This window comes from Colletotrichum karsti (genome assembly GCF_011947395.1).
Source record: "Colletotrichum karsti strain CkLH20 chromosome Unknown Scaffold56, whole genome shotgun sequence".
Taxonomy (NCBI): Eukaryota; Fungi; Ascomycota; class Sordariomycetes; order Glomerellales; family Glomerellaceae; genus Colletotrichum; species Colletotrichum karsti.
In genome coordinates, this window is record NW_024065956.1 from 3,492 (window position 1) to 147,670 (window position 144,179).

The 144,179-nt window shown below is 47.9% G+C and overlaps 12 protein-coding genes across 12 annotated transcripts; 6 read left to right on the top strand and 6 right to left on the bottom strand.

Annotated features, from left to right (window-relative positions):
- Nucleotides 1–25,326: 25,326 nt before the first annotated feature.
- On the top strand, nucleotides 25,327–26,177 carry CkaCkLH20_12226 (uncharacterized protein; the record flags this gene model as incomplete). The annotated part of the gene is made up of 2 exons (XM_038894939.1): nucleotides 25,327–25,411; nucleotides 25,765–26,177. The coding sequence occupies 2 exons, from the start codon at nucleotides 25,327–25,329 to the stop codon at nucleotides 26,175–26,177; spliced, it is 498 nt and encodes a 165-aa protein (XP_038739723.1).
- A 5,314-nt stretch (nucleotides 26,178–31,491) lies between these two features.
- CkaCkLH20_12227 (uncharacterized protein) lies at nucleotides 31,492–32,298 on the top strand (the record flags this gene model as incomplete). Its single annotated transcript, XM_038894940.1, has 1 exon — nucleotides 31,492–32,298. The coding sequence occupies one exon, from the start codon at nucleotides 31,492–31,494 to the stop codon at nucleotides 32,296–32,298; it is 807 nt and encodes a 268-aa protein (XP_038739724.1).
- A 5,533-nt stretch (nucleotides 32,299–37,831) lies between these two features.
- Nucleotides 37,832–38,122, bottom strand: CkaCkLH20_12228 (uncharacterized protein; the record flags this gene model as incomplete). The annotated part of the gene is made up of 2 exons (XM_038894941.1): nucleotides 37,832–38,011; nucleotides 38,072–38,122. 2 exons carry the CDS (start codon nucleotides 38,120–38,122, stop codon nucleotides 37,832–37,834), a joined length of 231 nt encoding a protein of 76 aa, XP_038739725.1.
- Nucleotides 38,123–42,566: 4,444 nt separating this feature from the next.
- CkaCkLH20_12229 (uncharacterized protein) lies at nucleotides 42,567–44,056 on the bottom strand (the record flags this gene model as incomplete). Its single annotated transcript, XM_038894942.1, has 3 exons — nucleotides 42,567–43,632; nucleotides 43,695–43,766; nucleotides 43,830–44,056. 3 exons carry the CDS (start codon nucleotides 44,054–44,056, stop codon nucleotides 42,567–42,569), a joined length of 1,365 nt encoding a protein of 454 aa, XP_038739726.1.
- Nucleotides 44,057–46,149: 2,093 nt separating this feature from the next.
- On the bottom strand, nucleotides 46,150–52,526 carry CkaCkLH20_12230 (uncharacterized protein; the record flags this gene model as incomplete). The annotated part of the gene is made up of 4 exons (XM_038894943.1): nucleotides 46,150–46,485; nucleotides 49,307–49,439; nucleotides 51,013–51,797; nucleotides 52,107–52,526. 4 exons carry the CDS (start codon nucleotides 52,524–52,526, stop codon nucleotides 46,150–46,152), a joined length of 1,674 nt encoding a protein of 557 aa, XP_038739727.1.
- Nucleotides 52,527–54,528: 2,002 nt separating this feature from the next.
- Nucleotides 54,529–55,032, top strand: CkaCkLH20_12231 (uncharacterized protein; the record flags this gene model as incomplete). The annotated part of the gene is made up of 3 exons (XM_038894944.1): nucleotides 54,529–54,597; nucleotides 54,646–54,725; nucleotides 54,777–55,032. 3 exons carry the CDS (start codon nucleotides 54,529–54,531, stop codon nucleotides 55,030–55,032), a joined length of 405 nt encoding a protein of 134 aa, XP_038739728.1.
- A 1,268-nt stretch (nucleotides 55,033–56,300) lies between these two features.
- Nucleotides 56,301–57,203, bottom strand: CkaCkLH20_12232 (uncharacterized protein; the record flags this gene model as incomplete). Its single annotated transcript, XM_038894945.1, has 1 exon — nucleotides 56,301–57,203. The coding sequence occupies one exon, from the start codon at nucleotides 57,201–57,203 to the stop codon at nucleotides 56,301–56,303; it is 903 nt and encodes a 300-aa protein (XP_038739729.1).
- A 20,895-nt stretch (nucleotides 57,204–78,098) lies between these two features.
- On the bottom strand, nucleotides 78,099–78,590 carry CkaCkLH20_12233 (uncharacterized protein; the record flags this gene model as incomplete). Its single annotated transcript, XM_038894946.1, has 1 exon — nucleotides 78,099–78,590. The coding sequence occupies one exon, from the start codon at nucleotides 78,588–78,590 to the stop codon at nucleotides 78,099–78,101; it is 492 nt and encodes a 163-aa protein (XP_038739730.1).
- A 120-nt stretch (nucleotides 78,591–78,710) lies between these two features.
- CkaCkLH20_12234 (uncharacterized protein) lies at nucleotides 78,711–78,917 on the bottom strand (the record flags this gene model as incomplete). Its single annotated transcript, XM_038894947.1, has 1 exon — nucleotides 78,711–78,917. One exon carries the CDS (start codon nucleotides 78,915–78,917, stop codon nucleotides 78,711–78,713), a length of 207 nt encoding a protein of 68 aa, XP_038739731.1.
- An 11,496-nt stretch (nucleotides 78,918–90,413) lies between these two features.
- On the top strand, nucleotides 90,414–91,238 carry CkaCkLH20_12235 (uncharacterized protein; the record flags this gene model as incomplete). Its single annotated transcript, XM_038894948.1, has 1 exon — nucleotides 90,414–91,238. One exon carries the CDS (start codon nucleotides 90,414–90,416, stop codon nucleotides 91,236–91,238), a length of 825 nt encoding a protein of 274 aa, XP_038739732.1.
- A 1,053-nt stretch (nucleotides 91,239–92,291) lies between these two features.
- On the top strand, nucleotides 92,292–93,863 carry CkaCkLH20_12236 (uncharacterized protein; the record flags this gene model as incomplete). Its single annotated transcript, XM_038894949.1, has 2 exons — nucleotides 92,292–92,876; nucleotides 92,931–93,863. 2 exons carry the CDS (start codon nucleotides 92,292–92,294, stop codon nucleotides 93,861–93,863), a joined length of 1,518 nt encoding a protein of 505 aa, XP_038739733.1.
- A 6,065-nt stretch (nucleotides 93,864–99,928) lies between these two features.
- On the top strand, nucleotides 99,929–103,396 carry CkaCkLH20_12237 (uncharacterized protein; the record flags this gene model as incomplete). Its single annotated transcript, XM_038894950.1, has 3 exons — nucleotides 99,929–100,137; nucleotides 100,264–100,475; nucleotides 103,125–103,396. 3 exons carry the CDS (start codon nucleotides 99,929–99,931, stop codon nucleotides 103,394–103,396), a joined length of 693 nt encoding a protein of 230 aa, XP_038739734.1.
- Nucleotides 103,397–144,179: the final 40,783 nt, after the last annotated feature.

The window sequence follows — 144,179 nt, forward strand, 5'->3', positions numbered from 1 at the left end:
AGAGATTTTCTATTTAATAACTAATAACTTAATTCTAAATATATAACTATAGAATAGTTTAATAACCTTTATAACTAATTAATACCTTTATTATTAGTATTTAATTATAATATACTACTAGTAGTAGCTAATATAGTCTACCCTATAAATAAAAAATAATAATAAGAAATAATACTAATAGTACTATTAGCTATATTAATAATTTTAGTAAAAAATAAAAAGGTAGGCTAAGTAATAGTTTAGACTCCTACTTTAACTAATACTATATATATAAAGCCTTTAGCTACTATATTATATTTAATAACTATATATTTTACTAACCTTTAGCTTAGCCTAACTTACCTAACTAATTAATAGCTATTTAGTTATATAACTAACTATATATAAGCTCTTTCTATCTTAACTACTATTTTATTACTTTATATTTTAATTTCCCCTATTATAATAATAATAATAAACTTTTTTATTAAGATACCTCTAATATTTTAGATCTCTTCTTTAATACTACTTCTTTTTATCATTTATTAAGTTACTAACCCTCTTAATTATATAGCTATTAAGCTAATATATTATTATTAATTAAACTTTTAAAAGACTTTTAGTTTATCTCTAATACTTAAGACTATTATAGTTTTAATATTTATTATTAATAGTACTATTAATATTAATTTATATCTCTAAAACTTATAGATTTTTAACTTTAAGCTTAAAATATATAGCTATTTAAAGGAAACCTATAAGATATTTATAAATTAATAGATTACTATTAATATTTAGAATAAATACCTTAATAATATTAAGATCTTTATCTTTAAGCTTATTAAGAGTAGATATAAAAATACTCTCTTTATTAATATCTAATACTAATTATATAATTATATAAGTAAAATAAATTATAATAACTTTTATATTAAAGTTTAAGTTATTATACTTATAGTTATTAATCTTTTAGATATTATAAATATATTAGTTTTTTTAGTATTATTATTATTAAGCTTATTAAATAATATATTTAGTTAAATAGTATTTACTTTAAAAAAAGAATTTAAATATAATATTAAATAGGAAAAATAAAGAATAAGCTTTTAGCTTAAAGTAATAGTTAGCTTTTCATACCTACTTAATAATATAATAGAGACACTCTATTAGTTACTCTTTTAGCTAAAAGACTATAAAGGTATTATAAAGAGAGACTTATAACTAAAAGATTTAATATTATTATAATAAATTTAAACTATTATTAACTTATTAAATATCTTTATAAACTTCTTATTTAATATTAATAATTAAGCTTATTATTATTATTCCCCCTTTTCTTATAGCTTTTATAAACTTATATATATCTTAAGACTTTAGCTAAATTAAATCTTATTAGTTAATATTAATTTAATTATTATTTATATCTATTTATTATATTAAGAGATAATATAAGCTAAAGTATTAGAATTATATTAAAGAATTAAGAAACTTATATTAATAAACTATTATAAAGCTCTATTAAAGCTAAATAATATTCCTACTCTATAAAGATAAAGAGACTAATTTAAAAAGAGAATCTTTATAAAGTTTATCTTTAATTATAAACTACTTTTAGAAGTTATTTTATTTTTTCTAAAGTAATAAAGTAATTTAAAAGTTTAAATAGAGCTATTTATATAAATTTCTTTTAATTTATCTATCTATAAGTATATTAAAGACTTTTAATAAATAGCTGGAGATTTAAAGCTTAAAGTAGTTAAAAATTTATAAGTTAAATCTTTTTAGAGTATTATAAATATAGCTAAGGCAATTAATAGGGACGCATAACGAATTAATAGGGACGTATAGCTCTCTTAGATACATAATAATCTCTACCTCCTTATTAGCTTAAACATTAAAGCTCTATAAGTACTTCTATTTAGGAGAAGCACCTTAATAGACTAGATTGCTTAAATGCCTTTTAGGAAGGCAGTAAGTCTTACTCCTATATCTAGTTTATCTCCTTTCTAGCTACATTTAGGATTTATAAAACTAACTACTTTAGCTAACTTTATAAATCTTAACTATAACCTTTAATTTATATTAGTCTTATTAATTTATAAATCTTAAATACGTATTTATATTCTATATCTATAGACTACTTAATAATATCTCCTACTAACTCCTTCTCTAATAAATACTTAGCTATAGATACCTCCTACTACTTTACTTACCTATAGCCCTCCTAGTACTAAGTTTACTTAACTAACTCCTTATCTAACGCTAAGATAATAAGATAGTAGTTACCTAGCTTTACTACTTAGCATCTTAAGCTACTATTAACTTATTTTTTAACCTAAGAGGGCGCCCTCACTTTTATACTATTAAGGGCTAGCTTATAGTTAAGGCACTCTTTTAGCACTAGCCCTAGGCTATAATAGTGAGTTGGGGTAGGACTAGCTAGGTGTTATTCCTTAGCTAACCACAGAGAGCTATAGCTATCTTAGGATTAAGAATATGCCGGTATAGGTCTTATAAGGTAGTCTCCTAAAGCCGCTATTATAGATAAACCTCCCATTTTATAAACGCTATTCCCTTAATAAGCTTACTATAGATCTTATAGCAGTATGGGATGCCGTGCTATATAGAGACTAAACGGTCATTAGTATAGTTACTAAGAGTAACTAGGTGAGGGTTTTACCTAGTTAGTAAGGCCTTTTTAGCAAGCTAATATTCCTAAGTAATCAGTCTAAGAGCCTTTAACGATAGCATAGTATAGAAGTCACTAAGATATTCCAATCTTAGCCTATAGTACTTATAGGATATAAGGATCTCATCCTGCGCATAGGCATTATAGAAGCTAGACTCCTAATCCCTAAGTATATCCTATATAATATTAATAAGGCAGTATAAATAGCTAAAGCTATTTATTAAGTAGCCTTTAATATTATAGTTACTAGATTTAGTACTAGATATTATATAGACACTAAAATTTAGATAATACTAGATATAGTAGCGTGCCTATTATACTCTAAGGGGTATATAGGTTCTATATATATACTATAAAACTTACTACTAGTTGTCAAACTCTTTATAGAGGCTAGCCTATACCTTCTTAAACGCTTCTTTAGTCTCTATAAATATTATAGCTTTCCATATCTCTAAGACACTATAGTAGATATAAGGAATATCTCCTTAAACTATAGTATAAATATAGGCTTAATCTTTATTACTTAGCTTAGCTAGTACCTTAGTTAGTTATTTATCTTTATTAGAAGCGTTATAACTATCACCCTAGCTATATCTTTTCTACTATTTTTACTTAGCCTAAAGGAGGATATTAGAGTTAATATAATAGATATAGAGCTACTATTATATATTAGGAAAATTATAATTAAGTATAGCCTTTATTTACTTATTAAAGTCTATAATAATAATGCTAGGTTTATAAATTAAGCCTCTCTCTATAAATTAGTATATACCCTATAAAAAGAACTAGAACCCTTTAAGTCTTTTATTATTAATAAGCCTAAAGGCTATATTAAAAATAGACCTAAGATAGGTCTAGCTTATAACCTAGAATAGAGGAAGCTTAAAACGGTTAATATTATAGGTATTATTAAAGCTTAATACCTCTAGAAACCGTTTCTATATATAGAGGCAGTAGGGGAATATCTAGATAAGCCTAATAAGTCAGTTAGGCTTATTATTATCCTACTTTATAATATAAGGGATTTCTCACTTATTAAAGAGCTTAATTAATACTACTATAGGCAAATATCTATCTAACTTCTCATAATTAATCTAGGCTCTAGCGTTATAGATATCTCTTTAGGTGAGGTTAGACCCTAGGAACTATTTCTAGATAACAGTATATATATTATAAGCTCAAATTCCAATATAGCGGCTAGTAGTTTCAATTGCCACCTTAACTAACTCCTCAAGGCGCCTATATAAGGGATTTATAGAAGGTTTAAGGCTAAATAGGTAATTATATTAGTTATACTCCAGATTAGGGTGAGCTCTTAAGAGCCACTTCCCTTCTTCCCATACTTCTATAATAACCTGCCATTTATAGCTACACTTCTAAGACTTACGTTGCTTAATCCTAGCGCCTTAGCTAGGCTTTAGTTCCCTAAACTAATTGTAATAGAATATATACTATATAATGCGGCCCTTATATTTATAGGCATTATACCTAGCTATACTAAAGCTAGCTATCTTTATAAACGTATTAATTTAACTAAAGAGGGATATAATAGTTAGTTTAAGTATTCTAGATATTAATAGGTTTAGTATTTTAAGGGGCACTAGTGAGGAGGACTTATTACTTAATAGTTATACTAAAGTAGCTATATAGTATAATAGCGTTAGGCTTATATTTAAGCTTTAGCAGTAAGGGGGGGAGTATAGGGGAGGAGAGTCTAAAGGTATTAATATAACTAAGGAGTGAGGAGATAAACCCCACATCTCCCACCAGCAGTAGACACATTTATAAGACCACAGGAGGTCAGCATTAAGCCTTCACTCTATTCTAATTACCCATTGCATAAGGCTTAAGGCTATTTAGAATTAAGCTATATTAGCATCTAATAGCTGCTGGTCTTCTTGCTCCTCAGGCTGGGGTAAAAGGTTAGCCCTATAGGAGAGTAACGTGCTATATTTAGGGCCAGGCAGGGGCATTACAATACGCTAAAGTTAGGTTGCAGGTTAGCAGTATATAAAGTCATCACTAAGGAAGATTTCATAGTTATTATATATCTCCTATAATATTTCATTCAGCCTAAGGGATCCTTATGGTTCTAGCTAGCTACTAAACCGCTCTAGGTGCATAGTTATAGCAAAGATATTGCGGAGAGCCTCATCGTCACCATACCTATAGTAGTAGCTAACACTAATACCACTAGATAAGGATATTAGGAAAAGATATTAGTTAGGTTTATTTAGGCTTTAACGTTATTAGCGCTTATTAAGTAAGTATTATTCAATAGAACTATTACTATAAGCCCTATAATAGGGAGTTTAATATATTAGAGGTAATAAACTAGAGATAATAACTAATAAGGCTATTATTAACGCTATTAATAAAGATAAAGAAGGTAAGGAGCTAGAAATTTTAAAGGGGCTAAGAGAAGTACTTCTAAAGTATATAGTAGAATCTAACTATACTAATAAATTTTTTTTAAGCTAATAAGGAGGTAGAGATTATTATATATCCAAAAGAGCTATACATCCCTATTAATTCGTTATACGTCCCTATTAATTACTATAGCTAATAGTAAATAATAAAACTATAATAGCCTTATTAAATAGTATTAGTAATAATAATAATAATAAATAGTTTTTTATAAATAATTTAAAAACGATTAATATTTAATAATAATATAATAATATAATACTATAATAAAATACTAGTTTAATAGTTTTATTTTATTTATAATATTATATTATTAAGTTTATACCTTAATAATAAGCCTTTAGGTATTATATTATAATTTAAACTATATATTTAACTTACTTTAGGCTTAGCTTAACCTACTAACTAATTTATAGCTATTTAGCTTTATAACTTATAGACCCTATATATAAGCCTAAGCTCCTACTTTAGCTACTAGCTTATAACTTTATACTTCAACCTCTCCTAATTATAAAAAGATAAGGAATAAGCCCCTAGCTTAAAATAGTAGCTAGCTTTATAGGCCTACTTAATAACGTAATAGGTATATTATTATAACTAAAGGATTATATAGTCTAGTAAGGTATATATTCCCACACGCTCTGATAACTAATCTTAAGTACTATGTATATACGCGCTAATAGCGTATAGGCGTAGTAGTATATACTAGTAAGTAATAACTATTATAATAACGTAATTAATAAAGGGTATAGTATAGGTATAAGTAAAAACCTCTAATAGTAATAAATACTCTCCTATACCTAGAAGTAGTAGAAAATAATAGGCTAATTATATATAAGAACCCTAGTAGGGACCTACTTTTTATAATAAATTAATAAGGTATATATATATATATATACTTATAGCTTTATAATAGCACTATTATTACTAGGGTATAAACTATATTAATTATATAACGTTATATAATTATAGTAGTCTATATACTATATAGTTAGGTATATAAGTAGAGCCTAAAACCTATAGGTGATATAGGACTTAAACCTACTACTACTATACGTACGCGCGCAGCAGCCAGCTAGACTAAAACCACTTAGCTAACTACCCTTATAACTAAAGAATAATAAGGGTACTAAGGAATTTATAACTAGAAAGTTTAATATCTTTATAGTAGGTTTAAGCTACTACTATTACCTATTAGTAATAAGGCTTATTACTCTCTCCCCCCTTTTCTATAGCTCTTATAAATAATATATATATTTAAATACCTTAGCTAAGCTAAATATAGTAATATTAATTTAATTATAAATTATATCTATTTACTTTATAAAGAGATAGTATAAGCAAAAGTATTACTTTTATAAGATATATATTATATTATAGAACTTTTTATTAAGAAACTACTATAAAGCTTATTTAGAGCTTTATACTAGTTTATCTTTATACCTTAATAATAGAGACCTTAATATATTTACTATAAATAAGTTTTAAAATAAAACTCTTAAAGTTATTAAGAACTTTATTTTAAATACTAGTAATTACTTATAATTTTATAATTATTTCTTAATTTATATTTAATTATTTTAAAATGTTATAAGTAGACTGAAAAACCTATAAATCAAGCTTTTATAAATACTTTATTAGAAATATAGCTAATAGTAACTAATAGAACTATACTAGTTATTTTATATATTTAATACTAATTAAAATATCTCTTAAAAATAAACTAATAATAATATTATATTAATAGAAATACTATATACTTAACTTAAATTAAGAAGATAAGATTAAGTATTAAGTAAATTACTATATAAAATTTTAAATCTTATTACTATATTACTTCTATATAATAACTGATTATTTATTTATATTAATTTAGTCTTACTTTAATATATTTATAATATTTTATATATTAATACCCTCTTAAAACTATATAAATATTTAAAAAGTAATAAGAAGTTTATAATCTCTATTTAAGATACTTACTAAAGGTTTTATTTTATTTATACTCTTTTAATATTATTTCTTTTATTCTTTATATTAAACTCTTAAGATAACTTTCTTATTAATATTATAGTTTAAACTCTTTAATATAAAATATTTTAACTTATTAATTATAAAGTTTAGTTATTTTTAAATACTATTTACTTTAATAAATTATAAATAGCTATTAATTTAAAATACTTTAGATTCTATTAATATTTTATATTAAAATAAGACTTTAAGATTATAAAGAAGTAAGTAAAAGGTTTATTAAATTAATTTAAGAGTTTAAATATAGAGAGTTATATAGTATATTAACTAACGGTTTAAGCTTCTTAAACATTTAAATCTCTTACTATAGAGTTCCCTATTAATTATTAATCTTATATTTCTTATTATTTATTAAAAGCCTAGTTTAATTATTAGGTAAGCTAAGAGATTTAAATCCTTATACTTAAAAGATTTACTTTATCTTTATAGTAAAAGAGAATATATAGTTAATTAAAGAAACCTTAGATATATAATAATTATTACTTAAAGTTCTATAATATATATTATATTAATTAATAATAAAAACCTTAAAGTATTAATAAAATAGTATAACTATAAAAAGTTAAGTTATATTTTAATAACTTATAAGGTATTAAAAGAGATTTAAATCTATAGTAGAGCGTTAATATAATAATAACTATATATTAAAAAGATTAAGTAACTAGTATTAATATTAAAAAAAGAACTTAATGTTTTAGAAAAACTACTTTTTTTAACTTTAACCCTATTAATACTTTTTATATTAATCTCTAAATATAGAACTTAAAAGACTTTATATTAAGAATATAACTTAAAGTAGAGTAATAATTGCCTAAAACTATATTAAGTAGAATCTTATTATTAATAAACTTAAAGATATATATATTAATTATATTAAAGTAATATTAATATAAAAACTAACTATTAAGCTAAGAAATAATAAAGTATTAGTACTAAACTATTTTTATTAATATAAATTAGTTATAGAGAAATATTTAAAGTTAATATTATTTTTAATTAATTCTTTAAGGTATTTATATAGATATTAAATAAATAATATTTATATTATATACTATAAAAGAACTTTTAAACTAGACTCTTATTTATAGCTTCTTAGTAGACTAAGTAAAGTAATTAAAAATATAATACTTCTTTTAAAACTTAAATATATAAAGGGTATTTAAGAAATAAGATAATAAGATAATATTTTTATTAAGACGTTTAAGGTATATTATTAAGCTTATAGAGATTAAATAGCTATTATAGACTATATTAATAAAATAAATTTTATAAAAGAAATTATAAATATTCTATTAATATTATTTTTAAAGTAAATATATCTAGAAATCTATTAATAATACTAAAACTTTTACTATATTTAGTTTTAAGTAAAAAAGAAACCCTTCTACTCTATATTAATTTAAAAAGCTTTATATAATTATAAAGTAAACTTATTACTATCCTTTTCCTATAGCTCTTATAAACTTATATACGCCTAAAGACCTTAGCTAGGCTAAGCTTATTAGTTAATATTAGTTTAACTATTATTTATATCTATTTATTATATTAAGAGATAGTATAGGCTAAAGTGCTAGAATTATATTAAAGAACTAAGAAACTTATATTAGTAAACTGCTATAAAGCTCCCTTAGAGCTAAGTAATACTCCCTACCTAAACTTATTACTATTTATTATAAACTAATAAGTTACTAAATAAGTTTAAGAGAATAATTTAAATATCTATAATTAACTTTAAAAATATTTATTATAAAGTAGGTATATTATTTAGCTCTAAGAGAGCTTTATAGTAGTTTATAAATATAAGTCTATTAATTATTTAATATAATTCTAATACTTTAGCTTATATTATCTCTTAATATAATATTAATATATAAGTATAAATAATAATTAAGTTAGTAGTAATTAATAAAATTAAGTTTAGCTAAGGTCTTTAAGTATATATAAGTTTATAAGAGCTATAGAGAAAAGAGGAGTAGGAAGCCTTATTACTAATAAGTAGTAATAATAGTTTAAATTAAAGATATTTATTATATAGTATATAAATAGTTATATAATATATAGGAAGTTATATAATATATAGGTAGTTCTATAATATATATATATAAGAAAAAGAATTATATATTAAAAACCCTTTATAAAATATATTATAAGCTTTTATTAAATAAATATATTAATAAAACTCTTAAACTATAGCTTTTTTAAAAAGAGAAATAAATTCTTAAGCTATATTATTATATTAAAAGAGTTATTAGTAAATCTTTAAGGGGTTTAAATAATTAATAAGTTAGAGCCTTTTAGAGAAATCTAAATATTTCTTATCTTTTATAACTTATATTAAAGGTTTATTAATTAATATTTAGTAATAATAATATTAATAATATATTACTTTATAAATAGTAATTATACTTTAAGAGAAAGAGATTTTATTTAATAAATAAAAGTATAATAAGCTTTTAATAAGTTATATAATACTTTTTACTTAAGAAATACTAAGTAGTAAGAATTAATTACGTATTATTTATAAACACTAATAGATATTAACTAATAATAAAAAAATAATAAGTAGGAATTACTACTTAGCTCTAAGAGAGCTTTTAAGTTTAATTTAATAAAAGTCTTAAAGTATATAAACTTATAAAAGGTATAGAAAAAAGAAGAGAATTAATTCTTATTATAAATAAATTACTAAGAACTTTAAAGAAATATCTAATAAGTAGTAATAATAACTTAAATCTACTATATAACTAATAAACTTTTTAATTATAAGTTTCTTTAAAATATATTTATAATCTTATAGCTAAAAGGCTATTTAGTTAAGTATCTTTATTATATTATTAACTAAATATTAAAAGCTAATTAATATTTTAAGCTTAAAGCTTATATTTCCTGTTATTTCTTTAGTATAATATATAAATATTTTAAAATAAATATAATTTAACTTAGAATTCTTTAGAACCTTATAATTATAGTACTAAGATTATAATATATATTTTTAATTCTTTACTTATTAATAGCTATTAATATTATAGTTTAAGTACTAAGAAAAGGTAAGCTTAACTTATTTTATTTATAGTATTATATTATAGGCTTTTAATTTAAGTAGTTAATAAAGTAAGTTAAAAATCTTTTAAAAAGCTAGATAGCTTTAAAATAGTTTAATTTATAATACTTATAGATTAACCTTAAGGCTTTATAGTTAAATAGAGTCTTTAGGTACTACATTATAATTTAAACTATATATTTAATTTACTTTAGATTTAGCTAAGCCTACTAACTAACTAATAGCTATTAAGCTATCTAACTTATAAAATAAGTTAGAGTAATCTTTATATAATACTTTAAGTAGCCTTTAGCTACTATATTATATTTAGAAACTATATATTTAACTAACTTTAAATTTAGCTTAGCTAATATAACTAATTAATAGCTATTTAGTTATATAACTATATATAAGCTTTATCTTTCTATTATAGCTATTATTTTATTATTTAGTACTTGAACTTTATCTATTATAATAATAATAATAAACTTTTTTATTATATCTCTTATACTTTAGAATTTTTTCTTAATATTACTCTTTTTTACTATTTATTAATAAGACTAATTAACTTAGATCTATAGAACTTATAGATTTTTTAGCATTAAGCTATTTAGTTAGTTTAAGAAGCTTATAAAGGGCTTATATATAATAATAATAATATCTATTATTATATTTACTCTAATTATATTTTAATCTTTAGTAATAATATTATTATTATTATTATAGAGATCTTTGGTATATATTATATAGCTTTCAATAATATAGTTAAAACTTATAGTTAATCTTAAATATATAAAAAAGAATTCTTAAACTAATAAATATAATTTAGCCTTTTAAATATAGAGCTTTTAATAATATAAGTCTTTATATTAATAATTATATTATTAAGTTAATATTATTATAGCTTATAATATAAGTTATACTTAAGCTAGTTAAGTATATTAAAAGATATAAAAGATATATTATAGAAAGGATTTATATATAGTAATAAAGAAGGAAAATAAGAAATAAGCTTTTAGTTTAAAGTAGCTAGCCTTTAATATTTATTTAATAATATAATAGAAATACCTTTTTAGCTAAAAGACTATAAAGATATTATAAAGAGAGATTTATAACTAAAAGGTTTAATATCTTTATAGTAGATTTAAGCTATTATAATTATTTATTAATAATAAAAGTTATTACTCCCCTTTTTCTTATAGGTTTTATAAACTTATATATATTTAAAGACTTTAGTTAGGTTAAGCTTATTACTTAATGTTAAGTTAATTATTATTTATATCTATTAATTATACTAATATCTTTAAAAATAAAGATAATTATTTTATTTAATAGACGAAATACTTATATTATATTTAGAGTTAAAATATTCTTTATTTTATTAATTCTAACCTTAAAGCTAAACTTTAAACTTTTAAAGATAATATAAGTTAGCTTTAATTATTAAAAGCTTTATATTATAAACAGAAATAAAGCATAAAGCTAATTATTTAGTTATAGTTATTAAATTTTAATATTTTAAAGTAGCTATAGAGTATATAATAGTATTTAACTATAAGTTACTTTTTAAATAATTCTAATAAACTTAGTTAAGATTATACTTACTATGAAATATAATATATATAGTAATTAAGATAATATACTTAAAGTTTATATAGTAAATAAAATGTTATTTTATAAAAGGCGTTAATTTATATAGGTCTTTAAATAAATTAAGTACTTTTTAATCTTTACTAAAGATTTTAATTTAATTTTTAATATAGAAATTAATTTAATTAAATAAAGTATTTTTATAAAAGAGAGTATTTATAAGCTATAATTAGTTAGTAGTATATTTAGAAGATAGTTATTAAGAAGTTTAATAAATATATCTATATAACTAAATAGAAAGACTTAGAGATTTCTAAGAAATAAATAATATTAATAAATAGTTTATACTTATAAAACTACTTTAGTAAAGTAAATTATAAATAATAAAAAACCTATTAATATAGGGTTAAAAATAATATTAAATTTCAAAAACTAAAATATAAGATAGAAGTATTACTAAGCTTAAAGGGAGCTTTATAGTAGTTTACTAATATAGGTTTCTAAGTTCTTTAGTATTATCTTAATACTTTAATTTGTATTATCTCTTAATATAATAAATAAATATAAATAATAATTAAATTAGTATTAACTAATAAGTTTAGCTTAACTAAAGTTAAATATATATAAGTTTATAAGAGCTATAAAAAAAGAGAGGTAATAAGCCTTATTATTAATATTAAATAAGAACCTTATAGAGGTATTTAATAGGTAGTAATAATAACTTAAATCTACTATAAGGGTATTAAACCTTTAAGTTATAAGTTTCTCTTTTTAATACCTTTATAATCTTTTATATCTCTTAATATACTTAAATAGCTTAAATTTAACCTATATTAAAAGCTATTTATAAATTAAGATTCTATATACTTAAACTAAAGCTAGATATAGCCTTAGTTATATAGATTAACCTAATAAGTAAATACTTAGTATAAATAACCTATAAAATAGTATAATACTCTATACTATATATACCTAGTAAAAACGTCTTAACTAAATAGCTTAAAACTAAAATCTATAAATTTTCTAAATTTAAATTAATATTAATAATATTACTAATAGTAAGGAATTAAACTACTATAATAGCTTTAAATATTAAAAGTAAATTAGAAGATATTTAAGAAGTTTAATATTAATGTATTAGCCTAATAGATATACTTTATTTATTCTTCTATAGTATAGTAATAGATATATATAGTACTACTTATTTAGTAAATAATATTATTCTTTTTAAGTTTAATTTATTTATTTAGAAACTTAATACCTATTTTATCTATTATAATAAGGAAAGACTTTTAATTCTAGAGAAGAATACCTATATAATAAAAAACGCCTTAATAGAATAAGGGGGACTCTTATCTAAAGACTTAATATTAAAGGAGGTTATATATATAAAGGATTTCTATATTAATATTATATTTAAAATACGTATTAAATATATTAAGATATAATATTATAATTAAAATAATACTTTATACTATAGATCTATAGTAAATAGTATAACTTTTTACAAACTTATATATTAAAATAATATTCTCCTTTTTAAATATAAACTTATTATTAATTACTCTTTCTTATAGATCCTAACTAGCTTAATAGGTATTATAATATATATTAATAACTTATTAATTTATTTTAAGAGACCCTTAAGAAAATTTAGATTTAATTATATTATTAATATTATATTTTAATATCTTTATATTAATTACTTAAGCTCTAAAGTACTTTTAAAGCTTTTTTTTAAGAATAAGGAGAATAAAAGCTATAAAACTAATAAAAGTTTAATATAAAGCTTATTTAATTATTTAAGCTTATTAAATTATTTTAAAATACCTATCTAAAGATAGATCCCCTTAAGTATTTTAATATATTTCTAAAGATTTCTTTAATTACTCTTTAAATAGCTATAAGAACTCCTTCTAGTTACTCTTTATTAAAAATAAATTTATAGGTATTAAGGTTAAATTTATATTACTTAATAAGAAATAAAAGAGTATTTCTCTAATTCTCTATATATTTAAAATATAAACTAAAAGGTAATATAGCTTATATATATATAAGATCTATTAAAATATTAAGTATATTATTATTAAAGTTCTAAATATTATTATATTTAAGAAATAAGTTTAAAGTTATAATATTAATTTAGAATACCCTCTAATAGATATTAAAGAATTTATAAAAGATTTAAAAAAATAAATAAAAGTTATTAATAAAGAATTTATAATAATATTCATTATTAAGTTCTTATTAAAAATATAAATTAAAGTAATATTTATTACTATTTAAATTAATAATAACTACTTATATATCTTAAAAGACTAAAGATCTTTAAATTAAGTTCTTGTAGAATAACTTTAAAGCTATTAAAAGTAATTTTTAAAAGGTTTTATATTTACTTTAGATTAAAACTTATAGCTCTATTTTAAAGTATTTTATATATATAATTATAAAGTATATATTTTATATTAAGCTTATAAAAGTAGCTATAAATAAAGAGATTTTAAGGCTTAAGCTTATATATATATTAAATATTTTATTAAGTATTATTTAAGAACTTATAACCTTTTTAAATTTTAAATACTTCTTTAAATTAAATAGTAATTATATATAATATTATATTTAATAAAACCTCTTTTAATAAGAAATAAATATATAATATACTTCTTAAATTATATAAAAATAAAGTAAAAAGAATAAAAAGTATAATTATAAGCTTTTATCTCTAAAAGCTATCTCTTTATTTAAAAGTATATTAAGAGGAAATATAAAGTATTTTAATAAAAATAATATAGATATTAAAGAAGCTATAGGCTATAATAATATATATAGGAGAAAATAGCTTATTAATTAAAGCCCTTTAAACCTTAAAGAGATTAATTTAATTAGCTTAAATAAATAACTTAAAATAAATACTCCTTAATATATTATATTAATATAAAATAAAATAGGTATTATATTTTATAATAATATTATCTCTTTAAACTATATTTTAATTAAATATAAATATATTTATAAATAATATAAGCTATTAATAAAATAAAGCTAATAAATTATAAATAAAGAGAAAGAGAGATTAAAAAAACTTTTTAAAAATAGTTAAGAAATAATTTTAATATATATCTTAATATAAGTAATAGTATTAATATACTTTATATATTTTATTATAATCTTCTTATTTATTTAATAAAAACATTAACTAACTTATTTTAAAATACCTTCTTTATAATATTTATACTTAATTAATAAATAGTATTAAAAGAGAGTAATATATAGTATTTTACTTTATATTTTATAATTATTAAAGCTTATTAAAGCTATTTAGAGAGATCTATAATAGTATAATAGGTTTTAAACCCTATAAATACTCTTTAATACTATTAAACTATACTATTAGACTCTTTATTAAAATAAAAAAATATTTTATAGCTAGAGGAGCCCTTTAAGATAATATAGATTAATATAGCCTATAAGAAGATATATAAGCTAAATATAAAATTAACTTAATATATATAGTATTACTAAAAAGCTATACTAAAACCTCTATTATTTAAATAGGTTTTTATATATAAATTTAATATAAATAGCTTTTTAAAACGCTATAAAAAATATATATATCTAAAGAGATCTCTAAGTAGTTAATAACCTATAAAATATATATATAACTATATTAATAGCTTAATCTTTTTTTATATTAATATTTATTATAGCTTAATTTAACTTAAAAATAAGCTAATTTAATATAATAAATACTTTTTTAAATATAGAAATAGACTTAAATAGAGAATTAATTTATTATTACTTTTTAAGCCTTTAAGCACTATATTATAATTTAAACTATATATTTAACTTACTTTAGGTTTAGCTTAACTTACTAACTAACTAATAGCTATTTAGCTATATAACTTATAGACCCTATATATAAGCTTAAGCTCCTACTTTAGCTACTAGTTTATTACTTTATACCTTAACTTCCCTTATTATAATAATAATAATAATAATAATAAATTTTTTATTATATATTTAACGCTTTAATACTCTTTCTCTAAGCTATTTATCCTAGCTATCTATTAGATAATTAGCTCTAAGGCTATTAAGCTAATACCCTATTATACTATTATATTATTATACTATTAATATTAAGCTTTTTAATAACCTCTTTTAAAAACTTTTAGCTTATCCCTATTACTATTTAATAAAGCTATTATAATTTTATTATTTATTATTAGCTATATTTATAATACTTTAAATAAGCCTAACTTATAGATTCTTAACTTTAAGCTTAAGCTTTAAATCTCTAGCTATTTAGAGGAAGCCTATAAAGTACTTATAAATAACTAAATTAATATTAATCTATTTAAATTACTTTCTTATATTATAATTAACTTTTAGCCTCTTATCTATTAAGCTCTTATTATTTAAGCTATTATTATTTAAACCCTTTAGAAAAAGTAAGGCTAAAGACTTAAAAAGTAGCTTATATCTTATAGTAAAGTATATAAAAGCTTTTTTCTTAAATAAAGTATTTAAATCCTTATATCTAGAGCTTAAATTTTAAATATTATATTTATTAGTTAGATCTATTATATTATTAAGCTTATTAAGAGGTATATTAAATAATATTTCAAAAGAAGGATTTAAATATAGTAATAAAAAAGAATTATAAAAATATAAAAAATAAGCTTTTAGCTTAAAATAGTAGCTAGCTTTATAAGCCTACTTAATAATATAATAGAGATACTATTCTAGCTAAAGGACCTTAAGGGTATTATAAAGAGGGATTTATAACTAAAAAGTTTAATACCTTTATAATAAGTTTATATTACTATTATTACCTATTAGTAATTAAGCTTACTACTTATTTCCCCCCTATTTTTTCTATAGCTCTTATAAATAATATATATATCTAAAAACTTTAGCTAAACTAAATATATTAATATTAGTTTAATTATAAATTATATCTATTTATTTTATTAAGAGATAATATAAGCTAAAGTATTATTATTATAATAGGTATATTATAGAACCTTATATTAAGAAACTACTATAAAGCTTATTTAGAGCTAAGTATTAGTTTATCTTTATGGTTATATAATTAAATAGCTATTAATTAATTATATTAGTTAGGCTAAACCTAAAGTTAATTAAATATATACTTTTTAAATATAATATAATAGCTAAAGGCTTTATAATTTAAATCTATAATATTTATAACTTAACTTTAAGCTTAAAATCTTTAGCTATTTAGAGGAAATCTATAAAATATTTATAAATTAATAAGTTATTATAGGTAGGGAGTATTGCCTAGCTCTAAGGAAGCTTTATAGTAGTTTACTAATATAAGTTTCTTAGTTCTTTAATATAAGTTTCTTAGTTCTTTAATATAATTCTAGCACTTTAGCCTATACTATCTCTTAATACTAATAAGTTATTATTAATATTTAAAATAAATACTTTAATAATATTAAGATCTTTATTTTTAAGTTTATTAAAAATAAATATAATAATATTCTCTTTATTAAGGTTTAAAGCTAATAATATAGTTTTATAAATAATAATAATTAAAATAACTTTTATATTATATTTTAAAGTATTATATTTATAGCTATTAATACCTTAAATATTATAAATATATATTAATTCTTTAATATTAATATTATTAAGCTTATTATATAGTATATTAAGTTAAATAATATTTATTTTAAAGGATTTAAATATAGTAATAAATAAGAAAGATAAAGAATAAGCTTTTAACTTAAAATAGCTAGCTTTTTATACTTATTTAATAATATAATAAAAATACTTTATTAGCTACCTTTTTAGCTAAAAAACTATAAAGGTATTATAAAGAAAGACTTATAACTAAAAGGTTTAATATTATTATAATAGATTTAAGCTATTATTACTATTTATTAAATACCTTTATAAAGTTTTTATTTAATATTAATAATAAAGCTTATTACTTCCCTTTTTCTTATAGCCTTTATAAACTTATATATATTTAATTTTAACTAAATTAAATCTTATTAGTTAATATTAATTTAACTATTCTTTATATTAATTTATTACATTAAAAAAGAATATAAATTAAAATATTAAATTATATTAAGAAATTATATTAAAAAATTAAAAAATATATATTAATAAATTACTATAAAGCTCTCTTAAAGCTAAGTAATACTTCTACTTTATACTCTTATATATATTTAAAAACTTTAGTTAGGCTAAATCCTATTAGTTAATATTAATTTGATTATTATTTATATCTACTTTTTATATTAAGAGATAATATAAGCTAAAGTATTAAAAGTATATTAAAGAACTAAAAAAATGATATTAATAAACTACTTTAAAGCTCCCTTAGAGCTAGGTAATACTCCTATATAGGCGTTCTTTATAGAACTATAGTATACTTCTTAGGCTAGACCTTAATCCGGTCTAACTGCAGGGCATTCTTAGCGTTACTAATACATTTAAAATTCCAAGATAAAGTAGCTTGACTGATGCCGCACTCGTGAGATTTCTTCCATTCCCGTGAGTACCCCTCAGACAAGGCGAAACCATCTCACAGTGTTGTCACCGCCATTGCCACGTTGGATGCATTGCGGGAGCCCAAAAGGTATTCCTCAAGGTGTTACTTGATATGAGTTTTTCTTTTTCGTCAGATGGCGTACAGTGTCTGCGGCTCCGGGATAAGTCTCAAGGAGCTGTTTGCCCATCGTGGGCCACTGCGCCCCCTGGCCCGTGAAGACGAATCCAATGATGAGGGGCAATTCCCGTGCTGTTCCCTTGCTGAGCACCGCGGTCCCCAGGCCAGCGATCGAGGACATAGTAGCATAGCCGTAGAGGAGATGTCGGCTTCGCTTGTCGGCGAGGGTGTACGACAGGTCCGTCATATCGAAGTATACTGCCAGGTCTGAAAGGTGCTTTTCTAGGCGTCCGAGCTAGGGAGAAGCTGGCACATGTAACCGAGTACCGGGGATGGTGTGGTCTGCTTGGCGGAGGTTGCCAACTCGGTCGGGCTGGCTTCTAGACGCAGACAGTCAGAGAGAGAACAAACATCGTCATGGGTCATGCCATCTTGCTTCCGTGGGAGGGCGTGGGAACGGCGTGCAGAATAGAGGAAAGACTCAGGAGCCTGTATGCTCCAATGCATGCCGCTTTCCAGGCGGCGTCGCCACGGCGCTGGTTCCCCAATGGTTCGTTTTGCCGACGGCTTCGAGCCGAGTCACAACGACATCAATACTTGACTATTCGGCTACGATGCCCTGGCGCCAGGCATATCCCGCAAAACCGGCCACAACAAAGCCCTGCTCGACAACCCGGGACTGGGTATAGTGTTTGATCTTTTTATCGAAGTTGGTCAGGATGATGCGGTCGAAGTCGCATCCGAGACGGCCCATATTGCAGATAGGTGCGAGGTGTTCATGACAAATGAGCCGAAGAAGTTGTCGAAGACGTATGAGGGCACGCGCAGGATTTTGTCGCGGGTTTCGAAGCAAAGACGTAGACCTCTCTTGTGCCTGGAGATGCTGGCCCGACTGAGGCGCTGGCTGTTGGATCACATTAGTCGTTGACTTCAGTCTCGGCAAGGTAAAGCTGCAAGTGTGTTGGGGATTGGACGAACCTTGACGCTATTCTCATGACACATGGTGCGCGGAGCAACGAGTTCGGGGTTGAGTGAAGGACGTTGGTACGTGTGAAGGCGTTCTTGGATAATGGTCTGATAGCGAGGGGACGAGCCTGACACCCACAAGATGGGGGCTTCGGATGATCCTTTCGTCTGCTGAAGTGGTGCAGAAGAGAAGGTTCTTGACCGAATACGGGACCGAGACAGAGCAGGCTGTGGAGGCAAATCCAGCTGGGACCATCGCGATTCCAAAAGCTGGTCCCCGATGCGGCCTGTACGGGCGTGTCGTTCCTGCCGCAGCGACGACGGGAGACCTATGACGCGAGGAGAATTTTCTTGCACACCGCTCCAAGGGCCCTGCGGCTTCGTTTCTCACGACCTGGAAGGAGCAGGCACGCCGTCATCCACAGGTATCCTGCCAGTGTACGGGACTTCGACTGACCCCCGGGCACATACTTTCCGTCAGCATCGCCATGTTCCAATATCGCCATGTTCCAACATCGCCATGTTGTGGGATGTTTCTGCGGCTTGCAGCGTGCCTGCCTGTCCTCCCAAGTCTCCTGGCACCTTGCAGAAGCCAAGGCACATGGCATCGCGCCTTCCGTCTCAAAGCCCTGTAATGTGGTGTTACGACTTGGCAGGAATGGCAGAAAACCTCGCCAACTATCGCTGCTGCGTTGCTCTTGTGTGCAATCGGGCGAGGTGTAATGATTACATTGATATTCCTGTCGGCTTGATTGCATCAGTAGAGTCCTTGGGGAACTTTCCCTCAGGAGGGGCGTGGCCTGACTGTTCATGTAGCAACGCAGAGGCTGTGGACTGCAACGTTGAATTAAGCCCATGGTTTTACCTTGAACTTGAAGTTCAATTTGTATTTGAAGGGATCTTATCATGTGCCCCAGAGCTCCCAGAGAAACAGATGGCAAATGAGAACACGACCAACCGTTCGGACAATTTCACCAAGCACCACGAGACAGTTTGCGTTCACACCTTCTGAATGCGCTGCATCAAGTAATGTCGCCAAGCTGGCACTTCCTCTCGCAGGACGGAGGTCAAAAGGTTCTACATGAAACCCGGCCTCTCATTCAAGACAACAACGTGTGACAATAGATTTCGATATATTCAACGTGAAAATGCATATGAGAGAAAAGCTCCATCTGAGTGAATAAAATGAGATAGTGGGGATGGTGAGACGAGCTTGTGAGACGAGTTTTCATTCAGCATGTCTGGGCCCTGGCGTGTCGTCTTCTTCAATATCCGCTGTCTTCTACTGCTGGATAGACTGCCGTCCCGATGGTGACATGGCGCCGGTTCTGGCGCTCGGAGTGGACGAAGACACACTGCGAAATAATAGGCCTACCGGCTTTCTTCCTTCTACCTGCCCCTTTCCTTCTCCAGAGGTCCTCGTAGAGATTCGGCTGGCATTGGAAGAAGGTACAGATCGAGGGTGTGGAGCCAGAGTGCAGCAGAAGCAAGCGGCCTAGAGGTCGGACGGAGGCAACGGGACCGAATGGAGACGACAACACCGGACGAACTTTATAGGCCATATCCCGTACTTCCCCGTCCCATGGATCCCATTGAGTGTAATCATCGCCAAATCACCAGTACATTGGCTTTGCCTCATGACTGGCCAGACCGTGGAACGATGCACCAGGATTGGGCTCAAACGAGACAGCTGAGAGAGACATCTCTCGGCGCACGGCACAGGATGCGGACAAGAGCAACGGCATCTCAGTCGCAGATGGCGGAGAGCCTGACGTAGGTGTACGTTTCTGCCCGACTCAGGCTAAAGTGGGAGCTGAGAAGCGAGGAGCTCGACTCGAGAAAGTTATCCTCACTTCGTTTTCTTTTCCCTGCTTGCTATCCACACGTTCAACCAGAAGTGGAAGCTCAGAATGGGGAGGCACAAGCTGCGCCGCCCATCCCCGCAGCTCTCGGAGCCGCGCCAGTGGAAGCGCCCGATTCTGTCCTGAGGCGACTCCGGCAGCTCCGACCTCCATATCTCACGTGTTTCTCTGTCCGCCAAAGAGTCTCAAGCGGACCACGACTTCCTGTCACAGAGAAGCCATCAGCAAACTTTGAGGCATTAAGCTTTCCGAGCGCGTGGTGAAAGCGCGATGTATGCTGCGGGCTTTGCGTGCTCCTCCGAACTAGGTCGACGGCGGTGGCGTCAGGTTGGCAAGCTTGAGACGCGGTGAATGTCGCTGAGAATTGGAGTTGAGTTTTGCGGGCTATCAGCTTTGAAATCATCTGGGGGGTAGGTCTAGTTTTACGTACCCAGAGTCTGGCCAGCCCAAGTTGATGGGATTTCTGCGAGAACTCCAGCTGAGGGCGACAGTCGCTTTGATAATGCCACGGAGTGGGACTGGTTCCTGATCGTTTGCTGGGTTCGAGCCATGGATGTGATTCGTTTTGGATGTTAGGCGCGGGTGCACCCCACCTCGAGCACCTATCGCGTTGACTTAACGAATCGAAGAGCCGCGGAAATAGTCACATCATGAGGACGTATCTCAGGGTTTGTTTGCTGCGTTACAGTCATGATTCTTCAGGTACCTGTATCAGAGCCTGTATGAAGACTTCTGATGCACAAGTAGTCTCTTCGGGTAACTGCAGAAACCTTCACAGAATCTCCCTCAACCAGCTACTTGTGGGTTATTCTACCCAAGCCTGCCCTTGCGCGCAACAGCTCCACAGTCGAGACGCATTCAAAGGTCCTTGGCGAGCCTGCATAAGCCCGCGAATCCCAGACATCCCATCTTCGGCCACATCGGGAGAGAGCCGCATAAAACCGCAATAGCGTCTTCCAACTGTTTCATTTCATGCCCCTAATCATCGCCTACTCGCGCTCTTGTACCGATGGATTGTGGAGGTAGTGCTTTTCCGGAGACATATTGCTCAGTCATCCCGCCCAGCCGCGGCTACTCCTGAGGCTCGCCTTCGATGTCGTTGAGGATGATGACGGCAAGGGGGACGAAGCCGAGGTGTGGATCGGCTGATTCTGTCTCGCAAGGACCACCACCAGGTGGTCAGCACCAATCCTCACTTCGTAGAGGTGACGCATGAGGGTGGACATCTTGTCTTCTCCAGACAGAGGGTTGCTGCTAACCTCAGGTGCGTCCATGGTTGGACGCAAGCGAAGCTGATCCGGACCGCGCTCCGTATCGTGTATTGCCTCAGTGCGTCGTTGTAGCTGTCGAGAAGCCAACCCACCAAGCCATTCAATATGTGGCATGCAGAAGAAGTCTTCGTCTTGCGGTATAGTTCCTCGAGTCAGAGGCATTACGGCCGTAGTTTTCGGTTTGTGCTGGCTGTGCCCTGGGACTCAGCATTCCAGAGAAAGCCTGTCACCCTTGGCAGCCAGTGGTGCCGGTCCATAGAGTACCGCGGCCTGGAGAACCGGGGACGCATGTGGGTGATGTCTGGTCTGGACGAAAGGTGATCAGGTCTTTCCTCTGCTGAAGGCCGTATGATGTGTTTGTAATATAAACATCGACTCGGTTTGGGCGTTTACTTTTGGTACTTGAAGTTCGATATGTTTCCTCACTTCGGACGGGAGCGTGCTGAGGATGACCAAGAAAGGTACGGAAGTCATGTCGAACCCGGGGCCAGATGCAGGACGGCGTGAACTTCAGACCGCGGCCCAAAGTAAGAATGCCCAGCAAGGGGGATTGAACAAGTTCCATTCACCAAACAGACCGAGAAAGCAGCACTGTCGAACGGAAACTCACGCGGCAGACTTCTCAGAAGTCGAGGGATCCCTTCATTCCTCCGACAGCGGTTGGTTTCCCATTGGTGATTCTTTCCACCTCAGGCGCCGCTGGTAGCCGGCGCGAGAACCGCTGAATCGTGCCAGGTTTGTACATGCGGCGCCGCTCGGGTATCGTGGGGCAATGGCGAGCTGCCGGTCAAGAATGCGCAGACCAAGACTCGCTCGACGATGGTCACGTCAACGCCGACAAGCACCGACGTTGGAGTAGAGATCGTTCCCGAGCATTGGGCCTTCCGGGATAGCATCAGCTTCCTTTATCTGTCCAGGTCTTCATGCTTTCATTCCCAAGCAATCAGATCGATAGAATCCAAACACGGATAGACTGCGAGTAGTTCGAACAACGATACAAAGCAGTCAGTCGAGGATCCAACTTGGCATGGTGGCGGAGCTTAAGCTGAGCACGCTAGCCGGTTCGAGATCGAAGACGATCAGCGCTCAGGGGAGGTTGCCGGCTCGACGGTGCGCGTAGCAGTGCGAGGAGGGCGAAGCAGAACGCTGAGACTGTGAGGTCGATGTGGAGAGCGGAGGTCGCTGGCCGTTAGTCCTCCGTTGCTGGAGCCGTTGGAGGATGACGGACTGGCTCGCAATCGTGGCCGGGGTTCGCCGTTGGTCCTCTAGCCTGCTTGAATCATGGAAAGGTCGTGGAGTGGTTTGTAGTCAGAGGATGAGCGCGCGAGCGCGAGCTCTCGGCTCTGTTACCGTCATGTTGCGTGTTTGCGGGACGATGAGGCGCTGCTGCTGAAGCCTCGTCCACGGGCTCGCTCTTGAAGGCTACTTCTCCAGTCGTTCAGCGTCTCTGTCCCGGCGAGGGTATAGGTGTGCTCGACAGTTGTTGACCTGCTTCGTCCTCTTCCTCTTCCTCTTCCTCTAGTTGAGGAGCAGCCGTAGTCTCTTCCGGCAGGTGTTCGTTCTCGCACGGCATGAACAGACCCCTCCAAAAACACCGCCTCCACCTCCTCGTGGTTGGGCTTTGGCCTGCTCGGTTGGTCGAGGGATCGCGGGGTAGTTAGCAGTCGTGGCTCGGGTTCGAATCGTCAAGCGAGTCGCGACCGCAGAGTAGTTCACATTGCACTCTGGGTTCGGCCTGTTTGGGTTGGTCGAGGAATCGCAGAGCAGTCTGAGTTCGCCTGCTCGGGTTGTTCGGAGGATCGCGGGAATTTTGCAGTGTTGCAGTCTGTGTGCGGGTCGTCGAGGGATCGCAGAGGAGCTGGCAGTCGGAGTTGGGGAGGTTCGCTCGGTTCGCTCGGTTCGTTCAGTTCGCGGGCTCGCAGTGATCGACGCTGGTGCTCAAGTCAGCTCAGAATACCTTCAGTTTCCAGTAGCACGGGAGGCCACTCACGCTGCAGTTGACGGACGATGTGCGCGGCGATGTACAGGAGGGCGGTCGGATGGCTAGTGTCTGGCGTATCTCGACGGCGACGGTCGGGTGGGAGCGAAAGGTGCTGAGGGTGACATTGCCTTCAGTGGACCAGGAATCGCAGCACAAATGTCGCTTGAGGGTGTCAAATAGAAATACGGCTTTGTTCTCAGGGAAGAACTTGGTGAGGCGTGTCGAAATGCGATTGTCAAGGTGAGTGGTCTGACGTACTATTATTTGGCTGGTGCTGGAGAATTGGAAGCTTGACTGAGGCAAGTCGGCGCGCACGGGCCTTTTAGAGCGTTGCTGAGAAAAATGCCAGCGCACCGCCAAAGCAGCGCGCCCACACAGGTTCAAGTGACAACGGGCCGGGGGTCGCAAGTGCAAGAGCTAATGCTGACTCAGTTTTCCGACGCAACCTAGTCACACTTTTCCGAAATTCGTCGGAAATCTTTCATTGGGTGGAGCCTTGGAACGTCCACGGGTACCTTACTAAGGCACCAGGCAAGTACCTACCCCCATCCTTGACAGCCGCTGACAGGGTTCGGCACGTACCGCACAAGGTGCCTTGAGGTACTGGACCTGCACCATTTCCCGGGTCCACGGGTGTTCCCAGCTACACCTAGACCTTACAGCGCGCAAGCCCCTGAAGCCGACGGCCATTTCCTGCGCCCTAAGAAGTCACAACGGCCGCGAGCTTTTGTCGATTATGGCCCAACGCCAGCACGGAACCATCGACCAGAAACCACCAATTCGGCGACGACGCGCAACGCCAACGCATGGTTGATCATCACGAATGATACTGCGCGACAACACCATGCATTTCGCCCCCTCATTTGCCCCTGCCAATATTGCTTTTCCTGCCCGCTGGCTTCTGCTCCTCTTCGCCTCGCTCGCCCTCGGTCGCTTTCTTCCTCTTGCTCGCTCTCTTTTGCTTCCCACTGTCCCGCCCGCCCTTGGTCTTCTTCTCGTTGCTTCTACCTGACGAAGCATGGCACCACAAGGTAAGGTACATCGCTGATCCTGAGCGACCGAACATGCGCACTTGCGACCGATGCACGTTTCCTCGCCGGTGGGAAACTCGCAGCAAGTCTTCAAATTCACAATCTACAACCCCGGACACCATCCGAAGAGATCCTGATTGCCGTCGTCGGCTGGGGTCGTCGGTACCGCGTAAGTGGTCTCGATGTCTGCGTTTGCTACTTTGCTTCCCCCGGCATTTTTGCTTCGTATACTAATCATGTGGTGGCTACAGGCACTTTGTACGCGCCGGCTCCCTCGAGCAACGATTTCATCACGGGTGTTTCGCCGGACATCGAACGGCTACCTCGAGCTCGCGATGTGAAGGCTGGACGTCCACGATTACTGCCGAAAGATCTTTCAACAAGCCATCCCCAGCCAACAACACTCGCCTCCCGCCGGAGCTGCGACCACTACCGTCAGCCAAAAGAACGATGTGGAGCGGACGTCCCTGCTATTCTCCCGACGATTCCAGGAGGCTTCAGCTCAAGCCGTCTGGACTCTGAGAGCCTCACCTTGGCAAACCACGAGCTCCTCAAACCCGAGCAAAAGGCTCCCATTCCCGCTTCCCAGAAGATGCAAGATATCCAACGCAAGGTTGCGCCGCTGCTTGCGAGCAATGTCTCCAAGGATGAGGAGAGCCAATGAACAATGCTCCCTACTCGCGCGCCCTCGAGAACTCCGAGGAAGTGGTGGCATATTTCTAGCAACGTGGCGTCTCCAGCGGATCAGCCGCCTTAAGCGTTGCTAGTATCGTCTGGATGGCTTTACCACCTGCGGAAATTTCATTCACGATGTTGTCTGTGACGTGATTCCCTCTCGCGTAGCTTGCTTCTCCCGAAGGAAGCATAGCGATCCCGGGCTTTTTGGACTTGACAACCCGAGAGTTCGACTAAAGTAGATGTGCCAGGGGTCTAGGCAGTCTGACTGATCAGTCCACTGCCTTTCCACGTGCAAAGACTCACTGTATGTCCTCAACCCAGTCTCGTTCAGGGGTGATCGCATGTTTCATGAGCACCAATCGTGCAAATCTTGACCGTGATACTCATCTAATCCTGCGGATAGATACCCCTCGCGTCTCCAGAGATCCAACACCGCGACCGTCTCAGGAACCTGGATGAAGAGAACCGGGATCGGGGTTGCGAAACCGACCTCCGTTGGGGCCACGCGCCGCGGAAGCGCGCCGGAAGAAGGTACGAGGTCACCAGAGTAAGGATAGGCGGAGAGAGATGGCTTGGGAGCGAGTCCGCCAGATGGTGAGTTGGAGCAGGTACCGAACACGTCGAAATCAGCAAGTCTCGCGCCCTGCCCCCCCTCTTCCTCTTCAGCAGAACCATCATCCACAGCTACACTCCTCTCCTTCCCTTCCCTTGGTCACCCTGATCCTATTCAAGCTCTGGTCTCAACCCCTTCCTCAAGCACTCCCGGCCCTCACCCAAGGATGCCCCTCCCAGGCTGCGCTACAACGCCAGCGTTGCTTCCCTTCTTGAACATCTCCTTCGCCTCGGGGCTGACGAATGACGGCCAGTCTTGTCTGTCCGAACGACACTCCTCTGTGACATGACGGGTGTGTCCTCAAAGGGCGCCTCCTCAACGAGGAATTCGTACTTCAAGGCACCTAAACTCCAGAGATCGACCTTCTCGTTGTAGTGTGGCTTAACTGGCGCCGTATTCTGTATAAGAACTTCGGCGGTTTTCCTGATTCTTTTCTCACAATTCTTCTGCAAAATCATGGCGCTTTGTCGAGAATTAATTCTGGCTAAGTGTTGTGCGAGACTGGAAGCGACCTTGTGAGGGGACTCGGAACCGGCATTCTCGCCGTCGTCGTCGTCGTCCGGGCTACGCGCACGCGTGCGGGATACAATGGCAGATTTGAACTTGGAAGCGGCGTTCGTCTTCAGATCTGATCACTTGTTATTCAGCTGATTGCATCTGTGGGTGCTGGTGAGGCCTCATGGCAACATACCTCGAGCGGCGGCGCAGATTTCGTTGAGATGATCTTGAAAGGTTTCCCCCCGAGCCCGGGAAAAAGCTTGTTGATCTTTGGGTGTTTCAGCGACTTCCCGGAAGGTGTTAATTTAGTCCGCAACTCAACGACTCGCGCAAACCCAGTACTGGCGAGAACTAAGGCATCACCGTGTGCTTTGGGTCCTGCGTCAGAGGAGAGAGATGGAGCCGTCGCGCCCAAAGACGCCGGATGGGTCTCAGGGGCAGACGTAAACGCTCTTCTTGTTGGTAGTCCTATGCTACTCCTTGGCATAGATGCGGCGAAGGAGAAACGGTATCTGACCCTTGGAAGTGCTGATGAAAGAAAACATCCTCCCCATAGATGACGCCGCGACACTGGAGAATCCGATGAGATCGTGCTTGACTGGTTTGATACAACGCTGTCTTGTGACTGTGTGGTTGGCCTTTGCGATGGGACGGTCGCGCGGCTGCTGTTGATTCTTCTGAGAAGAAGGTAGGAGAGCTCCCGAAAGACGCCGGCCGAGCCACGCCGTTGCCATAGCCAAGGACACCAAAACGTGAAAGTGCGGGTGAAAGACCTCTGAGAGATGAGCAGTCGTCGCAATGGGACCTCCGTGAATGTGGTTGAGCTGGATGTTGAAGGACGTCGCGAAGCCAAGCCGGGAGGCGTAATACCTCCAGTAACTTGTAAGCCTGACTTGTAACCTCCTTTGTATTGATGGAAACGAGGCAAGAATCTTCCTAAATGCCCGTGCCGCTCTTAAATAAATGTTCCGTTACTTCGCCGGCTCTGGTGATTTGATCAAGCCTGACTTGCAAACCTCGGCAATGTTGATGAACTCTCGGTCAGATTTATCCAGCGATTGCGCGAACTCGGCGTCGAACCCTGAGAGTCAATTTCCAGCAAAACGTCACCGTAGACCTTTGGGCATTCGATCGTAGTTGCCGATGTGTTTGGAAGGCTGGCTGCGGTGATGTCGTTCCGGAGGGTTTGGGGTCAGAGGCAGTTCTCTTGCTGAAATCGTTGGCGAAGGCAGAGGGGGCGTCGTGAGAGATCTTTGAGATATACCTCCCGAAGTCTTGGAGGCGTCGATGACCTGGAGAATGTACGTCTTGAGGCTTAAGAGGTGTTGTGGGGGGTTTTTGAGGTGCGCTTCCAGAGAGGTTTAAATTGGACATCAAAAGCCGCCCACCTCCACCCCGTTGGCGTTCAAAGGTTGGTTGAGAATGTCCTCGCAGGACGTTTGAGATAATGTTGGCAATCTGGTGGATGGCCATGATGGCCCCCGCTGGTTGGTCCGCACTGAATCTCTTCCTCTGCGTTGCGGCAATGATGTTGACGTCCATGTGTTTGGCGGAACTTCTTGCCATTTGCTGGCTGCTTCGCTGCAGCTGGGCGAGCCATACCAAATCATACAGGAGCTTGAGACATAATGTTCCATGGATTGACCTGTAATCGGCAGTATTCCGAGGTAGGTAGTAGCCTGGGTCCCTATCGCGAATGTGAATGCTGTCGAGGCCATGGGCGTCCGTCGATATATGGTGAGCCTGCGATGCTTGTGGTTGGTTGCCGCCACCTAGACGCCCAAGTTGGAGGACCAACGTCTTGGTCGAGACTTTGTACTCTGACTAGAATCATAAGAATCGCAAGAGACCGTGGTTGTGCTAGGCTCGTAGCGCCTCGACTCTGTTCCAGTTGAATGGGCCGCCCGAGGCGCATTTCCGATTAATCCATTGAGGCCCTGCGAAGAATCGACGACGACGGCCATGGATTCCAGTGGGAACCGCCGCCGAGGCATGAGAGAACTTTCCGGAAATTGTAAGTTCGGCCATGATCACGAGTCCGCGGCGCGCTCGATTATGACCGTCCGAAACTGCGAAGGTAAGGATGCGAAAGATCCAAACGATTGAGGAACAAACTTGCCGCAGTCCAGCCATGACAGCCTGGCGAAAGATATCTGGTTGGAAGGGACTTGACTGGAAATCAGAGATCTGGCCAGTCAACGTGCCTCATGGCTGCTGGTGACGGTCGTAAAGCAGGGAACCGATGACGAATTTGGCCCTGTCGTGTGTAGAGTACAAGAACGTAGCGCAGTAACAATATTGCGTGAGCGAAGAACGAAGTACCCCGGTCAGCTAGCGAAGGTGGTGAAGACCTTGAGTTGAAGAGCAACTTGGAAAAGTAGTGCCTGGTCGTTGACTCTGAGCGATGGGCTAAGCGTTCCAGAGTTTAAAACAACGTCATGTTCCGTGCCTGTCCTCATGAGTCGTGGTTCTGGACGCTCCCATCAGACGCAGTCTGGGTTGTTGGGGCTGGCATCGTGCGAATGATGGTCTGGGTTGTGCTGGTCTTGCACGCGAGCAAGACTGCCATGAAGTCATGTTTGTCCCAAGCCTCCCTTCTGTTCAGGCGCCTCCGTCAGCCCATTGCCTCCTAGTTTGGTCGTTGCAGCTTTGGTGTTGAAGGTGACCGTGACGAGGGCGGGCAAACCGACAGCTTCGGTCTGCTAAGCTTTCTTGATGAGTTAGAGAACCTTGTCCGTGAGATTGACGTTCCTTTGTTTGACGTTGAAGTTCTCGGCCTCGACTTCTGACTGGTGAAGGTTGCGCGAATCTCATTTGACGGTTGTACGAGGATGTTGAAGTCAATCTCCTCGGTCCCCTCGGTCCAATTGACGAGTTGAAGGACCTTGGGTAAAGATCGATCTGTCGTTGAGGCAGCTTGTGGGACGACAAGCTATTCAATACACCGAAGAAGGTGTGATGGTAGAAGAGACGACGGGAGAGTAGAGATAGAACACAGGGTAGGGTAGATGGGTTGGCTCAGCCATCATCGAGTGAGCTCAATGGATGATGCCTCCGTGAGTGAGCTGTTCAGGCGGACTGACACGGTGTTGAGAGAGGTAAGTGCCTCATCGCAATCGAGGATGCTGTGAAGGGTCCTGTTGGCAACAAAATTCGTACTGGAGAAGGTGGAAGTCTTCTGCGGCGCTTCAGAGTTGCGCCAGCATCATTTTCAGCGAGCTTCTCACTGAGAACGAAGCGCTTGCACTCAGGATCTCGACCTTCGTAAAACAATCCACGCGACGTAGCGAAAGTTGGCGCGGTAGGGGGAGAACACCTCCTTGCACTCGAGGGCAATGTGCTGTTGGGTAACGTCATTTCTCCACGAGAAAGCACTTTGGTTCCCAGGATGGTATCGTCTTGCCATCTCTTCTTCAAATCGGAGCGAGGAACCGGATCATTATGGCTGAAGAGGTGGTGCAAAGAATGAACTCGAGAATTATTCTTGTTCGAATGATCGACCGGTTGGAAATGTTGCCGTCTGCTAACGTCGAAGATGTTAAAGATTTGGCGCCTGCGAGGTTTGTTAGCTCAGACTATCTGATCGCCGGGATTGAGAAGGGATTCGAACAATGAGACCGCCGATTTGCTCAAGGAGGCACCTCTAAAGAACCGCTTCCAAACAATGCGCTCGTAAGTGGACACAAGTTAAAGTCCTGGTCCGCGGAAAGATCGGAAGCGGGAGACGCAGCGGACGGCTCTGCTAAGGAGCGATTTCGAAACTGACAGCTGCAGCGAGTTCGGAATTTGTTGCCGGTAATGACTTGTCGTTTGATAGTAGCTTCGAGTTCTCGGGCTTCGTTTCGCCCTGGGAGGTTGAGACGTTGTACCTGAGGCAGACTTTGTTTCCTCGCACCTTCCCCCATTAACTTCCAATGCGTCAGGTTGCGTCGCGACTACCGGTTCCTACCAATCTTGCGATCTTTTTCAAGTTTTGTGCCCCCACAACCTTTCTCGCAGAGACTTTCCACTTCAGCTCCTGCCGAGCAGCTTCTCGCCAGCAAGCCACCAGAATATCAAATTGTCTTGTCTCTACATTGTCGGAATACCACTGTCTTTACTTTTCTGTCTATTTCAAAAGGTGGTCAATCCTCGCGACGTAATATCTCGACAACTGGTTCTCAAGCTAACGGCTATATAGTCCTTCACCATGTCGCCGGCGCCCGTTGCCACGCGCAAAACCGTCCATGTGGGCTCTCTTGCTCGCGTCCCGTCGCGTTCCGAGTCGCCAGATCCGATCTCTCTCCCCGGCGTGACCGACTTCAGGCTTTCCCAACATGATTTCCTCACCGACGATCAGCAACTTGTGTCCATGGCCGAGGACGACACCGAGTCCAACAGCACCTCCTTCACCCAGACTTCTGATGACCCAGCCTCATCTGGCGACGAGTCTTGGTCTCCTCGGTCCAAAGGACGGTTCTCCGCCAAGCTCTCCAAGTCTCCTCTCAGCCCCAGCACCAAGAATTCGGTCAACGTGACGAACGTCAGCCCTACTGCAGAGAGACAGCTTCCAAGAGATCGCGACATCTACGACATTCCAAGCGACACCGACAACGAATCCTCGAAAAGGTCCCAGCCCGTCCTGGCCAGATCGTTGAGCCTTGACAAGTTGAAAAAGCCCAAGGTCACCAAAAAGCAGCGGAAGAGTACCAAGAAGCATGCCAAGAGACGCGTCAGAAAGCGCGCCGAGGGGCACACGTTGCCAGCCGTACAGCGCCTCGACGCATCCGTTCCTCACATCGCGGCATCGAGCGAGCAGAGCTTCAAGGACAGTGTGTACGAAGGGCGCTCTGATAAGGCCACAAGGGAGCTCAAAGAGCAGCAGAGCATGCGGATTGAAAGATTCGTTCACAGCTGGATGAGCTTCAACGAGGCGGTGACGACCGAGATGACGAAAGAGAAAGCGGCGGAGAGGTCTAGGGAGGTGTTCGAGGGAGAGCCTATGCTTTGGCTTTGAACGAGTAAAGGGAATTGGGTCGTCTGTGGTAACTTGAAATGGTGTTTGGGTTTTCTGTTTGGTTGGAAATTTGCTATTGGAATCTTGCTGTTGGCTTCAGTGTGTTATCGGTTGGTGTTTGGGTGTGTTCTGTTTCTGTCTTGTCCAAGGCCAAGTACAAATTTCATCTTGCTTAATCCCGTCCGAGTCCTCTACGTACGACAAATACGATATGTGATTGCTTGGCTGTAAAGGGGATATTTGGAAGCAATTGCAAAAGAAGAGCGACACAATTACAACTGTTTTGTTGGCAAATTAGCGCTGGCTTCAAGGCAAGAAGACTAGACGGGCTTTGCAGATGTCATCGTGATGTAGTAAAAGACATTGAGGCCGAGAATAATTTGTATTTCGACTTGAGTAACGTTGCTGGGTTGATCGGGTCCTCTTGTCACCATCGGACTCGGAGATCACCGCTATGTTTGACGTTAGACGTCAAATATGCTTTCCGTTGACGGAGGTAGGTCCAGACATGGTGTCGTTGGTCAGATGTTGGTAGAGTATCGAACGCCGCTGGAAAGACGGCGTCTCGGCGGTGACGGATAGAGCATGTGTTTCGACAGGTTCCAGGGCTCCTCAACATCCCCCCCCCCCTCCCATCCACACTCAATGAATCAGACTCGGAACGATATTCCACCTCGTGAATTAGGGCGATGCGAGATGAGACGGTCAGGTTGTAGCAGATGTGGACATGGAAAATTTCCGGGACGGGCCGGGGCGCTGTCAAAAAGCCGAGATTCGGCCGAGGCACGGTGCTCCGAGAGGCTCGCGCTTTCTCCTTGGATGATCTGTCGGCCGAGGGAGAGAGCCAATTCTCATAGGTACATAACGCTTTGTTCTTTGCCCGGAAATTCGGTGCGATGCGTCAGAAGTTCGAAATAATACCTGAGCACCCAGCGCCACTGGGTACTGACCCGCTGGAAAAGCGCAAGTAAAGGCATCACTGACGGGAGTGGAGGTTCTCGTTCAGACGCCACCGCCGGGCTGGGGCGCTTTTCTAAGGCCGCTGTTACCCGTACCTACCCATGCACGTCCCCGCCCTAGCGGGCATGATTACCACGACATTCTCACTCCCAACACCAGTTCTTGGCCGATGAGTTCGATTGAGATCGGGGTTGAAAGGGCACTTAGAGATAAACTACGCATGTCCATTCAATTGATTCACGTCAGACAGCGAGCCATTATTGTTTGATCATGTCGTGCTAACCGACAGGACGGGGGAAACAAGTAGGTACTGAGTCTAAACCTAGTCTTGCACGGGCCTGGTACGGGCAAAAACACCATAATAGACCTCAGGTTACATACAGGGTATAAACTTCAACCTTTGCATGGGACCTACACATGATGAACTGACAGCAAAAAAGAAAGACACATTCGGGAACAAAAACATACAACACCAGGTATTCGCTAGTCGTCACCGACCCAACTACTAATCCGGCCCTCAGAGCGGACGGGATCCCGAGTTCTCCAGTGGGTATGGTCGTATGTGAAGACTGATGCCCTAAAAGCTGTATATACATGCATGCTAACACTCAGTGGTCCTTTGCTTGATGATCTCCATTGACCGTGATTGGGCCCCTGGAAGGCCTGAACAGACGCCACTGGAATCTTTACATAGGACTGGTCTTATCGTCCATTGAAACGGGAGGACGCCTGCAGACGGATGCATCTTCAAAGGAATCATAGTACAAGTCACAAATGAAACTGAAACAAGTTGGCGAGGCAGTTGGGAGCTGGTATCTGATCATGATCACGCTGCTATTCGGCGAGCGAGTTTAGCGGCGATGATGGGTCTGCTCCTGTTCGTGAGTTTGGGTATCCCCAAGGATGGGTTTCAATTGCCTCTCCATGCTAGCCGAGCTACTGAGCTGGCTAGGAGCATGGTAAATGCCGGAGGGCGACGCCGTTTCCTCAAAACATGATGAACATAGCGCCAACAACAAGAATATCATCACGCCAGTCTTCCGGGGATATCGCTCCTACGACTAGGCTACTCCTGCCAACACTTGTGGGCGTTGCGCATCTCGTCAGAGCCGAGTCCGAGCATGTGGCTACATGCATACATCAGCCACTAACCCAATGACCCTGATCGTCTACGAAAGCGTGATGGATCAATATCAGGCTGTACGTCATCAACAGTAGCGCCAGCAGCCGACCACCGCAGTCTCGATGTAGCATCCCGCCTCAAGCCCGTCTGCTACTGGTAGTGATGCCAACCCCAAGGAAATGGACGTCGCAAAGGTAACCCTGCCTTCCTCGAACGGCCTCGCCGCATTAAATTTCTTGCTGTCGTGTCATCGACCGCGCAGTCCTTAGTCATGATTGTGTCCACATTGGGTACAAGCGTTGCTTTGGGGGAGACAGCTCGCGTGAGCGCCAGCGCGGAGGAAATCGGGGAATGTCGAAGGAGAAGCTCTGGTGCGGCTGTACCGTAGGTGTCGATGGGGCTGTTGCAAGCTTGGCTGAGGTTTCTCGTTCGAATCTCGAGCAACTGCGAGATGGTTCGGGTCGAGTTCAAGGCGTAGACTAGAAACGAGAAGGTGGTGCTGTCGACGGCAGCAGGGATCCTTGGAGAGAAAGATGCCATGGGGGAAGACGACGTAGAAAGCGGCAGCGAGTGCAGTGAGAATTTTGCTCAGGTGGAGGAAGACCACCTCAACATGACAAGAGTCGTTTAGAATGGATGGTGGTGCAGGCAATCAGCGAGGGTGCCCACGATCCATTCTGTGCATTCATCCGTAAAAGCCCGTCGTCTGTAGCTGAAGACCCTGGGATGCAGCCTGCCGTCCTTCGTGGCTGAGTAGCTTGATTGCGCCGTATTACTGGCTGCAAAGTCAAGCCTCGAATTGAAATTCGGAGCTTCGTTGAGGTCGCAGGGGAACTGCGTTTTGGATACACCGCGGAAGCCTTCGGCGAAGATGATCGCGCAAGAGTGTCAATAGCCATTGGCTATCGTTGAAAAGGGCAGGCGAGTAACGGTCCGGCGCGTCTTGAAAAACTTCGAGTTCCTCCGTCGTCTACACGTGGTCGGATGAGAGGGCGGCGTTATTTCGTTGTCCGGGGCGTGGAGGCCGATAGCAGAGTTGAGAACTGCGGAAGGGCTGGCAAATGTGCAAGATGAGAACGACGGCTCTGGAAGGATGGCAGTAGCTTGCCCGGTCTTTGTCTTCCTACCTGTCGACAGGTTGTGTATGCTCCTGAAGCTACTGATATTAGCCATCGCCACTGTCGCCGTGGTTGTGGTGCTGGATTCAGGGAAAGCCGGGTGACTGGGGGAAATGTCTCCATCGCCCACGGAGACAACCCAACGCGGTCGAGCTGACATCCGCTGCAAATTCCAAGAACCCACGAGGAGGCGCTTTCATCCACTCACGGACTCCGGCGTCCCGTCCTTCCAGTAGACATAATCCAGACAGGGAGCTCGCCATGTAACCACGCCAGTGCTGGTGTCCTGACGGCGCCTTTGTTTTGTGCTCCGGTTACGATTAGTTCTTGGCGTATGCCAACCCTTCGCCAAGCGCCGCTGGAGACGGCGAAGCATTGCAAGACCCGGAACAGCTCAAGTCCCCATGAGAGCGTACCGGTCCTTGAATAAAGAGCTCCCCGGCCGAGCTTTCGGGATGGTGATCGCCGTCTCCAGAAGTTCGGTCGACGTCGCGGTGCTAGTCGGTGGTTGCGATGTTGCATTTCGCTGCCGGCAGCTTTGTGGAGAGATCAATAGCAAAGACCACCGCTTCGACTCGGCGGTACCGTGGGTCCCATCGGAGGATGGGCGAGGGACGTGTGCGGTATCTCTTGGGTCCGTCGAAGCGCGGAGTGGAAAGCCATCCCATGGGATGACGTGGATTTGGGTGTGTGAAATGTGATGAAGTCTCGGGGAGCATTCGCTGATGCGCGGAGGCCTACGGCGGGGAACAGAGAAGGTTAGCCATGGCCCGATGAAGGCGAGGGAGGTTTGGATCAGGGAAGTATTGGACTGACCAGGTAGGGGTTTCTGCAAAGAGTGGCCGAGTTGGTGACCGTGACTGGGTGTCGACAAGGCCTGTTCGTAATCGCCGTACGGCCTTGAGTTGGCGGACAAATTTGGCGCGACAAGCTGTACAAGACAGGGTAGGGCAGATTGCGAACGAGTGTGCTTCTGCGTCTGGGAGGGCTGGTCATGGTGGAAGAGCAGCGGGTTGCATCGCACGCTGGCGTCGAGATTGTACGAGGAAGACGGAGTCAGAATTGCGACCATGATGAAGGTACGACTGGCGAATTGTGAAGCTGTGATACGTCGAGGTATGGCGCCTATCGTGAGCTTGCTTTTCTGCCGCTTAGGAGAGATGCTGCGGTGGCTGAAAGAAGACTGAGGTGCCGTCCCGGCGGACGGTGACGAACCTAAGTTCATTGGTTCCAGGTTGGTTGTCTGTTGGGATGTTTCCGTCAAACATGCCACTGAACACACCGAGGACACCGAGGCCATGCCACGCATGTGACACGGAGCACGCGGGACTGACGGCGCCCGGTCCGTGAAGGTGTAGCTGTTTGCGCCGAGCAAACCGAGGCATCCGTGAAGTCTTTCCTTCGCCGCAATCGTGATTGAGTGCTGATATTGACCAACCTGACACCATCGCGCCCCAGGACAGATCAATCGTGACGGTGCGAAGGCATGACCAGCGAAGAAGAGACGGCAACTCGTACAATGCGATAGCACCATCCTCAAAAACACTGTGAACCTGCAGCCCAGCGTGGCCGTCATTCGGCCCTCCCAGAAAATGCCGGTAAGTCCTGTGGCTCTTTACCCGCGACGGGAGCGCTCGTCTCCTGTCATCTAAGAGTGTGGACATGATCCTGTGGAGATGTTATGGGCGAGATTTCATAAGTCCAGATCCGAGAATCTTCTCCGAGCAAAGGTCGGTCCCAACGATCTTAGCCTTGCCGACTGTTTCCGATTCACGCGGGTACTCGCCGACCGCCACCTAGAGCGAGCGGGCGTCAAGAACGAATGAGGAACCGGCTCCTGCCGCCCTATGTACGGCGAAACTGGAAGAGACAGTCATGAGTAGCGCAATGTTCATGCCTCTTGGAGATGGAACCGCGCTCTCCGACTGGCACGTGAAGAATCCAGTCTGTCGAGCTGCATGATCGAGTGAATCGCGCATTGCCGTGTCATATGTTAGCATGATGAGGTGCACATGCACCGCCCCCAGCATAGATTCCACTCGAAGATGCGTACCACCGTTGTCTAGAAAGAAAACGGAGAGAAGGTACGCAGCGACGGATCTTCCGATGCCCAGGTGCAGCACCAGTACCAAGAAAGATTTCGGTGTGGATGACAGCGGTACCATTGAAGGTGCCGGTATAAGCCTTGTAGATCTTCATGCCGGGTATCAAGTGTATTCGGGCGTTCGATGGCTTGCCTGAGAAGAATGGGTTCGAGTGTCGATGGTGGCGATGAGAACGATGACGGCGGAGGCCGGGTCTTTCAGGTAGGAGCAATGCAGCCAAACTACCCTCAATCGAGCACAGCATCATCGTCCGAGCCACAACCGAAGTGCTTGATGAGCCCTGGCGATACTACTAGACGTGGTGTCGGGTGCCAGATCGCAGGCGGGTCGAGGGAGTGGCAGTTGATGGGAATCGTGGGGAGATCGAGGACGATGAAGACAGGGGCGGCGGCCATCAGGGGCGAAAGCTATCATACTGAATGCTACGTTAGTACCAGTATTAAGAAGCTGTCAATGGAAACACGAACCGTGTCAGTCGACGCCTCTGCTGTCGCAGTTGATCTCGACATTGGGGCCATGGCAGCGTATTTGGAGAAGAGTAGTTGCGAGGAGGAATCTGGGGTGGCTGAGTTGCTTGACGCGGTCCCAAATGATTGAAGACGCCCTTCTAGGAACACAAAATCGTTGTCGCAGGGGGCAGCAGATCAGACTGCATGGGTGGTCCATGATTGAATCAGCAAAGCGCTCCTCCGTTCCTGCCGCGGCGTCACGTGGTAATGACCAGTCTGCAACTCTGAAATTTTTTTGGTCCCTGGGTAAGTCATCTTATCGCGATAAGCAATCACTCAGATAAGTACCTACTTAGGTATCTCCTATCGCCTATCGCTTATCACCATGCCTTCTTGAGCCACAGCCTCAGCTCAATCCCGTCAGGTGGTGCGCAGCACCAGCCACACTCTTGGTCTCATCTTCCCCAACCTTTTTTTAACCTTGAGGTAGCTGGTCTTGCGTCACTATCCCCACCACCCGACCGAACTGGCGTCACAGCTTGACAATCACAGTCATATCTTTAAAGCGCCACGCGAGTCTGCGCCCTCCCGCGACCACCACCCCCAGCCGAGCAGTCGATTAACGCAAGCCACGAGTTGCTCCCAGACGTGATGGCGCAGACACGCTACTGCCGTCCGTCGCTGAGCCTGTAGGAGCGAATCGGAGAGGGACGAGTCATTGGACCTACTGAGACCCCGCGACCCCGCGCTCCCGCGGTCTGGCCGATTGCCTGCCATCGTGGAGGCCCACGACAATCCAGTCGGTAGGAATACCCCTTCATTTCCCCATTCTCAACGGCTTGGGAGTAATGGCACTGACACTTCTTGTCCAGCTCGATTTCGCTGGCGGCGACTGCGTCCCGACACCCTCCTCCCCCTATCCAAGAGCCACTTCGACGGGCCTTCACCAAGACGATACAAGAAGCATCTGCGGCCGCGGAAAACCCCGACCTCCCATAAGCAGGTTCCCGAATGTTTGGGCGACCCGATTCTAGACTCTATTCCTACCGAGCACGCTCCCGCCGCTCGCTCGCGCGTACATCCCTCGCGGCGCGCCGAATGGACCTCAGCGACGACTCTCTCCATCAGATGCGCATGATTCAGAATTCCCTTAAGAGGTGACGTGGGGGAATGGGCGGAATCTCCAGCCCGAACACCACAACGCCTGCTTGGCGTATGTCGAGAAACCCCTGGGCAAGCCTCGGTCCTGACCATCGCCTCGTCTGGCGCATCTTCTCGGTCTCTTGACTATGAAGATCATCAGGCGCGGAAAGGCATGAAGAAGGGCAATCAAGGTCATGACGTTGGGGGGAAAGCAGCAACAAAAAAAACAGAGGAGTTGGAAACGTTCTCCGCAAGAGCAACCTAGCCGCGCTCCGCCAATACGGAGAGACGAATGGAGGTCGCGAGTTCGTGTTTCGTTGCGCCAGGGATGCTTGCTGGCGAACAGGAATAGCCAAGTTTCTTTCAATGAACACAGAAGGGGAGAAACACGTTCGAAAGGACCCTCGTCGGTGCGTTTTACCTCTCTCTGCTCTGCGCTTTGTTCTCAAACTGAATCTTTGTCTCTGGACAGGTACCGATTACGATCAGCGCATGTATATCGTCACCAACAACGCCACCCGGCTTGACGAAGGTATTAGACGGCGACGCAAGAATGCAGGGCATGCCGATGTAGATGTCTGAGGCCTGTTTGGTGAGTTGGATGGGAGCTACAACAACATCCGCAAATCCTCCAACAGCGTCAGCCCGCTCGACGAGGGGTCGAATGTGTCGTGGCAGGAAGTGACAGAGACGCCGCCATCATACGCCATTCGCGCCATCATCTCTATGAGCAATGCCTTCGCACTCCGCTGCAACTCAGGGACAGCTAGCATCAGTCACATCAGGGTCAATGGCAACGCCCCATGCCGAACTCGCCTCAAACCAAGGCTACGTCAGCCACCACAATGCTCCATGGCTGCGGTCTCCATCTCCTCGTTTGACTTCAGACGTGAGGAAGTCTTTCCATTACACGCCTCGTGTGGCCGCCTCGCAGCCGAGCCGTCAGACCCCAGCAAGATCCTCAATCTACGCCAATTCGCTGTCAATCGATCATGCAGGCGCTGAGCAAAGCCGGCCAGCATCAACCCAAGCCCGGTGCATTTCGACACGCGACGGCATGAGGAGATGAAGCCAACAGCTAGCAGAGACCGCGACGGAACCCTGAAGGCCCAGGCAGAAGCGCCAGCATAAGTGGTCGAGATCTAGATTGCAGGCGGCGCATTACCTCATGGCCGAATGTGCGAAACGTCGCCGTTTCCAGGCGGTCAGCGACCACCGTGTATACGCCTAGGCAGAGAGCCTCAATTCGGGTAAGCCATCATCATCGCTTCACGTTCTTCGACTATCCATGAATGCCCGCTTCCTATTTTACTGACCTTGCCTGCTGAACAGGACATCGAGGCTCAAGCCTATTTAGAGTCCTCTTGCAAACGCACACGGCGTACGCGCTGCCTGGACGCCGAAACTCCGACTCCATGCTCCTAGACAGCCGACCTACTCTCCGCAAACAGGGCCCCCTCCTGATAGAAACATCTGCGGCCCATGCGGCTGCTGTTCCGCAACGACCGTGCCGAAGGCAATACGACGAGAACAGCGACACGAAGAGGCGGGGAAGGCCGATGCCGGAGGAACTCAATACATGTCGCGTCCGTTGGAGCCTGGGACGTTGGCTGACTGCGTGTGCTGCATCTGCGGCCAGTTGTTCTCGCTCCCGTTGGATATCACGGCGGATCTGATCAGCCGTACTCGCATCCGCTTCAACAACAACAGCGATCCTCGAGGTCGAACCACGGAGACACTTCGTGGCTGTGGAATATGGAGAATCGGGTCGAAGTACGCCTCAAGCCCAGCTTCACCTCCGTTGCCCGGGCTCCAGTCTGATCGGAGAGGCTATCGCTGCGAGTTCCGTGGTACGCAGACGTGGAGCGAGATGCCAAGGTCACCAGCGTCGATTGTTTCACGGCTTCCGTCGTTCAGTGACGGCCTTTACAGATGATGCCAAAAGTCGTGAAGGTGGAGGAGGGAGGGTCATCGGCAGGATGCCTCTGAAGGCTGGATACAATGGATTGGCAACAGGCCTATTGCCACAAGAGAATGTGAATGGAAGCCAGAAAAGGGCAAGGGGTGGAGAATCTGCAGGACGAACGCTTCAAGCCCGCCAAGTTCAACCACGCGAGAGGATATTCTCCCTGTAGTAAGTTCAGCTCTTCTTGTATCTCCCGTCTTCAACACCTGTCAACCACGTGGTTGACCACCTCCCGCTTCCCTGCTTGATTTGACGCCGACTGGGCTTTCTGCACTTGAGGTTGAATCTTGTCTTCTCTCAACTAACATCTCCTGTGCTTTCTCGAACAACCAAGCCTCCCTCAGTGAACCACTCTCGAGTGTCCAATCCGCTAGCAAATCAAGCCACCCAGGGGCTTTTTTCTCTCTGGTCTGACTACTCGCACATGGCAAACCTCTGCCGCCCATCTCCACGACCCAGGCCAGGCGTCCTTGAGCGATGGAGCTGGTCAAGGTCGAGAGGGTGCGGTCCAAGGCAGTGTTGGTGGCGGTCCGAATTGAGTCAACCTTGCGAGGAACCGCAGAATCATCTCTGGCCGGGCGGTGGACAGCTGGCGAAGCAAGACGGAGGAAGTACGCACTTGGGAAGAAGACCGAGAACGGGACACTGGCCAAGATGTTCGAAGACAACGATGTGAACGGCGCGGCTCTACACTCCTGACGATGTGGAGGATCGGAGCATGAGCCATGATAGATCTAGCCGTCCGCGGATTACTTCATCAGCGAGGCCGGCGCTTCCTCCAAGCCAGAGGTGTTGGCCGGAGTTCTAACGTCGGTCTCTGCTGTCCTGCTGCAGCTCCCAGACAGCCCTCGTTTTCCATTCTTCTACCAAGCGGCATGAACACAAGATGATGGCAATGGCGACATCCTTCCCTTCCCCAGATTCCCCAGATCCTCCAACCCCATTCTCCTTGACAAGAGGCTCGCGCCGATGCGTAAGATGAGCAGGATTAATATTGCGCACATCACGCTCTGCCCAACGACACCAACGAAGTGAAAGACGCCCTCACCGCACCTGCATTTGTCGAAGATGCCTACAGAAAGACAGGACGGTATGGCCAAGCATGATACCAGCGATCTTCAGAATCTCGTTCATCTTCATCTTTCCTACGGGTCGACAATCGTCAACATTTGCTCCTTCTGTCACATGCTTGTCTCGCGCGAATACATGATTGCCGCTTGACATGAGCATGAAATTAACATTGCCCTTGTGCACACAAAGGCGATAGGTGCTCTCATGGAAAAGATTCCAGGTCTAGTCATCCACTTTGCTGGAAACTGTTCTGTACATACAACGTAAAAGCCACTACAACAAATTTGCGACGTTGAACCGAGAGCGGTCGATGTCCTTCTCAGCCCACCACCATCAGTCATCCTCCCAGTTGAGCACCTCCAAGACGACCTTGTACATTCTATCGGTCTCGCTCGCGTCGTAATAGGACAGCATGGATGCTTCAGGCTCCGCCGTGATGTCTCGGTCTGTCAATCCACGATCCTGCCCATGCCACCACTCAATCTGTTCCAACCACTCCTTGTCCGCCGCATCGATATGTATGTCGCCGGAAGGGTTGCTGGTTGCTTTCAATTTCATGCGCTCCAACTCCAGAGACACTCTGCGTCGCCATCTTGCCGGGTCCATGGTCCTCCGTACAGCCCCCAGGCGACACAGACCGGTGATGAGACGTCGGACATGATCTTCCGCCCTGCGCATTTCCTCCGCATTGCTGTTGCACATTTTGAATGAAAAAGCACGGCCAATAGCATGATGAAGGGTCCAGAGTCCCATCTCATCAGGCCAGTCGTGGTGTGGACCGTTGGAGGCGACTGTCTTTCCCAGCTCTGTGTGACGCATACTTTCGTCGAGCGCGGCAACAAGCCAATACACCAGCTCCTCCATACCGTGTGCCGCTATCAAATGTAGGGCGGTGACATCCTCCGTGCGCGTGAAGCATCGATCCCAAATCGCCCCGTTTTGAATCAGGACCTTGGCTACCTCAATGTGGCGCCATGCGATGGCGAGGAACAGAGGTGTAGCATCGCATTGCGTGATAGGGATGAACGCGGGGCAAATACAACCCAAATGCGCGTCGGCATTGACCTCAACGCCTCTGTTCAACAGCCACTCAACCGCGCCGATGTGCCCTCTGGCGGCCGCCGCATGAAGCAGCGTAGCTTCAGGCAGCCCTTCGTCTTCATTGCTCCAATCATGATCTTCGTAGTTATATAGATTCAGGCATTTCCAAGGCACCCGGAAGCCAGCCGAAAGAAGAGAGGTCGCGCTCATGTTTGGAAAAGCTTTGGGAATAAAGGAGGAGAGCCGCTGCAGTAAGGCCACATTTCCAGCGGATGCCGCAGTCATCAGGTGGCATTCTCGCCATGGCCGGTTCTCGTCATCGTCTTTGGGTTGATGATCATGGTGCTCCTCGCCTTCACTGTGATGTGGAATTTACAGGTTAGCGCATTCAAGGCAGCCGGCAAGAGGGGGAAGGCTTACGTTTCATGATCGTTCATTGTCATCGTTGCCTTCAACTTCGTCTTCATCTCGGGTGGGACATTGCAGAGGGCCCTGTGGGCAATGTTCATTAGCGCTAGCTGGAGCAAGGGCAGACCGGAGCAAAAAGCGACATACCTCCATGAGGCTCCGGTCCTTCCAATATAGCCAATATCCTGGATGATGGCCTGTCTGTAGAGAATCGGGGAAACAACAGCATTCCATATCTTGGAGACTGCAGCCAGGCTGGTGAGGTTGGCCAGGCTTTGGTGGAGGGCAGGCGGTCGCGGCTCATCAACGAATTCAACCACAGCTCGGGCGATAATCGTAAGAACCTCCGGGGGAAGCTGCGACATGGATGCCATGGTTATGGCTTGGTGGTTGTGACTCTGTGTTTGGTGATGCTGTGATGTTGTAAGGCGTCTTTGGCGCGTGGTTTTGCTTCTGGCTGGTTGTGTGAGGAGGCAAGGCAGAGAAGGTGAGTAAACAGAACAATAACTTTGTTTGCCAGCTCTGATATCGACTTTGCAGATGGCGATGGAAAGAAGCAGTTGAAAAGTAATTGTGTGGCGTTGTGTTTTGCTGATGGTGCTTCTCGGCGCGGATAGTAGTAGAAGAGTAGCAGGTGAGGACAAACCCGGGATGGTAGGTGCGCCGGTAGATCGACACCTGCCAGACTCAAGTCCCATCAAGGCGGGTACCCAGGTATTTGGGAGGGGGAAAATAAAACTTAGTACGTGCCTTCCATTTTGCAGGAACATCACCAACACTGTTCTGATCAGCTTGCGTTCCTGGATATGTCCATGTCATGTCTTGTCAGCAAACATCGCTATGAGAGTTCGAAGCTTCTTCCTCACCACATCAACCACTCGTTCAAAAGCAGCAGCCTTACCTACTTTTAAGCTTGTTGTCGTTAGAAAATCCCGCTTGCTCCTGGTCTCCCGAACGCGACAAATGTCAAATGCATCGAAACACCCTTCGCATGCAGATCGTGGTTGTACCTCCGTTGTCCACCCCCAGAAGTCTTTGGATGCCCATATTTACTTGGCATCTTAGGAGCTGTGATATTTGTCCGCAGCCCTCTCTCACAGACTTTGTTGATAACTCAACGATTAAAGTCAGTCTCTGTAAGTTTGCGTCTTCCGCATTGCAAAAAACCTTCCTCTGACCTGGTCTCTGCTTTTTAGTCAAGCCGTCATCACGTCCACCATCGCAGATACCCGAGTCCTCCACGTCCAGTCCAAGTGGTTCCCCGACCTCGACACTTCCAAGCCCACAGAGATCTACATGATGCGCCATTGCGGGTTCTTTTCAGAAGACATGGGGCTACGGAATTGAAGGTGTGACGGTGTCGGTGAAGAAGAGGGAGAGGACCATGAACTGAGCGACCCGTGGCATGAGGTCGATCGATGTCGGTGTCGAAGCATCAGCATCAGCGCTGTCTTGCCGTACCTGGTGCATATGTATAAAGGTGCATGAAGCATGGCGAAATGCTCAGTGAACCTGATATGCTGGCTAAAATCTTCCGCTGAGGCCTCGGCTGAAACTGGTGCCGCGTTTGGCAGCCATCAGACGGGATGTCACGATGCCCCATCTGCTTCCTACTCTCCATTATTCTCCTGCCCGAGATTTGTCAACATCCAGTCGGCGGCAGCTCTTACAATCGCCGTTGCCATCTTTATTGACTTTCTGCGACGCCCTCCTCCGCATCCCTCGACGTCGTAGCGGCAATTAAGCGTTTCTTGACCGGCATAAGTGGAAGATACCAAATGCAATTCTGGCCAAGAAAGATGTCCATGGCTCCATGTAGACAATGAATACACGGGCTAGTGTTGGATCAGGCATTTTGGAACAAGACTCGTGGGCTAAAGCAATTCAAGTCCGTCGAAATATTCACAAGGGCGAAGAATACAAGAAGCCCTTGAAAACCATTGCGTTTAAAAAGCGTTTTGTGAAAGATGTCGAGTGATCTGGATGTTCTCGACAGGTCACAGGTGCGACGAGACGACAAAGAATGCCATTCGTACAACCTCAGGACAATTCATCTCCTGACCAGATGCATCATTGTATGTATTCATCCACGCTTTGTCTGCATTCACCCAGTCGCACCAACTGTTCCATTCTGCCACATTCGTTGAGTTTTGAGTCTGCCCTCCACTTACTCCCTTCGAACAGACTCATTGAACACCGGGCTTGAATAGAAGGAGGGAGTCCCATTGAGACGGCACTGCGGCACAAGATACGACTTGGGTTTCGAACAATTGAATAATGTCTACATCAAGTAGTGTAACCTCAGTTCGGCCGGTCTTCTCCGAGCCATCCTTGGCCGCGCGCTCAGTGTATGCCTGCCTTCTCGCGTCCGAATCTGCTTCTCGAATATGAAAGCCGATTACCACGAGAAACGATTCAGCTCAAATCTACGTGGCTATGAACGAGCCTGATGAACTGTATCCCTTTCTTAAGCCATCAGCAAGGTGAGATCTTCAATGAGAAGCGTCGTCATCATCTCCTCTTCGAGGCGGCTCTTGATGTCATTGACTATCCTCCGTCGTAGACCGGGTTCCAGGCGGTCGAGTTCGGATTTGTTGGATATTGACTCGTTGACGCACTCGTCCAGAATAGGCTTCATGAGGAAGCGAAGCTCGCTCTTCAGTCGAAGATGTTCATGGTGAAACTGGCGGAGCTCTTGGTGGAGTTGACCGACCTCGCGGAGAGGGTGAATGGGCTTCTGCGTCGCAAGTCGACGCTTGCTAGAAGGGTAATTGGTGGCCCAGGGAAAACGAATCCTGCCAACCTGCAAGGAGTCAGTACCTTTGTTGGAGAAGCAAATGCGAGCAATGAAGGGCATGCCGGGCTATCGCGGATGAGCGAATGACTTGCCTTCTTGCTGTGCCTGACGACGTGTCTGGCAGGAGGTTCTCGGCGCTTGCTGCGGGTTCGATGGACCCTCCGCGTGTTCTTGTAGTACGCAGGCATGGCTTTTGTGGAAAATAGACCGTCGACTTGATATTTTGTGATGGTTCGACGCAGAAATCGAGGTAAGGTAGATGTTCATGGTCAGTTGTTGTGTGGGCGAGAGGTCGACGGGAAACGGAAAGAAGATGGCTGGGCAGGCAGCCCCGTCCCGTCTCTTCCCGGTTACTTGAAGGGAATGCAAGACCCCCCCTAGCAGAAAGTACCTTAACTAAGCTTTGCTCCTTCTCGACGTGTCTATGCATATCAGCCATTCCGAGAAAGAGCGGCCGTTCCAACGGCCCCGATAGATCATCGGGACAAGGGCGGCGGGGTGCATCTTCCCGTGAAGACAGAGAGCCTGGCTTGCCTGCATTACTTCCATTGACTGCGCGTCAGCCTCGCCTCCTCGCACGGATCGCCGTGTCCGATGCTGTCTGATGCTGTCCGATGTTTGTAGAGTTTGTCAGTGATTGAACGCGCTTCGGAACACATCCAAAGGACTCTTATGTAATGGATGTTGAAGGCTGTTAACGCGCGCAGGGAACTCGCGGTTTTGTTGGGTTCCGGCCAAGGGGTTTTGCTGCTATTGCAGCAGCACTCATACTGGCGATGGCAAAGTCTTGCTCTGGTCTCAGCACTCGGATCTTCGGCAGGTTTGGACATGTTGACATGGTACTCCATTCCCTTCTCAGGATTTGCAACCACCATATTCGGGCGGGCTGGTTGTCTGTCACGCGGTGTTCGCCCGGGATCACTTGGCTTGTCTGTCTCGGAGGCCGTCGTGGGAGCAGATGAAATGCGTCGAATCTAAGAAGAACTTCACATTAGTCGCTGGAGCTCTTCGGAAGATGCGGAGAAGGAGTAAAGGGGAATCGCAGACGTTAGGTCTCTCTCACGAAGGGGCATACCTCGTCACGAAGGGGCATACCTCGTAGCACAAAGCTGAAGCACATGATTGATGGCCGCGCGGGGCGTGGTACTGTTGAGAACATCGGAAAGAATTGCGACGACAGAAAACCAAGAGCTCGCCTCAGATACTGGCAGAGAGGGCCTAGAGGGTTGTTCGCCGTAGTTTCAAGATGAAACCGATGACGCGAAGGATGACGGCCTCAGGGCGATGAGGCCGGAGTATGGGGTCGCCTTGCCCTTCTTCTCAAGTCGTGGATCTCGTCGTCTGGTGAACACGCGGCCGCGAATTTGAGGTGTGTCGGCAATGTTCATGTATCAAGATACTTTTGCGTTGGTGTTGCCGTCGTTGCCGTTAAAGTTCCGCCGTAAGTGCAGACGACATGACGGAGAGGCGTCTCATGATGGAGAGGGCAGACGAGCAGCAAAACGTGAAGATTGTCAATTTTCGGCTGCACGAAACTTCCCGCCCGTGGATGATGCGTCTGCTGCACTACAGGTCGGTGGTGTATGTAGGCGTGCGATATCATCGCATAAGCGTATTCCGCTCGGTGTGACTGAAGCGAAGCCATCAACTGTGGAAAGCCATTGTCGAGGACAGGGTGAAAAAGTTGAGGCGCTCGGGCGGTGCAACATCTCAAGCCTGCGTGATATGCGAAAAACGACAGATTAATGCACGGCGTCCTAAGAAAGGGCAAATGCCCGTGTTTGAAAAGACTTGGGGACTGCTGCGATGGAGACCCTGAAGCTGGAAAATTGGAAGTCTGCCGCGTTGGTTCCGGGAAGAGCGTTGGTGCACTTCCCCGTATCTCACCCGGAGTTGACTCCGCCGGCCCCACCTTGCACACCCCAAGGTACGGCCAATCAAATCGGGCTGTGATCCACTTAATTGTCCTTTTTCCACGCAAAAAAGCGATGAAAGTGGAGCCCTCAATTCCGCCAACCGGGCGCGCTCCACCCCGGGGAGGTCCACTGAACAGCACAGAGCAGCCTCCGTGCCTCCCCGGGTAAATACCTAGGTAGTCCAGTGCCACCGCTGATGAGACGTGGACGGGACATTGGATTCTGTCGGCATGGGCTTGGAAGTGCAAATCAGGCGGCCTTTTGGTTCTTGACCCCTCAGCCGTTTCTCATCTCTCGACCGCTTCACTTCCGATCCACCATGCTTTCGTGAGCCGGCGCATCTCGAAGTCGTGGGTCATGGACAGTTCACACTTCTGTCTTCGCGATATTCTGCCTACGCCCGTCTTCTATGACTATACTTACGTGGTCATCCCTGGCTCGTCCACGTCTCTCAAAAACCCTTTGCCATGTGCAAAAGCTTCCTTTGCAGCAGTTCAGTTGAGATTCCTTTATCCTTCCGCCACGCCATCTGCTAATTTGAAGCAGCCAGGAACGACTGCCAGCGATACGATCTTCAACAGCAAACCAAATCGTCTGCAAGATACCCATTGACACATGGCGCCGAGTCGCGGCCGGTTTTACGAAGAGGCAATCTCCACCCATTGTCATACGTCGACGACCGATGATCAAACGTTTCTTCGGAGCATCCACTGTGCAGGGCCTGCCGCATATGCTGGATGTGATGAACGACTGCTCGTGCTACCGACGCGTTCCATCATGCGTGCCCCAGGCCCAGCGCCGCCAGGGGCCGTCTCGTCGCCAAGCGAGGAACGGTCCGTTCTGGCATTTTTAGGGTCTCAAGGTCGGGCTCAAGGTCGGGCTCAAGCTCGGCACGCAGCCACGGAACGGACGAGCTCGACGAATGCGCCCACAAGAACAAACAAGTCCATAATGTTACTTTCCTTGCACTCCACCGTGGTGACGTCGCCATACTCCAGGGGTGAGCGGATCTTGAGCTGATCATGCAGCAGCGTATTGGCGGAGCTAGCGTCTCCACGTTTCGTCGGCTGGTCGGCGGGCTGATGCACGAGAGCAATTGTCACGATGCCATTACGGAAGTTGAGTGAGGCCTACGGGAGGAAGGCGATCTACCTTGCCAGTATACTGCTCTCATAATGGGTTCCTGCGGTTGGCGTGGCCTGAAGTTTACCGCACCACTGACTCGTCTCTCGCGCAACCGCCAATCTCTTCCAAGACACGTGAAGTCCAGGCCGGCACGGTCAGATCCGCAGGGGCGACTGCCGAAAGCAGCCTCTCGGAGTTTCGAGGCTCCCGGGCCGAGAACGCCAATGGTTCCTCGCCTTGGCCCGAAGATTGCGCCCCGTGGATGCCCGACGATGGCTGATCATCAGCATACTGAGGATCACCGAGCCAACATTGTCTGACCCGAATCGTCGTCGACCTCAAATCTCCCCACGCGACAGCCCAAGATATTTCAATCAATCAAGTGGCCGCTGAGGCAGTCCGGGAGTTCATGAAGCAGCAAATTAAAGCGCGCCTCATGAACGCAGCACGCTGTCCCGGTTGAAGATCTTCAAGAAAGGAAAGACTTGTCGACGACGGCCGCTCGGTTTCAACAGGAGAAAGATGGAGACTTCGCGCGCTCTTGATACGGAGCGTATCCGGCGGCAGCAGCTACAGCTATAGATAAGGCCATGGAGGTACAGGTTCTGTTATGGCAGTAGCAAAGTCAACAGGAGGAAAAGGTCTCTCGCCGGAGAGTGGGAGATCATGACGCTGAAAGAGAAGGTCCCACGACTACGACGGCGGGTCCGGGAGCGGCAACAACGACGAGGGTCTGCAGCCCTCTTGCACCCCGCCGCCTCAGTCTTCATCTCCATCGCTTGGCCTTCTCGGTCTTCACACTGCCGGCTTCGCCATCGCGGTCGCACTCACTCAGTACGGCGGGCTGCCTATGTCCCAGCGGCTCTCCCAGCCCCAATTTCCATCGAACCGCCAAGCTGCTGAAGAAGATGCCTCGCGCCGGCGAAGTCGGCCATAATTGAAAATTTTGCCCCGAACACGTCGGCACATGCGGCGGGCGACCGGCCGGGAAATGGTCGAGGAGATAGCCAAGGAGATGGCCGAAGAGATGGCCGTCACTCCGGCTCTCCGCCGTCGCAGGCACTGGAAGGAAGAGGAAGAAAAAGACAGAGAAGGTGTCTCCATGTGCTGCTTGAGCCTCTTTTCATTTGAAAAAGCTGAGCGATTACTCTATTGTTCTCCTGTTCTCCTATTCTTCTGGATCTTGAACTACATGCAACAGCGAGCAAAAGCTGCAATAGAACAATGAACCAAGAGAAATAATGTTACTTCACAAAGCTCAACCACTCGAAAAAGTGCCCCCCAATTCATGTGAGGTGTTCCCATCATTCAACGCCGTTCCTGACGCGACAAGACGTCTCGAGAGGGCTTCGGCAACAGCGTCGCCGCCCACCCGCTTCGCAAAAGCTATCGGACACTCTTCCGTAAGTCCTGGGTCAAGGTCGTCGAGCCAGTTGAGCAGTTGCCAGTTCCATGACCTTTCCTAATGCAGCTGCCACTGCCATCTGCGTACATTACAGCGCGCGTAGCAACGGAATCCAAGGGTTCTCCCAGGTCGAAGCTCTTGTACACACGTCGTATCTCGGCCACAACAAGTTCGCCAATGTACTCGAAGGGGTGAGACGCGACTGACCCGAGGCGGAGGAGGGTGTCGACGAGGTCTTGAGCTTGGGTCTCTGTGAAGATTGTTGTCGAAGCATGATCGCCAATGTCTAGACCTCGAGATCCAGCAACCGCGGAGTAGTGAAGAGCGCAGAGACCCTGGTCGTCTGGCCAGTCGTGGTGCCTCTCGGCTGATGTCGGAGTCGCACATTCCGGGTGTGACTCGGACTCCCTCGTAGCGATCCAGTGCAACAAATCGATCATGCCGGCGGCGGCCATGATGTGGAGCGGGCTGATCCCGTACGACATGGGAGCCGGACGGTCCCAGACGGCACCACTGAGTATGAGGAGTTGAGCGGTCGACTGGCGGCCGTAAGCCAGAGCGAGGCTCAAGGGAGTCGCGGCGGGCGCCTCGTAGAAGCGGAGGTAGGATTCGGTAGATTCGGTTGGAAGCGCACCCTCATAAGCCGGATCGCGTGGTAGGGAATGCTTGAGTAGAAAGCGCATGTGCGGAGAAGGGCACTGGCAGCAGTGCAAAGCGATGTCCTCGATGTTGGCGCCTCGGTCAAGAAGCCACGCGACCGTAGCATCCTGACCTTCGCAAGCGGCGGCATGTAAGGGGGATGCGGTGGCAGCAGCCAGAGAAATATCGGACTGGTACTTGATCTCGTGCCGATAGGGCGCGTGGAGTTCTTCCTTGATGTCGGCGTCACAAGGCGAGCGACTCCAGTGGAAGTGCGATGCACAAGGTAGCGGGAGATAGTAGCTGTGTCGGAGATAAAATAAGTGCCCATTGGAGCAATCTGGCGAAACGAGCAGCTCGTTGGTGTTTGCGGGGAGCACTCTGCTTCGGACGCGAGGGCCTAGAAAATGCAACATTAGCCGTTCCAGGAGGGGAATATTACCCAAAGCAGCTGCGGAAACAACAACGGCACCCCATTTAAGCCATACGGGCGTAGCAGTCGTCAATACGCTCATAGGCGAACGAGTCTAAGATGAAGATACCGAGTTGGGCTGCCCTATAGAGAGCTCGGTGGCCTCAAAAGGCGGGAAGGTGCCTCGTTGAGAGAGATTGACGTGCTTGCCCGCTTGAGGGTTTGCAGCAGCGGCGTCGGAATGGTCGGCGCGGTCGACGACGGGTTCGTCATCATCATAGGGCTTTCTGACGAGGAAGCGGACGAGATCCAAGGCTACGGCTGTCTCATGGAGAACAGGGTTGCAGGCCAGATAGCACGCGCGATTGGAACGCGAGAAGGCGTTCAGGCTGGAGAGGCGGCCTTTTGAGAGGCATCGCAATGGAGATGAGGGAGTGTTCAGGGTGCGGATGCCTGAGACGGCGACGTCAAAGTCGTTATTTTCGTTATCGGTTATGCTGGCAAGCTGAATCGCAATATCAACCAGAAGAGAGAAAGGAAGTCGCTCCATGTTGAACCAAAGGCGAAGTTAAGTCGATGGGAGGTTTGTCGTAGTGTTGAATTCTTTCGTTGAAGAGTGTCCAAAACTGGGGGAAGGGCTTTGCGCAGTCGATTGCCGTGCTGCTGGCGATGATTCAGGTGAGGTTGGAGCTGGCCATTCCATTGCTCACCTTACACAGTGCACTGTAGATAGGTAGGTAGGTAGGTACTGAGGTGCGGTGTTGACCGGGCTTGGGTGGGGTAAGCTTTCCAGGCGCCCGGGGTCAGGTTCCCGTCCTTCCACTCCCGCCCCGAGGTCCAGTCCATTCCATTCAGCTTCCCATTGCCCCTGGCTGTGGCTGACCTTCTGGCAGTTTGGGGGACACGGGACCGGAAGGTGTCTGCCTAAGGGACCCGACGGGACTCCGTGCTTTTGGCTACTGAGGCGCAGCGTGTTCAGAAGTACCGCCCCTATCGGGGGGCGATGCGTGGCCGATGGTCGCCAACCATTGGGGCCGCCAGCATGATAATGACGTCATGTTAGGTAAGCTGCATGCCTACCTCGCAGTTCCAGCATTTGACGCAGACAATTTATTTTGAGGTTCCATCGGTACAATTCTTCGCAAGACGTGGACCTCGAGGCAAATTCAGATCGCCGATTCGTGCCAATGGAAACTAGATGCCCCAGAAGCATCAAGACTGGAGACCCCACCACGTCCCCGACATCGCCTGCCTTCATCGTGGCCTCGGAAGCCGCTGAACCTGCTGCCACCGCAGAAGGGCCCTCATATAATTCGACCGGAGAGCCAAGTATCGCTGTTAATCCGCCGAATGTTTGAGAGGAGTGTGATAAGTGTTTGTATTTGGGGCAGCTCGAGACGGTATCTTGTCGCGCACAATATTACTGTTTTCGAGGACGATGAAGCCCGGATGACTGGAAATACCATTCGGAGAGCAAACCCACCGTTCCTGGAGCTGTGTCTCGGTCTTGGACACCGTTTTCTCCCTAAATCAAGAGCATTCTGCAAACCTTCACACCGCCGCTGTTATGACCAATCCCCTAGCCACATAACCACAGGTCTGATAGTCTCCGTGTTCCTGGTTGTGATGATGGTTGGCAGTAACTGTGGACGTTGTGACCCATGTTGACGTCTTGGTTGAGGTCTCGAAGTCGAAGTTACCGTCGAACTTGCGGTTGGCAATGCGACCTTGTTATCCATCCGCATTGTGTAATCCAAAGGGTACGAGAATACGATGATGTCCGCCATATTCCACGTACTTGTCTCTAGAGCCATGTTTTGGGATGTTCAGCCGAATCGCGCGCGTTTTCTTGTTAGATGAAGGTGTTGAAGAGAGGAACGGTTTGGCTGTGTCATCGGTGCGTTGCCTGACGGGCAGTTCATAAAAACAGGGTCCAGGACGAGCGACTACGTTTACACCCACAAGCGTCGGTAGTAGTTAAGGCTGTCGAACTGAGGGTACGACCTCCGAGTCCTCGGGCGAATGGAGGATGCTGGGATTTCACACTGAAGCCACAATGGAGGAGAGAGGTGATTTCGATATTTTGACACCACCTCCGCCGGAAAGGCCGTAAACGCCGACAAGTGAAATTCCAACGCAAAGCCAAAGCACCCGAATATTCCAAATACTGGTATTTCTCATCTATAACCACTGGAATTAAAGAAGAAAAGTACATATCACAATGTATCTTGTCACCGCATTCATCTGGGGAGACATACCGTCCCAGATCCCCTTGGGTCCTCTGAGGGTGAACCTGCTTACGTAACATGGGGATGCCTTTTGTCAGCCACACCCGACAACAGGGCAGCCGGGCAGGGCACCTTCCATTTCCTCCAGCTCTGTCCGCAAACAACCAGCAAAACCTCTCTTCTACCAATAATCTTTCTCTTTAGAGCAACCTTTGACGTCCACTCTCCTCATACCAAACGACGGACTCGAGCATCACAACAGTCCCCCGATATCATCCGTCCGCGACGCCAATCATCTAATCGCCTACAACGCAACTCCTCAGAATGCCCGGCGACGCAGACGACGGTACTGCTTCGGCAGGTGCCGATTCCAGCACCAAGATCACCGACAACGTCACCAACCATCTCACCAAGCGAGAGCTCAAAGAGGCAATGGTCTAGAAGCCCACGGATACTCCCTACACCTCCGCCTTGAAGAGAGCCCTAGAGTCTCCAGCCCCGAACGTCCCGAAGCTGTCCTTGTAAGATCTTCTCCCCCGACATCATCATCTTTCTAACTTTTCGCTATCCAGTCCAATGAGGGCTAGAGGGGTCACGACATCTGCATCGACCTCGACTGCAGCCGCACCCTTCGGACAGGGCCCCCGTCTTCCGAACCCCACGAGACCCGCGCCCTCCGCGCCAAAGTCGAACAAGTCTTACGAGTCCACCCCTGGAGCGAGCAAGAGCAACGACACCAATCACGAGATCAACCATCCCCGCATGGAGAGCAAGGCCAAGGAGGTTCCACGCAACGGCGGTCCCAACCGCATGCAGTTCTTTCGTTGATCACGGAGCGGAGGGGGGAAATCGAGTCGTGGCTTCGGAATGCTTTTGGTATTGACAGCCTTCATTCCTGGACTGTCGAGTACTTCGCGAGTATATGATACACGCAAAATACATACAATACAAAGATCGTTGATAAGCTGCCGCTTTCGCCGCCCCCAACGCCCATTAAAGTGAGAAGTCGCTTGCTGAGAACCATGGCGTGGACCGCTGGTGTTTGTACCTTTGATGGAATATCCCTAAACGCGTCAGGAATCTGGGGAGAACCTAAAGCGCATGGCCGTCCGAGCCATTCTTCTACGGGTGAAGCCCCACCTGTTTCTCATTGCAGTTCTCCCCAAGTATCGCGACGGAACATTGTGATCTAGCACAATAGGGACGTGGTAGTCCTCAACCTTGAAGACAGGTGCGCTGCGATGAAGAAGAGCGACCAATAGGACCCAGATGTAAACCGTGCGTGCCAGGCTAGCCGATGTGGAGCCTTCAAGGCAGCAAGCAGTCGCGGTACTTCATTTTCCTCGAGAAAGGCGTAGGGTGATTGGGGCACGATCAACGGCAGTGAAGGGTGGCTGTATTGTATTGCGCGGCTTATTGCATTTGTTGACGGCAGTGACCCGGCGAAGTCTCTCGAAATCATCAAGAAAACCATCGCAGAGGCTGACGATCTGTGGGGGATGGCGGAGCTGTGGGATGATACGTTTGAAAATTGTGTCTTGGCCCGTTGAGAGGTTTCTAGTGACCCGGTCTTTGATTCATAAGACGGGGTCGGAAAAGATCAGGTTGCGATACTGGAAGCGACCTGCAGAGGATCAGCATTGGATAAGGTCCGTTGAGTTGGAGGACCTTGAGAAAAATTGCAGAGTTCGGACTGAAGTGATTGAAGGACTGGGGACTCAAGGGCCAAAGTGCAAGCTCGAACACACCAGTTTGCTCGAGCTTAGTAAGAAGATGCTTGATCTAGCCGTAATTCTGATGCGGGGCCCGGGCAGATCTCGAGGGACGTTGAATTGGCAAATGCATATTTGGTGAGAATCACCCTAGGAACTGATGATTGACCCTCCCATCATCTTACATCTTCCGAGCCTGATCACCGATATCAGAGACCTAGGCTTTTGTCCATCATTGCCATGACAATCACCATTGTAGTGGGAATCGGAAAGAGAACCATGTATGCGAGCAACAAAAAGCGCCGTCGCGGCAGTTTGAGCATGTACTAGCAACTGAACAAACGAAATAAATCAAACAAGGCAGCCAGCAACGTCTAAACAACATTAAAAAAAGTCAATAGTCCATGTAACACGACTCGGACAACACAAACACCGAAACATAACACAACACTTTGCAGACTCAGGAACGCCTTCCCGACCCGCGCGAACCGCGAGGACGACCACGCCCGTGAGCACCACGACCAGCACCACCACGAGCTCTTCCTCGCTGAGTGACGGGGGGGCAAGGAAGCCCTCTAGCGTCTCTCGCGTGGTAGCGGCGGCGGAATCGGCAGCTTGTTGGCGCTGTGCCTCGGTGAAGAATGCCCTGGCACGACTAAGGGAAGACTGGGCGCCGCTGGTGACACGCTGTGCGGCCCCTCGGATAGCAGCATCGGCTGACGGGAAGGGACGGGCAGAACCGCGACCTCGGCGAGCGGCTGGGGCCATGACATTCTGGAGAGCATCGCCCTCTAGACCGAGCTCATCGGCATCGTCATTCCAGTCAGGCGGGCTTCTTCGGACTACGGACTGCCGGCGTCGGTGGCGACGACCGGGAAACGCTTGGATGTCTTTGTCGTCAGGGTCTTCTGAGGAGGAGTCGGAGGAAAGGATGAACTCGATTTCTCTTTCATCGCACGCGGGCGGCTCACGACGGGGGCTTTGACTTCGACGGTCATTGTTGTGGCGTGCCGGAGGTGGAGTGCCGAAGATGTCGGAGCCGATGAGGGAACGAGTGCGTCGTCGTCTGCTCTCTCGATACCGTCGATCGATGTCTTCTTTATCTCGACGCGCTTCCTCCATCTCTTCGTCATTCTCCATCTGACCACCAGGGCCGTCCTCGTTGCGTTGCTCGTTGTCACCGAAGCGTTCAGGGCCATCGTCATTGCGCCGTCCGCCCTCATCTTTCTCCTCTAGAGGGATATCGTGCTCCATCGCTCTCGCCATTGCGGCCAACGAGTCGTCCATATCGCGGAGCTGTCGCCTTTCTTCATCCTCGTCTTATTGTCTCCGCTGCTCTTCCTCAACCTGCCCCAAAAGGCGCTGGAGAGCATCGTTCGCAGCTTCTCTGGCGGCATTCGCAGCTGTTCTGATGGCATCTTCGGCTTCTCTGATAGCGTCTTCAGCTTCTCTTGCTTCAGCGAGCTGGTTCTGGTAACGTTCCAAACACGGTGAACGGCGAAAGACCATTCCGCGGTGGTCACAGTTTCGATTTGGTCCTGCTGCCTACTTCTTCCGCCATCTTTGATTGTCCTTCCACTTCAGAGTCCCCAAGAATGCCAAGCCCGCAGCGCATAACACAGACTGGAAGAACCCGTTTCTTCCGTCCAGTTGTTGGGCGGCTTGTCTCGGCGGGACGCACCGCGTTTCGTATAAAGTCTCTTTCGAACTGCTCTGCACCCGAGCCTGTCTACTCCAGCCCATGGGATCTGCCAGCCTCCGCCGCGGCATGTCTGAGCTGTTGTCCGCGAAGAGTCCTTCGGGTTCTATCATCTTAGCCACCACCACTTTCGGGAACCAAGGATGGTGGAGGTTGACAAAGCTCAGTTCAGATGCAGGAGGCTTTCCACTGGGATTTGCTGTTGTGATTGTCGTTCCGTATCGATTTGTATCTAGAGGCATAATCTATTTAGTTTATTATATAGCTTATACTTTATATAGCTCTTATATCTACTTAATATAAAAAGTAGTAAAATATAAAGTATTAATAGTATCTTTAACCTATATAAATATATAGTATTATATAATATTAAGTAGAATCTCTATAGCTACTAAATAGATTATTAAATAGTAATATTAATAATAATAGCTTTAGCTAGTAAGGTATTTAATTATTAAGGTTATTAAAAACTCTATAGTATAAGTTATATAAATAATAATAAATAAAAGCTAATTAAAATTATAATAAAAGTCTTAAATATTTATTCTTTTTATAATATTAATAATTTTAATATAATATTAATAATAATAATAATATTAATATACTATAGTAATAATATAGAGAAAAAGAGTCTAAAGAACCTATTTAGCTACTTAAAAGCTATAAATAGTACTTTTTTTAAAAACTTTATTTTATAAATTCTTAAAATAAATAGCTTATTTAGTAATTTACTAACTATCTTAAGGTTTAAAATAAATATAATAGAGCTTAAAAGTATATTATTACTCTATATAGATTAAAATATTATATTATAATTATTCCTCTCTAGAGATTATAATAATAATATTATTTCTAATAGAGATAAATATTATTAAGAAGAGCTTAATATTATAATATAAAGTATAGTTTAACTATAAAGATAAACTAATATCTAGCTCTAAATAAGCTTTATAGTAGTTTCTTAATATAAAGTTCTATAATATATTTATAATAATAATAATACTTTAGTATATATTATCTCCTAATAAAATAAATAAATATAATTTATAATTAAATTAGTATTAATATATTTAGCCTAACTAAAGTATTTAAGTATATATATTATTTATAAGAGCTATAGGAAAGAGGGGGGGAGTAATAAGCCTTATTACTAATAGGTAATAATAATAGCTTAAATTTACTATAAAGGTATTAAACTTTTTAGTTATAAATCTCTTAATACCCTTAAGGTCCCTTAGCTAGAATAATATCTCTATTATAAATCCCTCTTTATAATACCCTTAAGGTCCTTTAGCTAGAATAATATCTCTATTATATTATTAAGTAGGCCTATAAAGCTAGCTACTATTTTAAGCTAAAAGTTTATTTCTTATCTTTCTATAATTTTTCTTTATTACTATATTTAAATTCTTCCTTTAAGACATTATTTAATATATCTCTTAATAAGTATAATAATATAATAAACCTAATTACTAAATATAAAATCTAAAACCTAAGCCTTAAATATAAAGACTTAATAACCTTATTTAAAAAGAGAACTCTTATAGAATTTATTTTTAACTATAAATTACTTTTTAAACCTATTTTACTTTTTCTAGAGTATTTAGATAATAAAGAAGGTAAAATAGAACTATTTATATAAATTAATACTAATTTATCTATTTATATATACCTTATAGGCTTTCTCTAAATAGCTAGAGATCTAAAGCTTAAGGTTAAGAACCTATAAGTTAGGCCTATTTAGATAATATATTATAAATATAGCTAATAATAAGTAATAAAACTATAATAGCTTTATTAAATAGTATTAATAATAATAATAAGTAAAAAGTTATATTTAAATTTTCTTAAAAAGCTTAATATTTAATAGTAGTATAATAGTATAATAATATAATAAGGTATTAACTTAATAGCCTTAAGGCTAATTATCTAGTAGATAGCTAAGAGGAGTAGCTTAGAGGAAGAGTATTAAAGTATTAAATATATCTTAATAAAAAATTTATTATTATTATTATTATTATAATAGGGGAAGTTAAAGCGTAAAGTAATAAACTAGTAGCTAAAGTAGGAGCTTAAGCTTATATATAGAGTCTATAAGTTATATAGCTAAATAGCTACTAGTTAGTTAGTAGGCTAGGCTAAACCTATAGTAAGTTAAATATATAGTTTAAATTATCATATAGTACCTAAAGGCTTAGTTTAACTATATATTATAGGGAGTTTATAATCTCTTATTAGATTAGTAAGTAATAAGTTAATTAATATTAAGCTATACTAAAGTCTATTAATAAGATATAATATTATTATAAGAGGATATTAATATATAACTAATATATTAAAGATATTTACTAATAAAGTAGAACTATTAATAATACTTAAACTAAATTAAAAGAACTATTACTAATAATAATATAGAGGGGGTAATAAAATAGGAGAGGTTAACTAAATAAATAGAACTTAATAGATATATTAGATTTAGAGAATAGTTAAATTAATTAAGTTATTATACCCTTTATTCTTCTAGTAAATAGTAATAGTAGTAGTTATAAGAAGCAACTTTATGAAGATAGTAGTTGGCTAGCGGCTGTATCTAGAGGCATGATGTGTCAACGAGATCGAGTTGGTCCTGCGTATCTATTGACGCCGCCCAATGAGTTGGTCTCTAATGACACGATGGTGTGTTCGAGGAGACAAAAGAAGATTGAAACTGTAGAATACATTTCTTCAGGCTAAGTGGTCTGTCAATGTCAGGGAAAAGGAGGCATTGCGCCGTGTCGAGGACTTCTCCATCAGGCAACTGTAATGAAGAGCGTGAAATCCTCAAGGGGCCTTTGACTTCAGTTCCCTAGGTTGCTTACTCACCCAAAAAACTTACAAGGCTTGCCGTTGTGCTCGCCAGCCCTTGGCAGCTGCCACGCCTTCCCAAGAGGAGGTGCTGCCTGAAAAACCACCTCCCCACTGACAGCACCTCCCGTGACAGCACCCGTGGACATATCCCTGAAACCAACACTACCTTACCTAGGTACCTAACGTCACAGCCTCAAAAACCCGGTCTGTGACAGTAAGCAAGATTCCGTACGTCCTTGATGCAAGGCAACCCTTCCTCCGCGCCATAAGCTCTATCTATGCAATTGTCTTGAGCTACCAGGTCCTCCGCCTGAAGCAAAGTCCAGCGACATCAAATGAACCGGCACGAACCTTCTCTTTATTCGCTAAGGCATTCGGCCCTGTGGCTGTTGTGGCAGTGCCTTACCAACCACCCCCGCTTGGGCCTGGGCCGGAAATTTGACACGGACCGGGACAGCTCTGAAGGCTGCATGGCATCCCGCTTCCCACATTCATCGCATCAACCCATCACATTAAACACTAGGTACACGAACAGTCAACACCAGAACTCTTCTATTTTCGACTCTTGTCACTATTTCTGGGATGGAAGCTAACCCAAGGGCTTCGGACAACTCGTTTTATCCCTTGCGTCGTCTTCGTCTTCGCGCAGTTGCCAGAAAAAGCGATTGACAGGGATCCCGGGAAAAATTACTTGTCCATCGAAATGGGAACCCTGCAGCACGTCGGCTAGATCAAGCCGGACACCACGAAGATCGAACCTTCGTGAGTTTCTTCGCAGCTCTATCGGTCGAAGGAGGGACAAAGTCCCTTGAGCTCATTGTAAGCTTCGCAAGCTTCACCAGGCAATCCAAACCTCTGCCGTTGACTGCAGATGCTGAACTTCGATAGGTAAGTGCCCCAGGAAAGGAAGGCTCCGAGCAAAGATCAATTTTCATGGGGGGCACACGACCACGACCTTGGTCCGGTAGAACTTGAGTCCACCAACCATTTGAATAGATTATCACGTCGTTCTCAGAAATCTTTGCGTGGCTCAACTTCCTCAAAGAGTCCTCCGACGGGGTCAAGCAGGGCTTTGGAGCGTGCTATAGGGATGGCGACGTCAGTTGAACTGCACTAGGGCCACGTAGACCAGAAGTGGTATTGCGAAGCTGCGCGAGCCACAGAAAGTCTCGAGATCTTGCCGTCTAGGTATGTTCCAGCTCCTTTCTGCCTGACGCCAGCTAGCGGATGACACACGGACACTGTTGCATGGTTCGATGAGGAGAACGACTATTCTGTTCTCGAATTCTCGGTGGACGGTCCGCATTCAGCTGCAGTGTGGAGAAGGCTCGCGCCTCCGGGCGTTCAGCGAGTAGGGCTGGGTGAATGTGGGTGGAAAGCAAGAGCATGAGTGTCTCGGGTGGTGTGGTACTGAACATCTTGGACGTAGCGAAGATTTGAACACTTTCGTGGGTTGCTTGGATGAATGGCAACGGGAAAGAGATATCGAGAAAGAAATGGTTAACCACTGTCATGTATCATATTTACTTCGCACTGAGTGCCATAGAATGTGAAGAGAAAAAGTGTTTGGCGAGTCTGAAAGCACGATCAAGTGGTTTGATACTCACTGGACCGCGAGGTGAGGCGTTTGGTTCATGCCTGTCCTTCCCTGAGATGGCGACGAAACTGTCGACATCTCGAGCCGCCTGCAGCCACAGCATGATCCACCGACCCCACGCCTACCTGCCCCCTTGGGCCTTGAGGACGCTGATCATTGGGCGCACTGAATGCAACGCAAAGGCGCGACCGGGATCCTTTCTGCGGACCAAGTCAGTGTAAAATTGCTCATGTTATGACGCAGGTGGACAGAGTGCAAACACCAGGTGGCCGACGGAGCAAGTTTTAAATCATGCCGTCTTCAAGCCGCCCAGGCTTCCAGTTGCGGAGGGTGCGTAGCCATTGGGTGCGGGGATGTCGCGGGAACGAGCGCCACGGTCATGGCCTGCTGGTCACGTCAGTGGCTGGATCAGGTCGGAGCACTGAAGCACAGGGCAGGGGTCAGATACTCCGACAGTCGGATGGACCTGCTGAAAACGCTTACGAAAGCAAGTTCAGTGTCTCGTCGGACGTATCGGAGATAAGCGAGCTTTTGTCATGTCAGGAAGCTCGTCATCGCAAATAACTGCGAGCTTTTCGCCTCTGACCAGATTGCTCCCGATCAGGCACCACCATGTATCTGTACCAGAATCCAAGATCCGTACATTCAGATGTTTGCATCCATCAGAAAGAATTCACGTCCAGCAGCCAAGCACGCAAGCCAACGAATACTCTCACGGCAGAGACGAACCGACTGCAGTCAAACATCGGATTCTACTGCATTCCACTCCAATCGGGAATCAACACAGCTTCACGGGGCCTGTCGACGACCTACGCTTGGCAATTTGTCTTTTTCATACCCTACGACGCAACCATGGAACCGAATCGCGATCACAGAGACAAACTGATCAGCGCGGTGCCTGCCAACCAAAGGCGATCATGTATCTCGCGAAATCAATCCATTCGAGTCCCCCAGCAAAGCAATTGAACCAACACGAGTTCACAAAGGTGCATCCCGGTCGAATCCGACCACCCATTCTGTATTTCGCTGCGCGATATCTGTCTGCGACTAATGGTCGAGTGGGCGCGGCTTCGAAAGGACGAATATCACCAGCGCCATCTCAATTCATCCCGATCCCATGACCCCTGCCTGCGACGAACGATCGAACCAACGCGTGTTTACAAGCAAACAAAACTGTTGTCGACAAACGGAATGGCGCCAGAGCAGTCGGACACGCGGGAGATTCCCCAGAAGGCGAAAATGATACCCAGTACGACGGAGGCCGCGATGTCAGTTCTGCTACGAGACCACATCCACGCACAACACTCAAGCAAATCAGATCAAGAAAACAAACACACCTGAGCCCCGGTTCCACGCCAATTTCGCCTCACAAGAGTGCAACAATACCGAAAAGAAACTGGGGGAACAGCTGGTCTTGGTCGTCCTTCTCCGGAGCAGTGTCTTAGTCCAAATTAAGGCTTCATCTGCGCCAGATCGACTGCCCAATGTCCGCCGTATGTCGGAAATGCGCCTTCGATCTTGTACAGTGCACTGCTAATGTTGGAAATAGACACTGAGCCCAAATGCTGCTCCATCCCGCGTCTCGCCCTTTCCCTCGAATACTTCACCCTCTTCCGTCATTCTGTTTCTCATCGTCCTCCGACAAAAGTCCCGAAGACATTGCCAAAGACATGGCCGAAGACGTTGCCGAAGACCTTTCCAAAGCCGTTGCCGAGCCGGAGACGGTGCCAATCCAGAGATGACGCCGAGGATTATGCTGAGGATGATCCGGAGGACAATGTCGAGGACGATACGAAGACCGCGGCGGATGATATGCAAAGAATGATTTCGACACTGACAATGATGGGAAGACGATTACCTCCACCATTAGTCCTCGGTGCAGTCCCTCGAGCCGTGTTCTCTCGCCGACTTGCTCGCTGTCGTCATATGTCGCTCTCGTTCTCTGCTCCCACGCCAAGAAGATTCCCCGGACTGCAGCTTCTTCCACTCGCCAGCGAAGTCCTTGATGACGTTGTACAACCATCCATGCGCGCCTAAGCACCATCGAAACAATCCACGCACCCAAAACACTTCCAGAACCTCACTCCGCTATGCATAACTACATCAAACTTGACGCGCCTGAGATATCACCATGCCGCTCTTCAGCATCAAATCCTTGAGTGGTAGCATCATCGGCGGCTCGAACACCACTTCTCAGCTGATTGACATACCATTCCACTCGCCAATCCGGAAAATGAAGCAGCCCGAATCCCAAGTCAATTAGACTTTCCGGCACAATCGAGCTCGATCATACAGAGAAATCTGGTCTTTGAGATGCCAATGACTACGATCGCCCACACACATTGAGCATCGCCACAACCGACGATGTCATATCCCAACGAGAACGAGGCCGATCCCATAACGCAACCAGTCGAGGCGGTCGAGAGTTTTCCATATGGCTATCGTGAGATTGGATGATGCAATTCCCATCGTGGACTTCAGGCGGCTCCAAAGTGATCGAACAGAGATCATGCGCGCTCAGCTGGAAGTCGAAGTATTAAGCCTCGCTGTGTGCAGCCCCCAAAAGAATAGTCTTTTTCTCGACAGAAGGATGCCGAGGACGAGGTACGAATCGCCCCGCGTTGCGGAAGCCCGAAAGGTCAGAGTTGAGGCTGAACTTGGCATCAGGAAGGCATCGGTGGTATTGGCTGCCATCGAATGAGAAAAGGAACGCTTGCCTCCTGACGGATTGGCTGGTGACGGCAACAGCATCAACGCTATTTCAGAATGCTTACTGGGTTCCTGTTTTTGGCTCTACTGGAAAGATCAAAAGTCTCCGCTGCTTCAGAATCATCACTTGTAACTGCGTCATCTCCTTACACCTGGAGGCTGCAAGCTGGTTCCGAGAGCTCCGCGACTAAATCAGGTGGGCACAAGAGAATGAGGCCAAAGAATTGGGAAGGACCTCAGACGCAGCAAGAAGCTAGTGGGTTCGGTGTCGGCTGGCACCACGGCTTATTGCGATGAGTTCCCGTCTCGCTTGCGGTCGAAGGAGATGCCGACCCATCGTGTCACAATATTCGCGCTTAACCACGGTTTCCAACAGGTCCCCTAGTTGTGAAGTCCGCCACCAACAAGAGAGGTTGTAGCTGGCTGGTCGACCTTCTGGGTCGCGGACTTATCTCAGCGGCAAGTCTGTATGGTCACACTGAGACTGTTGGTTCTTGCGAAGTCTGCTTAATTGGAGCGAATCGAGATTTCTCAGTCTGGGCGCCCTTCTTATGGCCACGTACCAAGCACAATACCTTCCGTTTCGTTATTTGGGGATCTTCTGAGGGTGTTTCTCCTTTCTAACTGGCCGTGGGGTGTTTCTTCTCCAGCAGGCCTTCGCGGTACAGGAATCACGGTATCTCGGACGTCTGGGGCTTTCTGTCTCGCTTTGCCAGAAATAAAACATATGAGGTATTTACTCGTTTGTATGATGAACCTGGTAAAAGTGGAGGCCCCACTGGTCACGGCTTGCTTCATATGTACAACCACTGCTCTGGCCCCGTCAAAATCCTTGACTGCTGCTTCGATGACGTGGATCTCGGTATGATCAACCTTTAGGTATAGCCCAATGTGTTGGAAGAACCTGGAAGCGGCGCTCGGGTTTGCAGCTTTGACCATTGTGATGCTCGCGTGGAAACGATGTTGAGTGGCGTGATGCGTGACCGTCAAGGACCTGATATCTGACGGTGACGTCGCAGTAGAGTTTGCTAGCCGGGCGTCGCATCTCGCGCAGGGTTGGGACCGAGTTGGACGTGCTGGATCATCTGGGTCGCGCGATTCTGAAGCCGCCTCGTACCGCTAGACTACTCCAAAGACCTTTACCGGGCAAAGAGGGGTAGAGAGGCTTGGAGTTGAGGTAGATGGCCGGCCGAAACCAGCTCCTGGAGTTGGATGTGCCTATCCACCTTGTGTCAATGAAGCCGTGAGCCGCCGCTCAGTGGAGACGTGGTCGGCTTCTTCAGCCGTTCCATTCTGCATCTGAAGAAGACCTCAGCGAGGTACACAGACCGTGGTCATTCGGAGATTGTCGAGAGAGTCGTGCGGGAATTATCTGGTTCTCAGGCTTGGGTCAAGGAGACGCTGGAAGACGACAAATTAGCCCATGTGCCTGGAGACAGTGTAGGAAGAAGGGAACCAACAACGCGGTACCTGGAGAACACGCCATGATCGTTGTTGAAGCAGCGCAGTTGGGGCGTAGACACGAGGGAGAAGGCATCGATCGCGGCCGGTAGGTAGCAGTGAAAACGCGTTTCCGAGATTCAGGATAGGTTGCGAAGACGAAGGTACACATCTGTGGTTCCTGACCGGAGAACTCGAGGTTGGGGAGCATTCAGCTCGAGTACGAACACGAAAATCTCCATACCACGCTTGACTCAGGCTTTCCCGTAATGGCTACACCAGGCAGCGAGCTCTCGTCCCCTTGAAGTCTCAAGCGTTCATCAAGTCTGTGGTAAAGACTGGTGGCTTTGACAAGCGCGCAAAAACCAGTCTTCCTAGGCTATGACGGAGTCAATAACCCCGACCCGTCGTGCTCAACGGAATCCTCCTGCGATGTTCGCTCCATGTAGAACGCTCAGGCGTAGTACTTCACGTAGATCGACAGCGGACTCAGTTGGTGGTAGAGTAATGAATAAATGTGTTTCAAACGCTGTCCAAGCTGATAGACAACGTGGTATGCGTCCCGTGTTCGATTTAAGGTACGTGGATCATTGGGTTGTGTCCGAACTATGGAACCAGAAGCTCCTTCACGTGTTTCTAGTCGCTTCGTCGAGTTGGAAGCCGGGTCTCTCGGGAGGCATAACATTGCCCACGATGCTGACCTTCCTTCGCCAAGTGACATGAGTGGTTTGACATTCGCAGTAAGCCAGATATCCCCCCGGCAACAATGCCAAAAACGATCTTCCTGTTCTCTTTCGCCGTGACGTTGACGGCGTGGTCTTTTTGTCGGATTCTGAATTGCTCGGAAACGCAGTTCCTGGCCATCGCCAGTCGTAGATTACGACATGCCCGTCACTGTCGCACATCGACGTATGGCTGGCCAGACTATGCCGTGATGTGTTTGAATGGAAAGCCATGGTAATGCTGATTGTGGAAAACTGACTTCAATCTTCGTAATGGATATGAAAGATTGAGGCACAATGCTCAAGCATGTGGCCACGCTCGAGATCTCTCGAAGGCATTCGCGGTAGACAGAGGACCTGGAATCAGGTTTTCGTAGTTCGAAACTAGCCCTGGACAATGAGGGTGCACAGCCCGTCGGAAAGGTCGAGTGGTGCGATATTCGGTGAGTAAGGCTCGGAAGAGATGGTTTGGGGGAGGCGTTCCTGTGCCCACAAATGTTAGTTCTTGGTTCAGCGGCGGTCAAGCAATCTGTCGGAGGAGAGCATGTTGGAGGCAAAAGTAGTACTGACATTCGCAAAGTTCGACGAATAGACCAGCTGGCTCATAATGTGGGTAGAAGAGGGCAGTTATTGCTAGACAAACCCGACATTGGCCATGGTATCGTGCTCAAGCAACCCGGGAGCGAGGGAGCAAATCGGCGGCCAACGATGCCAATGGGCGGGAACTTTCTGCCGAGCGCGGCACTTCTACACAGAGTCAGTATTGATTCGGGCCATGGACGGAACAAGCAACGCGAATATTCGGCGAGACGATGCCTTCGGAGTGATTCCGGGGGGTTGCCGAGGATTTCTTCGCTAGAGATTCCGCCGTGGTGACAAGAGCAGTGACGGTTGCGTGGTCCGGGGGAATAAAACTAAGACTCACGTAGGATGAAGGAAACAGATCGTGACCATCTGCTTGGAAGCTTCGGCAGTAGTCTTTCGCTGCCTGGTTTCCAATGTCTTGGGAGGAAGGTACTGTACGAGCAAATTTTGCAAAGCCGCCAAACGTGCAGCAACGGAAGGTCGAGGATTTGTCGTGTCATTTAGATGACACAAAGAGGCAGGCGTGCTGCCAAAATGTCTGCAAGCTTGTTATTTTGGCATTATTTTGCTTTGTCGTGGCGTTTCTTTCGTCACGAAGCTTCCCCTCCTTTGTCATCACGTTTCCTTTGTTCTGAAATCTCTGGTAGCCTTTGTTGGCAGTACGTATCTATTCCACCGCCCTCCATCGTCTCGAGCAATGTAGCATAGACAAGTCTCCAAAATACGAGTTTCCAAACCAAACAAAATGCCGCGCCCAAAATTTACGATGCCAGATTTATATTACTTGCTCTTCTCAAATAACCTTTCTGCTCTAATATCATATTCCGCAGATCGAAGGCCTAGAGAATCTCGAGGAGACAAAAGAACGCTACAGGGGCCCGAAAAGTGGGAGTTCCAACCTGCGGATGTTCCGCTCCGGCGTACGTGGGATAAATGACAAATCAGATACAGCCTCCTGTTCATAAAGGAACGAACCAGGTGGGGGGAAGCTGACCCCAATTTGAGTGTCAGTGTCTCGATCCGAGTGAGCTGTTGGCCGTCATGGTATCCAAACTGTTGAGAACTTTGACTGTCCTCTAGGCTCGCAAATGAAATTACCCGACATGATACATAGGCTGTTCGGGTAGGATGAAGGCACCTGAAGTCTGACAGGACTTATCTCTTCATAACGTAGAACATGTCGCCGAGGAGAAATATTCAAGACATGTTCCAGGCCATACTTCTTCCCCATCTCGTATCACCTTGTAAAAGATAGTCGGCAATTTTCCCGATCGAACTACCAATCTGTCGCCATGCTTCTCAGTCGATGTTACAGCCAATACAAGTGCCTGAGGAAGCTTGTCCGGATCTGTTAGACATCTTGTGGGGCCAACCTGACGTCCTGTAGACACTTCACGTCCTTGAGCAATGCCAGGCATTAGGGCAGGCCACAGCGAGGTCTCGGATCGGCTAAGAAGGGCAGATGAGGGATTGCTAGACGATTTGAACTCCTTCTCGGCAAGGGTTCAAAGACCCAGATCCGCATCTTTAGCCTTCTCTCGGACATCTGGACTCCAGGCAGAGCCCGCCACGCTGACCTAGTCGGGCGGTTCCTTACTTTGTGGAGTGACAGCGGACTGAACATGTGTCCGCTCAATGAAATGTCGACGTGCTATTTATGTGGCACTCTTATCAGAGCTGAAACTCAATGAAGTCCGAAAGCTTAGATATTCCAGCTCGACATATCCGGCTTTAGCTGGTGAGACTTGCGGATCGACCGAGGCGGAGGACTTTTGATGGTGATGACCAATCGGAGTGTATCAAAGAAGCTCAGGCGCGGACTCAGCTCTAGAGCATTGTGTGTTCATGACCATTGCTTGCTACATCTAATCAAATACATCTCTACGAATGTCATCCTTTGACAATGCATTTTCATTTGCTGAAACCACTGCTCCTAGTGGAGATCATAATTGCCCCGGCGGGTGCTGAGATCGGCCCCACACGGTCCGTGCCGAACCGGAAGGAGTGGGGCCGGGATGACCTAGCAACTAAAAGTCCCACTGCTCACTTTCTGGGGGAGTTGCAGCGCTAAGTAGTTAGCTATTCCACCAAGGTAGATACGACAGGCAGTCTCTTTAACAGACTTTATTATCTATAAAAAGGCACCTGTTAATTAGTGAGTAGAGAACGTGGCTGTGCGCAGAGACGTGGGGGATTTGCAATTGAAAAATCACGGGTTTCGAATCTGTTACGTCACATCGTACCTACGCTACCTACGTTATGAAGCAAAAACAAGGCAGCAAAAAACATACAACACCAGGTATTCGCTGGTCGTCACCGACCCAACTACTAATCCGGCCCTCCCTGGCTTATCTATGGGAGAGCGGACGGGATCCCGAGTTCTCCAGTGGGTATGGTCGTATGTGATGGTTTCGGGGCCCGAGACACATATAATGGCTGTATTTGGACAGACACCAGTCGGCAGGACCGCGCCGTTGTCCCTACCTTTCTCATGTTTAATGACCAACAGTTCTCAAAGATCTCACCTATGGCCCGAAAGGCCTAAGCAACGTGTGGTTTTCGTTAAAACGTGGTTGGACAGATTTCCAGGGTCCGGTCCTGATGCTTTTTGTACCTAGTCAATAGACGGGGCAGGAGGGTCCTAAGCATTTGGTCAGGTCGCACTCTGCTGCTGAGTCGATGAGGCGGATGGGGCTTTGAAGACTTTGTCTTTCGTTTCTCTGTTATTCTTGGTTCCCTCTTGTCAAACCAAACACACAGTCGAGCCAAGCTTTTGCGCCGGTGTCGTCAACTCAATCATCCAAAACCACAACCAAACTCTGAACGGGCACTCGAAAACACCGAACCATGGTGCAAAATCTCTAGTCAAGAGGAGACTTGAGGCTTACAAGAACGTTTACTTGGTGACACGGCTATTGCTTTCACCTGGACCCTCTTTGCGGCACCACTCTGCCACACATCTACCCCTGTCACCCGCAGACATTGGTCCTGATACACTCCATTCGCCTTCAGACGTCCTTGGGATCATCATTGAGACCGCATACCACTTACGTATCTCCCCTAACTGTATCCCGACAACAGCTAGAGGCAGAAAGCCATAGCGGCGACCTCGACCGATAAGTTCTCAGCCACGTTTCTTACGCCTTAGTTCCTCTTGATAGGTAGAGAATAAGGGATAATGTTTGTAGCCAGGACGAGCATAACAACTAGGTGCTTCCTTAGGGGATAGCTGTTGCGTGTTTGCTGGGTACGAACAACGGTCTGATTGATGCAAGGTCGGCGCCATACCGGGACAGGAATCTTCCACCAGAACGGATGCTCGTTATGGAACCCCATGGCACTTCTGGATCACTGTCACTGATAGTCAGGGATTCCGAATTGGACTGAGACTTTCGGCTACGGGAGGGATACCTCAGCAAACCTGTTGCAGAACCGCCAAAGGCGTCGTGTCACCATGCTAAGGAAGGTGTCAACCACGTGGCGAAGCTTCAGTGCACTTGCACGACGAATTTACATCCTTGCAGCTGCGTCTGAATACATTCGATCTCATTTCCTGGGCGTCACTACCGGGAAGACACTTTCGCTTTGTCAACACAGAGCACAGGCTGGTATTGATTCCTTGTCTTAGCAAGGTTGCTTTGGAATGATTGGAAATCTGACCCTTCGTTCACTCTGGCAGTTCCGATACCAGCGGGGACGATTTTGTGCCTGGGATATGCAACGAAGTGAAGCGATAATGCTGTTTGAGTTGACAATGACAAGCAAGGTTAGTCTGGCACGTTTCATTCGAGTCCTTTTATAAAACAAATTCAGTAAGCGTGCATTGCTGCTGAATACTCTGAAATCGCCCAAAAAGTCTGTCTTACTGATTCGGCTTAACCCATGACTTGTTCTTCGTCTACGTAGAGCTGACTGTGCTACAAGGGCATTCAGGCAATAAGCCTATTCTTGGACTCTGGAGAATTCATGATGAGGTAGCCTTCCTACCTCGACGAGGTTCGATGGCCCACAGGATAAGTTGAAAGTAGTGTTCGCGGGTCAAGAGAGCCAATCTCATCCAGAAGCCTAAAGCGCAGTTGTCCCGGGCGTCGCGAAAAACATCAAAGACAACCTTTGTGCTTCGACTCTGGCCAGATGATTGCCACCGGGAATGAAACAATGCTTTGTTCGTGTGACAATGACTTTGATTCTCTTCATCACTTCAACTGATGAGTGTCTTGATAACAATGAATTGTTTATGGTGTCTCAAAGAGTCAACCGACAAAGAAAACAACGTCCCGTCACTTTATTCCATAGTACCAACCGGCCACATCTGGGCCTATGTCTTTCGCCGAACTCCAGACAATACTTGGTTATTTGAGAATCATCTGCTTCCGAACTACGGAAACAATGGACTGTTCATGAGCATGAAGTACCTGCTGATGACTTTTATAAATATTTAAATCATATCTCGCTGTCGTAAGTCCTGCCTCAATCCCATCAGCATTCATCGGCAGCGTCAACTCGACCGCTTGGTTTCGTGAAAAAGGAGCTGAATTCTGAATTCAATTGAACAAATACGCGGCCAAGTCCCTTATCGAGAATGTCACGATACAACCTACGGCCACGCAAACAGAAGCAGAAGCCTCAACCGATAGTCCGACCACCAATTCCACGATCTTCAAAAACATTCATCAACCAGAATCAGGTAAAGGCCATCGTCATGATACACAAAAGAGGGCTACGCAGACTCAGGCAAACGGTCAAGGAGGCCATGTGGCGCGCTGAAAGTCCGATAGATTTCGAGTACAACGAGATGCACTGGGTGAGCCAAGAATCAACCTACTGAACAACTTCTGTGGAGTTCATGTTTTCCAGCAGCTAGGCATACTTATAGCTAGTACTCTCGATCAAAAGAATTATGCAACACTATTTGAGGTCGTTTCATTATTTCATTATTTCATCCCGACCTGTGTTTGTTCTTTCGATTGAGGATCGCCGCACACGGGATGCAGCGAAAGAGGAATCGACGGAGCATCGAGCCGCAGCAGCCAGACAAAGAGATAATAGTCCAGATTTTACACTAAAGAACAATTCAATTTATGCACAAAGTTTGGCATTGCATGTTTAATGAGAATTCGAGACCAAAGACCATCCCGGCCAATTCGCCGCGTAAACAGGGCCCCGGCATCGTCCGGAGCCGTGCGAGCCCCACCCGAGCGGATCGGGAGCCGGTCAAGTCACTCGGTTTCATCTCGAGTCAAAGCCGCTCAACGATGTTCTATCACTATCTCCTCAGTCTTGATCGTATTTCATCTTTTCCAGCTTCTTCGAGTCGATTTCGGCGGATCCTAAAGGGCTCATCTCCGTGTACTCCGCATGGAACGTCTGCCTCATCATGTTGACTTCATTGCTACCTATTGCCTGAATCACCTTATTACCAGAGCCTCCCTCGTATCAGTTCGCGCCGCATATAATAGTGCTTTGAATGAGTCAGAATCAGAACCTGCTATCCTACGAACCTGTCCCCTACGCCCCTGAAGCCAAAAGTGTTCTGGTGACTTCGGGGTGAAGGAACAACCTTTCCAACCCGGGCCTTGCAGATGTTTGTTGGCTGTGACGAAGCTCTTAATATAAAGTCACTGTGAACCAAATATTTGACCGATAAAGAGTGATCTTCTTCCGCAAAAAAAGGATCCTTTCATGGTGATTCGAACCTTATAGAGTTGATCATGATTGTCAAAAATGTTTCTCGGCAATCTTCAGTTTTTGAGACCCAAATTCATCGTGGAATCCTCCGAAACACCAACAACTGACGCCGTGATTCATATTTCTCAGATGCTGTTCAAACCCCTCGTCAGTCGATCTTTCCATGTTGCCAGCCATGTACATGCTCGGACTGCAGAGTCAAGTCAATAACGGTAAGTTGAGCCATCTCTTCTCTGTGGGTTTCAGTTTGAGAATTCTCTCATTCTGCTCTCCCCGGCGAGAGAGGCAGTTCGAAAATTGCAGCAGAAAGCCCCTTTGCACTCTATGACCCGTCAATCCAAGTCTCATCAATTCAAGTACTGTCCACCTCGCTTGATATCATTTCGCTCGAGACTGCGGGATGGTCTCGCGACAACACCTGTTCAGGCTGGGTAGGGCGGCTCCACGTCCATTGCCTCCTTGACGGTCAGCTGCACAAGAGACACGTATCTGCCCCGTATCAGTTAGGGTTCCTCACCAGACTCTCCTTGCTCCTCGACGTAGACTCCGTGGCCGGCTCTGGCAGACCAGCCCCCCACCCACCATCATAAAACATGCGGGCCCGGTTTGTGTCTCCGACTCCCGCCTCGAAATCCCGTGTCTCTCCGATGCGCAGCCGGCATTTGTTTTGCATTAGCGGACCAAGTGGTGCCCGCCCTCTTCGTGGAAAATAGCCAGTCCCTCGTAGTCAACGGCTTCTGGAACAGTATCAGCGAGCATATCCTCGTAGGAAGACGTCAGAAACAGGGAGAGAAAGTCTCGCACCTCCATTATCTGTCAGGATTTCAGCATTGGTGCACGCTGATAGCGTAAATTTAAAGAGCGGGCTTCCCCAATCTCCCTTCATCGCGTCTTCTTCCATCAGAAGTACTCTTGCACTTTGACGCACAGATGAACAAGCGTAGTAGAGCCTGGAGACGTGAACAATGTCTGGGAAAGTCGGGACAACTAAGTCGAACCAGACGCCATTCTCCCTCGCCTCTCCAACCCCACACATCGAATCGGAGGTCCCTAACCTTGTTTTCGGATGGTCGATATCGTATCATGTGCCGTACCATGACGACTGCAGAAGGTAGAGAAGGAAGAGGAGGAATGAGGCTGTGCCTGTCGCAGGATGTTCCGGTCTTGAGGTGGTGGTCCCGGGTAGGACGAACGTCGACTTCCGGGGAGCAGGGATGTTGAAAAAGCCGCGGCTGAGAGTCTGACGTGTGACTATGGTGAAGGCAATCTACAGTGTTAGACAGCTCGCGGGCGACAGGAAATGACAGCAGACTTACGTCAAAAGATACGTCGCTAGATCGGCGCTTCCGAGGGTTAGGACGGCGGGACGGCTCCTTGACACCCACGTCCTGATCGAATGCAGCATCGACTGTGGCTGGGGTTCAGCATTTCGGATCTGCAGATTCGGTCGAATTTGTGCAAGACACAGAGATATTGTGTCTGAAGAATGATTCGACGTGCGAATTCCCTGGAGAAATCTTAAAATCCGGAAGATCTTCCCGTTCGTGACTTGTCTGGAGAGAACCTCCGGAGACAAGGGAACTTCATATTGTCTGTGTCAGAAACCATGGCAAACGGCTAGCGGGGAAGCTGGGAGGTACATACTCACCTCATTGAAGTAACCTTTAATTCTTGGTACCCATTCCAGGCGGCAGCGATGTTGAAGTTGCCTGAGGATGGCGATTTGCGCTCTTCTTTGTCTCGACGTGTGACGAGGCTTTTTTGAGACTAGCGCACGGAACGGCAGAGTGCAGGCCTTCATAGGCAAGTATTGCGGTCTTGTCTTCCACGAACCAGCCAGATAGCCGAATGGTTGTAGACTTTGAAGCGTAAGGACCTGACGTGATGCCCTCCGGACGGTCACTGATCTTGGGGCTCCTGTTCGAGTCTGGCTGGTTCCTTTTTTTTTGGTCTTCTTTCATTTTATTATGCAGCCACCTTTTTCTTGCTTTGGTATCACGTCCTGTGTCTCACTCCTCATTGTTGCAATTGCGTTTTTCGGAATATGTATTGTCTGTCGGTCATCATGACAATCTCTACGAGACTTCCATCCAGCCCGACTTTGAGGAGGAGACAAGTCATTATTCCAGAATCGTTCCCACGTGATCCTTGACCCCGAGGGCCTCCAGAAGAAAAGAGGCGTCGGGGAAAGACAAGTATATTTAATTGCGCCCAGTTTTCTTTGTCAAGCCCAGACAGAAGCCCTCAAGGCAAGTTTATCATGTCTGGAACATCTCTTGGTTGCACCCATACCTGAATTGAGAGGAAGCTGCACCAGAGAAAATGCGTGTGGTCCTGCCGTCCAAGGCTAAGGACACGATGACATGGTCGCCTGGGCAACTTCAGAGCCAGGTAGATGCCTCAGGTACTCCTTAGGTAAGCAGGCCGAATTCAACCCCATCATGGAACAAAGATGATGCTCCGTCAACCTTCTACAACAGGTTGCGCCTTTGGGCAGCATGTAGCACAAGAAAATCTCAGTATCAGATCCATCCGATCGAGCAACGCTCCAACTGACACCATTTCCGATTTAGCTGTCTCCCGGCTTCGTGTGGACGAACGACGAAGCTTGAACCCAACAGGACAATCAAATCACCATTGCATGACCCCAGACCGTCTCTCCCAATGTCTCTTTTCACGCTAATATTGATTTTCCCAGGTCCAGAGGAGCAAGTGAGGTGGAAATCGCCTACCCACAATCTCATCTCTCTAGTTGTCGCCAAATTCCAGGACCCACGACACAGCGTCATCCCTCGTCCACGAGATCTTCGAGTCGCTCGAAGCCGCATCCCTCCAATTGCTTCTATCTAAAAGCAGGCGCCACATCTTCCACGCTTTCATCCAACTCATCATTCGACTTTCACTGCACTTCGGATTGTCGGTCAATCGAAGAGACCGCCGTCATCGTCGCTACCCCTTCAACGAGAGCATCGCCAGCCACACAGGCACGCCGATCATCTACTCCAAACACTGAGTCACCGACACTCGAGCTGCGCGGGGGAGTCATGCACCGCGCCATCACGTGCCCATTATGCCGCGGGTCAAGAAGTTTCGAACGCCCTGGCGGACTGAGCACATCAAGCTATGAACACGGCGACATGTTTCCTCTGCTGAAGCGAGCTCAAGGACCACGAGAATGCGATTTCCACCTGTTCCAATGTGTGGACTGGCGCGGCTGGTTCTAAAACGCCTCCTTGCACTTCCTCTCACGACAACGCTGTTCAGAGGGTCCATCTTCGAGGGCGCGTCATGTTCCGTCCTCAAGACTGGACTACTTTCAGCAAGACGTCTCTTCCATCTTAAGTGCCGCGAGTCTCTATATTGCGATACAGATTGCCTTCTAACCTGTCTCTAGACAATGAGAGACCTGGATGTTTGCTTCCCCCGATGTGAGCATCGAATCCAAAGAAGAACGAAGGACATGGCCACCATCTTGTGTACTTGCCCACAACCGCGTCTTGCCAAGGCATCACGAGATCAATGAAGCCCAATAGCTAGGATCACGCGCCAAGATACCATGCTATCACCGAGGGACTTCGACGGTCTTGTCTTCGACTGCTTGGCCTCCAAAAACTACACATTCACTCCAAAGTATCAGCCGAAGTCGGCAGGACGATTCACACCTGCATCGTTCTCTTCACCGCTTGCGAGTCCGATATCCGCCCCTCTCATTATGCATCAACATTCAGAAGCACTACGTTCGAGGGGATGGAATCATGACCTGACTTCAAAGTCCGTCTGTGTTCAGAGGTGTTCCACGTCACGCAATGAAACAGAACAAGAATACATGTTCGACTGTCCGAGGAGCGCCGCTATCCGCGGCCAACCGTACTCGTTGATGTTGTCTGGTCAATCAGGTTCCCTCCGACAGAATCAGCCAGACAGGTGCGGATTGTTCTTACCTTTTGGCTTGAGGTGTTCCGAGTGATCATGGATAGTTTGGTTCGGAGAGCTGTGTGAGTCTCAGGCACCCCCAGTGTTGGCCACTGAGTGAATGACAGGGGGAAGGAAGAGGTCTGGGAAGCTCGTGGTGATCGAACTGAGGCATAGGAGGGGGAAGAAGAGAACGTACAGCGGTTTCCATTTCAGCTTCATCTGACCTCTAGGCACCATTCACCCCGATCGACATGACAAGGTGACGAAAGCTCAGTCACAGTGATGCCACAACGTTACCTCGACCTCTCAAAGCTTGCATCAGCATATTTCTCTACCTCGAACACCGCTGGTTCTCGGAGGACTCCAAGCAGCGACAGTTACTGTCTAGATTGAGAACAAGGTCTTTGTGCATGACTCGGTCAACCACGGAGATGCGCTGCAGGTTCGCGGCGTTCTTTGTGCGTTCCGTGGCTTGCGTGAGCCTTTCATCGTTCCCGTCTCCGTTAATAGTGGAGGGTTTCCGCGTAATGATAGCAGATTAGTCGAAAACAATGACTTCGGCAGTATGTATGGACTCGTAGGAAGCACGTAGCTAGGGAGACAAAGATAATACACGATAGCGCATGGCCAGCTGTGCCGAACTCCGAGCAAAGTGTCTTCATCTCGATGTAGCTCAACCAAGAGCAGCCTTCTGTATTGACAGCCCTTCCGAGTGCATTCCTCGCTGTAGTGATGACGCGATATCGGCCATCTTTCATACCAAATGGGCGTGTCCAACGTCGAAGACCTTTCGGGTAGGTCTTCCTGTTTGCCTTTCTTTCTGTCCAAGCTAGCCACTTCGTCGAATCGAAACCCAAAGAGGTGTAAATCTCTTACACTGTTTCGGCACCTGGCTGGAGGTTAGCTCAAAAACACAACAAGACGTAAAGCCAAATCCTTGACAACCACTGGAGACATACCTGTTGCAAAGCATTTCTCGTTCACTCGCGTCGTAACCGCTTTGAGCGCCGAAATGGCAGGTCCGGTGGCGCTGTGCGCTTCATGAATCGAGCCTCGGGTTCATGTTCCTTCTCGCTTACAACCTTCTCGTCCCTCTCGCTCTTGACTTCCACATCCCTGTCTGCCTCTACCTTCACGGCATCCTCCGCCTTGACCAACGTATCCGGGTGAGGTAGCGCTTCGATGATCGACGCGTTACCCGACTGCCATGTCTTGCGCATCTCCTGTTCCACCTTGAGGGTTCGTTCGCCAATCTCGGGAGGCTTTTCGAAGGTAGTCTCTTGTGAACGGTCTGCGGCCGTCTGCTTCTTCATCTCGAGTTGTTGCTTTCGTGCCACGGCAAGGTACTTGAGTCTCGCGAGGTACTCGGTTGGGTTGAGGCCAGCGCTGGCCTCAACTCCAGCCCAGAACGCTGTCGTCAGCGGTCCACTCAAATCCAAATGATCGAAGGCCACGGGTTGGCGAAGGCCCAGGACGTCGGCTTTGTAGGTCAATCGAAGGAGCCCATCGCGCGTCCATCGGGGTGACGCGCTGCGTATACGGATCGGTTGGCGCTCTTTCCGAGCATGGCGGGCCCGGTCTCCAACAGCGTCCTAGAAGCCAAAGACTGTATCGGGCGCCGCCAGCTGGGCCTCGCTTTCCGTGACCCATCGAATCTCTGTGCTCGAAAACGCAACTCGGAACTCGAACTCGTCCAAATCTGAAAGAGCAGGCTCCGCGGTCGTGCGGCGGCGGCGCCTGGCCTTCTTGCGGCGCCAAGTGAGGATTGTGCCGTATGGTGCGGTAGAGGACGAGGGCATCTCGAAGTCCGAGGAAGCCATCGTTCAGGTAGGTCGGTATGGCCGTCGCTGCAAATGGTCGGTTTCGAAGTGGCGCCTGGGCGAAGTCGCTGTTGGTCGATGGAGGACGAAAGGGAGGAAAGTTGAATGCCGCTGTGACAACAAACGTGCCGATTCTGCCGCTGTCAATTTTCACCGCTCGCGAATGGGCCCACCTTTCGGGTCCGAGCGCCTGATCCAATTGCCCGACTGCCGGCTGGTAAGCGAATCCTGGACTGCTGAAAAGAACAGACATGCGTAGGGGGACATCTCACTTGCTGTCGGTCAATGGCGAAGTTCTTGTAAGATAATGAATAAGAAGGGCTTCTGCTTTTAATCACGCCGTGGATTGATACTCGGCGAGGGCAACCGCAATCCAAGCCTCAAACCGACTGGGACTGGGACGAAGATCATTTTTGGCTGAACAGAGGGTCGACTTTGCACTTGGAAACGATATGTAAAATCCAAACGCGATGGAATTCCAGTAGCTCTCGTGGTGATACCTGAGAAGGACATTTAAGCCATTCCGAGATGAGATGTTTAAATATGACAGGCTCTGATTGCTGAAGGTAACATTCGGAGCTTTGAGGTCGCCATTGATGGTGTCCAACAATGGTACCGTTGATCCCAAACCCCAAGTGAAACATGAAGTCTATTTTCAAACGGAGAGCAAAGGAAAAGTCCAAAGTCAACAATGACAAGTGACTGTTTGCAAGCGACCTGAGTGTTCGACCATTGAACAAAGAGTAATTCACGGGTCTCAGCTCCATTCAATCAGGGGCCATGACCTTCTCCAATACCTGCCTGACCCAGACCTCTTATTTCTCATATACATCTACTTTCACAATCAAATTCATGTCGTTCAGTTCTTTGGAAGAACTGTTTTGGTCTGGATTACTTGGTTTCATAGATTTCGGCCACAACTTCTCCTTGGTCGCTGTGTTTTTTTCGCTTTCAATTCCGGTAAATAATTCTCCTGACGCAATACCCAAGTCCCTTCCCCCTCGTTCAGCTTCTTACTTGGTTGTTTTGGGGACTGGCAGCTGAGAGGGGCAGCTCTCAACACCTTGGCCCACAGGCAAATGTATTCACGGATCAACCAAAGTTTCCAAGGGTATGTGTAGTGTTTGAGAGGCTGCAGACCCACAGTAGATCGATGACATCGCATATCACACGCTCAGTTTCATACCCCCGGGCTCATCTCCGTGAACTGACCACGCATCGGCATTGTCTTGCGTCCACCGCAACAACTAGCTCGCGCGTGATACTCAAGGGTCTGAACTCAATTCTGATCTCGCCTGCTCGCCAATCATGCGTGGGCATGTGTCCAGAAACGAAAGCTGCATGATTCGCGCGTGATGGCGAAACTCAAACTCAACGACAGATGGAACCTTGAGTTCTGCATGGGAGCCGGTATTCACCGGACCGGAGCAGTGCTGGTCCCGCTAAACCTCAGCATGGACGAGGTCCGTCCCGACAGGTTTTCAACAGAGGCGTTGCTTCTTGGGTAGAGAGTCCGTGGCTGCTCGCCGTTGTAAATAGAGCAATGTCGCGGGTCCAAAAGGCCACTGGCCATAATGGGAGTGCTACCGACGATGCAGACCGTGGCAGTGTAGCCTCTTTATGATCCAACACCTTCCTTCCAGGTATTATTTCTGATACTGGCCACCTTCAGGCACCAACTGCGAAGAGCAATGAGAGCAATGTCTGCGAGAGAGCGGACGACTCTTCGACGTTTGCTATTGGAACGATATTATGTGCTGTTGTACCCTGGGGGTGATTGATGGCGCTGCAACAAACGGCCAGAGAAGGCACCCACTTGGAATGACAGGGCAACGAGCGAGCATATTATCCGTTCTCGTCTGGAGGTATCTGCAGGCGATATGCACTGAAGAGTATCTGCTAAGATCAAGGCCCTTCAGTTTCTCATTTCGACATACTGACGTGCTTTGGCCAGAATCACTTTCGTGGCTACGCCCCCTCATCACGTTCGATGGTACGCTCTGGGGAAGTTTGATCTCCTTCTGATCTCAGGCCGTACGCATTGAAATTCCGTGGGTCGGAAGAGATGATCAGAGAGTTTCTCAGCATTCTTCCTCCCAAACCAAGCTCCATTTGCCGTTGGAGCCTGAAAATGATTCTCCGATTTCCAGCCTCCGGCGTCGGTTTCGATCGTAATTGTTTTCGGGTGATGTCTCTGTGTTTTTGTCACATTGACCGTTTCTGCTAGAACACAAGCTTTTTCAGTGCGTCCTCTCGCTGTCCTTGAAATGTCCGTACCAAGCGTAGCCTTCCGCTTTCATACGTCGTGCCTATGCTTGTGAATAGCCACGGCGGATAAGGTGTCTCCAGACTCGTGTGGCTCGGTTTGGGCAGCCATGGCAATGAATACAGGTGCCGTGTTGTCCCTATGACGGCCTTGAATGACTTCCAGCGCTCCAGCAGTCTGGGAGATCGAAAACGTCGGGGTTCCGGGGAACGAGAGATAAATATGGAATCCTAATGATGTTAATTAAACAGTTTCCAAATACTCCATCCAAGGGATTAAATGCTGATGCATCACTATTGCCACATCATAGCCCTGGAGTAGTTCGACGAAGTCTCAATCCATTTCAGCCGTGGGGAGGAACCTTTGACGCTTTGCGATGGGCGAATGTTGAATCTCCGACCTGCAAGCCTGGTCCCATCGTCATGAATTTGGAAATTTCCATGCTTATCCTTCCAGGCCGTCGACAAGTGTGCCTCGCAAACTGGGAGGAACACCCCCAAAGATACAAGCCGGTTGCGTGCTGAGGCATTAGCTGCCAGAGAGCGAGATGAGAGGCCTCGACGGATGTGCGTGAAACCGGAGGATGATTCGTACGAAGTTCGTTTCAAATGTTCACTCGCTTGGCATGCCGAGATGTCGAATGGGGTCAGAAAAAGCAGGGCTCCTGTATTGGGACGGCGCGGCAAATTGTACTTGCGTGCGGTGTGCTCGTGGGCCGCACTTGACCATGGCAGCAGGGATCGGATCCAGATGGGCTCCACGGGTGGGTGGTCTCTCGTGTCGTCCCATAGCTGAGAAGAAAGAAGTGTCGATGTGGAAAATACACGGTTAGGCATATCTACGCATGCTAGGTATACTTGGAAACTCACCCGATACGATGGGGTCGAGAGATGGGTGTGATCGGAAACCTGCCAAGGGCGCAGTCGTTGTTGAACGAATTTTCGGAGCTTGACTGTCCTAGATCCAATGGTTGCCGATATTGTCGACCTGTCGAACAGATTGCGGCGAGAGAATTTTGAAGTGATGTACGTAGTAGCCGGGATGAATGTCAGCGACGATGTCGACAGCCAACGAGACAGCAAGGAAGCCGACGAACCGAAGGCGATATCAGTAGTGCTGATAAAAGACAAGATGGAGGCCCAGCGCTTTGTTCGGCCCAACAAAATAAAATAGACAGGACAAAGGCCAATCGAAGAGCACAACGCATACCTCGTCCTCCAACGTAACCGGCACCTTTCTCCTGCTGAAGTTGCTTGCCAAAGGTGGCGGTGTCTCGATTTCCGGCTCAACTTCGGGATAGGCGGTGGGTTGGTCGGTGGCACTTGCCTACCTTATACCTACCAGGAGGCTTGTGGAAGCATTTAACAAGGATACTCTCCAAATCACGAGCGATGGCTGATTACCCGACTCAGCCAACAGTGCATTGTAATTGTCCCTTGAGGCACATTCCTTCAACTTCCTTGTTTCTTGGACAAAATAACACGAAAAAGTGAAAATGAGGTTTTCTTTTAGTGGAAAAGAGAAGAGGAATGGAAAACGAAGTATAAAAAAAAAAAAGAATGGCCATGAGGGAGATCGAACGACGGTGGTTGTAACTGACCCAGGAAACTTCAACCGGGGGAAACGGCCACTCAACCACTCGACCAAGTGGCCGGTACTTGTTGGTTGGAAGCACTCTCAAACCGGCCCATACAGGCATTGGCTCTTCCACAGGTTCCGAGTTGGCGGGAGACAACACCCTGTCCTAAACAACAACTCTTTTCCGACATTAAATCATCACCATTTCTTAGCCAATTTACTTCTAAATCCCAATAGCAATCCGCCATGTACCATTTCTAGCGTCTTCTCCGCCAGAAACGTAGTGAGCCCTCCGATCCTAGTCTATTGCTAGATGCAAGAGCTGCGCAAAGCGTAAGCCACGCAATAGACCAAACGGCAGCTTAAGCTCCCTAACTTGCAATCCATAGCACCCTTTAATCATATCACAGGCATCCAGCTAGAGGTTTCTACTCACCTCCACTCCGATCCACCGCATCTTCAGTCGCTGTGCTGCAAATCTGGGATCAGCACACCGCCGAAGAGGAACATGAGTGCGTCGAATATTAAGAAACTTTTCTGAATATTGAATGTTAAATGTGTACTCGTTGGGTATGGAGAGATATCTATGACCAGATTATAAGGGTGGCTGCATTGTATTGCGCGGCGTATTGCATTTGATGAGTGCGTCGAAGACGATCCCGCAGCATCTCATTTTTGCATCTCCTTCGTCAAGACGATGCATTCTGATCTGGTTTTCACAGTGACTAGTAGTTACCCTTGGGATTACCAACGGCGGCACCGGCATCTCTCCACAAGAGCCTTCTCTGTGGACGCTGGTATGATATTGAAGTCTGTTTTGACGGTCCATGTTTTGGTTCTCATCAGATTCTGAGATCAACGCCAAAGGGTCAAAGTCACGGATGGAAATGAAGGCCACAGGTCAACTATCACTGTTCTTGAAAGCTGTTATGCATTGATTATCAAGTCGTTGGAAAAGAAGTTCGGACATGGATTTCTCGGCTCGACGCAGCAACCGTAGTTCCCGAGATTAGCATACCACCAGACCTCAACCTGTGGTTCACGCACCGCATCGAGATGAATCTCGGGTTAGACACTTGGATTTGGATCAAGATACTTCCAAGAGATCTCGCCACGCGTTCCATCATATAATGAGATCAACCTACCATCTGCGGAGCAGTGTGGTCAACCTTCCCTTTTGACTATGTCTGTTCTCCTTCCTCCGCCGGGATCGAAAGTCTCAACGCTGCTCACTGGGGCCTTTGATGTTGTTCTCTTTGTTCAACTGTGGTCGGTCTATCGCAGAATAGACTTGGTATCACAAAGGGCGAGGGGAAACCCCGCCATTCGCCAACAGTCGCCTCGTTCCCCCGAATCAGCGGCTTTGCGCAGTTACAAACCTGGCCAGCCAGCAGTCATACTCCCCAGCACCTTTCTGACGGCGGCAGTTGTACCCATGTCTCTCCAGTAGGCCAACCCCTCCCGCATCCTTCTCGGCGCTCCGGGTGCTCTCATATCTTTCATGCTGCGCCGACTGTGCCCGTGCTGTTGTTGACACCGCTGTACGCCGACAGTGCTGGACTCATCTTCAGACTCTTCTGTGCCGATCGGGGAGGGAGAGGGATCTTGTCGAGATCGAGGGTACGTCCTGTCCCGGGGAAGTTCGTGCGGTTTCCGAGTACCTGATTTCTGTTAGCATGATCCAACGAAAAGGATAGACCGGAAGACTCCATACCTGGCATGTCCAAAGCAGGTGCTGCAGCGCCCTGCCGGCATATCTAGTCTGTGTTCCTCCAGAAGGGAGCCGTGTACCTCGCTGACACATTCAGAAGGCCAACAAGGCATCATGTGAGTCGCCTCCAGCCAATTCCCGGATGATCCGCCGCAGATCCATCCAAACAGAATGTCACCAGAGGGACTGTGATGTTTGGATGCCTTCGCAAGCCAGCGCAGCATAGATCCACAGTCGCGCAAGGAACAAAGGCGTCAATCCTTAGTGCGCAGCCTCGAGGGCCAATCCGTTTGGTAGACGACTGACGTTTGCCGCGCATTGCGGGTGCTGGTGTGTTTGGGAGGTCGCAAGTCGGGAAGTGCCAAGACAGAGTAGAGAACGGTCCTTGTAGACGCGGGCCGGGCTCCTGGACTTGGTGCCGGCCCTTCTGCAGGCTCCAGAGGCCTCGTGTTGTCGTTGCCAAGTTGGCCATTTCTTGGGCCCTCGTGGGAAAGCTCCTGGGTTTCCGATCGCGAGGCTTGCCCCTGTGTCAACTTCGTCAGAACAAACAGCTGTGACAGAATGGGGTTGAGACAAACAATGTTCATTGGGCGCCGCGGTTTGTACGGTGAACAGCCGAATCCGGCTTGTTTGTCGTGACCGGTCGGGGGTGAAAACTCTGCCCTTGGCGAGCTAGACGGCCTAGCGGGGCGGGCAAACATCGGTCAATCTGGCAGACAAACGCAGCAAGACAGATTTGATGGAAGTTCGTAAGTCTGGTCGAATTGAAGAGACAGCGCAAGTGAGCAGTGGAGAGTCGGCGAGGGAATTTTGTGCCGAATCATGGTAAGATGGTGTTTGGTGCATTGCTGTTGAGGTTTGCAGTTGTCGTCAAGTGACGCAAGGTGGAGGGGCGGTGTTTTCGACGATCCGACCCTCTGACGAGTGGAAAAGTCGGCAGTCGGCAAGACGCCTCGTAATCACACACTGTCCGTTCAGCTGAAGCCTTGATGACACCGTTTCTTGGCGCGGTCGCGCTTTGTCACGGAGTCGATCTCCAAGGTTCAGGACCCGCTCGTGGCGCGCATCCTCCAGCATCAACCGCAATCTAACGCTTGACTTGACCTCTTAGCCTTCAACTGTGGACCAGTCATACGCTCTATGTGACCGATGGATGCAGTAGGTTTTGACCAGCTCATGGGAGGTTGGTGGGATAATGGAGCATCGTATCACACGGGGAGGTGGCGCAACACTCGGCGACGTATTGACGAGCACCGTGAGCCCATAAAGATGTAGATGAAGACTCGTGGTCGGAGACGGCCAAGACGCAATGCGTCTGACGTTGAGAATGGTCTCTACCATGAATGCCATGAAGACAATCTGTGACTTGGATCGTGAGTAGCTGTGGTATCGCAAGGAAGGCGTCTTCGTCTTTCTGAACTCTTCAACCCCATGAAACACATTCTGGACAGACATATGCCCTGACACTTCGGTTCGAGGAACAGAAACTGCGACTTCGAGCTGGTAGCTCAGTCACAGCACACGCAACAACAAACGAAATAGAAGGGAAGGCTCGAAATCCGTTCACATCTTCCCGAGCCGTTTGCTTCGTCGTTTTGCTGGAATGCCCAGCTCTTTAAATTGTGAGGCGGCTCGGTTTGCAATTCGTAATGATAGATGCAGCACGATGAGTGGCGGCAATGTGTGTATAAACCTGAAGTACTGTAGCAGCCGTGGTTGAAAGAGATGTGAAATGTGAATTCGAAACTCGTGATGGGACTGACGGTGAAGGCGGTCCATCCTATGCACCAAGGCGACAGGACTATATCGCTCTCACAAGTGAGCCACTTCTTACAGGTCGGTAGCAACACATCTTCCTGAGACCAGAGGCCAAAGTCTTCCGTATCGAGTTGCACAATGTGCCAGTAGTTGCTGACCAGAGCTCTTCTAGCCAGGCCGCTCCGCAGGAACCGATCCGACGCCAATGACGACATGAGCACCAAGAAAAGGGCGTGCTCCACCAAGGAAAACGGCATGCGAGACTTCTTGTCTCGTGTTCATCGACCGCTGTCGCTGATGAGAGCCATTGCTAAGCTCCCGGAGAGGCTTTTTGACTCATGACGAAAAAGAGTGCAGTGGACGTTTTATGAGACAAGCGAGACTGTCCTTGGCTGCCAGACCTGAGGTTGTAAAATAGCTCGCGATGGCAAGGACTCGACGAAAAAACACAGCACCGCCCCCTGGTCGTGTAAGCAAAGCAAAACGCCCTGTTGGCCCGAAAGAAAGAATGGTGACGTTGTGCCACTGCCTGTTGTGGCGGTGCAAAGTCGCTTGCCTCCACAAGTCGAAGACCACGCCGTGCCGCCGGATTATCTTCCTTCTCAACGGGCAGACCTGCCTCCGTTGACCTGGTCTGAGGGGTGTTTGAAGCTCCACGGTAGGAAGCAGCAATCTTTGCAATCTGTCCTCTCGGATGCTACGGATCTCCCTGCCTTTTGCACCCGTCGACCTTTGGGAGAGTAGGGGATAAGCCATCGCGAATTCGGAGGCACCGGTTGATTCGGTGCCGGAACGCAAGAGCATAGACGACGAGCTTGTTGGCCAGCCTCCTTGCAACGCCACAATACTCTCTGCCCACCTAGCGCAGCTGCGCGCGAGAGGATATACTCCCGCCGAGTCGGGGAGCCTAGAACGGGTGGTGATCGGTACGGTTCGGTCTGTTGCGTGTTAGAGACATCCGTGTTGACTTGGCTGGAGAATGACCAAGGTTGTTGAACGCGGTTCATACCTTAAGTCGTGAGCAGGATGCACATCCATAATGGTACCCGATACGTTGCTGCGCCGTTGATCTTGGCTCGGGTTGAAAGATCATTGGGTAGGCGTAGGACGTCGGAGTCCTGGTTATTTCGTGAGCTGGAACAGTGACTGCAGACTTTGAGACACACCTGCCATCAAACCATGTCAGCAAATACACAATTCCAATCAGGCCGGAAATACCCACTGTGGCGGGCGCAGCCTCAAGACTGGGCAGCCCGTCCGATATTTGCCAGATGTCATGTAGATGAGTTCATGACAGATCGAACGTTGGAACGAGCCCAGAATAAACTTGCATGCGAAGCTGTCTGCTTTTGGTTCTTGTGCGTATTCCTGTTCTGCGGTCGCTCCGTTGAGCAGTGGTGGATTCCGCAACCTGCAGGCTGCAGTAGGGGCATTGGCGTGCTTGGGTTTTCTTGGGCAATGAGGTTCGGAAGAAGAAACGTGCTGGACAGGTCTCTGCTCGCGCGCTTCGGATCGGAGTGGGGCTGACGACGGTGGACAGTGCGGTGAGTATTGGCTAAGGTAGACTTGGAAAGGCGCGACAGAAAACGGTAATAAATGCGCTCTGTGGTAAGGTGACAGTTGCGGTAAAGAGGAATCACGGTGAATGGGCAGTTTGTTGCTCGGTGATGTTACGTGAGGAACTCACCTAGCAAGATAGGCTGCTTCAGGGTGGAAGATGGTTGGCAGGCAGTAGTTGGCACGCAGGTGCACCTGGTGACGGCCGGACACCGAAAGTCAACGTCTGGCTTGTCTGACAATACGGCATCCGACGAATGAATCGGCCACCTTCAATGTGAGGCCAGACTTTCTTCGTGCTCGACATTGTTCGGTGCTGGTTCCTGAGACCCTGGCAAGGAGCGTCGCTGGAAGGGATGCAGTGTTCTTTTGCCTTGAACTTTGCACCAATTCTACGAACCACATGGGGATTGGGTCTGCTGGCACTGGTAGGTGAGGCTGCAGGGTCTGTGCAGTCGCAGGATTGCGAGCAATGAGGGAGTTGGTAGCCACGAAGCTAACAAAAGGAACCAGACGAACGTCTGCTCTGAAGCATTTGCTGTGGACATTAGCCACGTCTAAAATTGAGAACTCGGCCGTCTTGTGTTGTAAGATATGAGGAAAAGGAAGATCGAGCGAGCACATCGTTGACGGAAGGAATGGCCGGATAACAAAAGCCAGGTGGGCGGCTTGCCGTACACGGGTCATTCCGGAGTCCAAATGAGGAAACGCTCGTTGTGCACTTTTTCTGGCGGTACTTCCGTCAAACCAAGTAAACACCAAACGGAAGGCGGCAAACAACCAGCTAGAAGAACGTGACTGGGAAAGTGACCTCGGACCTCCCATCGCGACGTGCGCCTGCCGCCCGGGCCAATTTCTCGCAAAAAACATCCCCTGGAAAAAGTCTGCGAGATCCGATATCTAGGTACCTATTTCAGATCCGCTGTCGCAGAACTTGGGACCACCTGCCACTCTGTGGCTGCAGACGTTTCTGCAGCTGACGTCATCAGATGCAATCTCCCGTCAATTGAAGTAACCGCCGCCCAACACTCCATCTCATCCCGTCTTAATTTCCTCTCCACCTCACCATTAACCACCAAACGGGACTCACGGGGGTTTTCGCCGTCTGATTGACGTCCCGGCACAGACACGCATGAACTTTCTCCCATCAAGTCAGCCACCTAGCTCCACCACACTTTTGACTTCTTCCCTACTCGTTCTACTTCGTCAACGTCTTCAACTGGCCAACAACGAAGAATTCAAAAGGCTAGACTAGCATACGCGATACCGCACTTCTCGACTCGGTCCAAGAATAATACCGCCTCACCAGGCCTGCAATCCGCAACATCGCCCGACAGCCAACAGAAAACCGTTGCCTCCGATTGCCCCTCTTTGGCATTATCTTCGGCACCGCCGCCGGCATCGTCGTCGCCGTATTTTTCCCGCTCTTGTGGGCAGACAACCGAATTGGAATCGAAACACCAAAATACCAAAACACCAAAAGAAAAGATCAATCAGGCAACGCCGCAACAAAGTCACACAACCTTCAACCACGTCGTTGTCCTCGTTTTCGCTCCTCGTGCTAGGATTCGACTCTGGTTCTACCACTGCTAAGTGAAAGAAGGTCCGGACTTCCGCTCTTTCTTCCAGCATTCCTTCCACCTCCGCGCCAGCGAGCTGTGCCTTCCTCACGAGCAGCGGGACTTGACAGTTCCATTCGGATCTGGTACATGGTGAGTGGGTCGATTGTTCCGTTCCGACGAGCTTCAGTCACCCAAAAACCTCGTCGGAACAACCTCAGACCAACCAGATCGCACCCTTGACTGACCCGTCTTGTACAGAGTACACCACACATCTCGTCACCTGACCCGGATTTATTCCTGCCTGCTGCTGCACCTACTCAGGCCTTCGTACCTTCTCAGGTTTTCCCTCACTCGCCACGGCAACTGCAGTTGGTCAGTCTCGGTTTACTTTCCCCCAAAGTCCGGTTCAACAAACGACCATCAAGAGAGAAAGTTGCAGGGAACAGCCAGGACCCTTGACCTTGACCATGAGGCCATCCCCAACACCTCCACAAAAGTGTGAACCGTCCACTGCACGTCTCAAACTTCCACAACTTCAACCCTCGACAACATGGACGGCATCTCCATGCTTTGCCAGATCTTCTCTGGCTACTCACACGCCAGCGCTGTCGACACTTCCCGTGGAACTCCTTCTCATGATCGTCTCTCACCTCTCGATCTCGGAATTGGCCATGGTCTCGCGGGTTGATCGTTACTTTTACGGTCTTCTCTACCCATTGTTTCTTCCACGGGCAATCAAACACGATAGGCAATACGTCACCGCACCTGAGTACTGGACCACACTCAGGGACCACCCTTTATTGGGAGTGACATCCGCGGACTGTCAACTTCCGTTTACCCTCAGGATCATTGCGTCAGGCAGTGTCTCGACCACTCGCCGCCTCATCAGCGCTGGGGCACATCTCGGGTGCTTTATCGTGCCTGACGCGTGCGATCACAGTTGCCATTGCCGTCACCACCAATACCTCGCTGACAGTTCCCACGCAGGTCACGACCAGCAGGACTGCTGTCTACCTGTCAACACAGTCTCCGCTCACATCGCCATGACTACCCCGCTCCACGTCGCTGCCGCGTTGGATCACGCCGACGTCGTGGCCCTCATCCTCAAGAAAATACCTTCGTCTTCTGTCGACCTGATGACCTGCACGCCATGGCAACCCGCTCTTCCCTCGCCTGCTCCCTTACTCCACATCAACATGCTTGTCCGCCATCATGGCATAGGCGGCTGGGATAAACCGTCGACCACAGCTCTTCATACCGCCATTGCCAGTCGGGCAAGCGACAGAGTCATTCTCGACATTATACGCGCCGGGGCAGCTTGGGATCTACCCCTTGCCAACGCCCACGGCATCACTGCGCTACATCTTATGGCTGCCCACGGCCGCATCAGCCTGCTTCACTCAATGTCTAGCCTTGGCATCAAGGGCTTGGACTGGCCAGATCACCAGGGTTTCCGCGCTCTCCACTATGCCACTTGCTATCCACCGGCAGGCACTGACACCGTCGCGGCTTCAGAACTTATTGACGCCCTGGTGGGTGTTGGGGCTACTCTCGAGCCCTTGAATGATGAGGAGCAGAATCAGACCTATTTGACCAACCTGATTACTGCGGCCTCGCGTCACAACGAAGGTCAAAGTGCGAGTTCGCTTGTTGATGTGGACGGGACATTGCCAGGCCGCCCGTGGCTTCCAACTGATCTAATGACGCCCAGCGGCGCAGTGATCGACGTTGACGAAGAGCTTCTCCTCGATGTCCAAAACATGATTTGCGCTGAGCCAGCCCGTCTCGCTCAGCTGGAGGGCAAGACGGCGCTGGCCGAAGCCTTGCAGAGCGCCTGCAACGCAGTCTGGACCGAAAGACCGGCGTGATCTTGAACCATTCTCGCGTTCTTGGGCACACTGCGTCAGACAACTTTCATGCTCGTTTTGTTTCGGGATTGTCTCAACTGATTTCAACACGGAACTGCCGCCACCTAATATTTTTCATCACCCGAGTTTTCTTTTCAATTGTCTTTTTGTTTCGTGACACGCGATCGTCACGTTCCCCATGCAAGAACATTGCGATGCGGTTGGGCCGAAATGGCCGCACCGATGTCGCGCTATTTTCAAACTCCTACGCCCCGTGGGCATGTTACGTGGGGGAGCTCACACACTCGCTGTTTTGTCGGTTATTGCGTACCTACGAAACCACGGAGAAAAGGTGTGGTCATCGCGTGTTGCGGAAGAAAAACTCGTATCATGCAACACCGCGAAGCCACACCGCGAACTACGAAGTATGCCTCAAAATTGGGGTTTCCGGATTGTGCGCCATCATTCAAACTCCTGGGAGACTTAGGGTGACGTGCCGGATGGGACATTCACACTGGGAATCAATGAATTGGTAGGACAGATGATCTGGATGCTGGACAGTTCGGTGCCAATACCTCTGCATGTGCAAGATGTTGGTGGGTGGTGTGATGAGGTGGGGGGCAGGCGAGGTGGCATACTGCAGCTCATCTCTGCTAACGTTGTGATGGGCCACACCTGTGACCTGAGATCATTGGCCAGGTCGTTGTTGTGGGCCTGTCCGGAGAACTGGGGGTGGGACTCGCTTAAAGCCCGGCCCGACCCGGGTCCAGATTAGCGAGAATGAACGTACCGACGCACGCACAGGTCCGACAATACTATGTCTCTCGTGAAATCGTTTTTGTGCTTCTGTCATCCATGCGGATCTGACTGTCCGAGTTTTCCTGTTCGATTCTTGTGCTTTTCTCGACTTCTGTAACTCCCAAGCTTGATACCAGCGGTTTCTCGCATCGACATCATGGACGAGCGCGTATGTCATCAATAACCTTGACTCTTACTATCGATTGACTTGCTTCCCATACTAATTTGAGTCGTGTCAAGTATTTCGAGAGAGCGTATATCCGAGAGCACGGCTTTATGCAGCAGCCAACCCCGGAGGGCACCTCGGCGTTCGTGGAAAACCGCGTTGAGCCCGCTCTCACCAGTGCTGGCCAGCTGCGCAACGCGCGAAGATTCACCCAGAATGTCCACGACCAGGGAGGACTGCTGGTACAGGAAATGCAAGACCGCGGACACATGGATACGGCCAAAATGCAGAAACGTGCCGCCAACCTCGCCTACCTCCGCCAGCAATGGCCAGAGAGAAATTGGGTGCCCCAACGATACCAGGTCGAAGGATTCGACTCCAACACCACCATAGATTGCATGGTCAAGATGACCAAGTTTTGGTTGGGTTTGGAGGACGACATGAAGAACCAGCTCTCCCTGTGGCCTGTAGATGATCCGATCGCCCTCCCCTGCCTTTGGGCCCCTCCATCTGGCAGGCTCTACGTGGAGGTAGAGAAGGTTGGCGCCATCACGGCACGAGCTGTTCGCCTGGCGTTGGCCGACCTTAAAGCAGATGTTGCGCGGTTGAGAGCTCTAGAGCATCACGAGGAGCAGCCGCAAGACCAGCAGCATCATGATGGTCAAGAACCCCTCTTCAACGAGCGACCCGAAGACGTAGAAGAGCTGCATGGAAACGGGGAGGATGTCCAAGGGGGCCGAGGTGCATAGGAGCCGCCCGCCCAAGAGGATGAAGACCCTTTCCCGCTGGACTTGGGAGGAGACGACAATCAGATGCCTGGTAGGCCTGATCCTGACGACCTGATGCCCGACCAGGGACGCGGCGCTGTTCGCGGCATGAACATGCACCACTGGCGCTTTAGCGGCAGCGTGGGACGCAACCCCCAAGACGAGCGTGCTGGTGGGTCTGTTGGCGGTGGAGAAGCCGATCCCTTCATGGGATTTGATGATCCCGCACACCACGGGGAGCAGGACGTCTTCGGCGGCTTCAACTTCAACCAGCAGCAACCTGGTCGAGACCAGCGCGAGCATAATCAGCAGCAGCAGCACCATCGCCATCACCATGATCAGCACGAAGGTCAAGGCGAGCAGCACGGCCAAGACGACCAAGAGCGGGGCATGCAGTATGACCATGATGAGGAGAATGTTCACCATCAACATGATGAGGACAACGTCGACGGCCAAGACCGGGAGAACGATGAGGACCAGCACCAGCCGCAGGATCATGAAGGTCCGGGTCAAGCCCAGCAGCACCAAGCCCAGCATCACGCCCAGCAGCATGCCCAGCAGCAACAGCAGCAACAGCAGCAACAGCAGCAACAGCAGCAACAGCAGCAACAGCAGCAACAGCAGCAACAACAAGCCCCAGTTCGCCGACCCCGTCAAGACCATCCGACCCCCGAGCAAGCTATCAAGGCTGCCGGTCGTGCTGCCTCCGGTGGTGTATCGCGACAGCTCAATAGAGCCAGGGCGTTCTTCTCTCCCGCTCAAAGAGCGACTGCTGCCCGGCTTGCCAACCAAGCTGCGTCCAACTATCTCCGTGGGGTCCTTCGAGACCAGCGAGCTGCTGCTGCTGCTGCGGGAGACGATGATGATGATGATGAAGAGGATGATGACGAGAACGACGATGACTATGTAGATTGAGAGGTGCTTCTGTTTTCTGTCTTTTGCTATCTGCTGTTTTCGATTTTTTACTTGCTTGGGGGATGTAGCTTTACGCATGTTAGGGGAAGGCCGATTGCTTCGTCAGTTCTTATTTCAGCGGCGCATCTCGGTATGATTTCTTTTACCACCCCTGTTTCGATCAATGCATCAAATCTCTTGCATCATTATTTCCTTCATGATCTTTCCAAGGGCTTGTACCGTTTTTGCAGCCGTGAATCAGTGGCAGCAGGAGAACTTCACGAACTTTCAATGACGTTGACCAGCTGAAACCGCAGAAAAAGCCTGAATGCTTCAATGCATGCCCCATTCGTATTCAAGCCGAGCCATCCACGTCCAGGTCATGCTCATTTTCAAATTGGTTCTGAGATGTTTCTGAGACAGAAGGACAGCAACCATTGAGCCTCTCAGACTTTACTTGGTGAAGCCCCTCTCCCCGCCCCGTGACGCTGGACAGTCCGTCTCATATACGCCGTGATTCGAGGCCAGGACCATATCCAGACAGCTCTATAACTACGGATTTTCTCTTTGAAAATGAAATGGGGAGCTCTCAGGTCACGTCTAGATCCTTCAGCTCTTTACATGCCGCTCATACTTTGGTATTCCACATTGAAGTACGCTTCTGTCTTGAGACACGGTTATCCTGGCAACTCAACTCCCCTGAACAAGAACGGACGCGTATGCAATATCGCCACTGATTTTGGTTTTGATGCTGTCTTTTGAAACGTTGGGAACCATTACTCGGTCTCTGTTCTGCTGCGCCTCAGTTGCAGCATGACTATCTTCGCCGTCGACGTCACGCATTCCAAGCTTTCGACTCCACTGGTCCGGCGTCTTCGGCTCTGAGATTCGCATCTCCACAGACAACATCTCATCAAACGAAGCATCTTCACCTTCTCTCTCGGCAGCTATGGTCTCATACATCGTCCACAACGCGCGAAGGCGCTTTCAGGAACCCTTCGGCAGCGCTGCACTATCGTCATTGTTGCGAAAGATTTCAACGGGACCATGATCATCTCTAATACGTGCAATGAGCCTGTGTCATGAAGGAATCTGCCATGAACTCGCGGCTCTACATGGCAAGTCAGTCTGTAGCCCAAAGGACACTACTCGCATGCCCCAAACCCTCAGTCTACTCAGCAAGGAAGATAAGCAGGATGAACCCTCATATTCATCAGATTTCATAACGCAGAGCTCCATCTCGCGACAGTCTTTGAAGAAAAAAGAACAGCGACTTTGACATTGAGTTTCATGCTTTCAGACCCGAAGAAATACAGGCAAAGCTCAAATGCAAAACAAAGCGAAACATCTTGATCGCCTTCAAGACCTTGATTTCTCCAAGTCAGATTGATGAAACTTACGACGGCGCCGGCAAGGGAGACTCCGCTTCCCACCCAAGGAGGTATGCTTCTCACACTTCACTCAACGAATAAGACAACGAGAAAACTATCAAGCAGGGAACCCAAAACATACAAAGCCACCAGCAAACGTCTAACGCTTATAAAAAACATCTTGAACATTGTCGAATCTTTGGCTACATACGCTGCCATCTCGAGTCTGGGTAATAATGACAGCTTCAGCAGCGACGTCGTCCAATATGCTACGTAGTTCCACGGCGGTCTTCAAGGCATCACCGTGATCCATCTACAACTCGGCGTCTTAAAATTCCAACGTCTTGGTCCTTCAAAAGCGCGAGTCCAGACTTCTTACACGCCGAAATGTCATCTCAAGTCCCCCCAGCAGATGCCGGGTGAAACCGTCGACGAACCGCCAAGTCCAGAGTAGGACGACACAAGCCAGGGCGAATGACCCTGCTTGTCATGATTTGAAGCACCTATCCCAAAAGGCCGTATGCACAGAATTCTCTCCCCTTCATCCATTCCAAAGCTTCCAGGTTCGCCATTTGATCCGCATACGCCCAAATCAACAGTGGCTCGGGATGATCACCCTGCCGTGGCCAACAATGCAGCAACCCTCCTGTTTGACTTTATTCAAAATCTTGCGACAGCCAGCAATAACACATGCATGTGCGACAGCCAGCATCTAGCCTCACCTTGGGGTCTCACTGACTCGGTAACGTCACACACCAGACGAACAGATGGGTGAGGAAGGCTTCGGTATCTTCTTCTGCTTGGGGCTCTTGAATTGGGGCGATCTGTCCTCGTCTCGAAGTCTCACTGACCTAGCAATCTCGAAAGCCAGGCGAAAGGAGCAAATTCCATCCTCAGGCGATATCTGAGTTGAGTTTCCGGGGTTAGTTTTGTTTTCACGTATCAGGTCTCCACGTATTGGGTCTCCACGTATCGGGTGTCTACGTATCGGGTCTCCACGTATCGGGTCTCCTCGTGTGCGGTTTCATCGTATGAGATGTGAACGCGCAGTATCTTGATTCATCCCCGCAAGTCCCAAACGTTTTTGAACGAGTATAATTACAATACGCCGCAATATGATGCAGCCTCTCTTATTTCTCTACCGCTCTATCTGACATGTCGCCTTGGCCAGAGAATACACACTCAATTTTGGCTGAGTACTTGAGTGGTTGAAGTCGTCTCTCTTCCTCTCGGCGGGGTTTTCAGTCATGATCGTCATGAACTTGAGCATGAGAGAATGCGGCTGATAAATCTCAGGAAATGGAAGTTGCTAGTTATCGAGGACCTTCTGATATTTTGTTCTCCCTCCCTACTTAATCTCCTCTCCCTTCGAGAGCCACTCACCCAATCCCATGTTCCAGATCCACACCAGGAAAGCAGCACTTACCCCGGAGTTATTTCCTACCTCGTTTACCTCAAACGCAGACTCGAAAGCTCTCATTCTCTGCCACTTTAGACCTGATCTCACTTGAACTGCTCCATCTCCAATTCGTCGGCTCGCCCGCAGTGAAGCTTGCCAGTCATAACAACTCGATGGCCACGAAAAAATGCACTTCGAGTGTGCACTGCCGAAAGCGAGTTTGCCGAGTATTCCTGAGGCTCTTTCTCGCGAGTACGTCCTGGAGGTATCGAAGCCAGCGGTGAGACCTGGCCCGGCGACCACCGGAGGATCTTTCCCTGGCGGTTTGCTTCGTTGCATCCGTGAAATTTCCCTCATGTGCTCTCATTGAGCAAGATTCATATAACCCATCTGAATACCTTGACGCAGATGGACTAACAATATGCCAAAACTGTCTTTATCTTCAATTGCGACCATTTGCGCTGCGGCGACACCCTTGATGAAAATTTCAGCTCAAATTCCTTTGAAGGCCTAGATCCAAATGAACCCCGACCCGAACCTTAACCTTTCTTCTGCCCCTCACTATTCTTCATTCCCGACAAGTCACCCTGGATACAGAGAAGGAGTATCGTGCAACTGACATGGATCTTTTGCACTTGCGATGGCGAGGCCCTGGCCATGGCGAAAGATCCCAGCCTCCACACACCATCTCACAAGTCGACCAATGAGCAGCTACTGTAAGGCTTGAACAGGCAATCTGCCTGCATGACTTGTTAAAATGTGGCCCAGTGGGGAGCATCGGACGAGATCGCCGCCCAGGTTTCCATGTCATTCCTTCACTTCCCATCCTGAGCCCAATCTGCGGTGGAACATGTGGTGAGTCATCGACGAGGTAGATTCCTCAGCTCTTTCACTCTCAGCGGCAGCTTCCAAGATATAATGCAAGAAGTCGTGGTTGATGAAAGATGAGATGCTTCATGCTGGTGGTATGTGTTCGAAGTATCTCAGTGCAACTAGTAGTGCTCAGCACGGCGGTGTCGTGTGCCCAGGCGTGCACCGCAAGATGGGCACGTTTCATCAGATCGAAAGAGTCTTGAATTTCTGGTTTGCTCACGATTTGCCATCCACAGATGTTCATTTTGCTGCATTTTCATAGTCATAACTGCTGGGCGCTGGGCGGGCCGTTGATACTTCGTGAAAAGTACGTACCTCACCCGGAATCGCCCCTGACTGTGGGCGACCGCGGGCAAATCGCCCCCGCCCACACTCTAACTTCCCGGCAATTGGCCGAAATGGAGATTCAGAACATGGACACTGAGTCAAAAACATACTTCATGAGAGCGAGGACCAGACATCTTAGTTGGAATTCAGCAAGACTCCCGTCAGAAAGCCATGGGTTTGCGGCTCGTCGGCCCCGCAGCTCTTGTTTTTATTGCAACATTGTGGAGGGCTGAAAAACAGAGACATGATTCAATTCAATTGTTGATCGGATGCTGGAGGCTGACATGATTGTTTCTGCTCAATCGAGGCAAGACAAGGCCATGAATCCGTCGTGAACCAAAAAGTCCCACTCAGCTTGTCGCCCTGAGGCCCTGCATCACCAGCAGGGCTGTCGCCAGGCAATGCATCACCACGGAGGCAACAAATTTACGCGTGAATAATATGCTGGAGGAAGTGCCCATCATCTATGTATCCAGCAGGTGCATTCCTGATGGTTTCAAGATATTTTGCGGTTTACGCGCTCCAGCAGGCTTCAGTTGTGCTTGACTGATGACTTCGAAGTCTAAAGAGGAAGCCAATTAGATTCCCAGGCCATCTTCATTTTGGGTGTCGAATTAAGGATGCAGCCACTGTCAGAGCTGTGACGCAAATGAGCTGCACCTGATGAGGAATTAAAAAAATGAGCAAACCCGCGGGATGCTGTTCAACAGTATGAACCTCGTTCTTCCTAGCCTCATCCCTAAATGAGAGCATTCATAAGCTACCTACCTTATATATTTCTAAGGTGGGCTAGTAGAAGTGGGGACGCCTGAAAGGTAATAAATATAATATACTATATAATATAATATAGCTACCCTTATAATCTAGTTATAGATATCTTATTATACTTAATAAGTATATATTTAATATTTAATATTTAGAAACGTTTCTTAATAAGCTTTTAAGCTATTATAAAACTACTATAGAATTTAGCTCTATTTAAAGTAATAATTAAGAACTTTAAAAAGGAGAGAACTTTATAGAGATAAATTAAACTATTTCTACTTAAGGAGGCTTCTATATTAATAAGGATAATTATTTTATATTTTTATCTCTATTATTTATTTTTATTTCTTAAATACTCTCTCTTTATTATTTTTTATTATAATTATTTTTTATTTTTCTCTTAATAATATAAACCTAGCTATAAGTTATAATTATTTATAATATTACTTTTTTAATATAGCTATAATATACCTTTAGTTATATTATAATATTATTAAATATCTTTTTAATATTAAAAAGCTTTAATATTTTATAATAATTTATAATAACTTCTCTTATTAATAAAAAGTTTAAAACTTATTTTTTAGATATAAACTTATTCTTATATTATTTATAAGTAATATTAATATATTATAGAGAATTAGAAATATATTTAATAAAATTTTAATATATATTAATAATAATATTATAAATAATATTATAGAGGTTATAAAACTAAAGGTAAATATTATATTAAAATAGAGAATAGAGTTAATAAAGGTAATTAAGTAATATTAATATTAATTAGATATATAGTAATAAGTTATCTATAATATATTAGGTATAATTTTTAACCCCTCTTATGAAATAATAGCGCTAATATAGGAAAGGTAATATATAATCCTAGAAGGTGACGCCTGGGACTAGGACTGGCCAGTGCCCTGCTCGCCCAAGGCCGCCACAACCGAAAACGATCGAAGCCACCAAGGCAGGCACGTACAGTCCCGTCTAGTCTAGCCAGGTACATGAAGTGATGCCGCAGAATTCTGCCGCGGCGGAAACATGGTCGAAAACACCGAGCACCTGATGTCTCTCGGGTGCATTTCGAGCGGTTGCGTCCGCTGAAACCGGCAGAGGTCTCCCACATAGGACCCCAGAGTTGAGAAAAGAAAATAACCAGCACCTTTTTTGAATGCCATGACCGTTGCCCAACTCACCAAACTTCGGGTGCACGAGTCGGGTCATGCCCGGGCCCGTTTGCCTAGCCCAGCCACCAGCCACCAGCCGACTCAGCCACCGGACCAGTATCAGGACCCCAGTGCGACGGGCAGCCCAAGGCAACCTCGGTATTTGGTGGCACAAAAGCTTTTCGTATGCACCCTTTTTCCAGCAAACACCTCACCTACACCGTCACCACGACCGCTGCGAACACTGCGACCGCAATCGCGACGACCTTGAACAGCTTCGAAATCCTAACCCTCACCTTGGGTGTCGTCCAGCCGCCCGGAAGTGTTGGTCTGCATGTTGTCCACCCTCTCGCCGATGTGGGAAATACCAGCGCGGCCATGCTTTGCCTTTCGCCGTCACCAGTAGCACCGCTACCTCGTCGCACTACGGAACACTCTGCCGCCAATCTTCGTTGAATCACACGCCATGCAATCGTCCATCCACTTTAACACTCGTTTTGTTTCATTGTCTGATCATTCAGCATGCTCGCTCATCTGGCTCCTTGGTCTCCAGGTTGCCGCCACCCAGATTTGCACGTCACTCGTGCTCGCGTCGTGGCCGTCACCAATGCTGCCACCGAGGTCCCTTCTGCCGAGATCGATACCGACGCCAACACCGCGATCGCTACCATCAACGAGTTGACGCGATTATCCATGCTATCGCCGATTCTACCCTCTCCGTCACCGTTCATCGGTCCGTCTCCATTGTAGCACCCTATCACCCGCTGGTATGCTCACACCCGGGGTTGAACGACGTCTCACACAAATTGCTGACCCAAGAAAAGCCCCGTCAGGATTACATCTCGCATTTACCCACGGTTTCTTGATGTCTCGTTGCTGCCACTGCCGATATTGCCGCCCTCAACCAGCTCCTCCACCTCCACTCGACATCTGAACGTCTCCCCACAGTCGCAAGTGTCGAATTGCTACCGCGTCAAGGGTGTGCTCCGAGAGTATGGTTCAACCCCTACCTTGAGGCCGACCTCTGTTCGCCGCAACGCCGCCACGACGAAGCCTTTCAATCAATGCTCCAGCTAGTCTGTCCCGTATCGATCCGTGGATAGCGAGAAGAGACGAATTTCTACGAAGAAACAATGGAGGTGCGTTATCTGCTGCGCGTATTGAAGCTGCTGTGACCGGACAAAGCACCAATCACTGACTCGGACCTCGAACAGATCCCATTTCTGGCCCACGGTGCCTCCAGGAAGAACGTGTTACTACCGAGTATGACGAGCGTCGAAGCAGAGTAAAGAGAGGAACAAGGGCTACTTTGTACAGCGCGTGGCCTACTGCTATTACAAGGTGCCTTTGAGAGTGGGCGTTTCAACGTTGCTGTCTTAGGCAGGCTCTTCGAGACGGAACGAGGTACCAGACCTGCGCGTGGTCATTCAGCTACAAGAGAAGGGCAATGGATGCAATGCCGCAATCCGAATCGAGGCGTGCGCACGCAAAGCCTCCATTGCCACATTTTCTTGTCGCTGATTGCTCGCGCTCGATCCCAGTCAGCGGGTTCCCCCCAACTCCAAACGCACTCGACACCGCCTGTCTCGACCGTTAAGAACAAGAACTCAACCTCCTTTCTCCGCCAACGCATACAAGACAAGCAACTTTGCCGCATTGATATTGGCTACAACACCACCATCAAGACGACGCGGACATCAAACATTATCGCCGTCAACAAAGGAAGCTGCTCCTGTCTTCAACTATGGCGGCGTATCGCCGTCGCACAGGGTTCAGCCAAAGAATGTCGCATGAACTCTTGATCGTATTGCCGACATACCCGCTTCCTCTTCTTTTGTTGAAGTTCAACTTGTATCAATTCGTCAGGGAGGCATTACCTGGGCGACGAAGGGTTGCACTCGAGAGATGGACATGCGGTCTATCGGGTGTCGGAGCCACCTGCGGATCGCCCAAAGACACATCAACACTTTCAGGCATCGGACAGGAATGAGCGGTTTTCTCAACTGGTTGTCAGTGTCACCGTTGCAGTTGGCAATCGCTACAATCTTTGAATGTCTTCCTTCCATCAACCGAAGAATCTACCGCCGCCCAGACGAACACCAACTCAGTGATTGCAGAAGACGTGATGTCTCGGCTCAATTTCTGCTGCGAAAGAAGTTTCAAGAAAACTCCCACGATTTCAGCCATGAAGCTTTGCCCCGACAGATCTTCCTGCCCAAAGAGGTCGCATTTGACCTCTTCTTCGTCCGCTCCTTCCCTTGAGAAACTGCCAACAGTCCACATTGAACTAGGGACTCCCAACATCTGGATCTGGGTTCGAAAACTGCTACATTCATGGCAACATCGTACGAACGAAGTACTGGTGCCCGTGGTAGTACAAGCTCGAATCTCTCGGCGGCGGGTCGCGGTATAGCTTTCGACAGTAGCCCGAGTGCCTCCCATCACCGACGTCGTCACCTATTCCGCAGGCGAGCCTTTGGAGTTCCTCGGACCGGCTGATGTCAACTTTGTACGGCTGCCCATGAGCCTCATTGCATCGGCTGTTTTCAATTGGGTCGCGAGCTTCGCAGAATTCAGGCCACTGGCGTCGCCATGAACATGCCACACTCAAATGGCCTTGACTCCTTCGGATACTGAGGCCAGTCGCTGGTCCAGGAGAGAATCAGAGGTATTCTGACGGAATGTCATGTCAGATCCGCCGAGATGCTCCAATCACAGTCACTGTCGATCGCGACGCTTCGTCCTCCATCTCCCCCACGCGGAGCATCTCGTCCTCTCATTGTCTTCCGCCGGCCGTCGTCTGGAGATTGTCGAATCAAGCTTTTGTCTCGCCGACGACAAAACCTTCCATCCTGGAAGAGTCCAACCATCAGCTAGGAGAGTTGATCCTGATCTCGTACCTCTTCCAGGTGGCTTTACTTCAAGATTACTACAAGCTGCCGCGCGCCACTCAGGCTGATCATTTTGCTTTACATCGTGCGCAGCTCGTTCTTCTTCAGTTGTTGCAACGGGTCCGGGTGATCTCACGAAGCCAGTTCAAAAGGAAAAGATTCTTCTGCGGTTAATCTCTCTCCGAGCCTCAGTAGCTACACATTATCCTCGTTGCCATCGCGTGATCGGAGGTCAGATCTGCTCATTGCTTGTTCCCACTGGGCTTCGACTTATATCGAAACAACAGCCACGCGAACGCGGAATATCAAGGGGAATGTAGCCGGAATCCACGGCACAGTTCGTTCTTGACAGCTTCCCGTTAGTATCATCTCGGGAGTCAGTTCATCGTCCAAAGTAGGGCTGCAAAATACAACGGCATGAGCTCGCCACGGTAGGCTTCATCTCGATCAGCGATTCGTATTCTCTACGCTCTCGCGCTAATATTCCGCAGATATCCACGACTTTCCATTCTCCGCATCCACCCGAAAGACTCCCCAAGCCAGTGGTGCTGCCTGCTCTCTGGGCCCAACCCAGGAACAACACCCATCATCTCTGGACCCTCAAGAGCCAACGTCATCGATGCCCTCACCCCTCCTATCCAACAACCACAAATCTGACGGCAACCACGAGTACACCCCGTTCTCTACAGTCTTGGACGAGCGCGATAGCGACAAGAACGACCATCGCTCGGATCTCCAGGCACCAACATATCAACTCCGTTGAAGCCCCTCCGTCCGGACCCCGAAGACGAACATATCCATGCTCCCAGCATGTCCAGCCAGCTCCGCCGCCAGACCACTGCAGTCATGCCGAGGAGTGCGTACCACGACACGATCCAGTTCCCTCAGGCTGCCTCGGCGACTATGTCGATGTGATGGAGCGAGTTGCTACTTTTTCTTCATAGCCCGGTGGCAACATGTTGCGTCTCTACTTCTTGGTATGCTGCGGCCAACGTCGTGGGTCAGAGCTGGCAGGCTTGGGTTCATCTTCGGAGTAGGAGATACGACAGCCTTTGTTCAGTGGCATCGCGTGTGGAGGATGCTGGGTTGTTTGATCTGCTGTACACGCTTTGTGAGGATGTTGTTACCCTATGGACGCTTGCATTGCAATGAATTCCAAGTTTCCTCCAGTTCACAATGCAGAATCTTACAGTTTCATGGTCGAAAACAAGTTTCCCTGTAACATTGCGTTGTCTTGAACGTGTCATTCTGGCGAAAGGGTCTTCGCAAGATCTGGACTAACCGGAAGTCATCAATCTACCCGACGGTATGGAGCCCACAAGAACGAGTCCCATCTTATCAGTGTAGCCGCATGAGAAGAAATGATTGGGGAGCCTCTGAGAGTTGTGATCTGTCCCTAAGCCTGCGCATTCAAACGTCTATCAACTGAAGCAAGAACCTTTCGAGGGACATTGGTACTTCATGTTAGCATGGTGATCGACTTCGTCATATCGGCAGCGTTCCTTCATAAGAGACTGGGTTCATTGTTAACAGTTCCTACCTTTGATGGGGGGATCTGTGGTGCGGCTGGGGCGATTGATGGCATGACAGGGGCGAGCATGGGTTGGGGGCGGGATGTGCCACCGTTGGTGACAATAGGGTCGGCTGTAAGTACGAGACTGGTGGAAGCAGGCACGGTGTTCCAGCTGATACTCGATGATTAGTCATATGTGGATAGTTACACCTGGGAATTGCTTGCGCGGGATGACTAGTGCGGATGATTAAAAATCGTTTGCCGAGGAACCCGAGCTCTCTGATGTAATGCCTTGTGAGCCATGCCGGACGAGAAACCCGCAGAACATCTCGCAGGAGTGGTATCCCCGTTTGGGCTACGCATTTGGTGGACACAACAAAAGTTGGATAAAGAGTTCAGCAATAGGTCCGGCGGAGAATGGGACAGATGCGATCATGGATGAGCCAATTGCATGGTCAGCCAGCACCAGCACTCCTAGAACGACCACACCGTCTTGGCCGGGTGTTGGGTTGCCATAGCATCAAGCCGACATACCGGTAACCAGAACGATTGTAAAGAGTATCGATCACCGATCAACGAGTGCAGAGGGCAGAAGGTGTCAGCCCTCGGGAATGCCTCCGCCTCAGGGCTTCGTTGACCCCCGGTTGAAAGCCCCTCTCGCCGGAGCTCAAGGCCGTCTCTGGTGCGGTTTGCTCCCACCTTCCCCATTCGAGCAAACAACCCGCCTGTGATCTTCCAATCACACACCAGTACCACACACAGGTGCAATCTAGAGTTGCAATGCAAAAGCTGGAGCGGCGCTTGGAACGCAAATGTAGGGACTGTGGTCTCAGTCGGCCATGGTGCCACGGGCATGCGAGGGCTAGCCAACGCCGCCTCCATGACTGCTGCATTCTGATGGTGGCTGGAACCCGAAGATAGTCATGTGATTCAACTGCAAGGGAGACAGCGGGAAGTCGAAAGCCCAAGCATGATAACAGCACAGCATGGTTTGGAAACGGCCTCAAGGCGATTTCGACGCTATCCTCCTGCACCCAGCGACGACAAGTCACCCCCCTCCTCAGTTCTGAAGCGATCGGATCGGCTGCCAACAACTTCCGGGGTCGCAGGCTAGGTTCGGAGCTCACCAGCAAACAGCACAGGACTTGAAGTCGGAAAAGACTATCTGCCGGGTAGACCATGGTCACAACCACCAAGGCGTGCTTGATGCTCGTGACCGCCAACGATATGGCTGGATCACCTGAACCGTATCGACCCCGGACCGCTGGGAGAGAGCAAGCCCAACGCGAAGCCAGGAGACCACTTCTTGTGGGCATAGTAATAATCTGAACTCTCTATTTCTGGGGGTAGATAAGTAAACATGCTTGAACTGTGGGAGCCTGTTGATAGCTGAGTGGTTTGGGGTATACCATGAGGCCTACGGGGTATTGCGGTTGTGTTCTCTGGCAATAAAGATTTTGATAAGGCATATGAGGTAGGTTGAAAGCACTGCGGCGTTGTAGCATACTGTATCTGGTGATATCGGTATGGGAGTGAGGACTTGGCTTCTTGGGGGAGCTGTTTGTAGGGAGGTATTTGGAGGGCTTGGTTGGTGGTAAGGATTGCGGGTGAGAAGGTAAGACTTGATCTACTTAGAAGAGGTTGTGATTAGCTCTGATTGTACCTAGGATTGGCGTGGTAGTTCTTAGCTGGTGTGGTGGTGATGGCGCTGGATGACTTGAAAATGGAGCTGCAGTAAGGAGGGCCTAGAACTGGCACCATAGCGTGAGTGTTGGAAGAGGGGATCTAGGCGATGGCGACGGCGACGGGGAGACCTAGTTTGTTTTAACTGACGTGAGTAGAGGCGCCTATGAAAAAGATTTTTTAATTGACTTTGAGCGTGGTTGCTGGGGTGCTGCGGTTGGGAGGGAGCTGTGAAAGCTGTGAGGCGTGGGGAAAATTGATGGTATCCAGTACAGGTAAACGATATTTACCTTTGCCACGGCAGAATAATGCATTACGCGGCAGAAATGTATGTAGAAGAGTCCCTATGTCGCGATTGAAGCAACCTACCGCAGTACTGGCTGTAGCTTTCCCGCTTCTTACATAATTGCAATAAAGCATGAACCCCTAAATGAGACAAAGCTCCCCGTTACGTCACTCTGCCGTGAACCACCTCAACAAGCTCACAATACACCATGAGCACCGCCTGCCGTCTTCGCGATCAGATTCGACGAAAAACACGACCTCTACACGCGACATGGGCTCAGAGACTCGCACAAAACTCGAGATCACCAGATCAATGCCGAACCGTGGTCCGTACGGGACCAGCAAAGTGGATCGAGAACTTCAAATCCAGGCATACTGCATGTGCACAGCTCAAGAATAATCCCCAGAATGTCCAGACCAACATTGAGGGCATTGAGAATGCTTGAGCACAACTAAGTGATGAGATCAATGCTCCCGATTTCGATGTTGACAGAGAAAAAGCGTATGACCGCGTTTCAAGATGCGAAATTTGACCTTCGGCTCCAAGCCCGCCATCGAATCCGATCCCATTCACGCTCTATGCGAGGCCCAATCAAGTGCTGATTCACGCGGCCTGCCGATCAGGTCTATGCTCATCAAGATTCCTACAACCAGAAGCGACTACAATGCCTTCGGGCATTTGGTCAATTTGAAACGATACAGAGTTTGTCCACCACCTCGACTTCTACGGCAGCTCTGTCCGGAGACGGGGAAACCGGGACACTCGTCATGCTGTCCAAAAGTACGAGCGCCATGATCATAACGCCGGCGGCGATCGTGCCAAGCATACCTGGCCAACACCCGAAGACCATGCCCGCACGCTTGCTCGGCGCTATTGAGGCCTTCAATGTTCAAGCCGACTTTTGACTTGAATGAAGGGAACTTGATCGGGTTCTGAGAGCGCCAGCTTTTTGACATCCTCAGCTCTATGACGAAAGCAATCAATCGCTAGAACACTGTCCCCAAACCAAACGAGAAGGGCAACCAACCCCCGCGAAGGGCAACCCGGAAAGAGTTGTCGAACAACCCCTACATGGCCAGAAAATCGGAATCCGCGATCCAAAAGCCAGGCAAGTGAAGGCTCCCTGGGGTCAGGGGGAGCGATGCGTCTTTGCGGAACAAAGCCAAGAGAATGATGCGACACCTAGCAACTAGAGGAGCGAGGTTTAGCAACGGAGGAAGCCCAACGTTTGCCGATGGAACAACACCAAGCGGGAGTACTTGGCCAACTTTTCGTGCTCTGGGTACCACATACGACCATACCCACTGGAGAACTCGGGATCCCGTCCGCTCTCCCATAGATAAGCCAGTGAGGGCCGGATTAGTAGTTGGGTCGGTGACGACCAGCGAATACTTGGTGTTGTATGTTTTTAGCCCTTGACCTTGCCTTTTTTGTGCGCTGCTGAATGGCGCGAACTTTTCAGAGCCGCTGAAAAATAAATCGTCGGCGTTTTGTCTCCAGCATCACTTGTGAGCATCCACGAAACTTCATTCTGCCTGGCCACAACCTCAACAAACGGCACTCCGTCGACTGCCACGAGCAGTAGCCCAGCAGCACAGTATGTCCGCCCTCGAGAACGTCTAGTTTGCACGCAGCACTCGCCGTTTGGATGCAGGCACATTACCTCATATGGATGTAATGCCTTGTCGACCTCCACCCCCGGGATGACCGCCCATCTGTGATGTCAAGCAGTCGATCCGACTAATGCATAAACATGAATCCAGACTTGGGCCCCAGACGTCAAGAACTTCCTCAGCTGGTCCCACGTCCTACTTAGGACAGCGTCTCTTTGCATCCAGTCAAAACGCTTCCCGATGCTCATCGTCCCTCTAGCAGGCCAGCGAATGTGGGAAATTTGAGCGCCACGTACCTTCCGGGCTCTCTATTCTGCGAACCATGTCACCAAAGCATCCCTGAGTCTAAGCCATCCAGTTTGCTATTATGGGTGCGAGAAGAACAATGAGTGTTTCATTCGGGAAGCGACTCAGAACGTGTGACAACTACATCTTATGATAGATCTCCGCGACATGTTTTGTTTTGCACCCACAATACCAGTCTGGCGTGAGGACCCAAGATCAAGGATGTAAGTTCCCGCCCGTGCTAATGTCGGCGGTCTCAGTCGAGTATGAGTCCGTGACGGGATCTCAAAGTCCCGTTACGTCTTTCCAAGTCCCTTTCTTCCAATATTTCCTTCACGGAGGCGGTGAATTACTGGTCAGACTACGGTGATAACTGCCAGAAAGTAATGAAGCTGCATGCTGGATGTTGTTTTGCGAGAAGTGGGCTGTTTTCCTCGTCTGCCTAGTCATAACTCCCTCCCTTCGATTCAAGTCTGAAGTATTCCTTCTCGAACTTTCTTTCAGGATGGCATTGGAATGCTTTGGGGGAATATGGTGCCAGTTGGCGGACGTATATATTGAAAAAGAGGGGAGTGGTCGTCATGGAATCGTGCTGGCCGAGTTCCCACATGTGCGGCTTTATGAGCCCTTGCATCATGGAAAGAGCAGCCACCGCTCTGTAACAAGCGCAGGTGAAAGGTCAAGTTGGCTTGCTTGTCCAGCACAGTGTCTGTTGTTTGAATCTCGTAAATTCGTACCATACCAAACCTGGATCAGATCATCATCCATCCATCGAACTGTACCCGAGATGGCCCCGAAGATTGATGACCTCGTTCCAGGCAGCACCTTCAGATCGGGAGATAGCCTGGGCTTTAAGCAGTGACACGAGGGCCCGCCTCTGTCCATTCACGCTGTCGGGAGCGGTGGTGTCTGGGTCGCTAATAGCCGCGATGGTTGCACGGCGGACTCATCCTACCACAGAATATGTTTTGAAAGATTCTCGTGACTGTGTGCCAGCTGCGAGTGAGACCCGTTGTTCGAGAACACGGGTGCAACTTAAATGTGAGGATGGAAGTTGAGCAGTGCAACCGGAAAGTCTCGAGAGAGATCATGACTTGAAGGGACCGAAAGGATACGAAGGACTTCGAAGTCGAGCGACTTGGCCGAGTTGAACGCCTTGGAGGTCTCAAAAGACTCTGAAGAGTCAAACATGATAAAGGGGCCAACGCATCTGGGACTTGAAGCAGTTAAGGGCTTCAGACTCAAGGAATGCGAGTACTTGAAAAGTTTTGGACTCAAGGACTTGTATCTCGAAGACTCTCGGAGACGTTGGGACAATATCTTGAATGATTAAATAGTCCAACAATGAGCACCACAGCGCGACCTCGTCGTCTTTGGTCGAGATCTTCGTGGCTTTATGAGAGTAGTTGAGACAAGGAGAGCGACTCAACCAGGGTACTGAGTTCTTGCACCTGTGGATATGTGGTCAAGTAGGTGTTTATTCGCGCAAGATTCGAGCGGGTGTGAGAGTGGACTTGGTAAATCGACCTTTCTCGTACACCTTCTGTTGGCGCAACTCTCCCACTTGTGCTCCCAGCGGAGAAAGCCGACTTTATTCATTCCAACGAGACCAAAAGGATCGACAATTAAGATTTCGTATCTGAGATAGAAGAAGGATGACCGAAGGATGCCACATCTACTCCGATATCACGGCTCGGGCCAGGTTGTCTGACGTCAGCCCACGCAGCACGTCGTTTCATGTTTACTTGGATGGAGAAGAGTTCTCGCAAACAGGGACTATCACATCTTGTAATCGTGTGGAATGCTTGATAGCATGCGTACATGACGGTTTGCAAATCTTCTTTTCCACAGCTAGAACAGCACTGCAATCAACTCTCCAGCCTTCAGCAAGTCGCGAACGTCACGAGCCTAGAGTATGTCCTGAACGGTAGATAAGCCAAGATCACCGCCATAATATCGGTGGTTAAGAGCCATCTTGTTCAAGCCTTCGCCCCAGTCCCTCATCTCGGTAGAGCTCCAGTATCAAGTCGGATGTACCTCACGTACCCTGCACAACTGGTCTCCTGGTCCAGCAAGCGCGTCTTGATACGAGCGGACTAAGAACGTCACAACTCCAACGAACTGCGCAAGAAGCTGTTAGCGAAGTGCGAGAAGTAGTTTCTCAATGACTTACAACTGAAGCTGTCAGGTTGTCCGGACCGGCAAGATCAATGGCATAACACAGCGTCTCTTTGAATCAATAATCGACAGACTGCTATCAAGGTGACGTGTTGCTTTTGAGAACGTTTCTGTTCCAGTTGCGAACGGCGCAGGCCAGCGCAAGCGGCTGGTCAGCACTCTGGCTGCATCCTCTCGGTAGTGAGAGTACTGTTTGGATCAAGGTTGATAGTTCGATTCGGATTCCCAACAAATTGCTCCCGTCGAAGGCACCTGGATCGCAATGTTACAGGTTGATTGCACCGGCTCGCCGCGCAGATTCGGTATGGGTATTGCTGATGGTGTGCGCTTGGTCGTAGAGTAGATCCGAATGTCCTTGAGCAAAAAAACGCCAGGGCCACATCGCGGGCTCACGAAGATTGGGAACAGGCAGGGTTCTGTCCACACTGGAGACAGGACTAGCACCCGTCATTGCTTATTGTTGATAGCTCCAGAGACCACGATGTTCATCTTCTTTGCGAGGATAGGTGCAACGCGATCCCTGGCCAGTTTTCAAGGTGCCGAAACCAAACAGTTCGGCCAAGGTCGGGGAATTGGCGGGAAAGATGTTTCTTCTCGACCAATGTGTCAAGACCTAACACTCTTTTGAAGTTTTCTTCCATCAGCAGCATAATTAGTTGCGTCTCTCTTGGATAGTATTGTACAGTTGTGATTGACGAGAGATACGTGACGAGTTTGCGGCTCTGACTAAGCCAGCGGCGATGTTTGATCGCCGAACCGAGGCTACGGACTCTTGACTTTGACTCGAAGCCCGTCACAGGTAAAGCCGCACCGCCACATCTGAGTGTGCACATTGGCGTGCCTAGCAGACGATCACTACCTCATTGCCACGTTTCTGTTATGAAATGGCTGGTTGCGAGGATGAAGTAGACTCTTCAATAAGTGCGAATATCTTCGGGACCGACTCGCGGAAGCCAAGCGACGTTACTTCAGTAGCAGAACCACCGCCTATGTGACGCGTCTCTGTGGCACCATAGGTTACGAAAGGCTTCCCGCTCCATTCCTCGGGAGACTGTGTTACTGCTAGAGGTCTTGTGGTAAAGGATTTGCACGAAGGTCAACAATTCGGATGAAGGATAGATCGCGCAGCGAAAGACGGGAACTCTGTGAAACGTCCAGAAAGTACGAAGTCTCAAGAGGCATGCCGAGTTGAACAAACGGAAAGAGCCGTATTCACCTAGCGATGTTGAGAAACCTGCCATGGTGAGGCATAGCACGCGTTGAGATCTCCTGCGGCAGATGCGTTGTCGTAAACTCAAGCCGCGGGTGCCATTGCTAGGGACTCCACTAGTCGTGTAACATGCGAGAAGGTTGGATACTTTGAGGCTTGGGCGACAGTCGGGATACTCGAGATGGCCTGCTGCCATGTTGTTTGTGTGGTGGCTCTGGATGGCCGTTGCTCCCATTTTCCTTTGGTGAGGTGATCTGGGAGGTGTTAGGAACGCATCGTCGTGGGGATTCATGCGACATACCATCGCCACTCATGGAAGCGATACTCGATGGTGTGTTAAGAAAAAAGGAATGATAAGGAAAAAGGAAGACGGGCTTGTATAATGCAACAACTTGAGGAGTGACTTGACGTCGAATCTCCTGCTCGCGTGCGGGTGCGGGTGCGGGGAGCATCTTGTTGCCTTCGCAAACCAGGTCGGTTCGGAAGATGATTTAAGTTGGGATTAGCCGCATGCTGTGTACCTTAGGAAACTGCACCAGAAAAGGTCTTAGTAAGCATAAGCAGTACATGTACAACCAGGCCGCCCAGATTCCCGATTTAAGGGTGCCCCGGCCTGTACTATGAATTTACCAGACCAAACTGAACCAGCAGGCTCGTTTAACAGTTAAATTTGCTAAATGAATAAATAGCGGATAACTCAATATCTCGAATTAAGCTGCACCTTACTTTGCATTCCACTATTCGACTCGGACGTTCGACTTCTCGATAATCGCCAAGTGCAATCCGTTGCGCAATGCAATGCATTTATTGTATATGTTTCTCTTCGCCCAATTCGACATCTCGCCATACCCGATGAGTTCGTTCAAGCTCCCAACTGCCCGGCGCGCTTGAACCACCTCCACTACGATTATCATCGTCAACGTCAAGGTCACCACTATCTGAAGTCGTTTCCCGCCGTTGACGACCATGGTGTCTACCTGTCGCAGTTTTGCCTCCGGTGCCTTTGTTGATACCGGCCATGGATCATAACCAAACGCTCCCTATTACTTTTCTCTCTCCGTTCACTATCCCCTCCGATTCCCGAGACGCGATCACCGCTGCAAAACTCCCACCCTCGACGGGACTCAAGAAGGCGGTCATCCATCACGACAAGCAGCCTCCCAGTTGTCACCTCCAAAATCCGGCCCAACCACCGTGGTTTCTTCTCGACACTTCAGGCCGCTATCTTCGACAGCATCGCTGAGCTTTTCAACGACGTACTTCCTAGCGCAACCATTTCCTCCGACTTGACGCACCCTGACCCGCCGTCACCGGCCGGCCCAAAGTCGCACTAGCAATAAATGCTCGGTAGCACCCAGTCTGTCTCTGTTTTTTTAAGTCTCGGACATTCGATCGCACATCCAACCAACCAATCGGGCCAACCGACAAATGGCCCGCGCAGCTCGCTCGTGTTCCCATCGACCTCGACAGAACCAGTCGACACTTCAGGCAGTGGATGTAGTCGTCCTTCTATCAAGACCTACGCGGCACTACGACAAAGCCACACGGGACTCGTGCTGCAAATCTTCGAGTCGGATGACACAATGCGAGAGCTCGAGAGATGAATTCACGACAGCGAGGTACCGGGCGGCCATCACGAGGATATCAAGCAATGGAGTGAGTTGACCGTGTTGTCATCTCTGCGAAGCATGGAGTGACAGCAACTTGCCGCTTCATTCTTCCCGCACAAAGCGAGCGTCCATCTCGTCTGTCACCGCGCTGCTCTTGGCCATTCTGCGCCCAGCAACGAAACTCCTCCACTTCGGCGACTTGATCGCAGTGAGCTTAGACATCCCTCTCAATCTCAGACATGGCCGGGGTTTCTTGAGCGCCCAGCACCAGCTGCTTCAAACGTCCCCTGTCTTCAGCAATGCCATGGTTACTTCCCAAACACCAACCGACCTTGATGCCCAGCATACCGACGAAGAAGGAAGACCAGAAAACGGACGTACTAGAATAGCAGACGCTTTCAGCAGAGCGGTGCGTTGTTTGGAATGCAGATAACCTTTCCGGCAAAAGTGGTTCTTCTCTCGGCGTTGCAACGGCATACTGCTCGGGAATGCGTGCCAACCAATGCTGCATCACGGGGCATGACACCATTACTCCTTTCCCAGGAACGTGTCTGTCACGGGATCACATAACCGCACGCGCCTACTAATTTCTTGCAGTTGTGCAATGAACTTGCCATTGCCATGCCACTACATGCGAGATCCACGCCCGATCACCTCTGACTGGTTATGCAGGGGACTAACCTCTCGAAAGCAGTCTTCGCATCCGCAAAAAGAAGACCCCGCGGGCGGGACCAAGTTCAACGAGAAGTGTGAAGGTGCGCTTTTCAGACTCCTCGTCCAGCCAAAGCCAAGCTAACCACTCGTCAGACACCAGACACTCACCTGTTGCTCAGAAGCACCTCGAGCTTGATCGAAATTGATTGAAATTGTTTGGAGGCCTTTCCACTACTTGTCACCGTCGCAAGAGATCCCCAGGCTCCAGAAACCAACCAAAAGTTCGCCGAAGAGAAGGAAGACCAAGCTCAATCTACTACCCTATTGGTTCCGTCAGCGAGTCCATCCTCGTGGACAATTTGAGACCTTCCGTCTTGTTTTGCGTGCCTTCTACACTAGCACGAAGCCAGATTCCTACCGCGCACCAGCTACAGAGGCTTTCCAAGTCCAAATTGAATCGTTCGCGGCTGCTTCGGGCTCTTTCGCTGTCTATTCACAACACTTCCGAACTTGGTTGGTCTACATCTGGCTGCTCTCGCCTTTGTTTCTCTTGCCTTCGCCTCTCTGGCAGTTGCCGCGCCTTCGCTGGCGCCTCTCTCGCCACTGGATTCTTCGCCGTCAAGTAACACCTGAAAGCATTCTGTGAAAGTCCGCCTCAATTCCCTTGACGGGTTCCAAGTTTGTCTCCATCTAATCATGTGTCTTTGGCGAGAAGGTCAACTAAACAAACCGTGTACCCAGTCTGGGGCATCCTGTCCATCACAAAGCCGGATCGACAAACCGAGCCGAGGAAGAGCGCTACTTCACCAAGCCTACCGTGTACCCCGAAAACTTCCGATTTGACGACGAACATTTCGACATCGTCCCTGATTCGAGGGAAACAAGAATAAGACCGTGGAAGAACAAACAAGAGTTGCGGTCCCGCAGTTGGAAGAAACGCCGGGAGACTGGCCATGGTTCAGGAGACCTGTTATCCGACGCCTCTGTCAGCGCCTATCTCCCTAATCCATGGCAACCGAGAAGCAGCAACTGTACGCCGCTGTAGCTGTTACTGTTGCGCTAGAGGTGCAATGACAGTCTTCGCCCGTTTCCAAATCGGCACGGGTACATACCAATTGACAAGAGATGAGGCTCACTCGGTGCCCTTTTGTGCTTGCGTCTGACTTCGCGTTACCAAGGCTCAGAGGCCTCCGACAGATCGACGCTTCACCCGAATCCGCCTCCCATCGTGCCATTCGAATCCTCAATGTCAACTATCCTCTCCATGATCAACCCCTCTTGGACAGCGTCCCCTTCCAGGCATGGGCATGATCACAGAGAAACCAGAAATCGTGGGTCGGGCACGCACATGTTACGAGCTAGAACTGACAATACGACAGGCACCCGGCTCTGGCGGAGACGTGTCCCGTCAGATGCTACCAGTCATGCTATTGCGTGTCGGCCACCATCGGATAACCGACACTATGCTCTGAAGATCCGACTTCTTGATGCGATGCGACTCAGACAGCCGCTACGATGCGCGACCGAAACAGCTGCCTTCTCAGCTTGAAGGCGGACTCAACCTTCTTTGTGTCAGCCCTCCCGGTGCCTTCTCGGCACGGGAGAAATCCGAAGAAGCCAACGCTTGGCCGTGCAGAAAGATCAAGCTATGAAAAGCTGCCGCAATACAGAACCGAAACTGGTGCTTTCTTAACCCGATGAAAAGATCTGTTCACCGCCTCAGCGCATGAGCTTTTGTACAAGCTAACATTCAGCTGTGCAGCAAGGTCACCGAAGGCAACATGGATTCTACTGGCGAATTCCCACCCGGTGTACGGCGTTTGGTTGCCCTTCTGCGACAAGAGCCACGAGAACCTGTCCGACTCTGACGTTTGACTATCCTGCCGCTGACTTGCGGGAGTGCGAGTCTGACACGTTCTTCTAGGCCAACATCATCGATAGTCTATAATAATGATGCCGCAACGACCCGGGCCCGCCGCCCCCAAGACCCTGACTCGCCAACCTCAGGACACCGCGAAGAAAGACATGTTGATTGCGTACGCTCCAAAGGTCATGAAGAACAAGTTCTCGTGTGCCAAGTCACATCACTTTCGAATTATCGGCCGCATACCTTACGCATTGCACCCTCATGATATTGTGCCAGTGGTGGTGCTTTCAGGAAAATAGGTAAGGAACCTGGCCGTGGCAGATTTGTGGGTCTACAGTGCGATCGGAATCAGCCATTCGCCAAAGAGGGTGAGAGACGGAACCTGACCTGGCCATCGGCGCGGATGGGACATCAATCGGCAGTGTTGGCATCAGGAGCAGCTGTTCTTTGGTGCGAACAACCTCTACATGAGCAAATGGTGGCTCGTGAATTTTGAGACATTCATACCGTTACGCGAGAGGAGGCTGACGGTCTCGACAGTCATCCTGAATATCACGATTTCACTACTCTTCGCATCCCTTCCGATTCCGTCCCTGGCGGTGGGCTTGTCAAGGCGAAAAGCATGATTGGCAATCTCGAACAAGGCGATTCCCCTCCTCCGCTTCCACATTTCGGAAAGCAGTGGCCGGGGATTAGTGACGCGACTCGCCGGCTGTCCGCTGAAGCTCAGCTTCTCTGTGTGGTTGTCGACGGGAACAACACCCGGACCGGCTCGCTGGGAAGCAGGAGGCCTGTCATTAAGGTCGACTTCGTCCGCCTTCTTGTGATGCGTTACAGATTTACGAAGTCTATCAGTCTCATTTGCTCGGAGTGCTTCATGGCGGCTACACAACCTCCGGCCTTGGCTTTCCAGTTTTGCAACAGGTAAGTTTTCCGTCTGTCAGATCATCAAATCCAGCCTACTGACGCCCCTTTCAGCGCGATCTTGCCGGCGGTCTCTTGAACCTCGCACACGGCCCCGAAGACACGGCCCCAAAGAGAGCCGTTGTGGGAGCTGTTGCTGGTGCTACTCAAGCGGAGAGGACGGTGGAGGCTTCAAGGGACGGATGGCTACGGGTCTAGAGGGTCTGATACCGGAATCTTCCGCTCTGTTCAGGTCTTTCGGGCGGCATGATTATGCCCGCAGGTGCGAATGAAGATTTCCTATTGCCGCGACTATCGATACCATGGCCCGACGTATCGTCTTTTGGAACGTTGAAGCGCTCCCATCGCCGCGGAATGTGTGACTTTTCCACGTATACTGAGTGGGCATGGCGAGCTTTCGAAGAGATGCGAGAAAACTACGCGTCGCTGTGTTGTGTCGAGCGGCACATCGCAACTGGTGTCTTTACCGTGCGTCCATATCTGTCTCCATGCGTCTCCAACTAAATCTTGTTCTTTCTCCCCGTCTGACGGTCCGTCATGACAAAAGGGTGGGCATGTTCCGGGCTCAACCCTTACTGTCCTTTGATCCCAAAGATCTCTGCCATTGTCTGTTCCTTGAAAAGGTGGAGGACCACACGGCGCAGGGGGTCTTACCGGTGTTGCCGAGCTTTCTGGAACAAAATCATGGCCTCACCAGGCTTCGTGTCGACAAGGAGTAGCACAGATGGAGCGCTGGTGACGAGTCATTGCCGTAAGACGACGTCTGGTCTGTCGAGCGTTTCCTTCAACTATCTGCCGTGGCCCTCGTCGATTTCCACTGGACGGGGTCTCGACTCGGGACCGGGATGTGACAAGGGGGGCAGAATGATCGCTCGTGATCTCATCCGGGTTCGTCGCGCACGAGGTATTTGGGAAATACAAGGCCGGGGCGGGGTGTATCGCATCAATCAGGAAAAGCTGCTTGCTCTCGAGTCATGGTCCGAGGGGTGTATTTCAAGAGGCTAGAATCAAACAATTGAAGAGCTAACACGGTTCAATATTGTCAATGTCTAGAACCACCACGTTGAATTGGATCTGGCTTCCCTTCTCGAATTTGCCCGTCGATGGTCGAGATAATGGCACCGTACGCCTGACGCCATAACATTGGTCCGTAGCATACTCCCTCTTCTACAACATACCACGCAGTATTATGTCATTGATCTTCTTTATCCACGATTGTAGCATCCATGTGACGGCGCAACTCAGGCGCATCAGCCGCATACTTCAACTCTCCAAATCATTGAGGACGTGCCATGCCGGGCCGTGGCCGGCGATGGCGCGGGGCTGTTGACCGCCTCACCGGCGGCCTTACTGCCCAGCAGCTAGACACACGAGGGGACACGATACGCGTCCGGGACGTTTTGGCAAGTGCGAGCTTGCGCATCTGGGTGCGTGAAGTGCTTCGGTAAAGGGTATTGTGTGCTGCAAGCTTCGAGATAAAGCAGTCCGAAGCGACAGTGGCGCCTCGTTGGGGCAGTCGGGGATTGTCGGGGGACTGTTCGCCGGGGCCGCGGGGGGCGTGGCGCGTGTCCGCGCAGCCGTCAATGATGAACTACGACCCAGTCACGACGTCGCAGTTCTGCCTTGAGACGAGCAAGGATCACATGGTGGTAATCTTGCTCCCCTTCTGCTCCTCGTGGGAGATGTTCATAACTCTGGCGGTAGCTTCGTAGTACTTCGGGTCTCCGATATGATCTCGTCTGTTATCGTGGCCCTTGTTCAGCCGTTGCGTTCGCGCGATCGACCTGAACGATGACTCGTGATTGTCTCTGCTCAGGGATTCTTGTCACCTAACTGTCATTGCGGTCGTCGTTCGGAATCCTTACCGAAGACTATTGGACCTTCGCAGACGGCGTGGACGGCATGTGGCCCCTTTGAGCCGATTCGCACCTCTGCAACGGCGTCGAAGTTTGGCTCTGGTTGCCCGCGGCAGCAGGTAGAGCCAATCGTAAAGCTCGGTGTGCCATGGGTCGTCTCGTGTTTGCCGCGCGACCCCCGATACAGAACAACCGCCGAGACTCTTCCTTGCGGCGTGGATGTGACTGCGAAGACAGCAGTCCCTCGCCGCGTCAACGAGACTGGCACCATCCGTTGAGTCTTTCCTTCCAGGCGGGCGCGCGAACTTAGATCTCAGTGGCGACCAGTCATGACATCTCGGCTTCGGGCGACGGAGATGGCTGTCAAGGTGGCTTCCACATACGTCGGACAACCTTCGAACTGTCCATATCTTCGGTGATGTCACGTCTACCAAAAGACAGTGTAACCCGGTGACAACGGCAAAAGCTTGTGTCTTCGCTCGGCCGGCTTTGACGGTTTGGCAATTGCCCGAATGGCTGGACGTAGCGGTTGTTGGGAGCAAGAAAATAGCCTAAGCTCTCGGAGGGTCTGTACTCTCAGGGAATCGAACTGTCGATGGCATATTCTTGTTCAATGGAGTGTCTACCGTGCTCTCTTGGCTGCAGAATGGGACGTGGTTCGGGCCTTTATCATCGGCGGTCCCAGATGTATCGGTTCCTCCACGCTCATGGAATGATAAGAGCAACTGATCCTGTGTCCTTCGCCAAATTGGCTTGTTGACTGGGTGATGCACCTTCGTAAGGTCCCAGGCCGCAGATGTCCTCTTCCCCTCCCTCTCCCGTACAAGAACTCGCCAAGCATTCATATGCCTCTTTATTGTCAGACGCTCAAACATGCCGAGGTCCCCACGACCCGTGTTGCTCATCTGCGAGCCAGTAGCCAGTCTGGTGGTCATCAACAAATGTGAAAGGGTGCGGGGAAGCTTACGATGGACAGGCCAGAAGTCAGGAACGTAGAAGGAACCCTCGATAGCAGCTGAGTTCATCCACTGGTATGGAACATCGCGGTGTGGGATGACGGACACTTGTGTCAGACGCTGGCGCACGAAGGCGCTTCGATGCCGTTGGAGTGATGATTCGGGCGAAGGAAGATGAGTTCCTTTCGCCGGCGTTTGTTGAATTTCTCGGTCGATCCTGACGCAAAAGGGCTCGCAGATCACCACTCGCGTTTCTGATAACCAACATACTCAAACAGGTACTTCGGCGGCGCTGAGCTTCGTACTCTTCCTCCCCAGGGTTCGAGAGATGTAGAACCGTCCATGCAGGGGATCGAGCTGAAAGGTTGGCTTGGATTCTTCCTTCGTTGGGAGTGTGCGACGAGGTGCCGATAGGTCTTCCAGAGTTCTTGCTCGAGCTCTTGACCACGCCGCACCGCACCGCGCCGCACCAGCAAGTCGATCTCGGTATCTGTTCTTGTGTATTCAACGATGTCACTGACAGCATACGTCTCGGCCTTCGTGCGCGCTTCGTCGAGGCCGCTCTGCCAGATGGAACTCGGTGCATTGTCTGGAATGTGGATATCGAGTCCCAAGATTCACCGAACCCCATCGCCCAAGAGAACTTCGAGGGGCCTCGGAAGGCTGCACTCATTCGTATTCGGTGAAGGCCTATGGACTGGTAGAGACTGGCAGCGAACTCTGTGAAGTCGGTCAGAAACATGAGAGGCACAGAAGAGGGACAAGATGAGGTACCTTTCTTGCAAGCCCAATGGCGGCAGGTGCCGGAGGGCTCAGCGTGTGTGTCTGGGAGACGGCGAGAATAGTCTGCATTCGACACGCCTTGGCAGTTGTTGTCGCCAAGGAACGGAAGAGCCACGTGGCAGGCGAGGTAGGATACTTGGAGGAGTATGTGTCCACGATGCGAGGCTTGGTGCAGCAGATGCAGACGAGATCATCGAGATTGTGGTGTGGTATAGCCTTGAAAGACATGTCAGTTGGATAGGAAGTCCTACAGGGCCAGAGGAAACATACTTGATGGCATGAGAACCGTTGTGTCCATGCTAGCGTACGCCCAAGCCGTTGGCGTTTGCGTCGCGGCCACTGGGGCGGGTCGTTGCGGTGATATTAGACTCAGGTGTCGCAGAAGCAGAAGCCGGACAGCGGGAATGTTCGATGGTGCGAGATCTCCGTCGATCGAGAATGCGGGATATCTAGAATGATGGCGCAATCAGCAAGCCGTGACAATCGAAATAGATGTTGAAGCGCCGACGCCAGAGGCGAGCGAGGACAGCTGAGAAGTGCCCAATAAGAATACTAGCTTCAGACACACCTTGCTCCAGACTAAAAGAAAAAAAGACCCCAATCTCACCAGAGGACGGGCGGTTTTGAGTCTTGGTTGAGGACGATAGTTTCGGATAGACATGATACGGAAACAGTGCCGGGTGCCGCCTTACTGAGTATCTCCCTGAGGAGTCGGAGGTGGGCGATGGTCATGGTGCCGGCTGTCGTCCGCGGACGTTCTTGGACATCGACCATGTTTTGCTCCGCGTTGAAGAATCGAGATGAACAGGGGCGGATTCATATGGTGTTAGCGACAGGGTTTTGTTGACCTGATTATCTCTCATCGATGAGATCTGGGAAGGTGACATAGCGTGCTACCATTTTGCGCGTTGCGGGAAGAAGCTCCAGTGAGGTAAAAATGGACGGAGAATTTGAGGTTGTGCTCTGCATGAGACGGGAATTCCGTCATCGGGAATTTCCATCGACCTTGACTGGGTATGTACCGTATCAGCCACGATTGTCTTGGGTCCGTGCCGCCCGCCACTGGAGGTAAGGTCGGCATGTCAGTGCGTACTTCCTGCTGACATAGCATTTCGTGGAAGAGATGGTGATTGGGATGACCGGGAGTATTATATATTGCTGGGAAGCAATGGGCGGCTGCATTGGCAAGTAATGTAATGAGCTTGGGTGGCCGATGAGACGCCGGGCGAATGTAAAACCGGCATTCTTCTGTGCAAGAAGTGAGTGTAAATGGACGTGCTCGTGCTGGTGATGGACAAGAATAGAAGCTGCTGGAACAAATGGAAGCCGCAGTGCACATCGGAGATGCTTTGAGCATCTGAGGTTCCAGGGCATCTTACTCGGGAACATGATTGAAATCTCAATCCATTGTTTCCAACCATGTCCACTCAACGCAATGCCTCTTCTGGTCAATGTTCGTCAAACCCGTTGTCACGGAGCCGTGGCTGCGTGGATATCAGGCTGTTGAGGGTGACTTCAACTACCCGTGCGAGGACAGTCAAGCCAATCAAACAGCGCGCCGGAGGCGGAAGGCGAGAGTCTCGGGACTGAGCAGACGGACACCGCCCTCTGGTTGCTTTGGTAGCGTAGTACTCGCCAGGCTTTGTCCAGCTATTCAAATGTCATCAGTTGGATGTGATGTTGCGGCTTCCCGCCAAGAACATGAAGGGCTGTCCGAAGACGCGGTCGGACTGGCCGGGAGTGACGTCCAAGATTGATAGACTTGATTGCTGTTTTGTTCAGGACTCAGAAATGTCGTCGCGAAAGTTGCAGGCCCAAAATGGTGGAAAGCATGTGCTTTCCTGTGATTTCCAACTATCCGACGTGTTACAGGCAGACTTACGATATCGAGGCAGCGCGCATCAAGCGTCATTCACCGTCCGATATGCAGCACGAGACCAGAAATACGTTCGCCATGAGCTTTAACGTCGCAGCTGAACGGTGAATGCACGGGTTCATGGATTCCAAAATGTGCGGGATAATGCACTTCATCTCTGCTGAGGGAGATGTACATGTTCATTAGTACGCTTGACGAGGTGCGCAGGCTATAATGAGGTTGACGTTCGCGCGGGGCTCTGCCTAGGTTCAGAGTTGTGCGGATGAAGGTTCAGGGCTTCTTCAGTGGGGGCGATCCGTGGCAGGCATGTCACACTGGGGGCGACCTGTGGTTTGGCGGGGGCGATCCGTGGTTTGGCGGGGGCGATCTGTGGTTCAGAGGGGGAGACACTGGGTTAAGCGTGGGCGATGCTGGGCAGGGTTGGCCCAAACTCCAAGATTTGGCTCTGCTGCGATTGAGCCTCCGCCTCAACACGCTGGCATCAACCTCGCAAGTCCTTCAGGAAAATGGCCCAGCTGGAGGTTCAACTGTGGGCACAGATCAAATTCAACGAGTTTGATTGAAGTGAGCAGGGAAAAGCTGTGCTTGGGAGATGTACGGCCGCCCCAACTCGGCGATGAAGTTTCTGTGGACGATGTTGCATTGCTTTGCAAGAATGATGAGAAGGGGATGATGATATCTTGAGAAGAATTTGCCTTTTTGTTGTTTCTGATGTATGGACGTAGGTATGCATGGTAAGATGTTTCACTTCACCTTTAACACCTGCAGGACATAAGGAACGATGAGATAACGAGAGCCGGTTGCTGAATCGCATACTCGGTGGATGAAATGATGGACACGTCCGGGATCATTGGCGTCAATCGACCCCTGGACTGCTCGACTGGATCTCGGCAACTGACGGGCATGCAGGATTGGAGTTTGGCACTCGGATGACGGAATCCTTGCTCAAGGACTGACTGACTCCATTCCACGTTGGTGAGCCTCCGGAGTGGCACTGCCGACGTACGGCCATCACGAGTCAGACCAGGCCGCAAAGGTCAGACTGAACCTTCACGTTAAGCTTGAGATGAATCTACATCAAGATGGCAGCCCTCCCCACTCCATGCAAGGTCCCGGACCGTTATCGACCTTGGCTATCGCCCAGATGCAGGAAAAAGAAAGAGCCCGGCGACCATCCAGCCCCCGCCGTCGGGCCTGATTGCACCGCCACAATGTGTGAGCTTTCGTGGCGTAAATTAGGAAATTCGGAAGTACCTCAGTTGGGTCCGGGTGCTCCCGTCGTCCTTCCCGTTGTATCTTCTTTTTCAATCTTCGACGTCAAACCCACCGATCCGACAATCATCTGAATCGCAGCTTCTCTCGCCAACCATTACACGCGACTCCGAACTCGTACCGAACCGATGATTTCCCATTCGTCTCTGCTGCGATCGCAACAATGCTTACTCCGGAGGTGCACCATTATTAATGCTTCTTGCCCGTTCCCATCGACGCTGCCGTTCCTGACGCGGATTCGTACGGCTCCTCAATGTCTCTTCGCAAATCTCTCTACCTCGATTGCGTCTCTAATCATCGGGCACGCCGCGACTCCAGAGGGGGCATACAAGTTTTCAATCTTCTCTAATCTTTCCTCCTTCCTTGTATCGACCGGTACTCCTCCGGCATCCAAAGGTCCACAACTTCCCGCTTCATAGCTAGTCCTGTGAAGCAGACAGCCACAAGTCAGCCGGCTGAGCGGCAAACCGTCTACGACCTTCCACCCCGAAGAGATCAGAGCGACGGCGCTTGGAAAAACTTAGCATTCTCACGAGAATCGAAGATACGACAACACCCCATCGTACGGGAGCAGACATCAAACACAGTCGGCCCAATGGCGAGAGTGGCACGACTCTGCCAGTGGTGTGCCATCTCCAGAGGCTGGTGAGGACTGCAACCCCAAGACAGGCGCCGGGCATTGGACGACTAGTGGGCACAGCGAGCCTACGGGTGTCAGCTTTCCATGCTTTGCCCCCATCCCCGTCGCCGCACCCACTTTCCTGGCCGCCGTCCGAGCATTGCCCGATACCAACTTCCGGGTCGTACATCGAGAGAAATTGTTTCTCCGCGGCGCGAGTCACACCGATTCCTGCTCAGATAGGACGAAGTCAACATACGTCGCGGTCGAATACAATGTCGCAAACACTTCGAATCCTGATACGACGATGGCAGCCTTCCAAAATGTCCTGCTCCTCGGTCCCTCATCTGCTCGCCTGGGATCTTTCTCGGAGAACTGTCGCTTTCCATCCTCGAAGACTCACGATGACGGCTTTCGATGGCTTAGTTTCCAGGACAGTTCTTCACCTACGGCGATCGCCCAATTGATTGTCCGACAACTATCCCTTTCCCATCTTCTATTCTGTTATCGAACCGACAGACCATGAGGCCTATCTGTCGTGGCCCGGTCCCAGACTCAGACAAAGACATCGACACCTGCCTCTGGGCAATCGACAAGAATGTGCTTTTTGGATCGATCCCTTCCTCTCAGGGCCTCAGAATTGTCCCAAATGCAACGAATTCCCCACTGGGCCACCAGTTCCACACCACAACCAGGCACATGATCGAGAAGCCCGTTCAGACAGCACTACGCGCCAGAAATGTCCAATCTCGCTCAGTTGTCAGCATCCAACTGAGAAAGCTGGCGTGTCGCGTCCGTATCACCTTCCGAGAAAGCAACCGAGATCATCGCACGCCTTGCCAACAATGAGGCTACTCGGGCATACCCTTCACAATGACGGGGCCGTTGGCGTGGATGATTGGACCTTTCTACCTACGCTCAAACGCTATGATGGCAACAAAAAGAACCGATTTGTCACCTTATGACATTCCACCATCATCGCTGAATAGTAAAGTTGTGTCTCGACGAAACAAACAACGACGCGTTCCTGCTGTCCGCGTCCGGCAGTTTATTGCCACTGAACGCTCCCCTCGGCTGATTCCAACTTCAATGCACAAAAATGATGTTGATCAGACAGACGAACCACAAAACTACCGTGAAGGAGGTGGCAAAAGTCGCGAAGAAGGCTGACAAGCTCGCTGCTGCTTGAGGGTGGTCCTGATGGGTAGCAGCCTGCTTTGGAACAGAACTGCGGATACTACGACCCCTACGCCGTCCAGATATTTCACGCAGCACCCTGCCTTCATGAAGCCCGTACATTTGCTGCTGATGCGGGCGCAAGATGACCCGAGTAAGCTCGATTAGTGTTTGGGCCGGTTCCATCTTCCGCAAGCAGGCTGATTTCGATGGAACAACTATGCCAATAACCTTTTAGAGCATCACGCACAAGACCTGCGAAGCAGAACAGCATCGTTCTGTCTGTCAACATCCCCTCAAGCTCACTGCAGTTGGAGAAGTTCCTCTAATCCACAGTACGTCATGGCACCAGCAACACACGAAGGGACTATGCGCTGGATTGTGCAAGATATCCATCGCTCGCGTCACTCCGGTAATTTTCCCTGGTCTTAGAGCCTGCGTCAGCATCCAAGCTCTCCTATCTAACTGTGTTCTAGCATATCATCCACTCGAGCTTCCTTGACGGATACCAAATGGCCAACGGTGACCGAGAGACAGCTCCACTGGGACTCAGTTACTGTGAGTCAATCGAATCCGAGCGCGCATTCTTTACTTTTTGTATGTGAACCCCCACTGACCTCACTTCTTAGGTCACTGGTATGTTGCGAACGACACGTACCAAACTTTAGGACCGATCTATGTACGACGAGCTACTTGAGCTGGAGCACAGGATTCGACCAGCCGAACACGAAGCCTGTAGGAGGTCTTGCTGAGAAGGTAGCTACTGTGGTGTGCCCGCATCTCACCTACCACCAAATTGCGGCATCGTGAGAGCCGTTTCCGGCGAATGAGATCATTCGATGGACGGGTTATGGGCCAAGCTACCGAGTCGTTTACGTCGACGCTGCAGTTGTCTCGCTCTAGTCGTGCGTCCGGTAAATAACCAGGTTCTTCTTGGAGAGAGAATGTTACTCGATCCGGCATTCCAGAAGAGAGCAGGCAAAAAGACCAGGCATCATCGAAAGGTTGCAAAGATACATCGCCACGGGCTCTCGGTCGCCAAGAGTGTTTCCGGGTCAGCCCCTAGAATTGCAAACAATAAAGCAAAACGTTCGATTCTCGCCGCCACGAGGCGCGCAACGACTTACTCCTCCTGGACCTACCTCCAAGCGATAGACAAAGGTATCGTGGGATATGCGGAACGAACAAGATTTCGCCCTAAAAAGCCTAGAAAACTCTGAGGCTACAAAAGCTTGATTGGTGTTCCGTCGGGGTAAAGGGTGGCGGCGAGAAAAATAGTAACGGTGCCGGTCAGCTGAGAAGGGGGCTTGCCTTACGTGCAGGGTCACACATCAGATATTCGGTGACCATCATCCTCACCGCCTCAGTGACGGTTCTCATTCGGTACGGTCTCTATGGTAAGGTTATTGGAAGCCTCGGGATCTAGGCACATTCAGCCATCCAACTTGACCGAGACCGACTGATGTAGAGTCAAGGCCTGGCGGCTTGATATCAAGAGACCTTTCACGCATTGCCACTTGATCTTCCTTCACATGAATGTACGCATGGGATTGAGTGTTGACGAACCATTGCACGGGGTAATCGTGACGTTCATCGATGTGGTCCTGCGCATCATCCTCGATCAAGCGTTGTTCGCTTGTGGGGAGTGTATCAGACCTAGGACCCAAGGCCCGCAAGCTCCGCAAACTAAGACTTGTGGCTCGAGGAAAGGTAGTACCGACGCTGCCTACCAGCAAACAGATTTCACTCGTCCATTGAGCCACTTCTCCTCAGAACGGCTTCTTGGACCGTCTTGAATCCCTGTCGCAGGGGATGGTGCAGTTTGGGTTCGGGCTGTAAATCTTCGTGTGTCGCCTTGGGTGATGGTGTGCAGAAGCAAGTCTGGTTCTGCTGAGCCTTTTGACCAGTACAGGCACGTAGGCTCACGTTCTCGTTTCTGCATTTGTCGAATCCTCAATTCGGCTCTTGTTGGTGATGGTCGAGGCGACTATGTAAGTCTACCTAATCGCAGTTGGCGGTTTATCTCCAGATGGGATGGAACTGTATTAGTCATGTGATGGATCTGAAGGGATACTAGATATGTTGTTGGCTTATGTCGGAGAGTCGATCTCAAGGTTGATCAACGCGTATCAATACGTATCAAGGTGATGTCGAAAACTTCTCGTCCGTCAGATCTCTTTGACGCTGTTAGCCTTGCCGGCAACGTCGATGAAAGCAGCCGGCATGGGTGGCGGGCACTCCCCAGGTGATCAAGCGACCGTTTCATCCGCGGCCCCTATTACATTCTCAGCCGTTATTACATCTCCGGCCGTCTCCACATCCGGAGCCGTCTCCACATCCCCAGCCTCTATTACATCCCCGGTCGACCTTACATTCCGGGCCGCCCATACATCAGTATCCATACGTACATCTCAACAAACCTCAGCCGTCACGTAAACTCGGCGAACATCCGCATAATTCTTTCTCGCGACAAGCCTTCCATTCAAGAGCTGCCCAACAGTTGCGCCCAAACTCCGGTTCGCTCGATCGCTCTTCATGGCTCTCGAGAGTTGTAAATGTGGATTGACATGCCAACCTCGCTTTGGACTCAGCCAAAGAGTCATTTTCAGTCCGATTCCAAGCAGCATTCGAACATCAGAGCCGACAAAGGGTCAAGCCGGAAACTAATCGCCAGCTTCCCGGAAACGTCTATGGCACAGCGAACCCTTTGGACACTGCACGATGGTTGAGCAAGTCTCCTGTGACTTGCTTAGGTAATCTGGTCCCTTGGCCGGAGTCAATGATAACGGGAGGTTCTCACCTGTCTCAGTGCACGGCTGGCCTCGGCCGGTGTCGGCTCTGCATTAATCATAGCACCATCGTTGGGTGCAGAACGTTAGGGAAAGGGCTAGACTTCCACCGGCAAACCGCGAACACCCAGCAAGCGGAAAACGGCTGGCGACAGACGGCAAACACTCTGCAAACGGAAAACGGAAAACGGCAACCACCTACTAGCTGACTGTCTGGCAAACTTTCATTCCCTCCAATAGCACAGAGACGAAGTGAAACTTTTTCAGCGAATGAAAACACGAGAAACTAGTACTAGTCGGGTTAGCTTCATTCCTATAAATGCAATACACTGCATAGTATAATATAGCTACCCTTATAATCTAGTTATAGATATCTTATTATATCTAATAAGTATATATTTAATATTTAATATTCTAAAAGAATAAAACTCTATCTTAATAAGCTTTATAGTATATATAGTAATATATAAATAGCTTTACTCTTAAGGTTAAAGGGGGTAAGACCTTAATAAGGGATATTAATCTATAAGAGATTATTCTTTCTACTAAGATTATACTATAAACTTTATCCTTTTATTTACTTAAAATATTATTTTATATCTTTTATTTTATATTAGCCCCTATTATTACTATTTTTAATATAATCTTAAGCTTTAACCCTTTTAGTCCTTAAATATCTTTAAGAATAATATCCTCTTTTATTTAAACTATATTAATAATATTCTTTTTATATACTATATTAATAAAAATATTATAATAAATTTATCTTTTTAAAGGAATAAATAATTTAGTAATAATATATAGGTTATATAACGTTATAATAAAATCTAAACTTACTTATAGCTTAAATAGTAGCTAAAATAGAATATAAGCTACTATTAATCCTTAATATATTATAATATAATAAGCTATATAATAATATAGGATTTAGCCTATTTAATATCTTAGTAATAGTGGGATAGTATATAGAGGTACTAATTAGGATCTAGATATATTAGATATAAGGTTAGTAGTTTTAGATATATTAGGTATAATTAGGCTTAAATTAATCCTTATTGTTAAATAATAGCGCTAATATAGGAAAGGTAATATATAATTCTTCTTTCCCGAGAAAATCAGGCATTGGATTGCGTCGCCGCATATAATATTGACATCACCGGCTGCACTCTGAATGAGAATGTGATTGCACTTGATGACATCATATCCTAGAAGGCAGCAAACCACAGATCTGACGTTTTGCGCAATGCCATTCATTCCATCCTGGCTTTCCCAGTACGCCCTTCCCGTCCCCTCCTGCAAGTTCATCGTGGCAGAGATTACCTAGTGGTAGTGATAGTGCATCAGTCACATCTCAATTTCTTGGAGATGCCACAGATCGCCCACACTAGGTATATTCCAACGGTCGCCCCCATCCTAGGGGCGGGGTCTCCCGCCATCGCCCACTGCTGGGGGCGACTTCAGGCAAGATACGTACCTCCCCAGCTGCCAGCGGTCCGTTCACAGTTTAAGCGCCTGCCAAAGCAGTCTTCTCCAGATTTCAACGCGACCTGACCACCGGGCTGAGATGACCCGGACTGACCTGCGGTGTGGAATACGGCGTCCTGACACGTAATTCATCTGCATCAGTCGTTGGTTAAGAATGGAAAGCAACGTGCAGCTTTTGGTCTTCATCATACTCTCTCTATCGAATGCAACATGCCGCTTGATATTATCTCCATCAGGTCCCAAAAAGGGAACCAAAGCGATGCCGACGTCGCCGTGAGCAACGAGATGGCCGAAAGCATGGGCAGATACAGTTTTCTAAGATACAGAAGCGCCTTTCTTGCAAATACATCTCCGAGTCCAATGAGATTCAGCAGGCTGAAGAACGCGAGATCGCGGCGAGCCGGACATGATCCAGTCAGCCCTGACGTGGCCGATGTCCAGTCAGCCGCAACACGTCATGGCTGTCGACCCTCTTGCCTCATCCAACGACGGAAGACTCATCTCATGCGTTGCGTTCTTCTTGCGATTGTCATATGACTAGATTTGCCATCTGTTTTGATCGCCTTGAAGAACTTTGTCTCAGGTGTCGGTTGGCGACAGAAAAACATCGTGCCACTGGGCCGACGCCGGCATCTGCACGGCCATAGAACGGAAAATCCCACAATTCCATCTCCATTAGTCTGGCCGAGAGTCCTCAAAGATGAAGAGCGTTGCTATGAACGGAACACAGCCCAAGGAAGAGCTTGTTGAAGAGGTGGGAAAGCTACATGTGTGCAGACTCCAAGCGATTCGGACGTTGTTTTGGTCTGGGAGGTTTGTCAAGAAAAGCTACTGGGGGAGAGCGAGGTCGTAGGAAGAATATCGAGACAGAATTCATTTCACAAGTTGACGAAAGGACGGTGCGACGGTCGAACCTTTCGGCCGAATCAGTGGAGCTGCGGAAGTTGAGTTGTCTTGCATGAAGCGAATAGTTGATGGTTCGCGTGACGGATGGGAAACCGGATCAACCAATCATGGTTGCCTCCCCGTGCAAAACGCTGGTGACCAGGAATGGGTATCGTGACGGCTCATCTTAACTTGTTCTACGTACTTTATTCCAGATTATCCTAGCTGTTTTGGGATCGCATTCCATTCCCATTCTCGTCTTCCAGGATCGCATTCCATTCCCATTCTCGTCTTCCAGGTGGCACTGTTCTATGTTACCACTGTCTGGGTGGTAACCTTTTGTCGGGGCTGCACGTATGCACGTACCCTATTCCATGCATTTAAAAGAGCCGATCCGTGCAAAGCCTTTGATTGCCGCCTTTTTTCACTTCCAACGGACGCCGTTTTCAACCACCCAACACATTCCCAACCGCGCCATTGCAATACTCAATACGACGCGTCCGCAAACGTTTCCATTGCCAGCTATTTACTTTCTCCTCCTTCTCGCCATGGCGACACAGGCATCAGGTCGCAAACCTTTCCCAGGTTGTCAAGGGTCCTCCCTTTTTGCGATCCCAGCACGACCTGCCTAGCCGACACCATGGTCAGTCCCGAGGACCCGAAGACACCAGCGACTTGAGCAAGGTGCCCGTTCCTGCCGATTAGGCGCCGTATACCGGAAGCGGACCATGGCGCCTCCAAGGCCAGCTGTCCCAAACGCCGTCGTGAGCTAGACAAACGCTTTTCCGGATCTCGTCGACAACCTTGTTTGATTCTCCTCTTTCGACACTCTCAACACCTGCGCTACTGTTTCCTTTGCCTGGAGGAACATGCACGTCGATGCTGGCAATTCCGCTGCTGTTTCCAGTCTAATTCTGAGCTATCAACAAGTTTGTTCCCCGTTGGCATGACATTTCCTCTTCACCGTTTGCTGATTGATCTCTACTCTTAGCCCGATCCCTTCCTGCGTCTGACGGGAACATCCAATACCAACTCGATCGAAACGGGATGACTACGGTCCGGCCTCACAGAAACCAGATGGAGATGGTTGGGGCCTGAAGGGTTCCGCGCAGGTTGGAGGTCATGTGCTAAGGTTTCTCGGGAGAAGTTGTATAACGGCCAATGTCGGGCTACCCCGTCAGGTCTTTGACATTCACGTACGTCCGTCTTTCGCGACCTTTGGCGCCCTAAGCTAACACTTGTGCAGCAGACCCGCCACGAACAACCGTTTTCGACCTACGCGATTCCCGAATTTCCCTCGCTGGTTCAGAAAGACGCTCCTCTCCGGGATTCCAGGAGGCTTGAATGCTGTGTCAAGACTTGGAGATGCTCGGTAACGGTTTTGGGTCAACGGGCCTTGATGTTCTTCGGTCCAAGATCACGAATGCTGCTTCCTGTCCGGAGGATACAGGCACAGGATCAGGAGGACATCTTGCATTTTGTAGAAGTGGGCGCTTTTCTCGACTGTGTCGTCTCCGTCAATCGTCAAGTCCTGTTCGTCTAGCTCCGTTGCAACCTATTCGGCTAAGACACTCTCAATCCCAAGTCATACTTGTCTCTCCCGACGAAGCTATCTTGGAGAAAAGTCAATGGAGGCGGGGCCGTGACAATCTGCACGGCATGGATGTGCAGCTTGACTTCTGGCAGGTGGCCGAGGGGAGAAACCTCTCAATCCAGATCCGACAGATTCCGGGTCCTTCTAAACGTTGTGATATGACCCCAAGTCATGCTTTGCTTCCCGGCTCGCGCCGCGATCAAGACACGGGATCTAAGGTTTGTTTCTGCGGTTTTGATTGGAGCCGAACTTGCTTGAGGATGCCATTGATTTGATCATCGACCTTCTGCGTACCTATTAAAGAGGATACTTGAGTAATTCGAGGTTTTCTGGATGTACGAAGTGTACTGAAGCTGGTTCGGTGGATGAATCTTGGGTTCGAGGGTTTCCGACACGGTCCATCTAAATGGAGGCTATGACAGCGACCTTTTCCAAACGGCGAGGCCAGCAATATTTCCACGGCGCCCGGTGGACCACGACAGTCGTGTTTGGCGTGGGCGTCTTAGAGCTATGATGGTCGCGGGGCGTCTTCCAGACAGCGTTCCTAGTTGTGAATGAAGAACTGTTTTGGCTGCTGGAGATTCTCAGGTGTCAACCCTATTCGGTTGTGGGATCTGGCGACGCCACTGTTGGGGACGACGGCAACAGTGGCGGTGTTTCCATTTCGATCCGACTGTTTTCCTTCTGCAGCACAGCTTTGTCTTTCACGTTGCATTCTCTCGAGAGAGTTGTAGGAACTGAGAAGCCTGACACCTACGAAAGCTTGTTGTGAAATCGCACCGTCAAGAAACGGGTTGCGGAGTCTGACGGGGGTATGTTCGATGTAGACCGATAGCTTTGCTCCAAGTGTTTCGGCTTCAGGCCGCTTCAGTCTCGCCTCCGGCCCGGCTCCATGCCGTCACCAGTATGTCATCTGCCAATGGCGCTCTCGATACCACCTTGATCATCCTCGTGCCTACTGACTGCCGACTTCTCAGTCTTCAAGGGCACCCGCATTTACCATCGTCCATTTTCCACCCATTCAAGATTTTCCTTGTTGCCTTGATTATGCCCACCTGCTACCTCTCAACCTCATGTACGACACTTGCATCACCGTCCTTCGATAAGGAGCAAAGACAGGAGCAATTCAGGGGTTGCCATCGATGTTGTGAACAAGACGCTGCAGTAGTATCTTCTATTGCAGCGCCCGTTTCATTGGCAGCCACAACTTCCCTTAAACTTGGATGACGCTTCTTGACGTACAGATTAGCCCCGTGGCTCTAGGGATGGACAATCAGGACCGTGGTCCCGGCCTCTTGCCTCAAGAGTCCTTCATCAAACGCCCTTTTGAAGTGGGTGTTCTTATTAGACTAGCCACAAAAAGCCCCAACTCCCAATCCCGCTGTCGGGCATCTTGAACCGTTGGCAATGAATGCGGCCCACGGTCGGTATACCCTCAACGGTGCTGTGATAGCAATTCGTCGACTGGCCAGAATATTCCGAAGCAGGGGGGCGGTCGTTAGGGTCGTCAAGCCTCGGCAAAGAATGGCATCACGTCCCATGTTCGCCACCAGTTGACATGAACGAGGACTCAAGGTTTCCGGCGGCTGGGTTGGCGCTTTCTGTACGAGCAAATTGGATGAGGGGTGGGCGCTGGACGGGGCTCCAGTGGATATACGAGAGACGCCAGAGAGTCTCTGAACACAGTCCATCTAGTCGGCTGGTATTGGTCTGATATCCACTCACAGGAGAATGCGTAGGCGGAGATCCTGAAGCTGAGCGGCGTGATTCGGCAATGACTCTGGATGCTTGAACATGTGTTCGATCATGGTCGCAACAGTGGCAACGTCATTGCAGTTCAAGCCTCATCGGTCGCAGACACTCTGTGTTTTGTCTTGGCTCGCTTGTGGTGATTGCGGCGTTCCGTCTTGGGGACCAGGGACTTCGACGTTGATGCAGGCCTGCATCATGCCGTAGAGGCCTGTGAAGGTCGGCGGCCTGAGGATCTGGAATCCATACCCTTCTGAGACGCGCAGCGCGAAGACCGTTTGAATTGCTGGGCTGGTGGTGCGATATGCACGCCCGTCAGTTAAAGTGGTACAACGGACGGCTACGTGCGCGCTTCGTGATGTGATTCGCTGAAGAAGATGCTGGCTTGAGGTTTGTTTGACCGGGAGGAGGGTTGGTGGTGGTTGCTGTTGAAGTCGTTAGTGTGGAACAGCAAACAGACAAATTAACGGGATAAACAACAGCAGATGCCAAGGTGCGGCCTGTTCTCGATGGGTATGGGGAGATGTCAATCCGAGTAAAAGGACTCAGGGTGGTTGTACTATATCGCGCGACATGTTACTTTTGTTGGAGTGTGGTCAAGATGCCTTGCAGAGTGTAGAATTGATCCCCACGATCGGACGTGAGTTTTCTTCCTGTCAGTGGATCGCCGCCTGGGTGTGGCGCTTGCAGGTGGGGGTCCCTGACGGGAGCTTCAAGCTGCGAGCTCCTACCTCGCCTTCCATCCAAAAGTCCTTTGCCTGACTCTCCAAATTACCAGCAACAGTACATGTTTATTCTCTCAACAAATATGATCAATTGATTAGCGCACCATTCTTGATCCTCAATGATTCACTTGAACCCGAAGATTTCCAACAAACCAAACCGATACCCAAGCAGTCGTCGCCGCTACAACCACAAGTTCTCTGCCTCAATGATATCATCGCACCAAGCCATTGCCAACCCTCACCCCTCGTGAGCCACGCCCAGTCCTACTGCCGACCCTGTACATCCTCCTGCCGACTGTTCCGCCATGATCGGGCGACGAGGTATCTATCCGCTGTTTGTAGTACTACTGGCGAAGTTGACAGTCTGATTCATCGTGGGTTTGATGCGACCGCTCCAAACTTTGGATTTTGGCTAACCTAAAGAAATAGTGCAGCCAAAGGTGCGCGACTATGCGAAGCACGCCCTGCTCAAAAACGATTCTACTCGAATATCTACCCCGAACACCCTGCTCCTCGACGTTCTTCACGAGATCCTCCACCGCAACGTTGGCTACTTCCTCTTGTATTGGGATGCCGCCTCCTGTCAGCTGGCCCTGGCTCTCGGCACCGTCAACTATGGGCTCAGAGATCTGTCAACGAAGCTCAAGACGCTCAAGCCAGTGCCTTGGTCCGTGTCAGCGGGAAGAGATGAATGTTGATTGTGCCTTCAAGAGAGAAGAGACGGGATCACAGTTGCCTTGGCAAAAATGGCTGTGGACGTTCTCAAGGTGACGGTGCTGCTGGACTCAACACGACCCCAGGGAGCAGCAGCGGGGAGCTCAAGAGTCATGGAAGCGCGGCTTTCCGGGCGGCTCGTCTGCGTTTCAACGTCGCGTCGTCAATCTCAGCCGAGCACCCTCTTTGCCCGCGGCACATCCACAATCGAGGAAGGTGCTCGTCAACGCGCTTTGCGGATCTTCTGTTTCAAGACCTCATCTTCAGTATCTCGTTCCCTATCATGCTGTGTTACATCAGATGCTGATTATCCTTCTAGCAACCTTGTACCTAGACTTGTTGATCTAGCCATGGCGCTGAGAAAGGAATTGGGGCGTCGCATCAGAGCCTTGACACTCGACAGCCTCCACAACGAGGCCAACTCGCATAAGAGCAGCGACACAGTCAACCTGCCGTGATTGTCGCCTTGCCGCAGATGATGCAAGACCGAAACTCCCAACAGCCTATTGATCCTGCCGAGCCGGCCAGGAAGAAGCGCTATTTCAGCGAAGTCCGAAGCGCGGAGATCCTCCGATTCCACGTTTTGTTTGCGCCGCGCTGGACACCGCAGATGTCCTGAATCCTGCGCTTCCGCCATTCCGCTCCATGGCATCCACACACACCATTACGGTCACTACCACCATCATCGTTATCGTTGCTTCGGGACGAACGTAACAACAGAGTGCGGCGTTCGCAACTCCATGTTGCGCCGCATGGCCTCGGAGCATCATTCGGTGGACCTTCGGAAATTGTTATGCTGCGACGCAGACGGAGGCTGATTCATGCGACGCTGGCGGCACCATGACACCATCTCGACAAGCTCATGTCGGTCGAAGCGCCGAGATGCAAGATGTAGGAAACCCTCGAGTTGAAGCAGAAGCGTTGTGACATCGATTATGCTCCAAAGGTTGGTGCCCTCCCTGTTTCTAGACACAGGCTGCTAATTCTTTCGAGATAGAGACATTGAGAGCATCACCGAATCATATCGACAAGCCCGTCTCCGTTGAAGCGCCGAAAGGCAAGATGAAGCACAACCTCCGATTCCTGGAGTGGACAAAGATATCCTGATGATCACGAGTAGGACACCACCGCCCGCCAAAGCTGCGGCACTCTGTCTATTGGAGGAAAGTACATTGTATCCGTTGCCCCTGCGGCTCGCCATTCCAAATGAGTTGTTGCGACTCCCTGGGACAGTCGTTGCGCGTCCAAGGCGGACGGCTGGGCTCCTTTTCTCCGCAGCAGGAGAACGCCGCCCCAGGGAGACGATCGTCGGTCTGGAGGCGAGATTGTTGACCTTGAGGGATTTGGCAAATCCCCTGGATGGTGTTTTTGCGCGCACGTACATCAGATTTAGGAGACGCACATGGCTCGCCGGTGAAGGAAACTTGAGCCCGCATGTATGGGAAAAGGTCGCTCTCGCCACGCTACTACCGCCTGCTTTCAAGACGATTCCTCTTTTGTTGTATGCTAGTCGAGAGGGTTCTGCCTGGAGCAAGGCCTTGCCGGGGTCCATGGCTGGGATGGATGCGTGGGAACAGAGAATTTGGGAGGCAATGGAGAGCTCAGGTTATGCTTTTCTGAGGCTCAAATTCTGGATTCGCTGAGCTTGGGTCATTCCGTCATCCAACGGCTCAAACGATACACGCTGCTGGTCGTCCAGCGGACCGATGAATTCAGGAGTAGAATCCATTCCACATAAACTGTCACCACTAGTGTCCGCGTCGGTCGGGAAAGGGTTGAGAAGGTCTTAGACAGTTTTATACTTGATTGCGTTGGTTGGTGTCACATTCAAGTACCCTACGTCATGCCCACTCGTGCCAGCTAACACCTCGTACCTCGTTGACTTTGTGTCTACCTCTGTCACGCTGACAACCCAACGTCCCTTCTTCGCCTGCGTAGCAAAGATCCGAGCGGATGAACTCCAGCACTGCGATAGTGATGATTCCATCTTTTCAAGTCTCCGGTAATGGATACTACCAAGACTTGGGTTGTGCCAAGGGGTTTGACGATCCAGGGCGGCGTGTTAGTAGGGCTACGAAGTCAAGGTCCGCGATGGCCAGGAACCGGGTATTGGCGCGCGGGCGGGCTCGACGAGATTGCAGATTTGCTCTGTTGATGATTCCATCGTTCACGAGTGAAGTCCAGTGCGCTGCGGCAAGGCTTTTGCTGGAACTCACGTTGGAAAACTGCAAGATGGGAATCCCGGCCTGAACGCGCGCGTCTCTGGAGGACAGTACCGAAGCGCAAGCTATCGTTAATAGTTGAAGTCTGCTTTCAAGACAGGCACCCCAATTTCAGGCTTGATACCTGGCCTGCTGCTCGACAGACGTAAGTAGATGGGTGCAACTTTACCTTCTTCACCCAACAAGTTGCATAGGCAACTATCCGGACCGCTTTCCCCTTGCCTACCTTATCCAGCTTGAAAATACAGATGAAAGTACAATCATTGCAGCTTCTTTCCATCGTTTTCTTCAACGTCGAAAGGCTGGGTGCAGTCGATGCCCTGGCTGCCTTCAACAGAACACGTCAGCCCTGCTGTCCAAGGCAAACGGGAAGGGAAATTGCATCATTCTTGGCCTGGCGAACGCCTCTATCCGACTCTTTTCTTCACTTCCCATCTCCATCGGCAGTGGCATCCTGACCCTTCTCGATCAGGTCGTCGGTCGTCCAATGGTCGTGCGTTGCTGCCCTCGCATCTTCATCTCCTCACAACACTCGGAGGTACCTTCTGCTTACTCAAGGTACCAAAGGTACCTCGGTAAGTCAAGGAACGGTGCCTTCCATCCTCAGTGTTTGATTTCTCAGCCGTCTACCTACACCTCATTACCTTGCCCAGAGTTGGAAATGCCCTCAAGTACCCTCAGCCAGCAATCGCCCCTGCATGGGGGCAGTCTTGGGCTGCATTTTCCATCGCCGTCTGCAAGGCCCTCATCGCATCCCGTCTTCCCTTAAATTCTTGCATATGGCTCCTTCAACACATCAATGAAAACATGGGGACGACCCGGATGGGCAACTTAGGTAAGCATCCCGTCTCATGTCACTGGAACCGCCCTGGCCAGAGCACCTACACCTGCCTTAGCATTAACCTGGGGCCTTTCCCATTAGATTCTATACGGTATGGACCTTCATCAGACTTCCTTCTTCTTCTTCCGACATGTAGCACCTGCCTGCATTCCTTTCTTTGGCCGCCTTGACGCCTCTATTTCTTGCAACACCGTCTGCCTTTCGGTGCCCCCCAACTTTATTCCTCGTGCACCTCGTTTTCTGGATTATGCTCAACATAATGAACCTTCACCCACAGATCACTACCTCCTAGACCATATCCCTCCTCTTTTCTCTTCTTTCGTTATGCCGCTACAGCAGACACTCCGCCATTTAAACAACTTGTCCAACGAGCAGCCAACGCGTGTTTGGCACAGACTTGAGAGGGACTTCGACAAAGCCACTCCCGTCGACGTTGACGGCAGACCCATCCCCTTTCCCAGCTAGACGCTAGAGAGAGTCGATCGCACTATTTTACAAGTCGTCACGGACGACCTATTCCGATCAGACGTCGAGGGTCTTTCTAAAGACCAGAAAAAACGTCTTACCACCGCTGCTACCGCGTTTTCGATACCCCCGACACTCTTTTTCTTTCTTTTTGGCTCCAAGATCGCAGCCTCTCGCGTCTGTGTCGACTCTGTTGCCGAACTGCACCGAGCACAGCCAACCGTCCAGATCGACTCTCTCGTTCATCGGTACTACTCCCAGGATCCCACTGGTCCCGTCACTCGCTCTCGTGGAAGACAGGCCTACCGTGGCGAGCAAGACGTCTTGAAGCAGACAGTTGACTCATGTATGCACACTCTTCCCACTTCCCTCTGTCAATTGCTTTCATCGTTTCCATCAACGGCCAGCTAACATGCCCCCCATCAGATGGTCAGGGCCTGTGGGCCAGCCGTTCAAAGACAAAGAAGTCCTCCAAGAACGAACACTCTGAGGGGACAGCCTCAGAACAGGGAGATCTTCAACCAGAGCAAGACTTGGACATTCAGCAAGACCACCAAGGCTCTGACAGAGACGACTTGGACTACGAGCCAGACGAGGTCTTATCAAGTCACCAAGAGCCCGAACAAGACGACTACGACGCCGAAGACCTAGCAGCAAGGTCAGAGTCCGGTGATCAGAGCCAGTTCGAAATTGATGTTCCACGAGGGTGCGACGTTCAAGAGGGAAGCCTTTTCGGGGAAGACGCTCTGCTCCCAGACCACGTAATTTACGACGACCCGCCTCAGGAAGACTTTTTTGACGGCTTCGCTCTGCCTTCAGACCATTTCAGTTCCGAACAAGATTATCAAGGCTTGACAGACGACCACGTCTCGGCGACTCACAGCATAACTGAACCAAACCCCCTGGGCGACCTTTGCCCCGAAGAACAAGTCGAACAGCCCTTGCAAATCAACCAGCAACCTCAACCCACACTTGGTTCATTACAGCACGCATCTGAAGGCATTGCTATGAGCATCGACATTCACAAGGATCCCAACGATTGCGCTGAGCCGTCGCCGACACCCAGTTCGAGCAGCCAAGACGAATTCGAGATGGCACCTCCAGTGCTTTTCCCGTCAGGGCCTCCTTCGAGGCATCAGAGCTCCCCAACCACGACTGCTTTCTCCTTTTCTACACCAACACCTCGTTCGGGCGGGCTTGGTCTGGCCCTGACATCGTCAAGTGGGGCTGCAACCTTTCCCAAAAGACACTGCAAAGACATCACCAAGGACAGCCCAGGTGAATCCACGACATCGTCTGTGGCATCGCCTGCACGAAAGCGCCTACGTCAAGAACTTCGAGGGCGTCCCAACTTGGAACTCTTGAATGACAGCACCAAAACCATGGCACCTGGGGTTTGGGTCAACGACGTCGTTCTATTTACACTGTTGCAAAGGTTGGAAGCGGAAGATGTCGGAATCATTGACAGCCTGACGTTTAACACCATGCGCACCAACGGCACAAGGGACAAGCTTCAAGCCTGCTTGGCGAAGAGGTGTGTGCTGATGATTCCGAACAACGACCACCACTGGGTCTTGTACAAGTGGTCCCTGGCGACCAAGACATTGGAGGTGTACGATCCGCTTCAACAAGACACATCACCGTCATCACTCGAGCCCAACAGAGCGTCAAACGTTATCAACTTTCTTCAGTGGGCACATGACGATGTCGGAATGACCATCACGACAGTAGCTCGCAAGGTATGTGCTGTTGTTTTCCCATGTTCTATAATGCTTCACGTCTCGTGTCAAGTCTTGGCTCCTGTCGACTAACAGATTCTTCGTAGTGCGCCCGACAAGCGAACCACTCTGATTGTGGTGTTTTCAGTCTCTTCTTCGCCTATAGACTAGCTCGCCAACAAAGCTGTGAGGTGGATCTTCCAGGGGGAGGTCTCCTATGGAGAAAGTACTTTCAGATTGCAGCCGCAGCCTCGTCACACTGCACACTACGCCCCGAGGAGATGCTGAAGCACCAAAAGATGCCAAAACAGATCAACGTCCTTCAAAGATACATGGCCAAAACGACTCAATACCGATCCTTGATGAAGACCACAGACGCTGACGAGCTGGCGGATCTCGAGAAGGCTCTACGAAAGCATCAGAAAACATTCGAGATGCATGCACTGTGCCTCGGCATCAGGAGTCTCGGGGAAACCTACCAACAAGCTTTGGTCGAGGCCTTGAGAATCACCGAGATGGCCAAGAAAACTGAAGAGACGCGACAAGAAGAAGTCCGTATAATGGCACAGCTGAAAGTCTTTCAGAGCCTGTCTAGTACAATGTCCTCTGAAGCCCAAACGGCTTCAACCAGGATCTTCGACCGCGCATTGGCGACAGCCCAGGACGCTGTGTCGGCGCTGGAAGATGCATGGGACATGAAGTCAGTCGGTTGGGAACGTTCTCATAAGGAGCTCCGACGTAGTGTACAACAGGCATGGGCTCAATGTGTAACGCAGATCATCGTCATGCGATGGTCCGTCAGCAGGTATCGGCAGTTAGCAGCGCGGGGTTAAGTAACAAGACGATAAGGAGTAGGTTTATTGCGAAATTCTGGAGTTTTGGTGCCTTGGGAACGGGAAGCAGTCCGGCGGGGCTTCATAGTTTGTTCAATCAGTAGCTCAACTTACCTGCTAATCCAGCTGCATCAACAGCTTTGCACACCACCCGGGCCAGTTGCATTGAACACACACGGTGAGTCAGTCGTACGGAAATGTGATGGAATACCATGTAGTGAATCTCCAGGTATCAGTGGAGTTCGCCTAGTCTAGGAAGAGAACCTCCCGTTGGTAAAATGGTGTGGGATCACCGCCCACGAGTCTATCCCGCCATTGATGAGGTACGATGAAGTAAAGCATCACGTCCAAGGGTCGCTAACACGATGATTTCGTTACGAGGAATCTTTGGGATGAGCCAACAACACATGCTGGTTCGCCGCAATCATAAGCTGGCCACGAGCACAGGATCCTGTACAGTTGCCGGATGTCCAAGGTTCTGGGTGCCCGTGTGCTTCTCTCCGCCGTGTCAAGCGCTGAGTTCGTCTTCGTGAACGTAGGCTGAGAGAGAGGCTTTGATAGAGAAGTAGACGGCTATGACCACAAATTGACCGGCGCAGGGAATGAGAACTTGAAGAATGCGGTCTTTGTATGGTGTCAACACGCGTTGTAGTAACGGCATGCTTCCGTTTCCGTCTTCTCCCTCTGCGGTTGGCCCTCACCGAGCCGAGGAAAGAAGCACAGTTACCTACTTCACAGTGTTTTGGCAAGTTACTTCACCAAGGACATTGACCACAACCCACAACAGCTGCTTGTTTATCTCGACTGACGGACGACATGCAGTAGAGTCCAGAAGTCGGTATCTTGAACATCACTCCAAATACGACGCCGGCATCAGGTTCTACGACCTCGACAGCATCAGAGGTCTCAAACCTCGGTTTGTTTTCGATGGAGAGGGCACAAATGGTCGTTGCCATGCGAAGGAGTTGACGCGGTCATCTTTTGTTGAGGCTGCGGTCGAGATGCCGACTCTGGCTTTCATTTCAGCCTGTATCCTGTCGATGCCTAGAGAACTAAGATGCGGGACTTCCATCGAGACAGGAGAACTGCTGCTCGTGCCACCAAGGATGCAAACGTGGTTCAACGGACTCCAAAATGTGTTTCATCGATAGCTCGCAGGAGAAACTTCTTTGCTGCAAATTCGAAGGTACTTATTAGTCAAACGGGCACAGAGAACGTCATCACTGGATCACACTGGTAGGGCCGAGAGATTCTGACATGGGGAAGTGTCATCTTCGTTGGACGTTGGCTGGGCTGGGGAATGAAGTCACTTATGTGTTCGGCCGGGTCGTTGAATGAGGCTTACATCGCCGGCCTTGAGCCATCGGGCTGACCGAGAGATGTTGGATTTTGATTAATGTTTTAGAGTCTGTTCAGCTGGGAGCTTTCCAAGGAGGCTGGAAGAAACGACTCCCTGGGGCGTAATGGGCTTAATATGCACTCGATGTATCATATGCTCCCCGGCAATTCTTTATACAGCTTCTGTCAGGTATGTTGATGGCGGCGCTTGTTTCTCTTCGACTTCCAGAGCGCCGGGCACGGCGCCAACTGTCCCAAGCAGGATCATCATCAAGGGGTTAGTAGCGAAGGCCTTCGACGGCTTAACCAGCTCGAAGCCGCGCGAATCGAGCCAAGTTGTCGAATGACGGCTCATCAAAGGTTTGGTCTGAACAGCACGAAGCAAGTCTGTCGGCCATTGGGGGTTTCTCGTATGATCGCAATGCCATTTCTAGCACAGCCACGCGCGAGAAGTGCAACACTGGAGAACAGACTCGACAATTTGGAGCTCGTTCCTTGCTCACTCACACACTTACATAATTCGAGAACAGCAATGGCTTGATACTTACTCAGTCCAGCCGAAGACATCGGGCCCAGTAACCCTTTTATGATCATCTGTATGATGCAAGTCGTCATACTCACATTGGATCGTACGTTTAAGAGAGCTGAGGCTCGAACCAAGCTTCTTGGCTCTCGCAGATGATGCGAGCCGCGCCGAATAACGCGGGCCTTGAAAGCGGGTCTGGAGCCAGACGAAAGCTTCCCTCTTTCTACTGACAACAAGAGATCAAGCATACGTCTAATTTCCCTGTCGAATCGTGGCGAATATGTAGCCGCCAACATCCTACTACATGGATCAGAGCCCCCCGGCTGCGTCGGAATGTTCTCCCAGGACGGGACGCCGGTAGCAGTAGCGGCGCCAAGTGGAACAAAGGGCGGACAGGACTGGACAACGCGTTGTCAACGCCGTTCGCAAGGACCCGACACGAGCCTTCGGGCCAAGACACGGGACTCGCTAGCAGCCTTGTATGGTAAATGGATGCAAGCAAGGATGCAGCAGCAACCCGGGTGAGCAAAAAGGAGCGGGAGGGGTGGTTCAATAGGAGGGCCAAAACGTGGGGAAATCAGAGAGATTCTCGCGCTGTGCGGACACTTTTGAGGGTGGGAGTGTTCCTGATGTGTCTGTTACCAGGAAAGATAACACCACCGACTCTACCAGATAGCTACTCTGGGCGAGACGTAGAGGACGGGTTTTGGTATCAGATCGAGGAGTGGACGCATAGTTCAGCACGGCGGCGTCGGTGGCAGTAGACTGAATTCGGGTGCCATCTGCCTCAATGACTTTCCCGACCATGTCCAAGAGCCTTTGCGAATAAGATAGTGTTGGTACAGAACCGTAATGGGAAGAAGTTTTGAGATTGGGATGTGCGGGCTTTCCTGCGACTACTTGAGACCCAATCGCTGGACCATCTCCGGATGCAGCTGGATCGACGAACGAACAGCCGGGTACATTTGGGGTTCGCATGCTATGAACGACCTTCATCAGTGCAATTACAGCGCCGATCAAGATGACATCGAGTGCTGGATTGACTCGCGGGTGGCCATTCTGCTTCAGCAAGCTCCGTGTGAAGTCACAGGGTGCCAGTCCAATTAGAAGATAACAATGTTGAAGACCATGCGGCGAGATACTGTGACTTCGCGAGTAGGAACTGCCGCGATGCCTCATTCGATTCATTGGAGACCGACAGCGTTGAACAAATCATGAAAACGATGTGCGCATGCATTGATCGTAAGAACGATCAGCTCGTGTGAGAATGACAGTATGAGGGTGGAACGGCCATGACAGGT